Source organism: Platalea leucorodia, assembly GCF_965183815.1.
Source record: "Platalea leucorodia genome assembly, chromosome: 1".
In the NCBI taxonomy this organism is placed as follows: Eukaryota; Metazoa; Chordata; class Aves; order Pelecaniformes; family Threskiornithidae; genus Platalea; species Platalea leucorodia.
In genome coordinates this window covers 44,119,827-44,264,005 of record NC_138823.1, presented here as the reverse complement: position 1 = coordinate 44,264,005, position 144,179 = coordinate 44,119,827, and the positions used below count along the sequence as shown (strand labels likewise).

Genomic DNA, 144,179 nt, shown 5'->3' with positions numbered 1-144,179 from the left:
AGTGGGCAGCCAGCTCCCTGGGATCCTCCACTTCCCTGTTGGAGCAGCTGGCTCCTCGGGCAGCCAACAAGCCAGCGCAGCAGCTGGGCAGCTGAGCATCCAGGAAAGCAGTTAGAGAGGTGGGAAGCAAAGGAGTTTGGCAGCTGGCAAATCAAAAGAGACGTTAGAGAGATCTCATTCCCATGAAGAGTGTCAAGTTTCTGACTTTTCATCCCGATCCAGGAGGAAATATATACACGTGTGTGTGTATGTTTGTCTATATATATGTAAAAAAAGGTAATATATATGTATGCCTATGTGTATGTACAGCTATTTTAAAATGCTATTTCTTGTGAGAAACTAAATCCTTATTCCAGCTGGCTGTAATGAATTGTTCCTGTCCTCTGCCATGAAGTTTCTAAATAGGCAACTAGAGGCCAAAATTAGGGAAGCTAATTTCAGGGAGTCCAGGTAATTAAAGGAAATGTCATGACATTGTCACTGCACATTATTATGATTAAATATGATCCAGGGGATGGGGTTAAACTGAGACAGTGTAGCTTTTTTAGTCCTGCATTAAACAATGATCACTAAATGCTTTTTAAAGCTTTATTAACTATGAGGAAAATAGGAGGGCAAGAGGAAATAAATACAAGTAATATATTCATATTTACAAATATATATGCATGTGCAGTAGGGCTTCTGTGTCAGCAATAGTTGTTCTTACATTTCTCCTGCTCTTATTCTTTGTGATAAAAAAAATCCTCAGTTTGGCAGTCTTCAGAAAAAGATAAAAGATGAGTTGAGAGGATCTTGAGCTCTTTCTGAGGACTTTCTGATCCTGGTTCTTTAAACAAAAGGGCAAATTAAGGGAAAGATTAAAGAAAAGAATAACAAAGGCAGGAAACGCTGTGGTCTGTCTCTAGTATGGACATCACCACTTCAGACAGAGGAGCAAGCTCTCCGTCTTGGCAGCTGCTGAAGGAGGTGGCCAACAGAGCCACATGAATATGCTGAGGATGTTGCTTTCAGCTGGTCAAAAGCTCAAGCAGTGTTTTGAGGGATGCAGTCCTGGCTGGCTGGACCAACCTTCTTAATTTCATCTGGCCAATGTACAGAGTAGGGAAGAGAGGGAAGACTGCAGCAGAGACACACAGGTGTCTTGAAGGCACAGATGACTGACCAGAAGGACAAACAATACAAAGCCACAGTTAACACTTTTTAAAAACTGTTTTCCTCCCCTTATATTTATGACAAGGGGAAATTATAACAAGAAAGAAGTGAAGTATAAAAGAAGCAGGAAACCTCCTCATTTAAAGATTTGGTTGTCTTGGATGTGGAAACCACTCCTTCCCCTAAGCCTTAAACAAGTACAGAAAAACATAATATTTTATTTTCTTTTAGATAAATAATTTTTCAAATATTATTTATTAGATAAAGGCAAATTAAAGACACTCTCCTGAAAAAAGAAATAAATCTAAAGTTAGCAATATAATATTTCTTGTATTGATAGTGAAATGTTTCTTCTCTTCTAAAGTACCTAAATAATTTAATACAGTAAACCTGCAACATAAATATAGCTATCAATGCCAGCATGCTTTGATCTTCTTAATACTGGCAGGCCTCTGTTGCCTCCCACTCTTGATTTTGTTAACGGTCATTTAAGCAGTAATCCTTTCAAGATAAAATGATTACAAATTTATGAAAATAGTCTTTTACAAAATTCAAACAAACATTCATAAGCTTGTCAGGCAGCTTTACTTGCCTTGTACTTCCACGGCGCGCGACTCTCAAATCCTTGGTCTGTGCCGAGCAGTTTCCTGATGTAAGCGAGTAGCAGTTCCTGGGGACAGTAGAAGCTGTTTGTGAGATGGTGCCAAAATCTCTTGCTCTGCCAAACTGCGAGCATGACATCACTTCCCGTGCTCATTTTGCCTCTGTGGATGCACGAGCCCTGCTCAGCCCATAGGTCTAAAAAGTGGCCCCAGTCACATCACCAGGGTCAGGGTAGGAGCTTAGCACGCTTCTACCTGGATACAAAAAAGAGGCAAACATGCCCCAAACACATGGAAGTAGCTGATTAGTTTTTTTGGACTTGCCTATATAAAAAAGAATAAAATAAATATTCCCTAATAATTTCCCATATGTTCCTATGACATATAGCTGCTTAATACTGCCAGAAATTTTTTTTTCATTCATTTAGTTTTTTGAACTGTAAATCAGCACATTTTATTTCTCATGATTGGTCTTAACTTTTTTGGGGGGGAGTTCAAGTTTCCAAAGTTTCATTTACTGCTCCAAGGACCTGGGAAACGTTCATTTTAATGCATGAAAAATGAAATTTTAGGCTATCTATCTATTGAATCAATATTCTGTTTTTACATAGAACATCAGTTTTCATCTTACTTGGTGAATCTAGATTATATAGGGATTATTTATAGAAAAAAGATGTCAGTTGAAGTAATTCAAATCCCTATGTATATTTGGCAACACAAATATCATGGATGAAATTTAAGGCTTGTGAAAAAATACATCAGTTAATTTGTAAGAGGACCTAACTTCTCTCAACATGTTTAGGAAGGTCTATAAACCATTTACTAAAAAAATGGAATAAAAATAATTTCTTCCTTCCAAATTTGTTGTGCCTAATTCCCTAATCTAGAGTCCAAATAATGCAATTGAAGGATAAACCCGCACACAGCAAAAAACTGTATTTTTGTGTTAGTTATAACACAGCTGCAATTATGGCATCAGTCATTTTACATTTATGCTATCATCTTTAGCTACATCATCTTTATCATCTATAGCTACAACTTCTAATAAAGTTAGTGACATCAAGCCATTGAAGACCTCCTGAAAATGAGTTTTGAATTATTTATTTGTAGGTATGCAGATCTTCTGAACTCTGAACAATCAAAATAAAGATGTTGAAGAAAATTACTTAGTTCATTATTACATCTGTTCGTCCTGTACACTTAGTACCCTCACTAAAGGCTATTCAGACATTGGAGATAAGTGTTTTAGATAGCAATAAGAGGTTAGGCACTTATTTTGCTTTGCCTTTCATTAATTTCATAGGTGCTGGTAGGGACAATTCTCCTTTACACATTTAGATGGGTAGAACACTCATGCAGCAAGTGTTTTGCTGTTTTTTTCTATCAGGGCCAATGTGATAATGATAAACAAAAATGTGGCAATCAGTACCTTTCATTGAGAAGATCTCACGGTACTTCTTCTCACAAGATTTGTGCCATAAGCAAGGAATTTCTCCCTCAGGCAACCAAGTTACCTCATACTTGGGAATTCCAATTTGTCAGTCCCCTGGAGCTCTCCCAGCCAGGTGTTTTCTGTTGAAAACATGAGTGCAGTCTCGTATGAATCACATCAGTGGAGACCTGTGTTATAATAGACAAAAACATCTAAGTAATATGAAGAAAAGCTAGCACAAAAGGTACACATTTCGTGTGGTGTAATACTCTCATTTTAAAAAAATCATCGTGAGACTCAGTAGCCTGATAAGACATATATCATCTTTAACAGTGTAGCCTGTTCAATTTCAGGTAAATTATGTAATTTCTAGTGCATTATCTTAGTGGGATAGTAATGTTAGCTTATTCGTTACCAATAGATGGCAGTGATCACTCAGTTTCCTGCAGGAGTAAAAGCTGTGGAACAAGTCAGGTGTCAGGAGATGGGTAGGTATTAAGGCAGATCCTTCTGTAAATCCCAAAGTTATTGTTATTATTATTGTGCTTTTAACCAGAACATTACCATACTTTCATACGTTCTGGTATCCCATAGTCCTTGGATTAAGGAAACCTCTTTTGATCCCTGCTTTGAAACCAACTCCATGTCCTGGTATCAGCCTACTGGACTGAAGCCTTCCCAGTGAGCTATTCATCCCTTCTCTGGAGGCAGGCAGATGCGTGTACTTCCTTTCCTACCATATATTACATGGTTTGTAGGCATCTCTTCTCTGCAGCCTTCCCTTTCTGCATTCCGACGTGTCTCTCATGCTTAATGGGCAGCTACCAAGGGTGACTCAGCAGGCAGTCACCGCTCTCTTTGGAACGGTACACCCAAAAGCAGAGTTGATGGACAATAACATTTGGGGAACAAGGGAATTGTCTGAATAAACAGTTTTGTGTCACTGGTGATGCAAAGAATCACCTCACCTGTGTATGACATCAATTCAAAATTTCTCTCATTTTGTGTGAGAAAAACAGAACTCAGCTAGGATTGCTGTGCTATCGGCGTGAAAGCAACAGAAGAGAAAAGCAAATCTTCACCAAGTCGCTGTTTGTCTTTTTCTGTTCCAGATGCTGCTTCCTGGGCTTGAGTCCTCCGGAGCTCTCAGCAGTGTGGATGTATTTGCTTGAGTGACTCAGAACATGCAAACATTCATGTTTGCTCCTCACAAAGATCAGCCAACTCCTTGAAGGGTCTGAGTATGCAAATGGTGAAATATGCAACACACTCAAAATTTTCTCTTCCAGCACTTGGACAGCTTACTGAGACACAAGGTGACCTCAGCTCAAATCTTCTCTGACAGCTGTGCCTTCCCCAGCATATTTCAGTCCATATCAAACCATCTCATAGCTTTGGTAAAGGGGTGAACTATTTTCTTTGTTTTAACTACTTCCATGGCTACTCTCAGTTATTTACTTTCCACTGTCTTAAAGGAAAATGGACCTTTCCCAAACATTTCTTGAGTCTTCAGGAGTTTTTGAATTGACCAGTCACCATAAACCCATTAAAGGACTTCTTAGACATGTAACTCCTGCTTTAAACACCTACGTCCAAACTGTAGAACCTCAAAATATCACACTTATCTGTCACCTAATCATGGTTCCACCTGTAGTGTGAAGGCACTTCTGTTTCCATAGAGTCTTCTAAATATTTGATGATCAGCCAGGCATCAGTACTGTACCAAATGTCCAGCAGGATTAACAAATGAAGACTTTCCTTGCTGAGGCAGATCTCAGAACAGTGTTTACACACATGCACCCCAAAGGAGAAACAACGGTCGCAGCACATTTTTACTCATTAGCACAGTGGTAACAGATTTACCTCGAATGAAGAAAATCAAAGCTAATTCCCTTTTCTACCTGAGAACTGTTCAGGCCACAGCTCTGAAGAGAATGCCCTAACTCCAAGCTATAAAAAGTTTTTATGTTTTCCAGCTGCTCCAATCTGTATAGCTGAAAATTCACAGTAACAGAGGCTGATCTCACTCCTCCCCTTCCCTAAAAACTTCCCCAGCCATCAACTCATTTTCTCCTTCCATTTGTCACCTTCTCTTTCCCACCACCATTTGGATTGCATGAGTTTTCCTAACTACAGGACAAGTGTCATGGATATGAACACCATCAGGAAGAAATACCCTCTTTCCAGCCTCGAGCTAAGCTCCTAACTTCCAAGAGGAACTAGTGATAGCTGCAGATCTGTGTCAGAGCCTTATAGAAAGACAAAAGGAATGTCTCCCTATAGTACTGCAAGTGCCAGCTGAATTTCCACTTCATTTCTAGTACAACTGACTGAATTTGTATCCGTGACATTTTCCCTAGATGCAGAAGTCTCCTTTACTCAAAGGACTCGTTCTCCAGATCTCAGCTGTAGTACTCTAATTAACATGGACCAGTGAATATGTGAGAACAACTATTCTTTATTAATTTTGGTTACAGTATCTTAGGATGGGGACATCCTGGGATTTTTAGACAGATCACGGTAGGGATGAATGGGTGTTCCTCACATACCAAGTAGCATTAAGAACTCCCCATGTGAGGCAGGCGCTCTTTTGTACTAGACACTTTCATAGGTAACAAAATCCTGCCTGAAGGAATTCTCTATGTAAATAGACAGACAAAAAAGGTGGAAGTGTTGCTATCTCTGTTTTACAAGTGAGACACCAAGGTACAAAAAGATGAAATGGCTTGTTTACTTATGCCCACAGGAGTAACAGAAACTGATCCAAGATCTCTGAAGTCCCATATCACCACCTTAAAGACAAAACGTTATTATGCCTGTTATAAGTGAGCTGGAAATCCAGGTGAATTGATATCAAGTTAACCTAACATGGGAAAGATAAGGGTGAACCGTGAAGAACTGCAGAGGCGCTACATGACTGGACCACAAAATGGCAGATGAAGTTCAATGTAAATAAATGGATGATGATTCACATGGGGAAAAATAATTCTAACTTATAAAATTAAGCTCTGAGCTGACAATTAGCACTCAGGAGTAATATGTTGGGGCTGTGAATAATACCTTCAAGAAACTGCAGTTCAGAGCACAGAAGCAGTCAGAAAAAACCCAAACCAATTGTCAGGAGTTAGTAGTAAAGGAATAGAGAAGAAAGCTATAGAGCACAAAGCACTGTACTGCCACCTACAAATCTTCAGCTTACTTACACTGTGTGTGTATTCTAGTCCTCTCATCTCAGAAAAGACAAAGTAAAACTGAAAAAATACTGGTGGACAACCAGGCTAGTCAAAGGTATTGAGTGGCTCCTACCCTGAGGACCAAAGAAGAACTTTTTAATCTGGAAAAGAGAAAATTGTGGGACATTATGCCAGAGGTCTACAAATTCATGAGTGTCACAGACAGAGAGGTTGGATTGTTGACTTTGTCTTCCATTACAAGAAACCAGGGAGCATCAAATGTTTCTAGAAGGACTCAGGTCAAAGCAAATGAAAGACAACCATACACCATGCCTGAGATATTTGAGCTATGCTCTTCCTTGCCACAGTGTGCTGTGGATGCTGAAAGTTAACATGAGTTTAAAGGAAGACCGGACAAGCCCTCAGAAAAGGCATCCATCAAAGGTCACTAATTACACAAAGAAACGTGTCTTAAAAGATACACAAATGTGTATACAGTTCAAACAGTTGTGAATAAGTTTGTAAGACACAGAAACATCTTATTTTTTTTCTTTATTTGGACAGTATATTCAGAAAAAAATCAGCCTATCTTTACATTGACGTTTTGGATCAACCTTTGTAAAATACATCTAACTACATCTGTTTGCACTGCTATTTTTACCAGTGAAAAGTTTATATTATTCCTCTAAGAAAAGTTATGCATATGTTTTGTATATTACACCTGGCAGCAAATACCTTTTTGAACTTGGTTACCTCCATCCTTACCTTGAAACACGGAAGAGGTGTACCAAAAGACTAGGTTCCTGTTCAAGAAAAATTGGTTTCAATATTTGTGCTAAAAATAGAAGAGGGAAACACAAATAAACATATGTTTAATCTGTTGGTAGTTATCTGACACATATGATATAATGGTGGCTGGAGATCTTTCATTTTCTTTGAAATGCCATGAGATTTAAATTCAGTCTGTGCAAGCTGTAGCCCCATTAATAAGATGCCGTTGCAGACCTTCATCATACCACAGCAGAAGGGGATTGCAAGACCTACATACAGCATGATACTTAAACTTAATTTTGACCACAGAATATAACTGCTAAACACTTTGCCCTAAAGGCTACATTTATTTTTCCCCCGTTCTTGTACTTTCTCTAGGACTGCTCTAGCAGCTTTCTGCTCTAGTTGAGGTAGCTCTATGATTTGTTTAATTCCTGCTTTTTGCTTTTGTGTACCTTGGTCCTGCTTCCACTCCATACTTTTCATTGACTCCTTCATCAAAATCTTGGAAGCGTTCATAGTCTCACCTGGCCCATCATTGTAGAGGAGAGAACGAAGCCATTAAGAGAATTTAAAAATGTTCAGACAGAAATATCCAGAGTAATTCTGAACATTTTACAAGGGAAGAGATAGCAAGAGCTGGATGCAGTCTAAACACAAGATGCAAGGAAGAAGGAAGATACTGCAGAAAGATAGAGGTTGCAGACAAAGCCAGAAATATTGCCAACAGCAGCAGAGAACAAGACCACACTGCAAGGGAAGTTAAGGCAAGTAACTATCCTTAATTGGATAGGAAGGAGAGGAGGCTGGACTTAGAATGGAATGAACTGACTTAAAAGACAAATCAGAGAGAGTGGTATAACAACAGTAACTAGAAATGATGGGAGCTAATGGAATCATCTACACAAGGATTTCTTTTTTTTTTCCTTTGAAAATAATCACAAATTTTAGTTTTTAACCTCTCGCCTGTCTCCTGAGAGTTCCCCCAAAACTATAAAAAGTGCCATAGATTGTCATGGCAGTAGTTTTAGCAGGATATTCATTGTATTATGCATTAGAACCACAAGTGAGTACTTCAATTGAGGAGGCTATGGAACAACACATAAGCAATGAAAAAGGGGACAAACACACCAGCCAGCAGAACATAAAAACCCAAGAGGAGGGAGCGTTGTCCCAAGCTATTTTTCCCTGCAGACTAAGTGAAAAGAGAGTCACAGGTGATCTTCCAGAAATACCATTATCCTTACTTCCTCTTTGCAAGGGCAAAGCACATTTTAGGATTTGTCTGTCTTTCATCCTTGTGTTGAAGAGAGTGGACTGGTCAAGGGGGTGAAGAGAAGTCTATTCTGCAGTGATTAGCATGCCACAGGCCACTAGCATATTACCTGGGCAGGTTTGGATAACTATGATTTGTTTTACTCTTTGGTTTCACGCTGCTGTCTGAAAGCATGCAAGAAGACGAGGCAGAATTCCTTGAAATGCTGCCACTAAAGAGAGGTTGTAGAAAAACTGGTACAGCACCAAATGGGGCAGGCCACCTTCTCTGCATTTATCAGTTTCTGCAGAGCTTCCAACAATGAAATTAGCACTAAGGCTATCCTCAGTTTAAATCTGATCTTCATGAAGTTTTAAGTATTGATGGTTTTTTGATCATTAATTATGGAAAATTAATTATGGATCATTAATTATGGAAAAAACTTTTGTATTTTTATGCAGAGGAGATAATGCCTTCTATGTCCAACAGTAGTCATATGGCCCTGTAGAGGGCCAGCTGGGACAGAGAGAGAGTAAGGGATACCCAGCTCTACCTAGTACTCAGAGCTTGTTTACTGTAGAGAGTTTTTTAGAGAGCTGGGACAGAGAGAGAGTACTCTCTTTAGTACTTTACTAAAGGGAGTACTTTACTAAGGGATACTTTAGAGAGTATCCCTTACCCAGCTCTACCTAGTACTCAGAGCTTGTTTACTGTAGAGAGTTTTGTGGTACAGAAAATCATTGAAAGTAGTTTGACAGGAGATAAGTCACCCCTATCAAGGACAGAAAGCAAAGATGGGAAAAAGTGTTTACAAGTCCTTTTACGGTGGTCTTAACCTAGCTGAGTTTTGTCTGTTTAAAAATGATGTCATTCTAGGCTATGTTCTAAAAGTTTTAGCTTTAGCAATGCTAGGAAACATGCAAGCAGACTTTGGCTCACTCCAGATCCTATTACAACAGTGAATATAGCAGAATTGCCTTGCATTAAATGTATTAAATTATTTGTTATTAATAAATAATTTATTATTATGAAATTTATTAAATATAGCAGAATTGCCTTGCAGTAAATTTATGCTCACATAAATGACACATGATAAAATACACCAAAAGTTAAAAGCTATTCATAGGATCTCCCCAGCTCAGAGAAACTTAGAGCAACCCCATTTTATTCTTTCACTCACTACACCCCAAATCAGGAAATGTACTAAATGACTTTTTTGCCTTAGTCTTCACTGGCAAGTTCTCAAGTCACAGAATGTAAAGGCAGGGACTGGGAGAACGAAGAACCACCCACTGTAGGAGAAGATCAGGTTCAAGACCATCTAAGGAACCTGAAGGTGCACAAGTCCATGGGACCTGATGAGATACATCTGGGGGTCCTGAGGAAACTGGCGGATGAAGTTGCTAAGCCACTATCCATCATATTTGAGAAGTCATGGCAGTGTGGTGAAGTTCCCACTGACTGGAAAAGGGGAAACATAACCCTCATTTTTAAAAAGGAAAAAAAGGAAGACCTGGGGAACTACAGGCCAGTCAGCCTCACCTCTGTGCCCAGCAAGCTCATGGAGCAGATTCTCCTGGAAACTATGCTAAGGCACATGGAAAATAAGGAGGTGATTGGTGACAGCCAGTATGGCTTCACTAAGAGCAAATCATGCCTCACAAATTTGGTGGCCTTCTACGATGGGGTTACAGTGTTGGTGGATAAGGGAAGAGCAACAGATGTCATCTACCTGGACTTGTGCAAAGCATTTGACACTGTTCCGCATGACATCCTTGTCTCTGGAGAGACATGGATTCGACGGATGGACCACTCAGTGGATAAGGAATTAGCTGGATGGTCACACTCAAAGAGTTGCAGTCAATGGCTCAATGTCCAGGTGGAGATCAGTGATAAGTAGCATTCCTCAGGGACCAGTATTGGGATTGGCACTGTTTAACATCTTTGTCAGCAACATGGACAGTGGGATTGAATGCACCCTCAGCAAGTTTGCTGATGACACCAAGCTGTGTGGTGCGGTCAACACACTGGAGGGAAGGGATACCATCCAGAGGGACCTTGACAGGCTGGAGAGGTGGGCCCATGCAAACCTCATGAAGTTCAACAAGGCCAAGTGCAAGGTCCTGCACGTGGGTCAGGGAAATCCCAAGCACAAATACAGAATGGATTGAGGGCAGCTCTGAGGAGAAAGACTTGGGGGTGTTGGTTGATGAGAAGCTCAACATGACCCAGCAATGTGCACTTGCAGCCCAGAAAGCCAACCATATCCTGGGCTGCATCAAAAGAAGTATGGCCAGCAGGTCAAGGGAGGTGATTCTCCCCCTCTACTCTGCTTTCATGAGGCCCCTCCTGGAGTACTGCATTCAGTTCTGGGGCCCCCAACATAAGAAGGACATGGACCTGTTGGAGCAAGTCCAAAGGAGGACCACAAAGATGATTAAAGGGATGGAACACCTCTGCTATGAGGAAAGGCTGAAAGAGCTGGGGCTGTTCAGTCTGCAGAAGAGAAGGCTCTGGGGAGACCTTATTGCAGCCTTCCAGTACCTGAAGGCAGCCTAAAAGAGAGTTGGAGAGGGACTTTTTAGCAGGGACTGTAGTCATAGGAGAAGAGGTAATGGCTTTAAACTGAAAGAGGTTAGATTTAGATTGGATAGAAGGAAGAAATTCTTCACCATGAAGGTGGTGAGGCACTGGAACAGGCTGCCCAGAGAAGCTGTGGATGGCCCATCCCTGGAAACGTTCAAGGCCAGGTTGGATGGAGCTTTGAGCAACGTAGTCTAGTGGAAGGTGTCTCTGCCCATGGCAGGGGGTTGGAACCAGATGATCTTTAAGGTCCCTTCCAACCCAAACCATTCTATGATTCTACGATTCTATGAAATTCAAGCTGTGACTGTTTAGATGTAAAGGTAGAAAACGTGATGCAGAACTGAATAACTTCAAATGGGACTTCCCTAACTCTGTTTTTAGAAGAAACAGACCTGATATTATTTCCCATGTAAGCTAGTCTAGCCTGGGTATGCTCAGCAGAACTAATAATTACCATGGTACAAAAAGCCCATGTAAGATAAAAGGAAAATGGCAAATAATCTGTTGTATTTTTCTCCTTAGGATGCCTCCAACATGCAATGCACAGCTGAACTGGGCAAAACCTGAACCCAAAACACAGAACTTGCGGTCAATGTCCTTTGTAACACCTCATTCCTCTATTGCACCTGTTTGGCAGTTGGTACCAATAACATCCCATCCAACATTATTCCCCTTTCAATACTATTCAAAAGAAGAGAATGGAAAAGAAAGGATAGAATGTGAAACAGATGAGACAAAGAAAACAAGTTGGATTTTCTCTGCCCTCCTGCCTTATCTTACATAACTAATCAGCCAGGAATCTTATAAAAATGAGTGTACATATCTTACCTTGTTTCTCTTCATATATAAATCTCTGTTTAATATGGCATTAGATTTGTTTTCTGCTTTGAGTCTAAAGTATCAGCCTGGACTCCAGAAGAATAGATCATTTTTTTGGCATGTATTTCACTAGATTTTATTCCAGTGTAAAATTTTATCTCAGCTGTGGCCCAGACTTCTGCAGCTGACTCAGTGCACGACATCCATAAATAATGTAATTTATGACACAGAACTTAATGCCACCAAGACAAGGCAGCACGAAGTTTTCTTGGATCAGAATAGCTTTTTTCATGTGAGCTTTGATTGATACGTGTTAACAATTTCTCTTTGACCTTTTTAGAAAGGAGTTCAGACTTCTCTTTCCTGAACACCAGCTACAGACTGCCTTGATGATTTCTTGAGTCTCCAGTCAGTGCTGGAAGAGTTGCCAGCACAACCTTACTGCTGTTTATTTATGAGTTTCATTGGTTTTTCATTCACTTCTGAATAAATCCAGAGTCATTACTGCTTACCTTAAATCTGCATGAGTTTTTCGCTTCAGAAACATAAGAGTCTACCTCTTTTTTCCATCTATTACAGTAGCTCTGAAACATTTAAGCTCTTCATCTAAGTGGCTTCAGAAGAATTTTTATGGTTGTATTGGCTTCTAGATCACAGTGCCAGATTCATTGCTGTCCTCAAACATAAGTCTGAAAGGAGAAGAAGTCATTAAGAGGCTGAAAATACACTTTTTTATTTTGAATTCTTAGAAAAGCAAGAAAACATTATATTTAATTCCATACTGAGATCTATAACAAGCATATTTCATAATGGACTTAATATATTATAATCAATCCATTCATAATAAATAATAGTAAATCAAGATTATTTGTTGAGCCCAGGTGTCAAACAATCTGTTGCTCTAACTATACCTTTCTTGATTTAGTGAGAGATCCACAGAGAGTACACAACAGCAGTTCAGTCATTATATAACCTATATTTGGATTAGGAACAGTCTCCTAATTAGTGAGGTCCCATGCATAATATGCAGACCTTTAAAAGAGAAAATCAACCCAGAGTAGTTAGTCACTGTCAGAAATGTAACATCAGTACTTGGTTGGTATCTCTCTTTAGAAAAGCAAATCATTCCATGGGTTTCAAAGATCAGAGCTGCTCTGTCCATTTATTCTCCTCTCTGTTTTATAAGAGAGATTGTACTTGAATTGGTAAAATGCTTAATTTAAGCATTAGTTGAGTTAATAGATGAGAGTTATAGTCTGTTACCAAATGCACCGGGATGGGAGGGAGGGAGAGGGGATACAAACTGAGGTCAGTGCTATCACCAGTTGGCAAGTCACCAGTCAGGATCATTTCCAGGTCACACAGAGCAATTGCAGTGGATGCTGAACCTGTTAACTGTAGGCGGTTTAGCTCCTCTGGTAGCTTTTTTTAAGATTCCTTCTCTCTGGTGTGTCCTGACATAACTAGAAGAAAGTCTGCAGAAGATTTTGGGGCTAGGTTTAAATCTATTCATTTCAAAGGCAAGACTATGTTAAAGTAAAAAATCAGTCAACATGCCATAAATGAACAAATGCATTTTAATATTTCATCCATAATTTGCAACTGTTGTATAGGCTCCATTCTGGAATAGTTATCTTAGTGATAACATAGATTTGTTGAGTCATGGCAGATACATAATACCTTTCTCTCCTGGTTTCTGGCTAACTTGCTATGATGCTGATTAGGAAATTTCTCTTGTAAAACTGAAACATTTCATAATAACACATAAGTATTAAAATACAACACAATCTCTCAGTAAATAAGAATTAAATCTTAGAAGAACAAACTTGTTCTCAGGCATATAAATAGGAGGTACAAACTCAAAGTATTTTCTATTAAAACACTGTGCACAGTTCTAACCTACAAAGTTTAGAAAGGGTAAATGTGATAAAGTGCAAACTACCAAGGCAAGATTCTCAGCTGAGAAAAATAATTCATCACCAGCTCTAATTAAATTTTGAAATTACTATAGCTAGAGTTAACCAAGTTATTAAGAGTATGAGCCATTGCAAAGAGATAAAAGGTGGTAAAAACAGTAAAGCCACAGACACAGACCTTGGAGATATACAACTTGATGGCAAAAAAAAAAAAAAAAAAAAAAAAAAAAGTTTACATGGCTCACATACCAACATTCACTTTGGAAGCCAAATGCCCTAAATAGGACGTTGGGAGAAAAAGTAGCTCCCTAGTAGGCAATATGTATATCCCCTTCGAGACACAACATCCCTGATCTACCTCCTTTTGAACTCTGTCTCAGTCCGATCAAGAGGATGGTGAAGTCAGATGATCTTCATTTCAGGAAGGAGATGCTGGGAAAATAAGCTTCACCACCCTCCTGTTCCCTCTGACTCACTTCTCTTGCCATTTTTCTTTCTAAAGGGACCTGTGGCAAGTCTTCTCAGCAGTTATCCATCGTAGTCAGTAGAGACATATAAAATTCAAGAGCAGGAAAGGCTTTACAGCCATTTAGCTACCTGTTGCACTGACTGTGAGGCACAGGGATAGCACAAGCAGCTGGTATCTAATGAAAGAAAGGTTCCATTCACCTTATAAAGGAAGAGATTTGCAGTAATGCCCAAGGGAGAAATGGGATTTGTACCAATTAAAACTTTAACTTCAGGCTGGATTCACAGAGTGAACTTTTCTGTAAACCTCTTAGTTTTCAATTTCTTCAAAAGCTTTGAATGCAGCTCTAGCTTAAAGGTGACATTAATCCTAATTTACACGTGTTTTACTGGATGAAGTCCACCATAGTTAATATAAATCCCACAAGTGGATATGGAACAGTGCAGTGAGGGACCAATGGATTATACAAGGGGAGAAGCTTGGTTGTGAAACATTTATGCACAAATTTAATCTCTCAAAATTATAACAACATCACTCCATTGGTACGCAGTACTTACTAAAATAAAATCACCCGTTTTCTCTGATTTTATCGTGGTTCCGTTGCTGGTTTAAACATGTCTCAAAAGAATCCTAATACATCAGCATTTTGTTTAGTAATATGATTAAATTTGGGCAGAGTGTCTGTCTAGATTAACCCCTGTAACATTTCAGCCAACAGGATCCTTGACATGACATAACAGGTGAACACATTTCCATGGGGTTGGCTCACTTGAGCAAAAGGAGACTGAAATTATTTAAACAGTTATGGAGTCTTCAGAATTCTTTTTTAATCTGTTTGTCTCAGGAGACAACACTTAGACTTGTCTTTGAAAAGAGTATGGGCATTTGTTCGGTTTCACTCTTATGGTGTCATTAACGGACTCAAATCCAGAACAGAATTCACAGACAATTCTCCACCTGCTATCACGAAAAAACAATAGTCTGAATGAACCAAATTATTTTTTGCGTTAGATCTGTATAACTCATCTGGGTTTGGTTACTTTGTACCATTGCTGAACTCAGCCCCATGAAGCTACTAATTTAATTCCTTAAGTTGTTCATTCCTCACTAGGCATAAAACTCGTGTGTGTGTGTGTGTGTGTGTCTACACACAATTATTACTACCTGCCTTCATCCTCATCATTTTCTAGGCCAGAGTCACCTTGGCTGGAGAAGTACAACTAACTGGTGTGTTGAATAAAAAATACCCACCATGGACAAAAACAAGCAGAGAAAAAACACTCATACTGACTGAGAAGGAGTAGAAAGATGTCATCTGTCAGCCAGAGGGACTAGAAAGCATCCACACATGTTGTGTAAGACAGATAATAAGAAAGAAAGAAAATTCAGTCTCATAACTCAATAGGCATTTTCCACCCCCTGTGACTGAACGCAGTTTCAGAAACTGATGATTTGCTAGTAACCTGATATTACAACCAGAAAAGTAGTTACTGCTATAATTATCCTTTAAAGAACGTGTAAAGAAAGTTCTACTTTAGCTCTATCACTAAAGTGGCCACCACTCTAATACTTCACAGATACATGAATAAATAAAACAACATCTATTTGATGATGAAAAGTGACTACCATATAAAAACTTTTCTATTGTGTTTCTACCCACACAATATTCTTCATTACATTCTTACCCCAAGGCTATACCCTCTGATACTGCAGATCCCCATGGAGTAAATACATTCTCAAGACAAATAAGATTCTCTTTAAGGATATTTGTGTGATTTAGAGAAAACTTGTCATATAAGCTTGGAATATTAGCTATGTAGTTATAATTAGAGTTTCTTTCACTTGCTGATGATTTGATGATTTTTACATAATTTTTTTTACAAAGTTTTGAAATCGTCACTGTTTCTGTTAGCTATGACACCCTGGGATGAGTAGTCAGCCTTTCATTCTTGTCATATTCTTCCTTGGTCGTGTGGTTGTGAATGATTTGCTGTTGCCCAGACTTATTCATGGTGACATGAAACTGAAAATGCTGAACTAAAGTGTTCTTTCCAGTATTTCTGTTTTCCTTTGTTGTTATTCTGGCTTGTCACCCACCAGACTGAGATGCAGAACATGGAATAAGAATCACAGAATCATAAAATCGTTTAGGTTGGAAAAGACCTTTAAGATCATCAAGTCCAACCATTAACCCAGCGCTGCCAAGTCCACCACTAAATCATGTCCCTAAGCACCACATCTACCCGTCTTTTAAATATCTCCAGGGATGGAGAGTCAATCACTTCCCTGGGCAGCCTGTTCCAGTGCCTGACTACCCTTTCATTGCAGAAGTTTTTCCTAATATCTTGTGAGGAGGAGGTCAGGTCAGTGGGTTTAGGTAAGTAGAATCTAGGTATCACCGTTGTGCTGTTTGTTAGTTTGAGCATCAAAAAGAAAACAGCAAATGCAAGATCCTTTAGTCATATGCTCTAGCGTGACTTGTGGTCCAGATAGAGCATCCCTTTCTGGAAGGTTACTAGAGCTCTTTTTACTGTTCTGAGTTTATGGGGGCTGAAATTAATTGACCCATCTAAGGAATGCTCAAACTTGAAGAAGTCTCAAAATTTTTCTTTGAAGGTCTCCTGGGAATACAGTGCCTGTCCATTTGGCAGTAGGGATGACACCATGTTTCATTCAGCTAAGAACTCCTGAGCAAACTCCTATGTTTTACCTAAGGATGACAGGGAGCTCTGAGTATCTGACTGCTTTTGTATAATCTTGAACTGCCACTCAGCTACTCTGTGACCCGTTTTCTTTATCTGCAAAATGGGGTAGAATTTCTTGAGTAGCAGCCTGAGATCCTCAGCCAAGAGACTTTATACATATAAAGTGCAGTTGTGCAGTTCTTGTATGCTCAGGCTAAGCAGTAACTGCTGAAAGACCGAAGCAATAGCTAAGCACTCGGAGCTGGTGCCTGGAGGAATCACACTGCGTGCGAGGGAATTGTGTCAGTGTCTCCTCTGGAAGTAGCCTGCAGCTAGTAAATGCTTCCTCTTCCATTAGCGAAGACGAAAGCAGAATGAGCTTACACCTTGCAGGCACAACAGAGAAATGGCACTGCCTTCCCCATCATCCTTCCATTACAGGTCATATTGCTATTCTTCTCCTTGCCTTATATGTGGATTGATGGCCTAGCATTGGCACCATGGGAAGCATACTCTCCACTGTCTGCTTTTAGAGGAGATCAGTGTTACTCTTTCTGCTTGCAGTTCTCAATCTCCCTCTTCTCATAGGAAAGTAGAGCTGGAAGCAATTATCAGGTAACATCTAGTCTCACCCTTCTCCAGAACACACCACTGGCATTTCTGACAGACGCTTGTCTTCTATTCTGAAGAGCCTACAGTGGCAGGAGACTCTCCCATCTCTATAAGCAAACTACTTCAATGCCATAAGAAAGTTTTCTTCCCATATAATTTATTGTCACTTATTATAAACCCATTATTCCTAGTCGCACTTAAAACAGGGTGAGTGTGCTTATTCTTTCATGTCTACCCATAACATAATTGAAGACTATTATCAAATCTTCCTCAAACCTTCACTTCCCTTAAGTAACACCCATCTTTGGGGAAGACTAGTGAATGTGCTGGTTACTTGTTTTCTGAGGGCCAGCAGCACAGTAGAAGTCCAGAGAAGCCTTCTGCCTTTTTATTGTTTTTTCCTGCAAGAGAATTGTCCTGACTATAGCTCTAGGCTTGGCTCTGGGAATGGCTGGTACAGCAACAAAGCCTGCACCATCTCCTGAAATATATCGTTATTTTAAGTTTTAAAGGCAAAAGTTATTGTCTAGAAATATTAAATCATATCACTAGGAATTACCTAACCCTTGAACCAGGTTTTAAACTGTGATTCACTGAAGACATCAATCAATGATAGAAATAAACATTTTTCCAGGAAGGCAGAAACTACTTAATAGAAGACTAAGGCCAATAAAAAAAGATCTGTCTCTTAAATCATAGTCCACCTTACAGAAAAGACAAGAATCTATAACATTGCTGCATTACTGAAATTGCCTATTAGAGTCCTTGGAGAATTTCCCTTAAGACTTCTGAAACATTCAGACTGAGAAAGGAACAGGAAGAAAACTACTCTTGATTTTCATCTTGTGTTATTTAACTTGAAAGCAAAGATAAAGCAAGACAGTGAATTCAGCTGGAGGCATTATTTTTTGGAGGATGTATTTACTTGAAATATTCTGACACCAGCAGTTAGAAAAAAAGGGAATTTTACTGTAAAAGTATCAGCATTTTCACAGATCGTGGGCTCTTCTTACTGTTGTTTTGCCTTAGTTTAGCAAATCTGACTCTAGCTTCATGAAGAGGCATACTGAAAGAGTTCATCTGAAAACTAGGTGTCTCAAAATCCCTTTCCTTCTCCTTCCTTCTTCTGTCCAAACTGTATTAGATATCAATCCCAAGCACGACGCTTTCAGTACATGTCCATCTACAAACAATATATTTGGGTAGCAAACAAATATGATGAAAAAAGAGTCATTACTTAGTGACCAAATCCCCATTCTGCTGTATGCTGAAAAAGCAGACTAAAAGCACAGTGGCCTCCCTAGAAAGCTCCAAATGAGGTATCTGTCACTATAAGAGGAAAGGGATTGAGGTTTTCCCATAGAAAGGGTATCTCCCTGTTCATGCAAGCCAAAGTGAAATGAAAGATTGCCATCACTGTGTAGATGATGTACTACCCACAGAAGATGGATTTTCTCTCTGTTACTTACTAAATGCTCAGAAGTCCACAGAGAAAGATGATATGATCACAATAATAAATTTTACAGCTCTTTTGCTCTGATTTTCTGTCTGGGAATTGTAAATCATTTTTAAAATAGAAGCTTATCACAGAAGAAAAGGCAGGTCCCATTAGTACCTCTCTGTGAGCTGACAGATTATGAAATAGACTCATGGAACAACTTTGTGTAATCTGTCTAGAAAAGGCATTTTGTTGCATAGTATAAATTTCTTCTGGATAACCTGTAAGAAAGGCTAAAACCCCTTAATTCCTCAGTGAACTTCTTAAGCCTACTCAAGAAAAAGCACTGGGTAGGCAGGAGAGAGGTGTGACTTTCTTCTTCCATCATCTCACACTGCTCATGAAACAGCCCAAACCCTTTAAAAAGAACATATTGATCCACCGGGCTTCTCTGTCTTTTTCCTGAGATGAAGCACTGAAATAACTGGGTGCCTCCATCTCCCTAAGGCCTGCTGGGAAGACGAACCTAGCTCTTGCATGTCTTGCTCTTCAAGGTCTGTGAAACAGTCAGCATAGCAGCATGCTCAGCACACACCACCATGATTTTCCATCTTTAAAAAACACAGTTTGTAACCTCTTTTCCTTCCAAAGCGGCTGCTTGTTTTCCATGTATTGCCTTGCAATTAGAGAGTATGCCTGGGAAGGGAGTGCAGGGGCCATTTATCCAGAGGTCCCCTAAGACTCACATCCCCCACCTGTGTCTGAGTGCTCAGTCTAGTCCTGGGCGAAGCATGCAAAATCCTGTGTATTACAGTACCCATGCTGTAAGTAGCTAAGCCACTGATTTCCCCTGGCCCTTTGGAACTATCTATACAGGTATCTGTTACAATTAGCATCTTCATCTTCATCATGTTTCTTATTTGCCCTGTCAATCTGAAACGTTAGTCCAGAAATGAAAGGGGGAAATATATATGATAAAAAAATGGAATAAAGGTTGACAATATGCTGATGACATTATGACATTTTTAATAAGATTAATAAGTTTACTCTGAAATATTCTGCCTCAGTGGATTTATATTGAGTTATTAATCTGTTAATTGAATTATGGATCCATTATTATTGGTACTTTCTGGAAAGCATTCTGAAGCTCTTCTTAATCAGCTAAGAACTGGAAATGTGTTTTCTTACAAGCTTGTTTACATCACCGAGTACTAACTGGGAAAAGTTGGAAAGAAACTACTAGAATCACAAAAAAGAGTGGTCAAAACAAGCCAAGTTTTCTCTTCTAGTCTAACCTGCCTAAAACTGGATATCAATACCTAGGGCCAAAGTTTTCATGAATGGTTTTGTAAAGGTGGACAACAAAAGTTATGTTTAGGTACCTGAAATCAAGCCAAACGTTCAACAAATCTGTAAAGATAAAAATAATTGAAGTCAATATTTAGTACCCAAGTTTGCAAATTTGGGGCTTTAACTATCGCATCTTACAGTCAATAAAAGGAATAATACCCTCACTAAATTTCTTCTCAAAATGAGTGACATATCTTCAGTCAGTAGAAGTTCTGAAACATTTTCTGGTCTTCAGTATTTGGCAAATAATTCCCAGTACATAATAAATAAGGATACTACTTGTATTTTTTCTTTAAATCATAAAGTTACCAACTCTAACAGGGAGAAACAGGTATGGCAGGCGTTATATGGATACCCATAATGTGTAATCCTGCTCCTTAAAAAGCTTGAGTGCTTCATTTACACAGTGAAATATCATTTCCTTTCCCCCCAAAATCAAACTATTTTAATTCACATAAATGAAAATGTTACCAGTGCAAGAATCAAGGTGTAAATAAACTCAAATCTGGAAAGCAGGTTATATCTCCATAATACATACTAGTTTTGAAGGCTAACCCTAATATCAGTATAATTTCTGCCCAAGGATATGCTTATGAAAACTTTTTCAAAAGAACACTTCTTTTCAAGGAACAGTGTTCCCTTTCTGTGTCCCAGATTCTATTTTCTGTGACTAACAAGTTAATTCAATTACAAAGACTCATTCTGCAGTATTACATATTACAACTAAGATTGCAGAATGAGCTGTTAAGAAACACTTCAATGTGACAGCCAGAAGTTTTAAGCCCATCATCAACAATTCAATTGCATAACATAGAGACAGGAGCTGGTTGCAGGTGTAACTTTCTCTCACTTGATGACTCATTTCATTGACTCATTTTAATTATTTTAATGACTCATTGTGATGATTCCAGCAACATAAATTCAGTTTGTTTTGTCAGCAACATACAGATATCAGCTAAATGCTCCAGAGAGAATCAAATAACATAAGCAGGTAAAATTAAATAAAAACCTTTTAATTTTTGCAGAGTATTAGCACTGATGTCAAACACAGAAAAACATTTTTTTTTTACGTTACCCCTCATTTGCTTGTGGCATTCCTCTCAGAAGAAAGTGGTTGTTCACTTGTTGAATGGTGTTTCACAGACCATACTCTTGTGTTTCTGTTGACCTTGATTGATGAAGGCAAAGCTCTGAAAGGCCTAAGCCACCGCTGTTTAGCTACTGTGACTCTCAGCATGCAATTTCAAAGCATTTGTTACAGCTGATCCGTTCATACTAGTACACTTTTGCTCAACTGAATACAGTAATTGCCCTGTCTCTTTGGGAGAGAGGTGATGGAGCAGAGTGGAAGAAGAAATTTCCACCCATCTCCTCCCTTCTGCAGGCTCTCCGTGGAAGCTGCCTTGAACTGCCTGAGCCTGCAGCACCCAGTGTCCCTAAGGGGTCAGTAAAACCCCAGACCAGTCTGCATCACCATTTCCTGCTGGAGCTCAGAATTGCTAAGATGGGAAATATTTCAGTCATGTACCAGTTTACTGTGTGTTACCAAGTGGCTGGGCAGGAGGACATCGACGTCGTTTCCCTGGTGCTCACAGAGGTCTCCCATGATGAGAGTGCCAGAGGAGCGATGATTTCCATACCTAAGACACAGAGAAGTATTTCCTAAATCACATGCAGGCTATTAGGCCTACACATACATTCAGCCATAACTACCAATAAGCTAAAAACTTACAAACAAAATCATGAACCAAATTAAAGCCATGAGTCGTTTAGCTCAGCAGCAAACAGGAACTGTGGGCAAAATGCCCTCAACTAAGTCGTAGATCAGTCCTCTCTCAAATTTTCAGTACCCAAAGTCTCAATTAGGCTCACCTTTAAATTCACCTTTGAAAAAGTAGGCTAGTTAGTGTAAAGTGTTCTCAGACATGTACCATGCCAGAGACTAACTGTCATCCATGTCACTGAAATCACAAAAAAGTGATACTGTGCTGATGGGAAGCCTATTCTAATTTTTTATTATTCTACAGTCTCAATATGCAAAACTTTGATTGTATCAAAAAGGCATTTTGTTTCCAATGCTGATAAATAAAACTGTGCTCTGTAAAATATATCATACCAAGGGTTTTCATGGCATTTAACAGTTCTAGACTTCCTGTGTTGTTAATGTGAAATACTTCCATTTTTCAAATTGTTATTTTGAAAAGATGGATCAAATTTCATTATCAGGGATGCATCTACATTTTTTTCTTTCCATTTCTTATTAACTTTTATGCATCTCAAATGAGAAAATATTTAACAGCAAAGCAGACTTCCTCATTAAATATCTGAGTATTCAAGTACTGACTTTTTTGTCTGATCTATTTTTCTTCACATTGAACATTTTCACATTGGTAGTTTTACCATAGATCTGTGGATAAAATGTCTAAAGAACACCCTCTTGGATTTGCTCTCACTCTTTCTGTGGTAGAAACCAGAATCTGAGCAGAAAGAAAAACTCTTCAGACAACAGACCAGCACGCTGCAAACTACCATGCAAAATGGTGTGTTGCAAAGAAAGTTATGGTGAAATATATCAAAATACATGACAAGTTTTCACTGCTTAAACCACATCACTTTGATGTGAAAGTAATCTCTAGTCTGATGAGAAGAACTTACAGAAAGCAGAAGTAACAAAACACAGATGGCTCTGAAAGTTAGTGGAAGAGGCAGTTTTTTCTGGAATCCTTCCTACCCAGGAAACAGAAAAAGAGCATCAGGAGGACAGAGCATCTCACCTTTGCCCACTAATAAAAGAAATGGTGTCCAAGGGATAGAAATTAGTTTATTGATGTATTATTGACTGGTTGATCTCCTACAAAGTTTTTCTTTATTTTTCATTTACCACTTGGATGCATGGGGTCTACCTGGACCTATATACATATACCGTATTTATTTGTTACTTGGATCACTAAGCTGTCATATCATTCTGTTTTAATTTCTATTTATATGGGCAGCAGAGTGACACAGAACCCAAAGGCTCTGTCATAAAATGGTTTTCTGAAACTTCTTTTCCCTGCTTTATTTGTTGTAAATTGGAAAAAGCACCATCATCACATGAGGATTAGTTAACTGCTGCGACTACATGGGGAGCACTGTCCAGACAGATTTCTTTTCCCTTTAATTCTGTGGTTGCAGTCACAAACCAGCTGGAAAGTTGCATATAATTCAGGATGAGCCCACATCTTCCAGGAACCAAATGCAGTGTAAAGCATTTCATGACTGACCTTAAACCTCATTACCACCAACTACTCTTGGCAAACAATTTCTTGATGAGCTGGTGGTTCTGGCTTTTTTGTTAATTTCCCTTTGATAAAATGCATCTATGCATTTTCCTGTGCTTGTTTGTCCATAGAGACAGAACAGATGACCAGAGGTATTTAAATACGTATTTGTTGACATCAGACATCACAGAATCTTCACAGACTCATCATATATAGAAATTCAAATTACTTCTCATATTTAAGTCAAACTATATTTTATTTTATATTCTTTATCTTCTTCTGCCACATCAGGTCAATAATATTAAATGCTTCTTTTCACCAAATAAACAAAGTAGCCCAGCCCTGTTATAAAAACCATCCCAGTGGTTCCTCCTAGCTCCTCTGAGAGGGACAATACAAAGATGTCCTCCCAGGAGAGCCCCAAAATCAAGTACACAGTTCATCACAGCTAGAAGTTCAACCAGTTTCTTTAGGATTGTTCAACTGGACCCACTTTTCTCCTCTTCAGTACAGGGCTCCACACCAGCAAAAGAGTTTCTAAGGGGCAGCAGAAGGTATAACACCCTTCTCTAATCCAGTTTTTGCAACACGAAAAGCAAAATAAACCATCACCATTTGGTCTTTCTGATTTGGTAGCATGATGGGCTTACAGATAGAGCACTTCTAGTAACTTGGTTTGGGTTTTGTTTTTCTGATGGACATGTGTGTTCAGGAAGATAATTTTTCTGAAGGATTTATCATTCTTAGAACCTCTTGCTTTGTGTACGTTTACCACAGTATGAGACCAGAGCAATTTTGGCATGAAGTAAAAACCCGATAAAAATAGCTAAACTTTAAACTTTAAAAAGAAAGGTTTAACTTACTGTGAATGAGCAGTCTGGGTCAGTGCACATACAAGCCATTATCTCTTACAAACTTTAAGTATGACGTCCTTTGAAATAAAGAGTTTGTTCTGCTTTGCAAGGCTGTTAGTCAAGGTCAGCACTTTGGCCTGCTGTTGCAGTGAGCTTGCAAGTTCTCCTTTCTTGCTCTGGCCTTACCTGCTGACACTTGCTGTTGGGGACTGTGCTATGGTGCAGAGGCGGGTTTTGCCTGTGTGAATGAGACCAGTCCAGCAGCATTGGGTTCAGGAGGGAAACACTTGCAAAACATGAAGCAGGAGCAGGCCTGCCCTGCAAGTTTACAGCTAACCATTCTGGTGTAAGACATCATTTTGGGGACAAGAAATCAGCACAATTGAATTGAGAGGAGAGTAAAATTTAGGAACCCTAAACTTTCACTGCTCCATCAGTCAAATGGAACTGTAAAGACTTTAAAGTCAGACATGTTAATGTGCATTAGTGACAGCAAACTGCTCAGGCCTTCAAAGCACAAAATCTATGGAAAATTCACAGTCCTGTTGCCTGTCCTGGGACTAGTCATGACCTCTAGCAATCACGAAACTCTTCAGCTGAATGGGGGCCTTCAGGAACAAGGCACTAGTTTAAATTTTAAAACTTCTTTGAGATTAAGTTTGTACTTAAAGAAAAAAATCCCTTTAAAGTGGTGTCATCAGGAAGAGTTGTGAACAAGCCTTTTGGAAAGGGGTCTATCAGGTGGAAACTAACATATGAGGAATATGTCCTAAAATATTGACTAAGTCCAGCCCACATTAGCAATGGCCAAAAAACATAAAGGTGTGGAAAATTTGGTGATCTGTTCATTTTTCAAGTGACATGGCAGAGAAATAACATAATTGTTGACATGGACGATGGACTGTTGAAAATGAAACAGATCTTTATAATCCTTTGAGGCCAAGAGCTGATTGCATTATGCTGGGCTTGAGCCACACTACCAAGATCATCTGCAGGAAGCCTGCAAAACTCTCCTATGTTATACCTGTTCCCTAACTAGACATCAGCTTCCAGAATTCAGGGGTTCCTTTTGGTTATTTTTCCAGCTGGGCTAAAGTATGTTTTTACATTGAAAACAGGGAGCAGGGCAGGGTGTGGAGTCTTGTTGGAAGAGACTGGTTTGGTTTGCAAATACTGTAGAAGTTCAGACATTTGGCTACACCCTGACTTATCTATAATAGCTAAAAAAAGGTCATCAACCTGTAAACAATTTTTTGTGGTTCTTAACAGCAGTCAGGTCAGGTAATAATTACCATTTTGGAAACGAAGGCAGAATGTAGCTGCCAAGTATCTCTGACCTGGGTATTATATATGTATTATATACCCCAACCAGGAAATTTTGCAGTCTCTCATTTCCAAACTGACCTCATCACCCAACATACCCTTTAAAAAGGCGACAAAAAGTTAAATTAAAAACGGTGTGAATAAAATGTAATTTCTTGATAAAGAGGCCAAAACATAAGTTTCACCAAAAATTCTTTGCTTGTGAAAGAATATTTGAATAGTAGTTTTAAACCAAGAATCCACTTACATACAGTAAGTAGATTTCTGCAGCACCAAGCCAAATAACATTAGGTACAACAATTAAAACCCCCTCTCTTTTCTGTTCATTTTTAATATGTGGAAAGGAACATTTTTTCCTATTGCAAAAAATGCGAGTTTTTATATATTTCTGTTCTCTTACTACTTTATTTATTCTAACAATTAGGATAAAGAGGGCCTTTAAAGAAATATAACTTTAAGAACACCCTTATGATAAATAATTGAATGCCTCCCATATGAAAAGAAACACTTATTTTTTACATGTCAATTCAGTTCAGTTCAGCCATTAATCTAAAGTGTGTAATTGCTTCAGTTAACAGTCAGAGAACTCAGAAGCTTATAGCAACCAAGACTATGGCAGGAAATTACCCAGTTTATTATGATTTACAAGAGAGATAAAAGAATTGAAATACTGAAGGATTGCCTGGGAAAGGTAGTCTTTTCAATCAAGTGCAAGTACACAGAGCTCAGGTGGAATCAGTCCTACTAAATTTCCTTTATTCATTCACATTTTACTATATTTTTCTGTAAATTGTAAGTTCCTGTTTGCATTTTTTTTTCACTTGTACATAAAACCAGCCAATATTTCTGAAGAATCCCCCCCTTCCCAATTTAATTATAACAATTCTGGTTCCCAGTGTCAATAAATATTTGAATTCCCCTAGAAGAACAGTTTAAAGTGGTTAGGAGGGGAATGTTTTCAACAGCACCAAAAAACCTAGTGAAATAAGCAAAGTGATTTTTATTCAGTTAAGAATATGTAGCTGAATTTTGACCTGATCTGTCTGCTACTACTAGAGCTGAAAAACATTTCAATCAGAACTAACAGAGGTTTAATTCTAGCCTTTGTATAAATATAAAGAAGTCTTAAATCACTATTTAAAGGTGAGCAACAAACCCAGAAGCTTCTGAAACACCATCTGCAGTGCCCAGAAGGTAATAATTAGAGGTTGTCTACTTGCTGTTTTGCCAGTCCATTCATAAATCATAAGGCTTAAGCATTGGACCTGCACTGCATTTATGGAAGAGCTTGAACAGTCTGGCAGAAAATGCTGTGTCACAGCAAGTAAACAGGCAACCAGCTAAGGAAGGATATTAAACACTTAATCAAACAGCAGTATAGGCTGTATTTCAAATCTCAAACAATTACACAGTTACTTTCATCTGGGTCGCTTTTTCTAAAAAGTTGGGCTCACTCACAGGGAATGCTTTGCTCTGTGTTAAAGGGTAGAGGCAGCTTAAAAGACAGAATTGTTCTGAGCTTGGGTTTTTTTGAGTTACCATACAAGTTTAGGTTTATAATACTGGGAACACAGTATAAAAATTTGAGCATTCTTACAGATATCACTAAGTCCTTTAGATTTTAATAGTCTCTGGAACATATTGATTTCTCAATTTATTTTATTTGCATAAACTTGTCCACAATCTAGATAGAAGTATACTCACAGGAAAAAAATAGAAAAGTCCCTCACAGTTCCTTCTGCACTGGGAAACCCTCCCTGGGGTAACAGTCTGCAAATGCCCAAGGGCTGAAAATCTGCTCACATGATCCAACATGCAGACAAGAATATTCATAGACATCAGAATAAAAGTTATTAAAAAAAAACCCAAATGAAAAATAAAGGGCTTTCTTATGTTTTATGTGTAAAGAACAACTCCAGCACTTCTAACTGGTGAATTAGTATACCAACATTTATCATCCAACAATTTTATCATTCAGTTTACCATACCTCAGAAGTCATCTCTGTGTGTTGACAAATCAGTATGACTGAAATGAACAAGAAAGACTGCAAAGCTTTTCTATAACTCAAAGTCCTACCTCAAGAAAAAACTCTGCTTAATATATGTTCATTCTTTCAATATAACATTAACCTTCTTTAATGTAAGTAAGTCCAAAGGCCTTTGGGCTTTTTCTTTTTTTGCTTTAAACTAGAAGTCAAGATCTATTCTCTTTCTTGAAGATTTAGGGGAAATGATCATATGCAGTGGGAACTTCAAGGCTTTCTCGGCTGATCTGAGAACCTTTGGCTTACACTGGTTTCACTGGATAGACATAAACTCAGCCCATCTCATTGCTGCCTGGAGCCTTACAGAGTCAGACCCGCATTTGTCTGGAAGTACCGAATACACCACTGATGTGCCATTGCTCCAGCTGCCCCAGGATTCACTCTGAAGTAAAAGCAAGACATTTGATGAGCATATGCGTGAAGTAATTTTCACACTGAGAGTCATTTGAAAAATGCCATAAAAGCAATAGATCAGAGAAAAAAAAAAATGCACCACTTTTTATTTTAATTTACTGTTTAAACAATTTCCTTTTTTTCCCTTCTTTTTTTTTAAAGGGATACTAAAGAGAGAAAAATATTTCCTCTTTAAAATGCTTGATACTGAATTGTTTCCAGATAAAGTGTGGCACTTGATTGGGTAACTGAGAAAAATTACATACTTTAGGTACCAAATTTTCACCTCTATTATTCGCAGATGCTTTCACACTTTGAAAACACTGTTGGATCAGGTACTGCAGTTGCTTTTGTGCCCATAGTGTCACGGCAACACAAATGAGAAGACATTTAATGTACTGTTGCAATTGAAGGTTTGGAGGGCGATTTTCGGGAGTGGGGGTTAGTTAGTTGGTTGGGTTTTTTTTAACTTACTTTATACAGGACCACAGGCACTTAGCTGGTGGAACACTTGTGAAAAATTGGAATAACCAATAATAATTCTTGAACTATTGTGTGTCAAATAATTAAACTACTGCCAACCTCCACCTCCTCAAGCTAAGAAAGTGGGAATGGCCATATTATCCAGACAAACGTCCTTAGCTCAGCAGCTCTGCCCTGACTAGTTCTCATGATGGCCAGTAACAAAAGCAAAGGGAAGGAGTTTAAGTAAGTGTGAACAGTGTCTGCACCCTGTTTCCAGCACCCCAAGGTTTAGAGTCTTCCTGAGCCAGCAGTTATGTCTATAGCTTCACGTACAGATATACCTTATGGCAGTAAGCAACACAATTTTATTATGCTTTGTGTAAAAAAACACACTATCTTTTGCTTTACATTTGCTGCCTAGTATTTCCACTTGGTTGCCCCAATTTTTGTATCAAGAAAAACTGTGAATAATTGTTCCCTGTATATAGCTCTACGGCAGCCTTTGAGACAGGCTGCTCCCACTAATAGGCACATCACAGCGTCACACAACTGGGCACTAAGGAGTCACCCACCTGGCTGGTAACAACAGTTTGCAAGGCAATCAGCCTTGCAAAGCAATTACCCTCATTTGACAGGCATGACTAGTGTTTCAGATACAGCAAATGGATTGCTGAGAATAGCTTTCTCTTACTGTGAAAGAGCAAAGAAATTATTCAAAACAAACTGACATGTTCTAAAAACCAGTTTCAGATATCCCAGGTACCCACGTGTGATCCTTTGAAAGAGGCAGAAACACTACCAGGCGTATATCTGGCCCCTGAGCTGCAACTATTATAGAAAAATAAGCAATACAGGCTTAACTGTGGTTGGAAATGGATATCACAGCCCTGGGTGGTGCAGGAGTGTGTGTGATTGTGCTGCGGCAGAGCAACAGGATGCTCTGCCCATCCCAGCTGGTACCTCACCCAACCTCTGCATCAGTTGCCTAAGCATCATTATGGGGAGCACCACAGGCAGCACGGCTTGCCAGGTGTCATGCTGGCTTCAGGTGGATCTTGCTGCTGCTGCACCTGACCCATGTCTCTCACGCTACAGCCTCTCCTGAGGAAATGCAGAATCATCCACCTCTCAAGTTTTATCAGTCCTCCATTTCCCAGGTCTTCTTTCATCTTCTGTAATCCAAAGGTGTGTTTGGTACCATTACTTTTGCCCCTGAACTTCTCTCCCCTGGCCCCGGGACCTCCCTCAGACCTGGCCACCATGGTAAGTGTCTGAATGTCAGTAAAAAATTTCAGAGTCACTGGGGCAAAACGATAGCAAAATCATGAATTAATATGCTGTTGCAGTAGGGCTGCAGGTTGGATCAGGAATCTGTAGTCACTGTTGATTTTAACAATGCTGTGAAAAATACAGCTTTTGATAGACTCAAATGGAAAACTAATCTCTTAATCAACAAGCGGCATGACAAGTCTGTGGCTGTGCAGTGACACACAAATGGAGCTGGCTACACTGGAGTGAAGGGTTAAGCACTGACCAGTAACTTACCAACCCCCTGGTAGCTTGTCGTTCATCAACAACCAGTGGGAATTGAGGAAGGAGGGCAGGGGCTGCAGGAGAGAGGCCTCTGTAGTCCCAAACTCCAGGATACACTAAATTCTGTCCTCACAAAAAAGTAGTCAGACTAGACACAACTAAGATAGACACCTGCCAATTTATGCCTCTGTCTTGCACGGACATTCAGACTATCAGGGTTTCAAAGCAAAAAAGTCTTGGTATACCTATGGCATCAGCCAAAACAACAGTAAAAGCATTGCCAAACTGACAGTGCAGAAACACTGTAGGATATCCAAAACCAGGTATATTATTCTGTACTTACAAGGCCTGGGTCTCAAGCTAACAATTCATAATCCCACAACAGCTGTAGCAGACCAAGACCTTTCCAGTTTATGAAGCCCAGTAAGATAAGATTGGTCCATTTAGTCTCCCAGTCATTCATGATCACTTCATGGTTTTAGTTAACTGCAGTTTGTGTTTTAAAGCAGGTAATGAAAGCTCTTTTATACAACTTAGTCAACACAGATAAACTCTGACACAGAACAACGTGCAAGTGCTCCCCAAAACACCACCGTTCTTCATAACAAAGATGCCATTTACCATTTCCTAAATTGGATGCCTCCAAATCAATGGAAGGTAATTGCATCCTGTCAATACCATACTTAAAAACTATGTCAGTAAAATTCATGCAGTAGTTTTATAGTAGGTTTTTCTGTAACTGATGATCTGTAGGCATCTAATGCTATGTTGATAATCTAAAACATTACACTATTTATAGTGTTTGTCAGCTCTTGGAGAACTAGGGGATAAATTTTTCATCACAAAATTGTAAACAGTTATAGGAGGAGAAAAGTAAGATATATGAAAGTTTATTTCAGCATCACACTTTATAATAGTTTATTCTCAGACATTTCAGTATTTCTTCCTGGATGGGAGGGGGTCTGCAAACTTTCCTGCTTGCTCTCTCCTTCCCAGCACCTGAGACATCCTTTCTCTGATCTCTTCTCACTGCTTTTGTTAGAGATGAAATTGCCTCACACTCTCCCATTGCTCTCTCTTAGAGACTTTCTTTGGTGCTCTTAACCCCAATTACTGAAAAAGCCCTTACCCTGCCTTGGAAGTTTCTCCAAATTTACTATCTATCATCTGCAGTATTTCTCACTTACATTTCTCCTGCCATAGGCAGTCCTGAACATCAGTGTCAGAGACATGGCCAAACATAGGAAGTCTAAGAGATGCCCTGAGAATGATCAAAATATCCCCCAGTTTCCATAATTTTGAACACTGCAAAGGGAGAAGCAAACATTCAGGGAAAACACAGAACTGAGAAAAACTTTTTAGAAGTTCAAATGTGTTGTCTGAACTATACTTTATTTAATCATTGTTTCTCAACTCTGTTTTTTTCATGCTGGACTTGGATGGAAAGGACAAAGACCTCTAACCAACTTTTGCAGAGTCAAGAAGGTCGGTTTGAAATACATCAGGATTTGAGAAACCTGGGGACATCCAAGACTGGCTATTCCAAACATTCCAGTACTACAGGTCAGATCTCAAAGCATCACTTAATAGGCTTAAAAACACAAGAATTTTTTAAAAATAATGAACTTTCAATCTATTTGTCTTATGAAATTAGAACATTTAGTCAAGCTATTTTTCCAAGTTTACACATACACACAAAGCATTAAATTCTATGGTTCAAGGCTTTAAAAAAATAATTACAAGCTCAAAAGGGCTGAGAGTTCTCAGTTCTAATGCCACTACAAAACAGCCAGCATGCCAGCACTTTTTCCTTTTTTCCTCTGCTCTGATCAAGCTGTGAAAAAAATGAAAAAACAGGGCAAAGTCCTGATATCAAATAAAAAACTCCTATTTCATCTTCTGGAGCCAGACTTTCATCTCATAAATTGTTATAACATGGCCAAGAATTATACCCAGCTATTGTCCAGCTAATCCAACATCCCCTCGATAGCAAACCCATGAGATTCAGTGTAAATCAGCATCCAGAACTATGAAAGTATTCCTGGGAAACCCCTAAGTCATCAACTCTGTTATAAATAAGAAACGTGATTAAAGAAAACAAAAGCATAAGCAGGACCTCACAATATTGTACTTTTCTTCCTGGAGCTTATCTTTATCATTCCAAATTAAACAATTCACATGACATCTTTTTACCTCTTTTACATGCCCTGTTTGCAAGCACATATTGCATCTGTCTTCTCTTCCAATTTTCTTGCTGCCTCTGGAGCTGCTGAAGACTCTTCACCTTTTTGATATTTCCCGACTGCTAGTATACTTCACACATCTGTTTTTCCAGAGTAACAGATGTTGTTGCTCAACAAAGACAACAGTCTGTATGTTTAGGCTAGGAAGTGCAGAAAAAGCATTTAGAGCTAGTTTCTGCTTTTTCTCAGTAGATGCTTCAACAATATAGATTTCGTAAATAAAGTGTATTTCCAGTGCATGTGCTCAGGGTTCACAAAACAGACCAAACTGCAATAGACCTAGATCATTCTTGCTGCTCAAGAGGGCAAAAGTCAGCATCTTTCTCATATATAAAAAAATTAAGGCTTTAGCCCTCAAGCAGTCATTAATTTTATGTAATTAAATCCACTACAATTATTTTATTTTGAACAAGATATTAATATATGATGTATTAATGCATACTAATTCCATTAATGCAATTCTGCTCTATTCTTTGGTGTTCTGGTTTTGAGGCTTTTTGATGCATACTGCATCATTTAGCAGAAAAAAAAAAAATCTCAGAACTGAGACAGAGAAAATAGGTTTCAACTGACATCTAGCAAGTTGGCCAGAAGTACTCAGATTACCATTCTGCTCATGATTGTTATTTCCCTTCATGATTGTCAAGTTATTTTCATGTATTAGAGTGTTTCCTTTCTTGAGATTTTAATACCATTGTAACTTAATCCATGTCTTTTTCTTTAATGAAACGACAAGTTTGTCCTATGTGCTTGCAGCGTAGCTTGAAAGTTACAGGGGTCCATAGAAGAGTTCGTAAGTTCTACTAAAGTGACATGACCACGGAGCCAATTTTCTTCCTGTAGCCTTGACTATTCACACAATATTATGTGGAACTGCTCTCAAGTTCTACAAAAAAATAAAATAAATTGCTCTTAATGTGAGTATTCCCTCACTGGTACTTTATGTAACAGTTATTGAGAGCAAAACACTGACAAATTTATTACTTGGAGAGATGACATATTTCTTGTAGTGACCACCAGCTAGCATTTCCTGATATTCAGTAGCATAGGATGTTGGATGTCTGGGAATCCTGGACAAATAGGCACAACATCAGTGGGCATCAGGGGCATGACTGCCTATGGAACAACACACTGCACAGTGTGTACATACGTGGTACCATGGATTCGCTCTGTAATGCAACACAGGGTCTGCCCCTACATGTACCCTAAGCTCAGAGCATCAGGAAGGCATGGAGCTCAGAGACTCCTTGCTTTCCCCAGTACACTTTCAAGCATTGAAAGACATCACTCGCTATGTTACTCCAGATACATTCTGGCTGCTTCTTGGACCACACTGCACGTTAAACAGATTTTATTGCATCGTGTCATCTTTTAACCCCAGCTGCTCGCTCACTCCCCCCCCAGTGGGATGGGGGAGAGAATCAGAGGAGTAAAAGTGAGAAAACTCGTGGGTTGAGATAAAGTCAGTTTAATAGGTAAAGCAAAAGCCACACACACAAACAAAGCAAAACAAGGAATTCATTCACTACTTCCCATCAGCAGGCAGGTGTTCAGCCATCTCCAGGAAAGCAGGCCTCCACCGCGCTTAACGGTTACTTGGGAAGACAAAACACCGTTGCTCCTAATGTCCCCCACTTCCTTCGTTTTTCCCCAGTTTTGTATGCTGAGCATGATGTCATATGGTATGGAATAGCCCTTTGGTCAGCTGCCCCAGCTGTGTCCCCTCCTGACTTCTTGTGCACCCCCAGCCTACTCACTGGTGGAGTGGTGTGAGAAGCAGAAAAGGCCTTATGTCTGTGTAAGCACTGATCAGCAGTAATGAAAACATCTCTGTATTCTCAACGCTGTTTTCAGCACAAATCCAGAACATAGCCCCATACTAGCTACTATGAAGAAAATTAACTCTATCCCAGCCAAAACCAGCACACATGGTCTACAGACATACGCCAGCTCTCTCTTAAGTAGAGACATTGAAATAGTATAAACAATAGAAATGTAATAAAGTCCTCTTTAAGACTTCCTTAGAAGTAAATGTCTAAGTAAATCGCATAACTTAATTATCTCATTTTCTTAGAACTTTGCTGTTTGCCACTAGAACTTGCATTCACTTGGAAAAAACCTAAGTGTTTGCCGATTTGGGTTTGTTCAACAGCTATAATAAGAACTTCCTGAATTTCTGTACTCCTTCTGTGGAAAAGGTGTCACAGCACTCAGCCGAAAATAAAAATATTTCTAGATGGCTGTGGATTTTTTCCCTTTATAGAAACTTGCTGATTTTCCAATTATCACATTTTGAAGGCTGCAAGCCTTTTCCCGTAATACATTTTGGACAATATTTCCCCCACTTATGACATCTCTAACTCATTCTGCTAAGTACCCACTTTTAAGAATATTATTCCAACTTTAGCCTTACTGTTCTCTTTCATTTACTATAGGTAACTTTCTCCTATGTGTTAGTTTCTGCATATCTGCTGCAGCACTGCTTTTTTTATTACCCATATTTGGGCAATATTCCTTCCAATTTTGTTTGCCTATCCTTCCCATTTTCAAGAAGAAGGGATAAAAAAAGCTGAGAAAGATACACGAGAATGACCAAAATGATACACAGATTTTATTTTGGCAGAAGGTAATGCAGCTCCAAATACTTGATATTGCTATTTCAAATCAGCTCAGCACATAAACTGTTTACTAAAGGCCTCAAAGTCAGATTGTATTTAACTAATTCATATTCACTTATGAGGAAGTGAATTATTCTAGGAGATAATTGTTTTTAAGCTATTAAATAAGGGCAATAATTTCTATGACATAGCCATATTCAAACAGTATATATGCTGCACCTACATGTTACTTACTAATCTGTAATTTAATCTATTACATTTATGAGCAATCCCAAAAGTCAGACAGTGAATGCACATAAATTCATTGTGCCATCCTGTGAAAATATGTCCTCAAACTTGCAGCAGTGGAAAAGCTGCACCTTTCATCTGAAAATGATGACAAAATGGAAACACAATACCGCCCTCCATCTACAAGCTCTCATTGCTCCCAGCAGAACCCAGCCCTGCACTGTTACAATGCAGATTTCTAATATAACAAAATGCTATATTAGTCAAAGATTTTTTTTATATAAATATGGGTCATGTCTGTGCTATGATGCACTTCACAGCTGTGATGCACTTGTCTCTGATGTGATAAAACTATCAAAGCTGCAAGTTTCTTGGAGACAGTTTACATTTTGTGATGACGTTCCCTTGAATCTTAAATGTAGCAGCCTTCTTTGTTTGTGGGCTTAGAGCTCTCCTCCAGGAATGGAAACATTAGCTACTGGTGAAAATATTCATGAACTCTTTGTCATGCTGTTTTTATGGAAGGAAATTCCATCTATATCATGATCATGAACTGACAAGCAAACTAATCTTTGCTCTTATGTATTAGTCATATTTTCCCTTATGTTCTTTGTAGAGCAAGTGGCACATGCGTATTTAATTTAATTCTGTATAAATATTCAACAGGGCCTTTATCATATCACCTTGATAGCTCATTTGGGCTAATAGCATTTAGCCTTAGAGCCAGAAAAACAATAATTTTTTTACACTTAATACAACAGCATATGACGTTTATCAGCACTCAGCCTTGCAGAAGTGGATGCTGATTTAAGACTAACTAATCCTAAATCTGCATGTCTTATTAAGAAACTGGCCAATGAAAACTAGGATTACCACTTTATTGTTTGCTTTCAGTTACAGTATTCATTGATTTATCTCCAGATTTTACTCATTATTGTGTGCAAGCATTATTCAAAGAAGTTTTCAAGTGATGATACACAAATACATTTAATTCTCCAGTTAGCATGACAGGTGGTTTTGTGTATATTGTTAAATGGTTGATAGTGAAGAGTGTAGAGTATGGATATATCCTGCGTATAATGATGATTATTATTTAATATTCAGAACAACTTTGTGACACAAGACAAATAAAACAAAACCTCTCTAATATGCTTATTGCCCTCAGAACAGTCCCTGTCGCTTTCTGAAGGGATTTGTGGTTCCAGCTCACCAAAGACCTCTGAGAAACTTTCCTATCTGTTTTGCCTTTTATACAGTGCAGAGAGAACTTATTTTTATCTTCATCAACAGGACACATTTGTGCATCACTATTAATGTTACATTTGCCTTCAAAGGTGCAGGTCAAGCACCTTCACTGCATGTAGCTGAACAGTTTTCCTAGGAAGCAATGAGGGGAAAGCTTCCCAGCTAGTCTGCTTCTTCTTTAGAGGATATGCCATCCCCTGCTCTGGCCCCTCAAAATGCAGGAATGCTAAACAGGGATGAGGGGGAAAGAGTCATGACTGTGCAGCTGCACTAATTGTATGTTGGATGGGGCATAGAGAAGTAGTCTAGGAGCTTTGTGCATGACCTTGAAATCCCTGGCTCTACTCCTGCTTACCATTGCCAGTATTACATCATTGCACTAGGACAGCCAGACCAGTTTTCAAACTGCCATTGAACTGGAGGGCAACTGAGTTCATCTTTCCCACCTGTACTACTTATATGCAAGATTTTCAGGAAAAAGTATATTGCACACTACTCTATTTCTGACCCAAACATATGCTTGCAAGGCAGCCTACGATCACGTACAACTTAGAAATACAGTGGGACGTAGGAAGGAAAAAATTCTTACGTAAGCTCCAGCATCATTTACACTGTAATACCAATTGAATTTGCCCTACAAGCCAATGATAGGGAGTTCAGAGTTATCAAAAGTGAGTTCAGCCATCCAAGGAATGTGCCTGGGCAGCTGATTTCCGTGATTACCCATTCTGCTCCCAGATGCCTTTCTTACGTGGAAAGATGCTCTAGCTGTTTAACTTCGTCTCACTGGAATGTGTTTTGCAAATGTTTTAATAAGTTATGACCCTACTTGTCTATGTAATGCAGTTCCTCAAATACTTCAGCTGTGTTCCTCTCATCTCAGCTGTTTAAGCTGCAAATTCCATAACGCCTGGGATGTTTAGGAAAAAGGGAAGTTTATACCTTGCTAAATAGGGCTGTTGCTACCCCAGTGACAAATTCTCTGGCTGGATTAATATCTGAGGACTTTTTTTTTTTTTAAAAAAAAAAAAAGCATGTTTATTATCTTTCATGACTCCTAGGAGCTCTTCAGACTGTGCTGAATGTTTTCCACCTCCCACAGCGCAAGTGTCATGGGAGATGTAACCTGCTTGCAGATCTCTCCACATCTGGCAGCTGCAGCAGCTGAAGAGATGCTCATAGAGAAAGAGTACAGTACTTCCCGCTTAACTGCTCTTTCCCAGCATTGGCATTGTGTCCTACTTAGGCACAGCTCCTAAAGTGTGGGAAGCCTTGCAGTTCATCAGCTATCAAGGGGGCCTCTGTCTCCAGGAGCAGCTGTCAGAGAGACACCATTTGTGTTTGAATGAACCTTGATATTACTATACCATCAAAATGCTTAGGTAATCATTTTATTTAACAAATCCAGATCAGAGAAAGATTAAAAGGCTAAAAGTGTCTTCAAATCAAGTTGGGGGAAAAAAAAAAAAAAACCAAACCCAACATATCACACCCATCACATTTCAAGAAGGCCAGCCTGAAGAAACTGTTAGATACTGTTTTGAATGAGTCTGGAAAGAGGAAACCAAATCAGTTTTTGGTTTACTGAGTCAACAGCAACAAATGCCTTTGAAGATGTATTAAAACCATTATGTCTACATGAATGCTAAAAGCTTAAGTTAAGAAGTGATACTTATCATCAACTGTTACTGCCTTGATTGCTCTGATCATGCTTGTGTTTCCCCTTGCTAAGGCCTTGGGAGGCTGCACAAACTGCTTTTTATATGATTTAAAACATTATATTATTCTGTCTCCTGAGCAACTCAGAACTTCATTCTCCCAAACCAGCCTGACCTCTGCAGCTTTCAGCCAGCCCACCCAGTTAGTGGGGACATGCTCATTACAGCGCTTCACTGCAAATGAGATGTCAGCGTGGGACATGGAAGCAAGATTTGTCAGTAGGAGCTAGGTTCTCAAAATGATTCTGTTGCAAGCTAAGCACTTGGCAACCTAAATAACACTAAGGACAGCCAGCGACATAAGATAAAATAAATTCACAGAAGCCAACTCACGTAGTGAAGGTCCACATGCATTCAGAAGGAAAAGCATGACGAGTCTCAGAGAACTGGGTTTTCTTTAGGCAACATCCCAGCTACCCCACTAGGCAAACCTGGGACCTCTCCCAGTGACTTGCATCAACCAGCTATTCCCATTTTTCTGAGAGTTAGGATAGCTAAAACAAAGACCTGTTCACAAAACAACTGTGAAAGTGCTACCCTCCTCCTGTATAGAGGTTTAAATCATAGGCCTCGGTAACAGGAGACCTGGAGTTGGCTCGTTCTGGTACCTGAGGAGACCTGAACAATATTTTTTTTATAAATTACTTATTTACTGAAAATAACCTAGCATTCCTTTGAGAAGAAAGGCCATCACAGACCAGCAGCTGACAGCACATCAAATACCTCAAGGAAACCTTGGCCATGAACAAGCCTGGAGATAAATCACATGCTTGATCAATTTTAGCTGGGGGGAGAAGAAGGGTCACACAAAACCCCCACAACTTAATATAAAAATGCAGCCCCAAAGTCCTGTTTATAACACCTAAGCCATTAAACTCCAAAACAAAGGTGAAAAGCAAAATTTCTCCCCTTGCTTGAGAAGATCTGACTCCACCTCTTCCACCATCTAACCATTTTGCCATCTCATCTAACAGGACTTGGGGGGAGGTTTGTCGATCACCTTTGTGTGTCTCTGTGCACTGACACTCATAGTCACTTTTTATCAGTATTTAACTTGCTCAACACACTGTTTTTGGTTACTGCTTTTGAATGCAATAGAGACTAATTTTAAGAACATTTGTAATATTTCTAAATACATACTTCAGTATGATGTCTACACATCCAGCACAATGAGAGCACCTTCAGCCATTTTCTGCCCTGGCAACAGAGCACTCAGCCAATGCGAGTCTGCCCTAGAGATAATTAGATATGCACCCTCAGGATGACAGTCTGCTTTGGGATTTCTAGTCACAGAGCCAAAGACTGGACAAACACCAAGTAGCATGTGCATACACACAACGGACGCAGGAACTGGACCACATGCTCCCTTGAGAAATGTGGTCTTTGCCCTTGGAGGTGTATCTGGTTAGAGTGGTCAGTCCGGTTGGTAGATTTTTGTGAAGGTACCCTAGACCCCACCCCCAGCCACAGGCAGGAAAAAAACCAAAAAAACCAAACCAAACCCCCAACAAACAAACAAACAAACAAAAAAGACTTTGAAACATCAATCTATGCAAGTCAGTCAAAACCAAAAATAAGACACAAATATCTTCAGGAGGGGGGATGCTTTCCTGCTTCCCATAGTCCAGCAGACACAGGGTCACTCAAGCATTTTTGCGTACAACATATCCCCCAGGCCCTGTCTAACATGCCCCGGGCCAGAGACCAACAAAACAAGAACACCGCCTGGAAACGAAGCCACGTGCATTAGATTTAGAGGTCAGGCCCGGTTTTTTTTGTTCTTATTTTTAGAAAGTAAGATTAATCACTGTAACAAATAGCTAGGAATTAATGGGAGTCTTGATACTAAGACCAAGTGTCCTTGCGGAAGACAGGCTCGTGTTAAGTTATTTTTATTTAGGCAGGTTGTGTTCAATTCAGTCCTAATGGAGAAAAATATAATGGCCTATAGTGTGCCAAACTAAGGTCAAATTAAATGATCATATCAACTTTCTGACTTAAATACTATAAAATTACAACAACAACAACAACAACAACAACAACAACAAAAACCCATATGAAAACACTCAGTAGAACAGCAGCAAGAGAAGTCATCCCCAGCTTTTCTGGCAGATGGAAGAATTGCTCATGCTAGCTGCATAAGCAGTTATTCTAAAGCCTTTCCTCAGCACTGTAGGAATAGATTAGTCTAAACAAAACCTAATTATTTATTTTAATATAAGGCCTTCTATTGAATTATTTGAAAGAAATTAATATTTATCCATAATTGAGACACTTTCTCACCATGAAAATTACTCTAAGAACATAGTTGCTAGTTGAAGTTCACAGCTCAATGGATGTTTTTGTTTTTTAAGGTACTTCATCTAATTAGTTTGGAGTGGAATACCACTCTAACGGGCCAACTCCCAAAATAGTTACCTAGATGTTTAAGCTCATTATAATGAATGTACATTTGCCTAGTCTCACAGCACAACGCCAAGAGATTTAATATGACTAGTTTAGTTTTCTCAAGATAAATTATCATCAGCTTTTTTATTTTTCTTCCCCCCTTCCGCCCCCCCCCTTTCAATACCTGTACTTTCCTCAAGTATCAGAAGTGCAGGATGAGTTTTAAGGACACACTTGGCATAAACCTGTGAAAAAGTATCTTAAGTGAGATTATATTTTTTTAATTGTTGAAAAACCAAACATTAAATTAGATAGAACAGATATTGAGAGCTTAGCTTATACATTATTAAAAAAATACCTTTAAATTGATATACCTTTAATAAAATCCCAGAAAGCAGCCTTTCTCATGAAGTGTATTTTTATTTTGGCACATATATTTCTTTGTAGATAGTTGTTGGTTCCTTTTATTATTTTAAAGATGTTGGAGAAAGGCTCCAACAACATTTTTCTGACCAAGGTGGCCACTGCATGATCCTGCAACATCTCCCATGGCGTGTTTAATATCTAGGACTGCTTGAATTCTTGCAGAACACTCCAAATCAGTTAATAGACTACCTTGTCCATGGCATTGCAGATGTTAGAGGAGTCAAAGGTTCATCTCAGCAAGACACTAATAGAAACCATTCTTACTAAAGATAAGGCTTCTCATGAATAATGAAAAAAAATCAAAGGCAATTTCATCCGTTGTCTTTCGGCTCATATTTCCTGTCACAGATGACTTTTTCCTAATTTGGAAAAAAATAATATTTCAAAGCAACAGCAGGTTTTTTTATTAGTTTCATAACTTCATGGGAATTCCCCACTTTTGTGGCTGTGACAGTCAGGAATTCAAAGTATCAAAAAAATATCCACTTACCTCACGGATACCCATCTAGTTGCCACTGCTTTCTCTAGTGGAAAAATCTCTACCCCTTTCTCCTGCCTGTCAAGAAACTCAGCTGTGTAAAGTTACAAATTCTTACTACAGGCAAAACAAAACAAAACAAAACAAAACAAAACAAAACAAAAACTATGCCTCCTAGAAATTGGCAAAAAACATTCCAAATCCTGAATGGTTAGGACCAGTCCACTAAATTAAGTTTTTAGGTGATGTTTTGCTATTGCCTGGACTTACAGGTCTTCCTTTACATAGCACTGCTCTGCAACCAGGAGGCATTACATTCATTTCACTTGCCATCACTGGGCCTCAAAGCAAGACAGATACTTTTCTCCAGCAGGATGGAAGACTTGGCATTTTTCATTCACTTTCTCATGTATCTTGAAGTCAATTAATCCTCTATTGCTCGTCTCTGAAGATATCTTCATTTTCCTATGAGATTATCTTACTCATAAACACTGTTCTAGAAAGCACCACCTTTCTCCCTGCACACATCATGCTACCCTGCTGCAGTGTCAGCTGCTGGCATCCTAAATAACCACAGATTTTATTTTTTTTTATTTTTAACCATTGTCTGTTTTGACACTTCAATGTTACAGTCTGCAGATAGGTAGGTTTCTAACATGGTTATTCTGGGTTTTCTATTAAATCAGAAAATAGCAAAATAACTTGAAAGTTTAGATCCTACATCTTTGATGCGTTTGGGCATCCTCTTCCCCCCCTGCCCAGTGCTTTAGGATGAGGAAAGCGAGCACCTGGAATCACGTATTTAAGCCTGAACTTCTCTGCAAAGCCCTGCATTTCATGTTCAAACAGTGTCTCATTACAAACACTAGACTATCAGATATCCTTCTGAAGCCACTGAGATGTAACATCACAGCGAAGCCTAAACAAGGATAATGGTACAAGAAAATAAGGGTACATGTGTAAGTAAGGCAAGTACCTATTTTTTCCCCTCATGTAACACAAACCAGTCAGAATAACTTTGATCTTCCCTAAGCCATCAGCTTGGGCTCTCTTGCTTGTCTTGGCCTTTAACACATACAGCAGATCCTTGAGCGTTTCTTCAGTACCTCTACTCAAAGCAGCATGAAAAGGCCTTCTCAAATCTCTGAACTGGTCAGAGACTTTCATGTATTCTTTTAATATTTCTTTACGTAACACACGAGGGATCACCATTCTGCTCTGGAAATACAGCCCCATGCAGGATCAGATGTCTTTCATTAACTACTTCATATATTTGCATCTTATGAACAGTGAGGATTATGGGAACATTTTCCCATGCTAGAAAACCAGCAATACTGGGAAAACCAGGATCCATGGGAGTATTTGGTGAAGCACATGGGAACCTTCAGAAAATATCCATAAACTTCAGCACAAACAAAAAGCACAGCTCGCACTGAGCCACACTACGACTGTGTGCATGGCTGATATTAATGGCACGTAATCCTTTCATGTGGAAACGCACATCAGCCGGCGTCGCTCTGTGGATGTCACTGGGTCCCCAGAGCCCTGCTGGCTTTCCTTGGGGTCACAGGCACTGCTAGGCTCGCTCTTCCCAGCAGTCTGCACCCAGTGATCTTCCCCTGATTGTCCTTTTGGCTGTGGCAAAATAAATCAAAATCTTCCCCCTTCAAAGTCAATAGCTATTCCTGTTACGAGAATATCTAATCAACGAACTTTCAAGATTATTCTAGAATCTGCATCACATTGCTAATTTCCACCTCAAACCTGAAAAATGTCATTTCCAGTCTGATATTTCTTACAAGTACTGAAGCTTTTTCAAGCAGCTAATACCACGAACAATCAGTTTTCACTTCTACCCTGAAGACAACAAATTTTTTCTTCCCTCTTCATAGTTTTAATGTCTTCCTGAAATGGAAGCAGCCATTTCCTCCTTAAAATTACCATCAATGAGGCACTCAAAGTGTGAAGTCTTCAGGTCAGAAGTAAACTATCAGCAGATGAGCTTTAGCTGCCCAGCATGGCACTGCTGCTCCTGTTCTTTCACAGTTCAGGACTTTCAGGTAGAAAATGATGCAATCTCCTCAAGGAAAAAATATTCTCCTACAGTATCAAATAATGGAGATGGGAGATCAGGAGACAAGGAAAAGAACAAGGGCTAAACATACCATGTAGAAAGTGGAAAACATCACAAATGGGAGAAAAGGAATATTCCTGCAGCTGCAGGTTGTAAGGCTTAGTCTACATGAAACATGGACCTGGAAAAGCAACTCAACCAAGATCCTGATTTCCATCTACCAAAACATTATACAGAGACATGAGTGGAATTATGAGTAGCCACTATTACTAAGTGGAACTACAGTATAGTAAAATATTGTTACTTATCCTTAAGAAAGTATCCTCTAGTCCAATAGCCAGCAAGTTACTTTATCCATTACCTGTAGTTCTTCCTTCATGATTCATTCTAAAACTGCATTATTTCTCTAAAATTTGGGGCTTTTTGCTTCTTCCAAAGCATAAATGTAGTCTGTATGGTCAGTCCCATGCTTCCTTTTTTTTTTTTTTTTTTTTTTTTCAAACAGGAGATATGTTTTCTCACAAATCAAAATTAGAACTTAGCAGAGAGGAGAAATAGGCTACTTAAACTAATGCCTTGCAGGAAATCAGTCTTTTTTGATGTCTGCCTTCAACACATGTAACTTTTAAAAGCAGGCCTAGAGGAAGTTGGTCTAATGAAAAGACTAATCCCAAATCAGACAGAAATAGGAGACAGGAATTATCAGCTTTACATTAAGCACATTCAAAACATCACACAGTCATACAGCTATCGATGCAGCAACACTGTATTGCTGTTTTCATGCTACATAACCTATATAGAAACATATGTTAGAAGCAGGGTACTAACAGCTCAGGCATACGGCCTTAGTCACAATCGTTTTCCAAACGGTGAAACAGAAGGAAGAAAGCAAGTAATTCCATTATAGCTGTTACCATAGTCTACTTTTATTATTCATCAAATAAACACACATGAAAAGTGTCTTAAAATCACAAAATAACTGTTTAACTACCCTGCATACATAATTAGATACAGTTCAATAAAAGAGAACCTTAATTTTTTATCTCTGGTTTTAAAATAAGAAAGTATCTAATTCTATATCTTTAAAAATAGATTTAAAAATTACTTATGTAAAAAAAAAAAGTATGAGAATAATAGTTTGCTTTTTTCTTTTTCATTGAAGTAACCCACAGATTGTGTGTTATAAAAAGACTCCTGGATTCCTGGGACACACTTGAAATAGTAACTTATCAAGATCCATTTTATGCCTTCAAAAATTTAATAATAGTCCTCCCCTGCATTAGAATTTCATCACGTTTTTTTCACATCTAGAATGGATTTTAAACGAACATAACTACTAAATGAACTACTTCAACTTCCACGTTATAATCATATGCTTGTTTAAAAAGGAATAACTAAGCATGCAGAAATGGAAGTGCTACTACTGCTCTGTCATTTATCTAACTGTGTTCATAGACAACAAAAATATTCCCTCAGAAAGAACCTAAAGAAGGTTACGCAACAGTGGCAGACATTGTCCTGTAGAAACTATTCATCTATTCTAGGAAGCTAAAAATGTGGAGATTGTACTTTCTGGAGGTGTATTAAATATATATTAACGCCACAACTGCAAGTGGTTTGAACTCTGAATATTTGTGACTGGGAAGAGTTGGAGCTGTCAGGGTAATAGACTGAATTTTGGGGGGGGGGTTGCAAATGACTACCCTTTGCAGCATCACACTTCGTGGAAAAGGAGGTAAGCTTCAAACAGTGTCCTGGGTTTAGTTTCATTGAGAACAATATGTGCAGCACTGCTTCGCCACTGATCCTGAAGAGCGCTCTTAGCACTCAGCTGAAACGCTAAACTTGAAGAACAGTTTCAGAAATGACTTTTTGTTCTGCTGGCTAAAGAGCTACAACCAGTGCTAAAATGGCCTGGACCACCTGGGTACTGATTCCCAGGATTTATGCCAAGAGGAATCACAGGAAGCTTCTGGCAGGGCTTCTTCAACCCCCACTGTCCTCCTCTTTCTCACACCTACATCCAGAGTTTAACACAGCCGCAGCAGCCTGGCTCCATGCAAGGAAAGGCACGAGGCAAACCAACATCCTAAAGACCCCGCATCATGAGCGTGGTCACAGGCCAATGACAGTCAGACCTCTGGTCTCAGCACGATCTACTGCTCCTTAGCACGATCTACTGCTCCTTAGCACGTATTCAAACATCCATTCCCTCCTTTGCTCCTTTAAACTGGCTCCGTTGCCTTCACCAAAAGAGGAAAGGGCTCATAATACAGAAACAAACTGAACTCCTGAACCCACAAAGCAGGATTTTGCAAGCAGGTCAGAGTGTTAAAGCATCATAAGGGAAAGAGCATTTTGTTAGAAACAAATATTTAATTCACCGCAACACTAACGCAAGCGATGGGATAATAATTACAGCATGAAGCAGGCAACCTCAACATCCGACTATTAACCTGCTGTGAAAACACATCAAACAAGTCACCCAGGCAGTAGAACTGCCCATAAGCAGCGGGTGCGTCACTCCCTTGGAATGTGCATGAGGTGCCATTGACAAAAAAAGCTAAAACATCATAAAACCAGCACAGAGCAATAGGAGAGCTGAGACTATTATGCTGGGGCTTTCCATTACAACTGTTATATCCCAGCTCAAAGCCAATGCGCTTGGTCTACCAGCAAAGCAGTGCTGCCATTAATTTCCCACCTGTAAATTCAGCAAGAGGATCACAAGTATAAACAGTGTATGCAGGGAGGCTGACACCGTATTTACTGAAGATGAGAAAGTATAGGCATGACAAAAAATAGCATCCAGCCTGTAGCAAAGTGGTTCAGCTTCTGCAGAAATCCCCCATGGAAAAAAATAAAAATCCCACCAACCCAGGGAAATAATTAAACAAGTTAAATTTAACAAATATGGAACAATTGAAAACATGAAGAACAGGTGAAGAGTATTTATGGAAGATGGTGTAAATTCTGTGATAAGTAGAAAGCAAAAGGATTGCCATTTCTTACCCACTTTTCCTTTTTTGTACTGGCATAAGTTTCTTTCCACTGGTCATTAAGCAGCGTTCCTGTACTCAGCACACGTGGGTACAAGCTCTCAGCCAAGGCTCTCTGTTCTTTAAAATGAAATTTTACAGCCTAGTTTTAAAGGTTTCCAATTCATTTCTTGGTACCAGTGAAGATGGTAACCCTAAACTCTTAAGAATACTCTTCCCACATGAGTCAACATGCAAAGTTCAGCAAAAGACAAACGTAGCCATTAGCATAAACATAGCAGGTTTATAATTTTTCTCATCTCATCTTTTAAAACTGGTTTCCAAGAACATCTACTGGGCAATGATTGAACAACCTCATCGTTACACTGCCTTCTTATTGAGATTACTTTGTGCTTAAAAGTACAAGACATACTTTACAGTTTTCTTTTCCTTCCAATAAAAATAATACTTATTAGTATAATTTCAGTTCTCTTTATCCATATAGAGGATGCTTGAACAAAAGTTTCTGTAAAGTTGGAAAAAAAAACAAAAAACAAAAAACAAATTATGCACTGAACTCCTGAATAGGTTTACAATTTCATCTTCTATATCTGTCATAGGAAGCGAGGAGAGATGCATTCATTTGAATAATTACCATATAGACAACACCATCTTTAAAATGTTGATTTTTGCCTCAAAGTTTGATTGCCAGTGAAATTACAGCAGAATTACCTAAGCTAGTCTGAGATTCAGTGATACCCCAAGATGTTTCAGCAGAATAAACTATGTAGACTGTTGTTTAAAACAAAAGATGCAAGACGTATTGATTTCACTTGTCTGGAGAAACACAAAACCAATAAATAAGTCATTGTCTGACAGACAAAGGAGCACAACATTACAAAAATAAGTTTATAGAAAAGTTTAAAATATGAACACTTTTTTTAATGGATACAGAAAATAAAGTCATTTTAACTCTTTTCCTTCTCATAATTTCTTAATATATCTATTAAAATAGCTGGTTACAAGAATGCCTTGTAGGTAGGAGAGACTGGTGCCACTGATGGCTACTAAACAGCAGTTCCATTGCATAGAAAGTGTTGCAGTTCTGATGCTTAATTCTTGTAATTAAGGAAAAAATGAACTATGGGACCCCTTGGAGAAAGCTATTTAATCAATGGCCTAGAAGTCAGACAGCAAACTGTCTTCCCTTAACAGCAGATGACTCCCTTCATGCCAGATTACACGGTGGCATGTCTACTCATGAGAAGTTTCCTCAATGTTAAAGGTACTTCTATGGGACATTTCAAGTTCATAAGAGTTAAGGTTTTCCAAAAAAGAACTTTCTACTAAAAACTTACCAATGAGCTCCAGGGCATTAAAAGCTCATGCACTATTCTTTGTAACCAGCGGATAAGACTATATACATGCAACGGAAAATATGATTTATCTACACAATGAGACAAATGCTCTTATTTCATTCAACCATACTGGGATATAGAGAATGGACTTGAGTTGTCAACAGTAAGTTCCTCTTTCCAAACTCACTGAAGAGCTGGAAAGGGTAAAGTGAGACTAAAAAGACAGTAAAGGGTAAAGTGAGACTAAAAAGACAGAAAAAGAAAGATTATCATAGACAAAAGTCAAAAGGCACCACAAAAAAATCATGGCTCATCCTGTTTCCTATGCAGTATTGGGTCCTAAGTTTAACAAAATTTCTCAAGATGATTGCCAAGGAACTATATCCACAGAAAGACTGAAAGTTCAAGATGACACTTGTAGATGAGGAAAGAAAGAAGTAATTTGGCAGATGGAGAAGCACTGGGAATGATTTTTCCTTCCTTTTTTTCAAATACACACATTATGGAAGTCTAATATAAAGCAGAAAAAATGTACAAGATCCCAGTAGATAGAAATCAAAACCTACAAAACCCAGCTGAAAAATACAGCTCTTTAATCAACCATTGTAAAAATGAATTTTCTATCGTGCGTATTAGGTCTCCCTTAAAGATATATTCTAAAAGGGGTATGTCATTTGATACACAACAGAGTACAGCTGTGTGCCTTGTATTATACAGGAGACTGGCTTACAGAGTAAGAACTGACCCACGCCGACTACCAACATAGAGTTTCCAGAAGTACCTAAAAGGAGAATCAGAAGTGTCAAACAGGGCATAGATGCAAGGCTGTAATTTTTAATTCTGGCGCTATGTGCCTTTGCACACATTGTTTTACTTTGTAATAGCAGTTTCTTGTTTACATAATGGAGAGAGCACAAATTGTGAGAGCACAGTATTTGAAGCTATAAACTGCTGTCCTCTGAAACAGCAGTCCAAGTATCTCAGATTGGTCACCCTGGTTTTCAGGTACCAAAAATAAGTGGATAATCTGGAGACTCTCACGTCTTACCTAAAAGGCACATAGCAAGCATTCTGCTTGGAAATTGTCATCATAAAGAGGACAAGATTGTAATCACATGTTCAAGGCAAGGTTTTAATGTAGAACTGTGTGAACAGATGTGGAAGAGACAAGAAGAGCAGGAAAAGAAAAGCAAAGTTTGACAAGCAGTCATAACCTGACATTTTGTAATTTTTCAGTGCTTAAAAAAATTAATCATTGCAAAAACTGAAGCGTATGCCTTCAGACTATATACACACAACACAGTCACACATAGGTTCAAAAGATCTGGTATTCTGGACTAGCCACAAATCAAGCACAACACTGTGTATGTACTTACACTTTACTGTTAATTTGGAAATTTTTTGCAAGCTCTGCAGCGTATTGTTGGAAGGTCAGCAGAAGCATATTTAACTGCACGCATCATATCTCTGGCAAATTACTTGTGCTTACGAAAGTTCACTTATACATAAGACCTACAAACATAAGGATTATAAATAAAATGGGTATTACAAGGTCTAAAATTAAACGGGAATTTTACTGCTTCGCTGTTTTGTTGATCAAATACTTTTAAAGGTACAATCTCTGAAAAATTATTTCAGTCCAATTCAAGAAAGCTTAGTATATCCCAAGAAAAGTTATTTCCACCTTACAGCATTTTTAAAAGCAGACAGTTAATTTTAGGCAGCTGGTTTCAACTGAAACTAAATACCCTTTTTCTGTGTATAGAGCAGTTACACAAAATAAATCTCTCTTCTGAAGTTTAAAAAATTATCAGTTTTCTACAACGTTATCAGGAACTTCTTTGCCAAGTTCAGTATTCATCATAAGCTTTTTCTACTATTTCAACCATTGTGCTAAAAATACACCCCACCATTCAGAAGAGACATGGTAGTCAATTAATGCTGACCAGCACCCTGTGAGAGGCATAGCCCAGCAGTCTCCTGATTATCACTCCAATTACATTAGACATTAAGTGCTAACATTCCAATTACTTAAATTAATACAGGCTTAGAGATGCAAAGGTACTTAAAACTGACTGCTTCTCCTTAAGTATCCAGGATCTTTAGGCTATTTTATTTGTTCTTTCTTGATATTTTTCCTATAATGACTATAGGATGGGTAAGCTTATACATGTTAAGCTCTAACAAAACAGAAATGCCTTGGTTATGCAAACACACAGGTTCTAGCCCTGTAGCTGATCTTCACTGAAAAAAAAAAAAAAAAAAAAAGAGGCATTACTTACTTTCTGATTTTTTCTGGACCTCTAATACTCCCAGCACAGGGAAACACGACCTAAACACAGCAGCTTTGGTTGCAAGTATCAGCATTTGTTAAAGGTGTGTACGCAACCATGCATCCATGTGTTTAGGATACCTAGACCTCACATAGAGATCTGGGGCAAAAAAAGGATTTATTAATCTACATGAGTGCAATGACAAAGGTTCTCCATTAACACCCTTTGGCAAACTGTACAAATTCTTGATTGGGAGATAAGACACCAGCAATGCTCCTCCCACTAGAGAAAAATCTGCTCATTACTCAGTAATTTTGCCTAAAAAGTAAAATACACAGTGAAAACCACCTGTTAAGAAAGTCCCAAGACAAATAGGTAAAAGGCAAATTTACAACAAGCAAAACTTAGAGAAAGAAAAGCAAGGCTGCCACCCATAATCAGTGTCATAGAATTGAGACAAAAATATGGAGCAACTATTCAGCAATACAGTGATAAATTCATGGCCTGAAACTTTCTATTAAAAGTATGAAATGGAATTAATATACAGAACAAAAATCTAGTGTTTGCTGGGAGCAGCCATAGAAATAATACTTTAGCAGCTATCATATTTCCTGCATTTAAAATTAAAAAATATTTTATAGTAAAAACATGTTAAAAGCTAGCATTTACCTAAGATAAGCAATTTTTTGAGGGGAAAATTTTAAAATTGCACAAATTATACCATCAGTTTCAACCCAGCCTTCAAAACAAAGGACTAAATTGGACGTTCACCAAATTAGTTGTAAACTTATGACTTTTTTAGTGAAAAAGTCACAATTCAGCCTGAGCAGGGGGCTGGACAAGATGACCCGCCTTCCAACCTCAACCGTTCTGTGAGTCTGACGCTACTTGAGTGTGTCACCACTGAACTCAAATCTTAGCCAGTACTTGGAGTCTGGGGACTATATTTTCCCAAGCTCCTCAGTATTATATTTGGATGTTGTTAATATGAGTAAGTGTTAATACAGTGAGTGCTAAAGGAAGTAACTGTTTATCCTTTGTCATTTATCATCACTGCTTTAGGACTGCAGAATGGCTTGTAAACCGATCTAAAGACATCAGTGACCTTAAAATGCAGCACTGAGATAGCTCACTGAAGTTTAATAGCCAAATCTAGCTTGAAAAGGCAATCGAGTTCTTGTATGGTGAATGCTCCATTTCTAGAATCATCAATTTGGCACTAAAAAAATAATTCCCTGCATTACAATTTATTAATGAAAAAATTTATAGGAATGAATAAGCACTACAAAGTACTATTCAATTTTTTGCTATAACTGTTTACAGCCAATCTGGCTTCTAGCTAAAACTCCACAAAACAAGAACGCAATATTAGGTCATGAAGAAAACTTGCACTGCAAAAAGGCACAGAATAATTTTGTAGAGCAGAGGGCAGACTTCCCAGTCCTACTATGCAACATATGTAACAACAACTATATTTAGTGAAAAGTGCATGCTTAAGTGTAAACTGGTCCTACTCATAGACCATCTTAAGATTCAAATGAACCACAGCTGAATTCTAAACAGCACAAGCTCCTGACTTGAGACCTACTGCAGAGCAGTGCAAAAAGCCATGTGCTTCCCAGAGTATTCAAATGGATATAGCCTTCCACGAACAACGAGGGAAAAAAAAAATCCCTTTTACATTATGACATCCTTTTTGTGTTAAGTCTGCAGGATAACATTTGCTTTCAATCAGCTTTCTCTACCATTCATGTTCCTTTTTGCACTTCAAAAATATAGTTGCCTTTGTCTAAAGCCAGACTTATGGAATAAACATATATTAGCAGTAGCACAAGAGGCCTTTTCAGTAATCAGTAAGTTTCCAACATGCAGCTGCACAAAAGAATTAGAGAAATCTCAGATCATCGAATTTGTCCTCCAACTTCCCCCCCATCCCCTCTGAATATGCTCCTCATCCAAATTACTTAGCTATACACAAAGTTTTATTATAGAGCAAGATGAAACACATAGGTGGTGCATAACAAGCATAGTTTCAAGAACTAGTAAGGCTGTGACAGACAAAAAATATGTAAACTACATTTTTTTCAATGACTGTTCAGAATCATTACTGAGTATGTTAGGAGTTTGTTTGACAGAATTTCCATTCTGAATATACATAAAGATTATAAAATGAAACACATGACAAATATTCCTAAAAACCAAAGCCATTGCTGGTTATTTATATTTTAAAAATATGATGTCATGTAACAATAACAGATACATCCTGGCATTCTTTTAAGTGGCAGATATCAGCAGGGAAGGACTTTTTCTTCCCTCATAGTTTGCATTACAGTACTTTATTTTAATCACTTTATTTAGGTGCTTCACAAGTTCACTTTCATATATTGCTCATGTGTTTCTGAGTTATATAAACGTCAGTCACGCCTTTGTCTATCTTAAGCTAGAAATCAAGCCAACTTTCACAGCATCATAAATCATCACTGCTACTGTCCACATATAAGCTTAAATATATTTTTTTTTTTTTTTAATCTGGGCAACAATAAACTGAGACAAGAAAGCTCAGATTTTTTACAGACAAAGATGAAAGAATTTGAGGTTTTTTTTTTTTTTTTTTGTTTTTTGTTTTTTTTAAATTCTCAGCATCAAGTTCTGTACTCACCTCGCTTCTGTGCTCAGGACACCAACCCAGAGCCTGCAATGAACTTAATGGTATGTCAACCACACAGAGTAGCAAGACACACAGGCATTAGTGCTTAATGAGATTAGAGTTATCAGAAAAACACTTTTATTTTTGTATGCCCAAAAAAGAGTGCTGCTTGTAGGTGCACAGTCCTGTAGGGCCATCACCAAATACGCAGTTTTATCCATTGTCAAAGAACTTGACAAAACACATCCTTTCCTCTGTAGAGGAAATTCTGGGTGACCTTTTACTTATCTTTGAAGTAGACTATTCAATAACAGAAGAGTGGGGTCTTACATTGTAGCGCTGGATTGCACGTTGCTATGCAGATCCATTGCTGCTACTCAAGGAGTAACTGTCCTCCCAGAAATGGAAGAACTCTGTGCTAGGCCTGGTGGCTTCTGGGAGATAATTAGTCCCTGAAGGACAAATAATATTCAAAGCACTAGGGAGATTATCTGAGGCTGGGAAAGTTTTGTCAGTGGGGCAAAAGATATCGAGGCTTCTAAACATTTGGCATATTAGAAGGAATGAATCATGCTATGTGTGCACTTTCTTAAGCCGCTTGTGACTCTGTTGACTAAAGGAACAAGACTGCATCCAAACTGCAGACAGAACTGAACTCCCATTTAGTTGAAGGTCAAAAATTCAGTGATAAAAAAAAATATTGCATCATGATTTTTTTTTTTTTTTGCTTTAAGCCTGTTCTATAGATCTATGTTATTTATATATTTGACACCAGACAGTACTCAACTGTGGTAGTATCGTTCTCGAAGAAGGAGGCACATTTTTTTGCTAAGTAATTTTAAAAAGTCAGTACATTAACTAGCAAATTTAACAATCTGATAAGAATGCAACTTGACGAAATGACATTCTGTTTTCCAGAGATCAACCGTCTTAGATTTATTTCATGAAAGGTGTGATACAATTACAAGCCCATGCATTTCATAAAAATCTGAACTTAAAATTGTTATGTAACAAAGTTTTAAATAAAGCATATACAGAAGTTTCTCGGTATTCAAGTGGACTGGTTAGTCTGGAGGAATATTATTTGCAACATATGGGCAGAAACATTGACATTTTCATGTGATTATTTCTTTATCTCTTTTCTTCCTCCACTCCACACCTTCTGAAGATAAATCACAGCTGAATAGCTCTATGGATTAAGTCCTAGACATAAGCTCATAGTTGAATCCAGAGTTTCACTTTCCATTGGCTACACATTTATAGTACATCATCTTATACTGTTATTAAAAAAATAAAATAGAGTACATTTTTAAAATGTAGCCAGTAAAACTACTTCGAAAAATTTCATTTATCAGTTTGATTTGCTGACAAAATGAATTTCTGTCTACTTAAATTCTTTTTTTATTTTTACAAGGTAATTCTTGTAATTCCTGAATTTGTTGAACATTAATGCCTCTTGTAGAAAATTTAGGTATTTCTATGTAATGAAACTGCTGGAGGAATCAGAGAGAAGCTGCAATAGATTAACATGAAATAAATATTATAGATAGTATTTAAAAGGCACATAAATACTTCAAACACATACAGTTTCAAATCTTTATTGTTTTAAAATTCTACATGTCTTTTACAATTACAATAATTTGTTACTTAAATGACTCTTGTATGGTTAATGTACAATGAGTTTTTTCCTGAAACTCAACCATGAAATACAATTTCATCAATATGATTTTTCTAAATAGATTAATACAAGATTTCTGTTTTGTTGGGAAGAACAAGTGCTTCACTTTGAACAAACAGCACAGGTGTCTCCCCTTCAGAATCTGTGTGATCAATCCATCGAAAGTGCTTTTGAAGATTGCAGATCTAACTGACTGATTTTCAAAATCAGTCTATCAAATTACAAGGTTTTTTTTAACATTAAAGAGCATTTTCATGTAATGAAACAAGTTGCAGTAGTTATTTTTATTCATCTACTGAGGCAAACTCATGTTGAAGAAAAATTATATGATTATCTGCATGCAATGAACACTCCTCTTTAAATAGTTGATGAATTTTACACATATAAAGAACCTGTTAAAGAGTGCAAGTACTTCGATAATGATTTCACAAAAGGACGTATGCTGGTAATAATGGTAACTAACATTTAACATCTAAATACAAGCTAATGTATATTTAACAGGCAATTAACATGGCTAGCAAACCATGTTTCATGTGGTTGCCCTCTGAGAAAATGGAACTCATTTGGTCCACACTCCTAAAGTTATCTGGGTAAAAAAATTGGAACAGTTAGGGCCAGAGTTTTTGATGAAATTCTTGTTTCTAAAATGTGACCTGTTAAAAAGTAAAAGCAGTACATCAATGACGGATCTTGTCACATGACCTCAGTATAAAAAGATGGCCTGCTATTTGGAGCGATGAACAAGCACTGAAGGACAAGTCAAAAAAGAACGGAGACAGAACAAATGAATTTTTTTGTGTTATACTTTCTTGTTCCACGGTACTGCTTTCACTCTGTAGAATTTTGTACCCAAAGGAACTTTAAATCTGTTTTGTGCCTACAAAAAAAAAAAATTACATTAGAAATGTGAGATTATTCCTCTAATTTTTATATTTTTAAGCAAAAACTGATTCCTGTCTCTCAGCATTTATGAGACCCTTTGGAGTCTGGCAAGTTTCTGGGCAGTATGGACACAACTACTCAAGCCACCGCTCACTTTTTTTTCTAGTTCCTCTTCTCTTGCTATTCACTGTCTAGAAAATAGAGCAGGAATGGCAGAACCTAGGACAATTTTCATCTCACTTATGCAGAGAGTACTTCTCACAGTTGTTACAAACATGAAATCTGATTTTCTTCTCTATTAATTTTATCAGATGATTTTCCATTCCTATTTCCTTACCTTTTTTGCCTGGCAATATTCCTTTTCCATCACTTTTCCTAGCACCCAAGGTCTCCTAGATGCACCTGAAGCTAAAGAGACAATATATTTATTATTTTGGATAATCAACTACAGGTAACAGGACATTACATTCAATATGGTTAAAGATTATTTGCTAAAGTGATTTCATTGAAAGCAGAAATTCTTCAAAAAAACCTTTTTTTAATAAATTAACAAAATTTAAGTAAGTTCAGATGTCAAGCAGGTCACTGACATTTTCAAATAAAAAACTGATTTTCCAGTTTAAATTTTCTTTTAAAGTTAAAGTTAGAGAAGACAGGCAAATCAAAACTGAAATTCATTTAATAATTCAAAATTGTTCTAGTCAACCCAGCTTGACCTTTTGGTCTGATTTAAGGTGAGAATTTCTTGAAGTATTTCAAAAGATAGAAAGTCTTCTGTACTCAGCTATTACTATTGCCCTTACAGAAATATTTTATTATTTTTCTGTATTAGTGATGGAAATTAGTTACTTATAAATAATAATTTTAAACCATGCAAGTCTCTAGTTTTGGTTGCAGTCTTTGAAAGTACCCAATACTGTTCAGAAAGGAGAAAAGTGAAAAACCTCAAAAATAAACCGACAGGTAAAAAGAGCAACAAACTGGGCATAAATACTTTCAGCTTGTATCCTTTTCTGTAACAGTGAAGAAATGCATATTTGCCTTGTATTCCAAGAACTTATATCCATTTTACATGCTTTGCTATTTTCTGTCTGTCACTAATCATGGCATGAAGAAAACATCAAAACAGACGGAAAGAACAGCTCACGTATGCTCTGCATAATACTAAAATCAATGCTTTTCTAAGTATGACTATTTATGAGCTACTGTATCTAGTGACTACAACACGAGTCACTCAAGAACCAGAGTTTGAAATTTTAATCTTACCCTTCAGGATTGTGCTGGTTTTGGCTGGAATAGAGTTAACTTTCTTCATAGTAGCTAGTATGGGGCTATGTTTTGGATTTGTGCTGAAAACAGTGTTACCAGGGATTCAACAAGGCTCAGTGCCGGGTCCTGCACTTGGGTCACAACAACCCCATGCAATGCTACAGGCTGGGGGAGGAGTGGCTGGAGAGCTGCCTGGCTGAAAAGGACCTGGGGGTGTTGGTTGACAGCTGCCTGAACATGAGCCAGCAGTGTGCTAAGGTGGCCAAGAGGGCCAATGGCATCCTGGCTTGTATCAGGAATAGTGTGGCTAGCAGGACTAGGGAGGTGATAGTGCCCCTGTACTCGGCACTGGTAAGGCCACACCTCGAGTACTGTATTCAGTTTTGGACCCTCCCTACAAGAAGGACATCGAGGTGCTGGAGCATGTCCAGAGAAGGGCAACAAAGCTGGTGAAGGGTCTAGAGCACAAGTCTTATGAGGAGCAGCTGAGGGAGCTGGGGTTGTTTAGTCTGGAGAAGAGGAGGCTGAGGGGCGACCTTATTGCTCTGTACAACTACCTGAAAGGAGGTTGTAGCAAGGTGGGGGTCGGTCTCTTCTCCCTAGTAATGGGTGATAGAACAAGAGGAAACGGCCTCAAGCTGCGCCAGGGGAGGTTTAGGTTGGATATTAGGAAAAACTTCTTCACCAAAAGGGCAGTGAGGCACTGGAACAGCCTGCCCAGGGAAGTGGTTGAGTCCCCATCCCTGGAGGTATTTAAAAGACGGGTAGATATGGTGCTTGAGGACATGGTTTAGTGGTGGACTTGGCAGCAATGGATTAACGGTTGGACTTGATGATCTTAAGGGTCTTTTCCAACCTTAACGATTCTCTGATTCTATAATAACACAGGGATGTTTTCATCATTGCTGAGCAGCGCTTACACAGAGTCAAGGCCTTTTCTGCTTCTCACACCACCCCACCAGCAAGTAGGCTGGGGGTACACAAGAAGCTGGGAGGGGACATGGCTGGGGCAGCTGACCCCAGCTGACCAAAGGGATATCCCATAGCATATGATGTCATGCTCAGCATATAAAGCTGGGGGAAGAAGTAGTAAGGGGGGATTTTTGGAGTGATGGCATTTATCTTCCCAAGTAACAGTTACACGTGATGGAGCCCTGCTTTCCTGGAGATGGCTAACATCTGCCTGCCAATGGGAAGTAGGAAATGAATCGTAGAATCATGGAATCATTTAGGTTGGAAAAGAGCTTTAAAATCATCAAGTCCAACCGTTAACCTAGCACTGCCAAGTCCACCACTAAACCATGTCCTTAAGCACCACATCTACCCATCTTTTAAATACCTCCAGGGATGAGGACTCAACCACTTCCCTGGGCAGCCTGTTCCAATGCCTGACTACCCTTTCAGGGAAGAAGTTTTTTCCTAGTATCCAATCTAAGCCTCCCCTCGTGCAACTTGAGGTCATTTCCTCTCATCCTATCGCTTGTTACTTGGGGAAAGAGACCAACACCCACCTCGCTACAACCTCCTTTCAGGTAGTTGTACACAGCAATAAGGTCTCCCTTGAGCCTCCTTTTCTCCAGACTAAACAACCCCAGCTTCCTCAGCGTCTCCCCATAAGACTTGTGCTCTAGACCCTTCACTAACTTTGTTGCCCTTCTCTGGCCATGCTCCAGCTCCTCAATGTCCTTCTTGTAGGGAGGGGCTCAAAACTGAACACAGTATTTGAGGTGCGGCCTCAAATTCCTTGTTTTGCTTTGCTTTTGTGCATGGCTTTTGCTTTACCTATTAAACTGTATCTCAACCCACAGGTTTTCTCGCTTTTACCCTTCCGATTCTCTCCCCCATCCCACTGGAGGGGAGTGAGCAAGCAGCTGGGTGGTGCTTAGTCCCGGCTAGGGTTAAACCATGACAAGGATTAATTTGACTATTGATAACGGAGCAGATTTTGTTCTACTCCACACTCTTACAAATCAGTGCAAAGTATTCATATCTGGCCTGAATGCTTTTAAGTTTTTTTTAATTTGCTTGGCTGACAGACTTCATTGCTCTAACAAAGATAGTGAGCTAGATGCAGGTTTTTTTCCTTACATTTGCAAATGAAAACTTCCATATCCCAAAGATAACGGACAACGCACAAACCATGCAGTCTCCAACCAATTTCAGTGTTGTCATAGCATTCTAAGTGCTTTTAACATACGTAGAGACAACCTACAATAGCCTAGACCCCTGACACTTAATTCTGTAGGTGGACCTATACAGGATTAACAACTTGATATGTACATGTTGGTACCAAAGGTCAGATTTAGATGCAACATTTTGGCAGCCCTTAAAACAATTTGCAGCACCTACTCCACACCAATTTTAATCTATCATAAATAATACTAGTGTTCTGGGTTTCATTTTCTCCACTTCCCTGATGCAGAAATATAATCAAGACACAGTTTCCTGAAGTTCCCAGCTAGACGCAAGTATGTTCCTAAAGCAAATGGTAAGTCTTTGCGTTTGTTTTATGTGCAGTTTTCTCAAATTTGAAACTAACTTTGGTTAGCAAGTGGTACGGAATGGAGCAAGCTAAGTCCATCTGAAAACAGACAGGTCAGTGAACTGTGTACTCAAGTAATATACAAACTGACATGCCTTTTACCTTATATATGTAAACCAATAGTAAGAAAATAAATCATATATCAGAGTTACATATGCAGTACTAATGCCATAGTTCAGAATGTATTACGTATGCAAGACAGTTCTTCCCATTTGTTTCACAGAACACATATGGGACAGATTCTTCACCAGTCTCAGAATGCAGTTAGAGCTTGGTGGTCTTCTGGAGATGACGCAATTATTTCACAGCTATCATCTTTCATCATAATTGAAACCTACAATGAGTTTGCTCATTGAGAATAAGTTGACAGCTTCTGATATGCAATAACACACAGAAACTTTTACTGATAAATTAGATTTAATATAAAATGTTCTTTCTTCACTTTGAGAAGATGAGCCACAGAGAGAACAAATTTTAGCCAATCTTCAAAGAACATCACAAAATCAGGTATTAAAAAATAAGAACAGAGCATGCAGTTTTGACAGAAATGTTACCTTGAGTTTTGTAGTTAGTTTCCTCATCAAAGACGACATTGAAAACATAAATCCACATAAAAATAGGCCTGAGACCTACACAGTTATGCATTATTATTCATGCTGAATAGCTAAGCAGCCTGATGGGAATGTTTTCCCCACAGACACGTTAACATACTCTGTGTGTGTACAAAATTGGCATTTCCTCTCCTTTTTTTTTTTTACAGCTTACTTTGAAGATGCAGATATTTTTCCTTATTTTCCCAAGGTATTAACATCTATATAAATTTTTGATTTAAAATGTTCTGCCTTGAAAAATGTTTAGCATCAAAACAAATAGCAAAAACTATAAAGATAGCTGACAGCTATCTATATTACATGCTTCTCATATTTATCACATTTATAAAAATCACTTACTAAGTGTTAGAAAGTGTTAGAAAGTTAAGAGTGTTATCTGTAGGAGGAGATAATAATTGGAAGTAATCTGACACTTACCACACTCACCTGGTTTGAGATCCAGTGCAGCAAGAGATTCTGAGTGCAAGAAATACAAGGTTGGACTAACAGTAAACAATACATAGTTGTCATGCCTTTCATCCAAGATAATGAGAACCAAATCGCCAACCTGAAAACTGGGGGAGGGAAAAAAAAAAAATAAAATCAAGGAACTTAACTAAAAAAGCATAGAAGTTTAAAACTACATTAATTACACTACAATTTCTTCCCAAGTATTGCATATACTGAGACTCAGTCGAACAGCAGCACAGACATTTCTACTTGTTATGCCAACTCATATACATTTTATATTTTCTGAAGTCAACAAAACATTCTATCTTTTAAAAAGTGGTTTTGAAATGTTCTTCTACATCCATGAGCTCAAATTATTTTTTTCAAAAGAACTGACAGTTTTGCTTTGAAATATAAACAGAAGTACCTGACAAAATACTAACATTTCAATTTTATATTATTTTTGTTCACCAATACTTATGGTAATGATCACTACACCAGTGTTTACAAACACTCTTTTGATGTTTTAAACTGAAGTCAATTTGAGCACAGAAAAATTTATGTAACTATTCAATCTTAAAATTTTAAGCACACAAATCAAAATGTTCATCTTTGATCAAAGGGTTAAAAGTAAAAGAAACACTGTGGGGACTTTACATAAAAAGTTTCAAAAATCTGTTTCTTCCTGACACCAGGATAACACAAGAAGGCACCAAGTTATCATGCCAAGTGTCAGTAAAAGAATCCAGAGAACTTTTTCTGTCTGCAATTTCTATTTCACAGTGCAAATGTGTTGGAAGTAAATTATTTACCCATTAATGAAATGAAGGCTAAAATAGCCAAAAATTAAGCATTAGACCATGACAGGGCTCTAAGAATAAATATTACTACTAATCTGGGGATGGGGGAGAAGTAGCAAAGAAAGGAGAAAACTCTTCTCCATAAAAGGAAATCACAGATACATAGTCAGAGATCAATAGGTAAATCTAGAGAGAAATTTAGCTCATCTTCTTTAAAGTTCACTTTCAGATTAAAAAAAACAATACTCCAGGTTTTTCTGCCTGGACTTAATATGATGACAGACTACACTGAATTAGATAAAGACATCTCTATTGGACAGATGAATTCTTTCGCAACGTTTTCCTCACCAAATACTACCAAGAGAGTTGCCACAATATTCAGATGCTCACAGGAAAAGTTGATTCTGCACATACTGGCCTTGTTACAATAAAAATGCGATTTGGTGTAATTCAGAAAACATTAAAGGAATAATCTGTGTCTGTTTTCTTTCTAAAAAGATTTTTTTCTATTACTCAATTAATATCAGACCGATAAATTACTTAAGAAGAGTTGTCTGTAGCTTTCATATTTTGTAAGAATTAATACTTCTTTTTCCAGTAACAATTCTACATGCAGCTGCTAACAGACTGATAATATCTAACAAAATATTTGAGTTAATTCCATTTCATTCTGTCAAGGTAAGCCAAAAATTTTGAAGACTTGACGAAGTTAAAACTTGTCTTGAAATATAATAGAGCACTACACATATTCAGGGTGAACAGGATTCCTTCTACTTTTTCTTAGCATGATTTCAAGAAAGTTACAGATAAACAATAAGTAATTTAAAAGAAAACTCTGGGAGAATTCTATAAATCCCATGAGGTGTTATCCTTATGAACTGTGTAAAGAAAGGCACAGAATTCATGAAAGCTACTGACATACAAAATTCAGAAAGGCCTTTTTTTTGTTTAAAAAAAGGGTTTAAAAAATTTGATTTATGCCCAACTGTGATGGTTCAATAACTGATGGCTAAACTATAGAGATGACCTATATATCTTTTCACCACAGAGCAAGAACAGAAGAATTGTGCCATTCTTTAACTACATACTTATTATGAAGGTATATCCATCTGTTTATACAAAAATTAACATGTACTTACTCTCTAATTGCTATTTTTTCAGAATGTCTTGAGGATACTGATGACATGCTCTGGGACATCTATAAAAAAGATAAAAGCTGTAAAGTATTGGCAAGCTATGATGAAACGTATATTGCAGGTAACAATACGGTTAAAAGAAACCATTTATTATTGATTTCAAACAGTGTCTATTCTTGCAGATCTTACATTCACTCAAGAAAACAGCATACTCATTCTGTTCCGTAGCAGGTTTGGTAGTTTTTTGCTTGTTTGTGGGTTACCTTTTTTTTGTGTGGGTTTTTTTTGTTGCTGGTTTTTGTTTTGTTTTGTTTTAAAATAGCTACCTTTGATTATGAAATTTCTTACGTAACTGACTTTTCCTTCATTATTTAAAACTGAGAAGTGCTTTCCAGATCAGTGCCAGGGAAGATTTGTTCTGAGCATACACAAGACCTACGATATAGTTGTGCACTCTAACACAGAAGCCCCTGACATTCTGAAAAAGGCTGACTGTAAAACACTGGAGGTTAAACATGTTTATTGCAGTTAAACTCTGCATGTTGAACTCGATATGGTCTCTCAGTTTTACTAAGGACTGTCATATGATCCAAAGTTTACTATAATAGACAGAGCAGTGCTCCCTGGAGTAAAACTGGAGTCAAATTTGCTAAGATCAAACAAAGGCTCAATTATGTAAGGTTTTGGACATAATTCTTATCTCCTATATGCATGGTATTTGCCTTTAAATCTGTTTAATTAATACTGGCACATGAACCAACTTCAGTAGGATGAACTAGATCTAACAATGAATATAAGTGTACATACACTTTCTGCAGTAACTGTGATAAGAAATGAAAATGGGTAATGCTACTTTTTATCTACAAAGGGATATAGATATAGCCCACATACAGGCAAGCAGATAGACAAGCTGATCTGATGTAAATGTATACACTTCATTACCCTTTGGTAACTTCCTTACAGAACACAATTCATAATTGCCCTGTAGAGACTGATTAAAGGTCTTGCAGTTTTTCCATAGGTTCCTACTTCCTGGACTATTTATACATGCTACTGAAATCTAGATTACTCATACTTGAAGTTTAGCACATGATTTTTCAGCTGTAACTCAAATATTGTTACCTACAGCATATTTCCTATTGTCAGTCTTCCCTCCACACACTTCCCTGGAAACAGCATGAGCCTGTCGTAATAGGAGCTTACACCCTATTCACAGCTCATTTTCTTCATTTCCTCAAAGAAGGAGGCCAAACTGAATACAGTACAACACAAAAAGCTCTCAACTTCTGATAACACTTTCAGCAGTTTTCTTTATCCAGTCCAACTTCAGATCAATTTTTTTTTGTTAGATACTACATTTCTTTGACTTCTCCACATTGTAGTTTTTTTTCTTGCAAAAGTTGCAGCTAACATGAAAGTTGTCAAATGAATATAATTTGCTTACATCATTCACTGAAGTGTTTGACAGGTCCCTTCACATGTTAAGACCAAAGTTTTTCTGTTTTTTTAAAACTGGAATAAGTGTTAAATTAAAATACAAACTAGCTTGATTTCTGTATTTTTGATTAATTTCTAACCTTAAGAAAAACAGAACAAATTAGAATGTTAAGAATATTTCCATTAAAACCTAGTAAAGAATATTTTATGACTAGAGCTCTAATAGCCTTTAAACAGAAAAAATGGTCCCTTTCTCAATAATTTAAAATAACAAAAATCCTGTAACAACATTCCTCATATTAAAAGGAGCTCCTTTCTATGTTTTATTGCTTGCAGAGGTAACCCAAAAGTTTTGCTGCAAAAGTCAGTGACCTGAAAAGATTTTCTTTTATTGTGCAGAACCCCTTCTGGGTTCCTTATCTGAAGGAGCTGGACAGAAATATATATTAGTATATAAGGGCTGATGTATATTTCTGGTTTAGAAGTGTATTGGGAAGGGGGGAAGAAAGGAGGATCAAGAGACAAGAAATAAAAATAGTGTATTTTATCTATGAAATGGCCAATTTATATTTAAAAGATATTATGTTCCTATGTCTGTTTAGAAAACAATTTTGAATTGCTTTAGACACCAATGAGCTGCTGATTTCTCTTACTTGGCTTGTTATTAATCATAATGACAAAAAAAGAATTTTGTATTTGTCTTGTGTAACACTGGGTTTTCTTCAGTTTCATTCTACTCTCAGAAGGATTCATAGCACAGGAATCAAGAGAACTCTGTTGCTATATTCTTTTTCCTTCCATAGGCATTGGCTATTATTTGAGTGTTTCAGTTTAAGACAATGGCTGTTTATATTTCCAGTTGCTAGCTAGAATTAGTTTGACACCTTACAAAAATGACAGGTGCAGTTTTGCAAAAACAATCTCTAAGTTATTGCTCACACTCCTAATTATGCTTAATGTGCAGGCATATTTACATTGTTGTAAACTGGCTTTCAATCTACTGTTGTTGAACAACCCAGCCATGGCACCACTGAAATTAACTCCCCCTACCCCAAGCCTGGATGGTCTGTGTTTTTGGGGAAGTCTCTTTCTCTCCAGTCCTGAGGATCTTTTCCATGAGAAGACTGCTAAGTTGAATTACCTCTGAAAGGTTATCAGGTTACCTATTTGCCACTTGCCTTAACACTTAAAACATTTTTGAAGTTGATAAAACACATTTTTAGATTTTAACAAACTTAACATTTGTAAGCTTTTCTTATTTTTTCATGAGACTTAAAACTTGCATTGCACAAATACTTACCAGTCTTTGATTTAATCTCTTATTTTCCTCCTCTTTCAACTGCAAAGTCTGAAAGAAAATCTTATCTGATTAACTAATACACCTTATACAGTATGAACATTTTTTAAAAAGTTTTGATATGACCAGGGCCAGAGTACTTATACAATATACATATTTACTACAGCTTTCAGTTTTAAAACAGTATCAAAACATCTTTTGAACAAAGACATGTAAAAAAATTTGAAGTCTAGTGATTACCACAGTGCTACAAAACCCACTGCCAAGCTATACTTATATCCATACTCATCCTTCTGCTTAACTTAGAAAAACATTTCACTGATAAAACAGCAAAAGAAATGTAATATATTACTATCTTATAGCTTCTACCCGTGACAAATCCTTTGTAAGCAGATGACAGAATAAAGCATGTAAGTGCTCCTAGTCAGAAATATCCAGCCACTTGCATCATACAGTGCCACAATCCATTAACAGAAAACATTCATGTTCTCTAACTGATCACAGATTTTAGTTTAAGTGATCCTAGAAAAAAGCTGAAAGCTAAGGACACTTTTTTTTTAAGGTCAACTTTGAAGAGGCAAGAAAAAGGCAACTGGAATGGAGTTAGATACTACTGGATAGTTAAAAATTACTAAAATCTGAAAGATTACAGTGTAACTACCAAGGGTTAATCTAGCTTTTTACCAAGAGTAACAACTTTTATTTCATCGAAAAGGTTCCATTACTCAGTGCACATTGAAAGCTATGCTCAAAATAAAAGTTGTAACAGAAGTGAAAATTTTATTAAGGTATGTATTTGGGAGAAGCAGGGAGTGTGAGGTATAAACTTACAATTCTAGCTTGTAGGAACATGACAATAACTTCAGAAAATTGCAATTTTAAGCACATTCATAACAAGTGTTGTTTCACTTTTTACAGAAGAAATACTGTCATGATTATAATGCATCCTAGGTAGAATTAAAATTATCTAAGTAATAGCAGCCTAAAAGAAGAAATTACCCATTTCAATTAATTCCTGTCCAACTGCTTTGGATGCCTTTCTGAAAAAGTAATCAAAGCTTTTTTTTGCTACAGAAATTCCCTAGGTTAATGACCCATCATAGAATCATAGAATGCTTTGGGATGGGACCTTTAAAGGTCATCTCGTCCAACCCCCCTGCAATGGACAGGGACATCTTCAACTAGATCAGGTTGCTCAGAGCCCCATCCAGCCTGGCCTTGAATGTTTCAACTCCTAATAAGAAACACTGCACCTGACTCATTCATACTGAAGCCTACATAAACAGAATAAAGTATAAACAAACTTTAAGCTAGGCCAAGTGTAAGTATAATGTATTAATACTTATTTTGAATTACTTCTATGAAGTATACTGATACGAAACAAGTACAATGAAAAACCATTCCCTGGAATGACATTTGTAAGCCTTGCAGATACTATGTTGCATCAGAGTATATAACTGACCACAGCACAACTTTACACATACATACTTACAAGTACTTAGTTGTAATGCTTAACATAACAAACAATCTACTCACTCTTTCTAACAACATTATCCTCTGTTTTTCTTCAGACATATGGACATTTTCACTAAAAGAGAAAGAAGAAAATGGATAGGTTAAAAATGAAATTTTTTTTTTCATGATCAAAAATTATCTTTCCCACCTCCCCAATCTTCACTCAGTGATGAGTGCCAGGTATTGCTAGCACAGAGGGAAGAACACAGAAAGATAGGTTAAGAATCCCCATCAACATTTCTTGTAGAAGGTTTTGGGGGATTCCCCCCCTGCCTTTTTTTATTTTAAACCCCAGGAGCTTCTTTGTTGCAACAAGCCAGTACATTTTCAGTCACTGATTAGTTTATAAATTTACAGGGGGCCATTTCTGCATATTTTGCATTATTTTCAAAACATTAGGATGAAAGATATAGCTCCAAATACTTTGGCAGTTAACCCTTGATACTGCAGTTCAGCTTTACAATGTCTTATTTTCCTAGTCTTTGTAGTTTAAAGACTCTGTGCCCTGGGACTCTCTGGTAGAGAGACACTAATGTGAACTCGCTAATTGTCTCTGTTTACCTGTGAGACAAACTGAGCACTGGGGCATGATAAGGTAATGCTAACACCCTAATAAGAAATTTCATAAGAACACAGAGAGTAATTCCTAATACAATTAAAATATATTTTTAAAGGTAGGGTAACAGGGAAGAAACAATATATTTTGCAGTCCAAACTGATTTGGTTGGGAAAAGAAAACGGGTAAGTTTTTAGATGCATAGTCCATTCATCCAGTCTGACAAAACATGCTATAAATCCAAGCAAAATGCCAAGTAGAACTAACAGATTATAATTAAGCCATGCTAATCATTACTTCATTTCAGTTAAAAGGCTGTTTAGCCCTTATGTAATAGGAAGAAGTCAACAGAAACCTGTAATAATTTCTGCCCATTTATTACCTGACTTTTAGTACGTTGAGCAAAAATTTTTTGTTCCCAGGCTTACCTTTTCAAGTTTTTTTTTGTAAACCTGCCTTGAGAGTTCAGGACTAGAACGACTATTGTAAGAAATAGTTCTCCTTCTAAAGAAAGGGTATTTCAGTGTTTTATTGATTATCAGTGCAAGTTTAGTTTGGTAAGCAACAACTGTTTTCACCTTTGCTTCCACAAAGTTCTTTAGTGCACTGGGTACATTATTCTGGGTTAGGCAGCATCAGTTGTGATGGGCACTGATTAACGTGGATGTAAGTATATTTAACAACTCTGCTTTTGCTTCTCAGGCAAAACCTCATTCCACTTGTGTGTTTCCCACTCAGGTTCATTACTTCTGTGATAAGTAAGCAGAAGTCTGGGGTTGTTCAAAAAGCTAGTAGCACAAAAGTGAGAAAATGCATAGGTTGCAATTGCTTAATGATCTTCCACGAAGATACTAGGTAAAGGGGTAACAACCAGGAGCTTACAGTCAGTTATTCTGCTTTCCTTCCAATAACAGTAAAAATTTGCAAGCTGTATTGAGTGGGTGATTCAAAGATGCAGCCAATTTCTTCAGGTAAGTGTTCTTAATGAGCAAAAAGAAACCTTTAATCATATTAGGGGTATAATGAAATTAATCTGGGATTTTTTCCATGCAAAAGAATACAACAAACATTACCCTGTACAGTTCTGAAGCATAAATCAGACATATATTTCGAGAAGCTTCAGAAATAAGAGGGGAAATAAGAGCACATGAATTTTTGTTCTATTTTAAATAAGATCACAAGATCTGTCTTCCCAAAACATCTCATTGCACTGAGGCAACTAGAACAAAGCAGGCTTGCTGTTTATTCAGGGTAACATGACACAGCCTGTGATATTTATCAACCTCACAAATGAGAAATTCTATGGGAGGATTAGGAGAAGAGAGGAAATCTGACAATGCAATCATAACTGAGGTATTAAAAGTCTATTCAAAAGCTACTACAGGTGTGAAAGCATAAAAGAAAACATTCCATGTGAGTGCTAATATTTAGGAGTGCCTTCCAGTTCAAATCCAAATTTCCTTAGACACCTTAGACATGGAAAAGGATCTTAAAATGAGTACTCCTAGTATACAAGAATTAAAGAAATGCAGTCTTCAACCACGAGGAGGTAGAAAGTGTTAGCATGAAGAACAATTCTTATTAATCAGTAAAAAATACTAAATATTGATTATTTCAGTTTTCTTGGGCTGCTATAGCAGAAACATACTCATACTATAGATTTTTAAATTTTTCTAGTTTTTCTCAGTTTCTATATGTAGCTACAAAAAAACTGGAATGCTCTGGACAAAACTTCTTCACTGTTTGTTTTCTGAATTCTCTCCCAGTAGTCTACTCTGAATTGATTCCCATACTGCACTAAGCATGATAATAGCTGAGTATCTTCTAGTAATGAGTCCTATTTTAATGCACACATATCATGTGCTAATCATTTTGTCTTACTCTAGTCAGAAAGTACATGTAATACAATGTGCTCATTTTAGTACAGAATTTTTACACCTAGCATTCTACATTTGTTAAAAGAAATTTACGAAAATTGTTAAGAAAATAAAAAAAAAAAAAATAGAATTTTTGCATGCATCATCATAACCCCTTCTCTTGGAGCATCAGTCTTTACTATTCAAAAGTCTTTAAATGTACCTAAAGTAATTTTGTAAAGTAAGAATCAAGGCTCTGAACTTGATGTACGTTTTCATGGCAGTCAGTATTGAAAAAAGAGAAGATACATCTGCAGTAGGCTGGATTTCTGACAACAACCAACAGGACAATTTTGTACCAGTCAGAATTATTTAAGTTCACAAGACTTAATAGTCACATACTGAGACCAGATCAGTATACTAGCTTTACATGTAGACTCTTATCTTACTAGGCAAGGCGTTAAATGGCAATAACAAAGTGCACGGCTATTGTAGGGTATCCAAAATGGAAAATATAGTGAAGTTGATGACAGCAAAAAACCTTCGTAAGTGACCTCTGATCCCTATCATCACCTCAGTATTTCAAGCACAGCTTCAGATACTTGCCTGCAAACTAGCCCCTGCCTCATTAAACCTCCATACAAAAAGGGGGATAAACAGTTAAATGTGTGCAATATCAATATAATGTTATTTGAATCTGTTGTAAATCCAGATTATCAACCAGATCCAAAACCAAAAGAACCAATCTTAAGTGAAAAGTTTAGTTTGAGGTACGTAAGTTGCTTGCCCTAGCTGTTTTCCTCAAGTAAGGGTTTAAATCATTGCCAAGTTTTTTCCCAGTCCCATCACTGCCTTCTAGTAAGCCAGCAGTACATCACAGCTGACAGTACTGACGATTCAGTGGTTATACAAACAAAAGGATGCTGAACACCTGTTTTTCTCTCCAATAATACATCAAGGCCACTTAATCAGCCTCTGTCCCCTTCTTTTGAATCCTGAGGATTCAGCCTAATTTCTACCAAGCGTACCTATCGCCTCTTCCTCTTTATCAAATAATGTCATTATGCTATCTTACAGCAGAGATGTACACGAACAATCAAAGTTTTTCTGTTTGTTTGTTTTTAAATGAGAGCCAGCCACTGTTCAAAAGATATGCCAATAACATGCAGCCAGTCAGCTCATTCTAGGCCACTATTACAATTGCTCTCCCATTTCACTTACATTTCATACACTTAGGTCTATTTTTTCACCTCATAATTGTGGGGCCAAGTTTCACCTTTAAGTTGCATACTTTGAAGTCATCAAAACCATGCGTTTCTGATGATTGTGACACCACAATTGTATGCGTACATTTAAAAGACTTTTTAGCAACAACATCAAAGGCAGAAGGAGTGTTAAACGTGCTCATTTGTACTTCGCAACACCCAACAGCATGCATTTAAAAGAAGAAGAGCATGCTTTGTGTGTTTCTGCTATAATGCCCCATACTTACTGCACAGCCATCATACTGGTTTCCATCGTGGAGTCCATTCTCCCTTCAGCTGCAATGTCAGAAACCAATCTGTCTGTGTCGGTAAGAATATCAGCTGCGCAGGCTCCACAAGCTTCTGAAGCTGCTGCTGAGTAGGTTGATGGAGAAAAATTACTAATTCTGAGTTTATTAACTTCTTCTTCAAGCTTTTTCTTCTCTTCAAGTAAGCGAGCTCGATCTTCAGAAAGCGTTTCAATCAAATCTATGACACAAGTAAAGAAAAATTCTTTAATAACAGCAGCACTAAGGATCAAAACCCATCTATAGTGAATGGAATTGTCCTATTAGAAAAGATGAATACTTTTCCAGAACTCTGCTTACCCTTATCTTTTTCTTGCTGTTGTGTAAGCATTTTTAATTTGTCACTAAGATCATTAATTATGTTTTCTTTTTTCATTTTCTCTCTTGCCAGAACAGTGTTAAAGTTGGTCTGAAAACAGAAAGAAGTATTACTGAAATAAGAAATGTACTGTATTAACATAACGCAAAATATATCACTACAACAAAAAAGTACAAAAGATATCAGGCATTTCAGTTTCCTAAATCATAATTAAACAAGGAATTAAACTTGTTTATATATTACTTTGTTGAAGAGATAACGTGTCTTTACATTTTGTTTTCAGGTTTCTCTGTAACAATTTTTTTTATTTTTATCCCTCTGGTTCCCCCAAGCCCAGTATACACATGTAGTATAATTATAAAGAAATTATCATTAAAAAAAATAATAATTTGGAAGTTGTTTTTTTTCTTTTTTTTTTTTTTTAAGCATAATGCTTTATATTCCAGTTAATGTCCAACAGTTGCATGTTTTATATTAAAAACAATTACTTTAAGGATTAAAGTGGTTATTAAGGCAAAGCTGCACTGCATCAAGATACTACATATAATAAAAAATATCATAATTAATAAACTAGAATAATATACTAGAATCTGAATTAAGTCATGCATTAATTCCTCAGTGAACAATTAATTAATGCAGAAGTCATACAGGAATCCTAGCTAATAGCTTCAATAACTGAACAATAAAGAGGCTAGCATATCCTTCGGTATCAGTCTGACAAATCTTCCTGCTTCTTCAATCCTTCTACTAGCCACTATGCCCTCACCCCTTCCACTCTTAAGGTTGTGCTGAAGAGACAGACAAATACTACCAACAACCACCTATTAAAAGGATATTTTAAATTACAACTTCACTTTTTTGGTGAATTTTAAGATTGTCTTGAACTACGCCTATTAACTCTCAGTCTTAACATGCAAGCTATTTGGCAGGCTACACTCCCTACATAGTGTGCAGCAGCCTTTGCTATATGTCTGTGTAACAAAACTATCACACACCACAAGCATAAGTAACACCTCTAAGATAACTTTACTGAGAAAAAAAATTAGATTAAGGGTGAGGTTAAAATACCCAGATCAGCAGAGCCAATCCACTACGCTTTCAGCACTGGACTTTCATACACCATTTTTATGGGTTTGTTTGGTGTTTTTGTTTTGTTTTGTTTTGTGGGGTTTTTGTTTGTTTGTTTTTTAAATAAAAGGTTCCGTCTTCCCTGGAATTTGCTGTTAATGCCTCAGAACCTTCCCTTCCACGCTCTGCTGCACAAATGAATATTATTACATAATGAGGAAAATAGCATATTAAGGCATATTCTGATGGAAAAACAATTCTTACTATTACCAGTGTAATGCATGGAATATTGCTATTAGATTTACTATGTAAGGCTCACTTCAATATTAATGTTTGCAGTCCAAAACTTTTACAAATATTCCTTCCTTTATAACTGTTGGCAATTTTCTGCTCTCTGCACCAAGTGATTCATAGCATTCATTCACCAAGGTGGCTGATCACTACACTGTCTTTGTCCTTATTTGATCCTACCATAGCTAAAGTAAGTAGAGGTGCTTAAATCAGAAAATCCATTCTTAGTGTTTAAATGCAACAAAGCTGTAGATAATACCAGTTACTAACAGAGATTTAATTTAAGAACTGAAGACTCATCTACAAAATGTGAGAGATATAAGATGTTTTGAAAGGAAAAAAATGTGTGGATACTGATAAAGTTACTAATCCAGTGCAATATGATTTTGTATCAAGGTGTGGAGTACATAGTGTTTCTAAGTTTATGAAGCAAAAGATAACATTTCCTTTCAACCTCCAATGCCACCTGCCCAGGCTAATAAAGTTTAAAGCCATTAAGTGGCATTCCAAATCAATTAGTATTTCAAATAATTAATTTTGTGTTGTCCACAAGTTTTGTGTTGTTAACTTAAAATATACTTAACTGGTATCTTTCTAGAGTTCAATAGATTAATGGATAAAAATTTACAGCACTAGCTTAACAACCTAAACAAGAATAGTCAGAAAATAACAAAAATTGAATCTGGATTGCCCAGTTCACAGATATTTAAGGTGGATGGCTTTTTTGCTTGGTTTTCCTTTTCCTTTTTTTAATGCTTAAGTGTTGGATTCCATTAACACTTCATATCCCAGCTCCAGGTAACAGCACAAATTTAGAATGTGTAAGTGTTACACGGGGGAAAAAAACCAAACCAAAACAAAAACAAACAACCCAGCTCCATAACTTCAAAACGGCAAAAGAACACAATTGTCATGGGAACAAAAGTAATAAAAAAGCATCAGCTTTACCTGCTGTTCTGCAGTGAGTGATGTTCTGATGTTCTGCATTTCTTCATTCTTTCTTTTCTCTTGTTCTTCAAGTTGCTCCAAGAACTTCATTTTTTCTTCCTGAAGCTTCTCTTGAAGTTCAGCAACCAAGCTTGATTCAACAGATGATTCAGTGGGAGGACTTAAAAGAAAATGTTTAGGCTTTAAATTTGCAGCATATACAGAGTCCCAGAATACATGAAATAAGCAAACACACAAAAGTCAGAAGTTCCTTTTTGAGACATTTTTCTGAAATGTTTAATAAATACTGTATTCCAATTAAGTCATTACTAATCTTCAATTCTACTTTTCAATCATGAGCATGTTTTCAAATTCTCACTCTTGAGCATTCTGTTTTTTAGTGTACTACACTAGCACTAATTTTTAAATTTTGTTGAGGGAGGGAGATTTTTGTTTTCATTTTTTTTTAATATAAAAGGACATGTGGAAAGTGGTAAAAAGAGAAAAAAAATGACGTGTCAACTCCCTGAAGATTCTTTGTATGTCAAAATGCAAAGCCTCCAGAACATCACATGATTAAAGCATTTCAGCAGTAGATCTGATGTTAAGGAATTCAGATATGAAACTCAAAACTCTGGGCTGTAGAATCTGGAGAACAGTAGTAATGATCATAAAGAAAGGAAAGCATCAACAGTCATTGAGGCAGGAAGAATAATGACCTTAAATGGCTCTTGAAACAGGCAATGTTACATAAGCTAAATATTTTCTATCACTGAACCCAAAGCATTAACTACCTTCTTCTGTGTTTTGGCTTGAGTTACCAAGAACCACCATTGAAGAACACTGGGACTGACAAATCTCTTCATTGGGCAACTTTTGTGAAAAATTATTATTTTAAATTTCTATTATTCCTCTACACCAGAATCATATTTAATATAAAGAAAATCCCCCAAACCTAACTCTACATCTACATACACGCGTCAGTGGTCTTCTCCAGCCAGAGCAGCCTGAAGATACGGTCTCCTTATGTTAGGTAGGCTGTGCTGAAAGCAAAACATCACGTGCTAATATACTAACACTCACAAGCACAACTCCTAATGCTAAAAATGCTCCAAGAATTCTCCTTGCTTCATAACGCAAAGTTTTTCTGTTAACACTAACAGCTACAGAACCTCAGAGACACCAGAAAGATTCAGCACAGAGAATACAAAAGAAAACTGAATTGCAGAGGAGGCAAGGAATGTAAAATTCTGATCACTGCATACTGGATGGGAGTTTGGGCATCCATGAAACCACCAGGTCCTGCCATTTCTACAGTCTTTGCTTTACCATACAATCCAGCACATACTCGCCTACCTCTGTTTCTGCCATGAGTTCTCCCTATCAAGTTAAGAAAGCACAGGATAAGTTTGTCTGAGAAGTGTGAAGAAGAGGTACGCCTGCACCTTACTTTAAAAGCAACAAAAATTCACTCGTATTACTCCAAGTTATCTAAACGGCAAGTTAATATATCAGCCTAAACCCAAGGCTGTTAGCTGCACTAAACCAAAGCAGGTATCATCTGCCTCTCAGGCTGCCTGGAGTACTGACTGTTTGCAAACGACAGCCAGGTAAAGGATATTGTTATTCTGCAAAGGATGCTAACATACATTCCTAGTTTTTAAACCTCGGCACTATATCACGTATTGGCTTTACACATTTAATATGCAAAGGTCTTGACAACTTTGGCAATACTGACAATACCTAACTTTTTTTAGTGTTTTCAAGATACCAAAAGTACATTTCTTCACAGATCGGGGTTCCTTTGCAAGTAAACACTGTAATGCTCTACCCTAAGATAACAAAGGATGCATTTAGCAACACTACCACTGTTCTACCACATGGGCATACATTGAAGATACAAAGTTAAGCACTGAAAAAGCCCATAAGAAGTTGTAAGTAAGGGCCCTGAAAGCCAACTGAAGTTCTCAGAGTGGCAAAATAACCTCAGAAATCAGATATAAAATAAGCAGAGAACAAAGCAAGTCATGAGACACCCAGGCAACTCTCTTTTATGCCACTGAGAAAGCATTTTCATGCTGGATTAAATTTCAGTTTATTTCTAAAGCCTAGCTGTGAGAGAAAGCATGTGCTCTACAGAGAAGCTTCACTACTGATGGTGGTCTGATAGAAGTGGCTGGACAATACCAAGGCTGGAAGACACCAAAGCTGTAATTCAGTTTTCAAAGCAGTCAGGATTCCTTTTCTATTTTTAACGTTCCGTACAATGTAATAATTCTTTTAACTAACCAGCAAACTGCTTAACAAAGTCATTACAGAAATTCTATTTTTCAGTTAATCTTGGTTAGTACATACTACATACAGTAAAAAGATTAAATAGGAGAGTTACAAATGCCTTGCAGTTTTATTATCTTTCCTATTCATGATGGCTTGAATTCCAGGCACATGATAACCAAAATACATTAATTTTCATATGTTGGTGATGCATGGGTCACAAACATTTCCTTGTCACTTCTAAATATTTTTGTTAGTTTTCATGTAAGTTCAAAAACTAAATTCCTGATACCAGTGCAATACTCGGGTCAAATTTAACAATTCATCTCCCTGTCCATGCCTTCTGGACAGCTAATATAACATTGCTCTTGGAGAAAAGGACATTTATCTGACAAGCATACAGGCACATGCCAAATAAAAATTGGTTTCTACCATTACAAGTTAACTGCTAAACAATGACTGAGTGAGGATAACAAGTCAACTCGAAGTACTGACATAGCTTTGGGTTTCAGGAACTCAAAAACCAAACAGCTAGACAGTGACTTTGAAACATTAAGACAGATTCACATAACATATATGCCCTTTGGATATAAAACACAGCATGTCTTTATTCCTAGAGTAAAAGCCTAACAGCAGATTAAAGGCATAAAGAGCAGCCTTAGGAGGCAACACATATTTTAACGTCACAAAATTAAGTTACTTGACAGAACTCATAACAAATTACTAACACTTCTTTAGACTGAAGCAGGCAATATTTCTTTGAAATACATTACTATCTGTTTTATCCGGTTTGTATAAGAATACACACAGCTGTGCTCAGAAGTTGTTCAAATTTAAGTGTAGATGGTGGATTTTTAAAAAGTCTGATGACACAGCTACATCTTTTTCCTGTTCAGTCAAGTTTTTAAAACTTCTACAGTGCATTAATACATCTAAAAGGAAAAGAACATAGGGTTCATGTTGTTCCTCATTTCACCATATTTAAGAGAATATTTTGTTCAATTAAGAAGGACAGTTCTTAATTTCCTTATGTCCCAATCTTAACTCAAAAACCATAATATTATCTTGATGTATTTTTTCATACATGACATACAAAACACAGACACTGATACAACATCATTTAACAATGGATATGTTCACATATCAAAATCCTGAGGTAATGGGAGTGAAGTGGATATTCAGATTTCCCCTACACTATTTAAGTGAATCATGCGCACGTGTTAGACTCTCTGCATAACTTTCCCTGTCCTTTTTTTTTTTTTTTAAACATTACATTAATATTCAAAAGTTAAATGCTAACTTAAGTCTTTATTCATGTTCTGCAGTACTTTTCTGGGTTTTATGCCCATTCTGTCCATTTTATTGGTCTTTTCTGATTTCACATACTTGGTATATCATAACGCCTAGAAAAACAACGCTCTATTTAGGTATTGTACAAACAAGATCTATCCGCTGCGTTCCTTCACACTACAAGGACATAAATGACAAATTCTAGCATTTCAAAATAGAATACTGTTTCTAAGCAGTAGTCACACAGAAAAATTCTAGTATTTCCATTCCACAACATCATAATCTACTCTGCTGACAGGCATTATGAAATAGTAAGTAGATAAGATATGATAAGTCAGGAAGAGTAATTCCAGGCCTTTATGGCAGGGGAAAATATATTTTTCTTTTTAAAATGGAAAAACACTGCAGAAATTAACAGTGAAGAACAATGATGTTAGGATGTTCTTTAAAATTATGTTGCCCACATGTGTTTCATTATAAAACTCAAACTGAAGACCCTGAAATACACAACCATGGTAGCTAAAGTCAATGGAAGTCCACGTGGCCATCAGACAGTTCTTAGTCGACCATATATATTTCCACACTTTTTCATGCCACCATTAGCACCAACAAGAGTGTATAGTTAGCCAATCAAAGAAAGTTATCAGCCTAAAAACTAGCCACTGCATGCTCACACAGTGCTAATACCAGAGCAAAGGATGGAAAAGGAGAGAGAGGCTGAGACCATCAAAATCAGAACTTCAAGCAACACGCTATTGTGGAAACGCTCCTTCAACATAACATTACAAGACTGAAATATAAAAACTTCATTGCTGGCCAGCAATAATATTGTATAAGATATTTTACAATCTTTGAGATTAACTACAGACACAGGAATATCACTGTAAAACAGAAGTAACTTGAAACTTGAATATAGAAACCAACCCAGATAAACACTATTACAAATATGTAGAAATTATACTTACTGCACAGTGCATCACAAATACCATATTAATTACTTCAAAATACTAAGAAAACACAGCAACTTAATTCTTACAGTACCTCCGATTAACTTGCATCTCAAGTTGTTGTATTTTTTCCAAAAGCCCTTTTTCAGCAGCTTCCCTCTGTAATTCAATCTCTTTACAAGCAGTTTGTACTGCATCCTCTTTTTCACAATTGAGCTTCTGAATGAGCAACTGCCTGTCTTGTTCTTGGTTAGATACTAACAGTTCTTTCTCTTCCTTAAGCTTACGGATAATAGCTTCGTATTTTTCCTGCTGCTCACAGAGAGACAATTTTTCTGTTTTTTCCTTTTCTAGGGCATTCGCTTCCAACTCTAACTTACTTTGTAGTTCCGTTATTTGCTCTGAAAGTCTTTTTTCTGCTTCAGAAGCTTTTTGATGAAGAAGTGTTACTTTACTTAGTTTAGTTCTAAGCAAATTTGCTTCTTCTTCATATCTGTCCACTAGCTCAGAAATGCACTGATCTTTTTCAATTGTCATCAGAGTCCTTAGTTCTGATAAGCCCACTTGATATTCATCACTGTTAATTTGTATTTTATTGTTTAATTTATCTATCTCCTTCTTTAAGCTTTCCGTTTCCTTATTAATCTGAGATTTTAAGGCCTCTTGTTGCTGGTTTCTGCTTTCTTCCAACAGAAGCTTCATTTCATCGGTTTCTGCCTCTTTCAGGGCAAGTTCAACTTCTAATTTACACCTCAAATCAGACAGATCTGAAACCTTGAGTTGTAACTCTTCTACTTGTTGTTGTTTCTCTTGCACAACTACTGCATGAGATTCCTGCATTTGTTCAAGTCTATGCTGGTTCTCTTTTTTTAATTTATCTAAACAGTCCTTGTGCTCAGCTAGCACCTTCTCAAACTCCTGTAAATGCCTGGCTTGTAGGTTGTTTTCCAGTTCTTTTAAATGGCTTTGCTCTAAACTCTCAAGTTCTGCCCTTAGGAGTTGTAGTTTTTCATTGTTTTCAACATGAAGTTTTTTCAAGTCTTCAAGTACTATCTCACGTGACTGTCTCAGTTCCTTAATTTCACAATTTTGTGTCTCCATTTGGCATTCCAATTCAAGTAATTTCTGGTCTTTTTCATTCTGAAGGCAAACTACAGCTTCTTTCTCATTTTTCACCATTGCAAATTCATCATTCTTATTCTGAAGAACTTCCTCAAGGCCTAATAAGTCACCTTTTAACTTTGTAATCTTCTTTTTATTTTCTTCACCATCCTCCAATAATTTATTAATTTTAGTTTCATATTCACTTTTCAAAGACTGTAATTCTTTTTGATGTTTATCTTTTAGTGTTTTTTCAAGTGAAAGTCTTACCTGCTCAATAGTATTTACTATTTCTAACGAAGTGCATTTTAAAGAATTAGAAAAGTCACACTGTTCTCTTTGTACAAGTGTTCTAAAGTGGCAAAGATCTTCTTTTATACCTCTTAAATGTACCTTTGAGTCTTGGGCAATAACCCTACACTTCTCCATGCAAACACTGAGAGATGCATTTTCTACTGAAACATCCTTTACACAAGAATTCGTATCTTGCATACGTCTACTGTCTATTGCATTGATAACCGAAGAATAAAGAGATTCCACCATCATTTCTGGACTTTGTGGATCACTTATTACATTAGGAGATACTGGATTTTCTTCTATTACAAATTCATTTACTGCTGACATAAAGTCAGATTCTGGACTTTCTGCTAATGAATCCAAGTCTAATGATCCTTGCTTAAGGGCTTGCTCCAAGTTCGGATGGGCAATAGTTTCAAAATCAAATGTATGAGCATCAATGCTGTCTGGAGACAATTCTTCTAGTGGAGCTGGGGGACACACAGAAGGACATAGGGGATCCTGAAGACTGAGTGCTGGAGGAGTTCTTGAAGAGGTAGCAATTGCAGTTCCTGTTGTACTTTCCATCCTTGGTGTAGTAGCAGATTGTGGCGATGCTTGACTGTTGGAGGCCTACAAGTTATAAAACATGAAACAAACACTTAACAAAGTGATAGGCAAAAGTATTAATATTTTAAATTGATTAAAAATTACCAGGCAAAACCAAGAACTTAAAAAGCCAGCCTTATTATCTGTAACAGTCCAAAATACGTACGACTAAAATTTAAATAAAAATTGCAGAACTTCAGAGAGATTTTCCAGTAAGTTTCAAAAAAGCACCATTTGTAAATACATAAATATTAAATGTTTATCTATTTAAAAGTCCTACATAGATCACATATAATGGTATTTGAAAGGGCTGAAACATAAGTTTGGATGATACAAAAAAACTGAAGTAACCAGTCAGAAACAAGCTTTGTTTTCTAACAGCCTACTGATTTTGGTTCTCCTAATAATTCTGTTACTAAAATATTTTTATTTTATTGTTGCTAGTACTGCTGTTAAAAATCAGTGTAATCCAGTCACTATTAATATACTAAATTAAAAAGGTTTACAAGAAGCTTTACTACAACAAAACTACTGTCTACTAATATATCAAAAACATGCCTGAGAATTGTTCTGCTTGTGAGAGTGTAAAAGTAAGAGAGTATAATGAAGGGCACATTCTAATTAAAAGCAACATTCTGATTTTTCAGAATGCAAGACACAACAGTCTGGATTTTTTTCTCCCCTTCATGCTGCTCCTGTCGCTCCCAATTTTTGTAATTTTGCCTCTAGACCCTGGATGCCACCAAACCTGATTCTGTATTACCAGATCCTTCAATCTTCAACTGAAAAGCTAATGGTTAGAATAACCACCCATAATCACCCATCAGTAACAGCAGCTTGTAAACCAATACAAAGATTAAGTAAAGCTTCTCCACCTTTACAGAACTGTTCTCAAATAATTCTGATCAATTCCAGTGCTTTTGATTCTTAAAAGGCTAAAAACTTACCTTCACATCAATTTTCCAGTTAATTGTGATTAGATAACATGTTTAAATCTCATTATCATCAGTTCTTGTTCATTACCATATGAATTACAAAGCAAGATCTCAAGTTCCAGTGCATACTCTGCTGTAAAGTGTAAATTCATGCCCAGTGTTCAAAAACGAATCTTTGCTATTTCAAAGACATCGTGCTTTTCTATACTGCCATGGAATATATACTTTATACAGTTAATTCAGCTGAACTTTGATTTATCATAGCTATAATGGTTGTAACTGCAGGTCAAGTTACATGCACTTATTTCTATGCATCTGAAATTCAGTAAAGCACCATTTTGAAATGCTTTAAAAAAATAATCAACCTCAGCAAGGCCTCAGAGACTGTGCAAACAGCCTGTGTTCTGTGATTGTCAAGCTTTTCAACTGTGACTAAAACTCAATTTAACTTACAGTATGATGCACCTACAAGATTACACTTCAGTTATAGATTTTCTTTGCTATTTATTTAATAGATTTAACATAATAAATTTACTGCTTGCAAGGTTTGTTTGACAGAATAAATTAAGCCTGTATTAAAGTCCTCTTCCTTTACCATCTTCACATCTACCAGAACTAGGAACAAATGGTCAACATGTAGTATATTATACTATTAACTGTTAAATACAACTGGGAATATAAAAGCCCTAATGCCAACAACAGTATCACCTGCAGAATCTAAGAACAAAAACATAAACCTTAAGCTTCAGCAAGTGCAGAACACATCCCAGTAGAAGCCAAAAAGCAATGTACAGCCTCAGTATCCAGCAAGGATGCATTCCTGAACAAGTTCATAACAGGATGGATAGCGAAGCAATTTTTCCTAAGAAAATTGCAGTGAAATACACAGAGTTAAAACACATAAGGAGAGTATCTGTGACACGTAGGATGAAGAGGCACGAGCAGGATCATCAGGATCACAAACTGGAAGAGATGTTGAGTTTTTTTGAATGGAACAGTGTCCTGAAAGATCTTAGATGCATTAGCTTTAACAGCATAGCCCAGCCATTACCTTGCTTTTCCATCCTTCATCCTTGAAGGACTTGTTTCATCTTATTCATCTGAGGAACGTGACCATCTTGAAAAGAAAGTGTTTGTAAAGACTCATGGGAATATTTGCAGTAAAAGATTCTCATAAGACGATCAGTCTCAAAGGTCTGGAGATCTTTCAGAATGGTGATCTTCTCCAAAAAGCCAACACTGCCTCCAGCTGATAATCCAGATGATCCTGCTTGTGCCTCTTCTGCAAACCATCCACACTGTCTCCATGCATTTAAATCATGTGTCTGGTGTTCTTTAGTACATTAGTTTTTATTGAAGAAATTTTTGCTATCCAATGAACTCAGCTACTTGACTGGTGACAGTTAGGGGAGCCGGGCGATAAATGGTCAGCAACAGAACTCCAAAAAAACCCAGACAGAAGTGACAGATATCAGACTGTTGATGTATAAATAGCTGATTTTTGTTTTCTCAATCTTTTACAAATGGCTGCTACCCAGAAAGGGACCCTATTCTTCTCTGTACCATGTAAATGTTCTCTTAATGGAGATGTAGTGTGACTGAATTCTGAACTGAGATTTAGGAAGAACCTATTTCCAGTTCTGACACTCATCTACATAGCAGAGCTGCATTTATACCTCACCTCCATTAACCTTTGCATCTATATGAAAGTAAATCATACAATGATTTTGAAATCCAATGATGAAAACGCACTGTAAAAAAAACTTATGCTCATTATATACAAAATATTGTCTTTAGTTACCAAAAATGAACACAGGACATGAGACAAAAAAAGCTAAAGGGAAACGCTCCTTTTGTTAAAGGTACTATTAGTCCAGGTTTAAGCATTTCCGTTGGGTTTAATTTCAGCTTGCTGCTTATCTAAGAAAACTCAGAAAAAGAAATATTGAAGGATACTGTATATGCTGATACATGCCTGGATTCAAAGCATATGCTTTAAGTGACAAACATTTAACATTGATAAACCAGAGCTTTAACAGTAATAAAAGCTAGCAACACAGATGACAGCAAGCACATACTAAAAAAAGCACTTCAAAGACTTTGAATATTAGAAGGCCCTACAGAAAGCCACATGCAAAGGCAAGATGCTATCTACTTTTGGCACCCCTGCAAAATCATCCTAGAAGGTAAAGACTAAGAGTATAGCATGAAGAAGAAAAACAAAAAAACCCTGTCACTGTGAGGAGCAATATTCTACTGAGCTTGGTTTCCTCATGACCTGGGGCTGTAACAAATTCCATGCCTCTGCAGTGGCTGCTGTGAGTTGGGTCTATAGTTAGAATACCAGATTACTGCCTACTGAAGAGTTAAACATCATATTTTTGAGTAGCTGTAACTATATGGAAGACTTTGTTTACTGTTGCCTATTTCCCTGAGAAGCTGGTGCCTGCCATCTAGTCTACTTATAATCTACAGGCAGCAATGCATGCGTATGTCATACACTAATTCCTGTGATGACAAAGGAAAAGGAGTCAAGAGCAAACAAAAATAGAAAGCAGAGACAGAGAAGCAGAGTTAATTTTTAAGTTCTTAGGTGTTGCTGGATTCAGGCGTTGCCTGGTTCTAGTTATGTTACTATGACAAACATAGTCAGGGAACGGGGCAATTCTTGGAAGGATTACAGCGTTTGAATTTCAAACTCAACTAGAACAAATGGTAGATTCAAAGTCTCATTTGAAAAGCCAGCTCCTCTTACAAGGGAAACTTTTAATACCAAAGGATTGCATATGTTAATCTACTAAAAACTAAACCTACTAACCATGGAGAAGACACCTTAATCGTCTTACCTGACTCCTATGGGGACCTTAACTTTCTCCTGGACATCTTTAACCCAATCACTGATCTGTTTAAACTTTGTCTGTATTACGGAAATGAGAGGGTACAGCAGTATCTTTGGCGTGAGACCATTAAATTACAAAGAATAAGCAGAAAGCTTTAAAAAAAAAAAAAAAAAGAGATTTCAAAGTAGTAACAAATTAAGCAAAAATCAACAACAATGTTCTTTAACTACTCAGATGTAATACTAAAAAAAGAAATTGGATATCAGATAGAGAAGCATGTCATCATTTACGTTCTATGAACCTGAAAGCTGAAATAATAAGAGTTATGGGGACACTTAAAAAGAAATGCTACTAACATCCCCAGTAAGGTATTGGATCTCCTCTCTGACTTGCTCTTTGCTCATTTGTCTGCAGCCACAGCTTTTCTCTCCTGCATAAAGCAACTATCAAAAGACCAGCTGCTGCGGCTGATGCAATAGGATGAACTCCCACCTGACCATGACAGAGCTAAACTGCTGCACTACCAACAAGCCAGGGGAAATACCCCAGTCCAACTTAAAGAACCAGGCTTCTGCTGCCACTTGTATGGAAAGCAAAGTTGGGGTCAAATGTGTCTCCTTGGGAGAGGACAAGAGCAACATTCTGCTATATGGGCAACACTCAACGCCTGCACAGTCATCGCCAGCTCTGCACCAAACTGGGACAATATCTCACGGTTCACCAGCAGAATGTGTAGGTGCATGAAGCTGTACGCATCTTCAGGACTATTATTAAATGTTTATTCATCCTTCTAATTATATACTGTAAATTCCCAGCAATCCTAAGGATAAAAAAAATGACATTTTCAAATTATTTCAGTAATTCTATACAAAAAAAAAAAAACATGGGCAAAAGTAGTATAATTTAAAAAGCACTTCTAGACCATCTGTGGAATAAAGCAACACAGAGAAAGACCTAGTATCTTTCATCAAGTAGTAACAAGACCAGTATCATTGAGAAGGAAAAAAACTCTGACAGATCTATTTGCTTCAATTCCAAAAAAGAGTTCAAATGAATCATTGAAATTACACAGAGATGGGCATTTTCAAGATGACATCATAAATGGCCCAGCTCTGACTGTGCAATGCAATTTACTCTAAGGAAAGAGACAATTATCCAAATCTGTCTAAGCACTTGACATTTCTGAGTCAGCCAAGAATTCAAACTGGCCAAAGCACAGCAAAAGAGAAGAGTAGGAAGAACAGATTCTCCTGATTTGGCAAACATCTTTTTTGTGCAGCCAGACACTGATAAAAATTTCTCTGATAAGCAAGTCTAAACCAAAAAGGGCAAACTATCAAGACTTGTACAAGTAAGGCACATTTCCGGTTTATTTTTCCACTGTTATTATGTATATTTTTGGATTAAAAGTTACCCTTTTATTTCACACTCTTCTGACAATGCAAGCTTTAGTGAAAAATGAATTCGTTAGAACACCTGCCACTATCCTGGTTTCTTATGAGATAAATTTCAGGATGCTCCAAGTTGGGGGTGGACTTCTATATGTCAGAGAATGGTCTGTTGGAAGAGCATGTTCAGAAAACTCTGAGATTTCATAAAATTTACACCACTCCTAGCCATTCTGTTGGCTAATACAGTGATCAGGCCCTAACACTTCTGTTCTTAACTGCTGGTCACATAAAAATGAATCTTCATAAAGACAGAAAAGAGCTAAGATATGACATAAATGACACACCTTTTTTATACTACAGAACAAAGAGCAGCCCAGATCTCGTATTTTACATAAATGAAAGATTTCCAGTAAATCTCTTGTTAAAGTTCCAGAGGAGTAAGAAGATAGAGGACTTCACCTGTTTTAAGCAGGAATTTGCTAATTCAAAATTGAACATGCCCATAACCTCAGCGGTTACAGAAGATGCTTTTAGTCAGCATCAAAATGCATACAAACACACTGTGGATGGTAAAATGGAGTCCTACAAGAATGACATGTTTTTTTCTACAGCAAAACTGCTAAAGAAACACAATTTAAAGCAGTCAACTTCACGTATGATTTTAAGCATTGCTAAATTCACCCGGGGTTTCACTGGGACCGGCTACAGTCAGAAGCTAAAAGGACCCTGTTTGGCATGTTATGAAAGTCAGAGGCTGAACGCATAGAAGCAATCAAAAGTGACTGGCAGAAACAGAGTTTCTAGGGGAAGGAATCTGCTTGACAGGCAGAGTGAAACTAGGAAGAGTTTTTTGCCATCTGTTCCTTCTATACTCAAAGAAAGAAACCGCGCATATTTCTTCCCTTCCCCAAAAAGCACGACTGCAACAAAGGAGTAGATGACACATCAATATTCAGTCTAATGGGGACAACCAATCAAGGCCCTAAATTCTCCTTAACTGCTTGTGCCAAAAGGACTTCAAGGAGCAATGCAAACATCTACGGAAGTAACAAACAACTTTATTGAATACAAACTAAAGCAAGAAAGGCAAAATGCACACATTCTGTACACAGCAGCTTGAGAAAATGGCAGAAAGCAGAAACATTAACAGAATAATTCTACTTCTACAATTTCCGTGGAATATAAGTACCTGTTATATGTTCAGAAGATATTTAATGTCTTTTGACTATTCTCTAGATAGACTCACTTTACTAGTTGGAGAGCTCAAAATTCTCAGAATATTTACTAGTATGTGATTCGAAAGGAAACTATTATTACGCAGTTATGAGACCAACGAATCTTTACATCTGGAAAAAACAAAGTTTCTTTCTGAAGAGGTTGATAAAACAATACTATGAAAATATTCTACTCTTTTGAATAGAATATTCTCTTTTCTTGGTAAAGGAAAACAAAAATACCTTTTGTTCATTCAGCAGGTCTGTAATGGTTTGTGACATTTCATCCAAACTCTGTGCTGCTTTTACCAGGTTATGCAGAGCACGGACATGCTGGTGAAGAGGTTCAAAGTCACAAAGTATGGGAACCCTTAAAAACAGCATAGGATTAAAATTTTTTTTTCCACATTGTTAATCTAATATTCAAATATATTAAATTACTATGTGTCTATTCCAACAAGACTAAGCTTCCCTCTATATAAGGCTTGTGTTTTCTTCAATTCATCTATTTTACATGGAAAATCCACTAAACCCACGCGGTATTTGTGTTTTAAATTAGGAACTTGAGAGCTTTTAAGGAGTAGATAACGATAAACAGAACGATAGGGAAGTACTATATCAGAGCTTTTCCTTCTGAGGAAAACATTTACCAGCAGTACCTAGAGTTACAGTAACAGAAGAGAATTGACAGTGATTAGATCTGTAATTCAAGCACTTATGTTTGCAAATGACTCTATTCTTCTCTCCAGTTGGATTCTCTCCAATCCAGCTCTTCCTGCAGCTATTAATTCTCTACTATTTTATTTTAATGATAGGTAACCTAAATTAAGACTGATTAATGTGTCGTGATCACATTGCAAGTGTTGCAACATAAGCTTTCAATTGCAAGTCTTCTAAACCTCTGGAAAAGCAACATTTATTTCATTTTTCTTGACAGTCCATATATACAGAATTTTTCATTTCTTCAGGAATAGGTCCACTGAAACCATGAAGCGAGAGTTCATTTACACTAACAATATAATAAAAGCAGATTGCACTTCAGCGTATTTTGAATTCCCTATTCAATACACAGGGCAAGTGGCATCTAGTGTATTTTTATAGAATTAAGGTTTCAATAATTGCTCAAACATTTAAGTTGAGAAGACTGAAGGATTGTAAGTAAACAGAAGCATCATTTTAATTACGCAGCTCAGGGGTTCAGTGCTGATAGAAAAGGACTCTGTGCTGGGTCTCAAGTTTACCTATTGCTTGTTTTTTAGATGTTAAATGAAAATACCCAAGAAGTTTCTTCTGAGGCTCAGTTTCTACCAAGGTGTGTGACAACTTTGCCCCCTTGAGTTCCAAGTCCACCACTATCATCCGTATTTTCACCAAATGTAACCCTGAGCCCAGAAACCAAGAGGAACATGACATAATCCCACCTCTATTGCCATCAAGTGGAAAGCTATGTCACTACAATTCTGACCAACTAAAAGAGTTTGGTTAGTGATTGGTTTTCTGACAACAGCTAGGCAAAATTCTTCCTGAACTCAGTCCAAATTTCCCAGGAAGGTTGTAAAATTCTCACAAACCCGAAAATCAGGCAAGTATCAGCAATATGATACTATAGTTTGCATTTTTTTCCTGCAGAATCACTAAGGAGCAAGCCTAAGAGCATAACAAGAGAAATTAAAAGGGTACATCAGCTGTATCATGATCTAGGGCAAATCCATTGTCAAGCAGACTAAGGTCACTATACTTATTGTTAATTCCAGCAGCAATACCAGACGGATGGCCAGGAATTCTGAATCAAAAAGAATGCCAGTACAAAATAGAGGTCAAAACAGCAGTGAATTCAGCTCCAGCACTGTGCACCACTAACGGGTATCAGGCTGATACTGTTGGTGAACCTGACAGATAACAGCGGAGCATTCTCCTTTTGGATGTATCTTATCATCCTTTGTGGGATTGCAGCCTTTGGTCTGAAAAATGCAATCTCAGCAAATCTCTAACTGCAGATCTCTTCTAGCAGAAGGATGATGGATATACGCAGCATCTGACTGTGGTCATACTGACAGACAGATCTCTTCCTAGACAGAACCTTACATCAAACTTGCTACTGCCTATTTCTTGCTCGTTATCTTGGTTGGCATTTCTCTGTCCAGTTGCTACAGGTTTAAGCCATATGAGTTTGAAAGCTCACTCTAACAGTCAACTTTTCCAGAAAGAGGCACTTACAGAATACACCTTTTAGTAAAATACGTCTGTCAAAGAAAAAACAATAATTGAATACAGGAGATCTCTATGATCTCATGCTGGGCTAAAGAAATTTATTTTATTTCCTCCAGAATACCAGATTAACAACGGGCAAATGAAAAAAAAAAAAATCTAACTCTGATCTGACAAAACACACATGAAATTACGAGTTTATTTCAGTTTAAAACTAACAACAAGAGGTTTTTGGGTTTTAGCTATGACGCAGCTCAGAAGAATGTCCAACATCCTTTACACCTCAATACAGAATACATGTGTTCAAATCATCTGAGCTTAAGTACATGAAGCATATAGATAATATATATTTGCATTAAGTCATTGAAGAGCATTGATTAAGAATGTTATTAGTTAAAAAAAACCTTGTCTGTTCCTTAAGAAAATTGAATTGTGGGTAGGAACAGGACAGAAACAGAAGCTGCTTCCATAGCACACAGTTTAAAAAAAAGTGATTTACCTGAGAAACGGCTGTACTTCTGAAGGACAAAACGACTGCAAAAACTGCAAGTCACTTAATGAGATATCTGGAAGCTCACTGTCAAATCTGCGAGGTTTTCGTGTCTGTATTAAGAAAAAATTAATTTACACGTTGTTAAGGTAAATAATACCAAGATGACTAAGGAAGGATTAAAAAAGAGCTTAATAACACAGAAAAGTTACAGTTAAACTGATGTCTCTCTCAAAAGATTTCATACTTTTTTTAAAGGAACCATGTCTGGCCCTACTCCCACCCCCCTAAAAAAAAAAATTCTTTTACATTTATAGCCATTAATTCTATCAATAGTGCCCTGGGGAGCAGTACTTCCTCTCTATTACCAAGCTTCATAAACATTAAGGACATGTTTAAAAAGTTAAGGGATAAGAGATGGCACTGAAGCTTTACTTATTGTACTACTAAACACACAGTCAAGTATTCAGTTCAGTATTTAACATGCTGAAACAAGTAGCATTCTTGTTTTTCCAAGTATCCTTTCAAAAAAAAAAAAAAAAAAGCTGCAAAATAGAAGCTGAAAAGGTTAAGTGAGACTAAGTGAGATGGCAACACTAGAATCAGGGAGAGTGATCTTACTTGATACCAAGCTGTATGAAATCAAAGTTAACAGGCAATGCTTGATTACAGCTATACTTTTTCACCCCTTCATGTTACCAGCCAATAAAGAGATGAAAATGCTTTTCCACTCATCCAGTGATTATAGAAAAACATGAAAGCCTTTTCTTTGCTTTTACCATCCAATTAATTTTATGGATCTATTATTCAGAAGAGTGGATTAGATGACGAAATCATCCCTGATCATTTTTTCTGATCATTAATGGCAATTTTTTGTTCAATACCACAGACTCCTCCTTAAAAAAAGGAGTATTTAGTTGACATTTCCTCTCTCACCACACTGCAAGTTACGAACCAATGTTAATATAGGTCACTCGAAATAGCAAAGAACACTAACTCCCAGCTTTTTTGACTATCAGAGCAATGTGAGAGGCATATAGCTTGAATGAATTAAGCTTAGGTTTTTAATTTATGGAAGTACTGTTTATAAAAATGAAATAAAAACCAAGAAGATATTGAGTACATACACAAAAGGATGGAGGCCAGGAGTCAAGTCCTCTAAATAAACGATTCCTTAGAAAAGACTTCCCTGAGTAAAGAAAAAATGGTTATTGAAAAGAAAGAAATGCAACATACAAACAATGCCTCAAGAGAAAACAATTAAGCTACTGCAGTTTAACAACTGAACTAAATTTGAAAGCATTACTAACTATGTCATTTCTTGGCAACATAAAAAACACAAGTGACCATAGAATTTGACACAAAACCCACCATGAAAGTAGAACTTCTCACTTCATTGCAGCCTCTTTTTCTTAATGTTCACCCCTATAAAAGCCTCAACTCCTTTTTCAAATTTTCATTGTAATCTTGCTAATCTCCTTTCCAAAATTTTGATAACCTTTTGCTCAGTTTTCTTATTTTAGTAGTTCACTCAGAACATAAGTTGCATACTTTGCAGAAAAAAAAGAAAAAAAAAAAAAACAGACTTCTTTTACCAGTAACTTCATTTTTAATTTATTTTTTTAACCTCTGATCAAGCTCTTTAGACGTGGGTCTTCATTCTTTTTTTCTGCAGTAGTACAGAGGTCATCATAACAATACTCAAATATTCAGTAACGGTTTCAAAAGTGTTACTTAAAAGAACAGTAAAGCTTGCAGAGCACATTCGAACAGAAACTGATTTCAAATGTAATAGTTAGAAATCTTATCTTTTACAAGCATTAAGCTAATTAGAACTTTCACAGTATTTTGGATAATCTGTATGAAACAGTTCATTAATTTAATAGAAAAATTTATAGAAAAATATTTTGTTCATAATAGGACCATCTGGCACACTGCATGCATTTTCGATATAAGCAAAAAAAAGGTATTTAATCTACAACATAATGAAAGTATTTTAACTACAAAGACAAAAGTTATACTTAACCACAATTCTGATTTCACAGAAGAGAAAATACTTACTGAACAGTTTACCAAAAGAGTCCCTTTTTGCCTTTTCAGCTTCATATAGGTGTTTCCCATCTTTTATTAAAGCACCCGCCCACTGTGGAAGGGAAAATATGTAGTTAGTTGTTAACCGATATATTGACACAAAGCTTTGGTCTTGAAGTTTTACTTACTTACCTCCCTGTAGTGTTTTATGAACGTTTTTCTCCTCACAACCTCAACAACAGCTAGACAGTACATTTGAGGAACAGTACTGAGAGCCTCTACAACCTTGACCCTTTCTAGGAGCTCTGTTACAAGACGAAGCAATGCTTGTAGTTTCTCTCCATCTTGGTCAGCATGAAGCATTACAAAACAACACCACCTACAAAAGTAGTTTACACTTTAGAAGATAACAACTTAGTAATCTTTTCTGCACTTAAATTTCACTAAGATTAGCAACATGTCTGGATGAACTGAACAATGACATCATTTTACATGGGACAACAAGAGGCTATCTGGAAGTACCAAACAATTCAAAATTCAGTAGTTGCCTTGCAGTTCCCTGTTAAATTCTCACAGTAAGATAACTAAACAGTGCTCAAAAAATGACACTTACCATCATTTGAGTTAAGGCATTGTTTTTGACAAGTAATTCTCTTAGCACACATAACCTTAGAAAGAATGACAATATAACTTTCTCCAGAAGAATTAAAAAAAAGCTGGTACCTCCAGAGCAAGAAGGGACTACTTTTTGCTTATAAATCTTAAAACTACTTCTTGAAAAGCATTAGAAAGAAATATTAAGGGTAAAGAGACTGTTTAGGAAGTTCACACCATCTACTCGCACGCTACAAATTACAGCCACAAATTCCCACACCTTGTAACCACGCCTTCAATTATCTTATTGATGCAATCAATACGTTAATTTCAAGCACAGCCACCCACATAACTAAATCACATGATAACTACTGCAAAGGTGATCAGTTGGTGTGTTTGAGGGGAAACATTACAGCAACTTTGCCAGCAGAGAAGGCATAAGGTGGAGGTATCTCTCGTAAGTAACAAAAAAATAAAAATTGTTTTTCTTGACAGAAGTGAAGTGAAAGAACAAATACGAACAAGTCAACATTAAGCAACTAGGAACATATACTAACAGAGAAACTACAAGACATGCACAGTTGACTTTCTTATAGTAACAAGTAGTAAGAAGTAAAAAGAGGGCATTACATGAAGCCAACAAGTGGCCAGTTCAAAACACAAGGGGAAGTACATTTTTCACACAACATATAGTTAAGTTGCAGAATTTACAAAAAACAGGATTTTGTGGATTCAAAAAGAAGTTGGACTAGTTCATAGAAAAAAAAAAAACCTTCCATCAGCAATTAAACACAGAAGAGCTATTCTAGATCAGATATGAATTTTCTCCTCTAAGAATATTTACATATAGTTAAGTTTATGTTCTTTCCTCATTATTAGATTCCCATTATGGTCATTTTCCACTAACTGCTACTGAAGACAAGCTAGAAGAACCTTTGGTTTGACTCAAGATAGAGTGGGTTTGTTTGTTCTGGGGGTTTTTGGGGGAGGTGAAAGTCAGGGCCAGTCATTGTTGGGGTTTTTTTGTTTGTTTGTTTTGTTGGTTTTTTTGTTCCTTTTTTACAGCTATGCTTTATTCTCCTCTTCAGATCAATCTTCTTTTGCATTCACTCTCCACACCTCACTAGCTTCTTCCTTACAAAGTGAGGTAAATCTTTTCCTCTAATAACTCATTAATTAAGTGTATACTACACAAACGCTTTAACATATAGGAAATGAAAGTGATATTTATGGCATCCTAGGTTCTACATACTATCCCTAAATACCTGCTACAGTGAAAAATGGTGCAAAAAAGTCATCTTTTCATTGGGCTAAGAGCAGATGCATATGCAATGAAGACAAACTCACATTTTGATTTACCTAGCAGTAATTTGTTTTACAAACACAACAGGATCTTTGTCGCTAGTGCACTGTTGATTCTGGTTTACTTCTTCCTGCATCTTGCACCTGCCTTCTCTATACAAACTGCAATCTCTTCAAGAAGAAAAAAAAAAAAAAAAAAAAAAAAAAAAAAAACTACCTGATCGATATCCAGCCTGCAAGTCTAATAGGGTCACAATGTTGCCTAATTATTAGCTGCTAGCATAAACAAAGTTTTTTCTTCCAAAAATTATTAAATACTATATGCTTTTCCTACATATCTCACATGACAAATTATCTAAAGCTTAATTATGAAGTGTAGTAGTGTGAAAAATTGTTTCCCATTGAGCAATATAGACTGCCTTCCATGTTATACAGTAATGATACTTACATGAAAAATTACTATTTTTACTGGCTGTGACTGGATATAATTATTTTTCATGAACTACAAGTAAATCAAACTACTGGCATGTTTTTCTGCTTTGTTGTGATCACAAGCTACTGAAGAGTGTTTCACTTACGCTTATTATAATCCTTTGAAAACATTGATATAATTGCCAGTCAAATTTTAAATAAGATACTGACAGCTTCTGAGGTTGATGAAAGGAGAGGGTATTGTAGGTTCCTGGATATTGTTTTATTGATACGAAGACCATTTAAACTCTAATAAAAGTTTCTCTTAAAATAATACTGTTTCACACTTACAAAAAACTTCATACACAAACTGAAGTGATCCAACTTTTATTTTCTCTTCCATTAAGAAAAACTCTATGCATTACCAAAGACTTTCTTAAGACACATTCTTTAAACAGTCTTGATACAAGTGGAAGCAATATAAAGTTGAAAAGTTGTAACTTACTTCAGTCTGACTTGTAGATTATTTGCAAGCTCCTGTTTGGCAGTGGTACATTTCTGTTTAATATCTAACAGTTTTCTGTGATTAGTTAACATAATCATCAGCTGATTTGCATGACTCAAACACAAATCAGGCAGCACAGAAGGATCTTTCAAGTTCTCAGCTCTCTTCTGATTAGCCAAAAATCCCTAGAGGAAGAGAGGCACATTTGTTACACAATCTTTGTAACCATCAAAAAGCATGGAAATGATCCATCTTCTTTGTAAGAATGCAAGCATTTTAATAAGCTTACTATAACCATTGAGGAGTATAACAGAATGCTACATAGAGAATTCAAGGGTCAAAGTCGCTTTCTTTTCATTCTATAATCCAGTACAAATAAATCTTATCTGATATTTCCCTCTTGAACAGTTACACAACCCTACAAGAACTTCACACAACTAACCAACACCAGTGGAAGATCACAAAAGATAATGCAGCAGAAAAGTAGCTACTAGGATGGAGGGGACCAACCATAATTCTAATTTCTGTAAACAACGAACTTGTTAACTTCTGGCATATGCAAGATTTAACAGCAACTTAGAGCACATTCAGTACTACTGTGGGCTAAAGAATATATTTTTTTGCATAAGGAAATTCATACATGAAGCTAATTCTTCTTGAGAGCTAAGATCACAGCTAGACATCTTATTTGCACATAGGAGTTGGGCACGGCAAAGAATTAGATGTTGTGGATGATAACAAGCAACCCCTAAAAGGGTGGGGGGGCAAAACAGGGAAGACGGACTGCCTTAGATAAAGATGTCTTAGGTGACTGCTTACAGGAGGTAACATACGTACATGTACACAGAAGAGACGGGGGAGACAAGGGGCTGCTGGCGTAACAACTACTGTGCCAAGCCATTGTCTTCTTCATCACGTTCAACAGATAAGAGAAAATACTGCTGGAAACACTGTGGTGCTTTAGGCAAGAAAATACCACCCAACAAGACCAATTTTAGATTTGATTTTGTCCACATTCATATCATGTCTCTGACACGTCACTTGAACATTACAGTGGTCACTACATTTCTAGGTCTACAAGCTTGTTTATTAAGCCTTTGTTTTCTTAACAAAAGGATTCAAAACCAGGCAATAGTTTTAAGTGTTTATTTCTGAAGCTGAAGTTGATGAGAACAGTAAACCATAGACAGTTATATAAAACTGCTGAAAAATGAAACCACTGTCATTACTGATTTGATATTGAATGTAAAGCAATCTTGTCATAAGATTCTATAAAACACATTTGCAAAGCCTGCAATAAATATTTATATCCTAGTGAGAACAGCACAGCAATCAAACTAAATACCAAACAAGTACATTAAGTTTAATGAAAAGGAAAGGAAAAAGACGCACATTGAAGATGGAGGAGAATACTGAAGAGTCAACCATTTACTAAACTCTGAGCAACTTAGGTACTGAATGAACAAGGATCCTCTGGGAAACAAAAGCAGGTTGCAAACATTTTAACTGTATTATCCAAGCCAAGTGAATGGAAACCAGAAAAGGTGGGAAGAACTGTTGTTGAGACGAAGAAGAGGACAGCCCCACCAAAAGAACTTGGGTTGTTTAGTCAAGGAAGGCAAAGACATTGAAGAAACATGCTGTGATAATCGTTAGGGAATTGCCAAGCACCAAAACGAAAGACAATATAGGCATAAGAGCATACAGATTTGAACTAGCCAAGAGTACTTTCAGATCTGAGATTAACGGATGTCTATAAACATTAGGACAATCAGATTGTCTACAACTTTGCAACAAGAACAGAGAAGTCAAGAAAATAATTGCTTTTAAATAGCAGCTCAGTAAGCTTTTTAAAAGAATCACATGGCATGGAGCCTGAAGTTACATAAAACTGGATGCAGTGAGCTAGAAAATCCCTTCCAGCTTTACTCTCAGTTCCAAAAGGCTATTCATAAATTTGAGTACCTTTTGTCATTTCTGTATCTGTGGACCCATCTCTAAAATAAAATCTAAACTAAAACTATCCTAGTATGCAAAGCAAAAAGAAAAATCTCAGCATACTAGATAAATTGTGGAGAAATCTAAGCTCTAAATAATCAGTTGTTCTCACAAGTTCTTGCCTTTCTAGCCCTGATCAGATGACAGGATTAATTACATGACCATCATAGTGAAACTATGGGTCCTGAAAAACAGGTATGATAATGCCTTTACGGATTTTTTTCCCAATGACTATTTCCAAATCAAAGAAGAAACAATAAAGAATATTTTAAAACATTTTAGACTTAAGTTCAAACAATCAACAGGGAAGGCAGTCAGTGATGTAATAAGCAGCTGAGAAGACCCTGAATCACTATAAACCTGAAAACCTAAGGTTTTCTTTCATGTAACAAAAAGCAGGAGGAAAATACAAGTACAGAATATCATAGTGACAAAGTCCTTTTCCCAGCAACTTCAAGTGAAAGAGAACAAGCCCAGAATAAAGAAGGCCATCTGCCAGCCAGTTTTTTTGACTGTTTAACAGAGTTAATAGAAGAGTAACACTTCTATGAACCTAATTGATGGAAATGCATTTGGATGTAATGAAATGTTTTGAAAATCACAGAATCATAGAATCGTCAAGGTTGGAAAAGACCCTTAAGATCATCCGAGTCCAACCGTTAATCTAGCACTGCCAAGTCTATCACTAAACCATGTCCCTAAGCACCACATCTACACATCTTTTAAATACCTCCAGGGATGGAGACTCAACCACTTCCCTGGGCAGCCTGTTCCAATGCCTCACTGCCCTTTTGGTGAAGAAGTTTTTCCTAATATCCAACCTAAACTTCCCCTGGCGCAGCTTGAGGCCATTTCCTCTCATCTATCGCTTGTTACTTGGGAGAAAAGACCGACCCCCACCTCACTACAACCTCCTTTCAGGTAGTTGTACAGAGCAATAAGGTCGCCCCTCAGCCTCCTCTTCTCCAGACTAAACAACCCCAGCTCCCTCAGTCGCTCCTCATAAGACTTGTGCTCTAGACCCTTCACCAGCTTCATCGCCCTTCTCTGGACACACTCCAGCACCTCCATGTCCTTCTTGTAGGGAGGGGCCCAAAACTGAACACAGTACTCGAGGTGCAGCCTCACCAGTGCCAAGTACAGGGGCACTATCACCTCCCTGGTCCTGCTGGCCACAGTATTCCTGATACAAGCCAGGAGGCCATTGGCCTTCTTGGCCACCTGGGCACACGGCTGGCTCATGTTCAGGCAGCTGTCAACCAACACCCCCAGGTCCTTTTCTGCCAGGCAGCTCTCCAGCCACTCCTCCCCAAGCCTGTAGCGCTGCATGGGGTTGTTGTGACCAAAGTGCAGGACCTGGCACTGAGCCTTGTTGAACATCATACAGTTGGCCCCGGCACAACGATCCAGCCTGTCCAGGTCCCTCTGCAGGGCCTTCCTACCCTCCAGCAGATCGACACTTCCACCCACCTTGGTGTCATCTGCAAACTTAGTGAGGGTGCACTCAATCCCCTCATCCAGATCATCAATGAAGATGTTGAACAGGACCAGCCCCAGTACTGAGCCCTGGGGAACACCACTCGTGACCGGCCACCAACTGGATTTGACTCCATTCACCACCACTCTCTTGGGCTCGGCCGTCCAGCCAGTTTTTAACCCAGCGCAGAGTGCACTTATCCAAGCCGTGATCAGCCAGTTTCTCCAGGAGAATGCTGTGGGAGACTGTGTCAAAGGCCTTGCTAAAGTCCAAGCAGACAACATCCACAGCCTCCCCCTCATCCACTAAGCGGGTCACCTTGTCATAGAAGGAGACCAGGTTAGTGAAACAGGACCTCCCTTTCATAAACACAAGCTGGCTGAGCCTGATCCCCCGGTTGTCCCGCACGAGCCGAAAAGCTACACTACTAATAGGGAAATTTAAAAAAAAAAAAAAAAAAAATCAAACACAAGAAAATGTTGGAAAGGATAAGCTATTGGGCAGAATCCCACTGAAAGATTAGAGAGGCTCCAAATTTTCTAGAGGCGTACTCTTATTACATAATGCCACCTACTGACCGCAATTCTACATGCTTATGTTACAAATCCCAGCTTCCACAGAGAAAAATAGTTTTTTTAATTTAACAAAGCAGCTTTCTATATTAAATGTTAGGGGCTGGAGATCAACTATTCAACTACATAACTCAGGATGCAATTTTTCATACAAAAGGCTGTTTAATGGTCAGTTAATTGAAAAGACTGACTGGAAGCAAATGAACTCTTAAGGCAGGTCCAGGAACAAGCAAATTAACTAAGCAATAAGGCCTTCTAGCAGCACATGACTTGGTTCCATGGGATAAGCTTGGTTTGAATTTTAATAATGAGACTCAGATTGAAACTGAGGTTGGAGTAGAAAGTCAACTCAAATTCTGGATAGAACATCAGCTTTTTCTGGCCTTGGGAAAATAAGCCTTCCAATACAAATACTGTCAATGGGATTACTACTGAGATGTTCCTTATCCTTGTTCTGTAAAGTACCTCCACTTTATTTCTTTATGAACAGAAACAGTTCACTGGTGGAAGGTGTGATGTAAAGGGACATTTTATGAGTTTTTTTTCAGATAACACAGAACATGATTACACAAATTGTGAGCACCACCTTTAAAAATACACAAGTTCTCATCTATATTTTTAAATATAATGAAACCCTAGCATTTCGCCATTCTTCTCAGATTTCTATGCAGACTATCATTTGAATGAGTAACATGAAACCAGTTCTAATATCTTACAAGTATCTAATTTTTTCCAAACAGTATCCAAACAACTGCTAAAACTGGTATGAAAATACTTCCAAGGCACAAATATAAAATCAAGGAATAAAAGCATCTGGTAGTACACTTAATCACTTGTTTAACCACAAACATTTAATTAATTGAAGCTTCAAAAAAAGCAATTAAAAAAAAAAAGCACACCATCACATTCTGTCTGACTGTTCTTAAAAACCCCTATAAGTAAAGGAAGAGACAATTTATAAAAAGAAAATGCAAAGATGAAGATTTGAAAGTTACAAGTTTGATAAGTATTCAAAAGGTACAAATTCTAAATTTACAGTGGCATTTAAACAAGGTGACAAGTATCTTTCCAACTGACTTTTAGGCATCTCACTCAAAAGTGGGATCAGTAAACTTGAGGTAGGCTCTTCATTCAAGTGAAGAGGGAAAACATAGCTAAAACTACCACTTACAGCATTGGGCAACCAAGTATACGGATAGAAGAGTTACTTTTCCAGCATGGTAAATTCCCTTGGATTTAGCACTGGCCTACAATATAAACACTGCGAGACTGAGACTTAGCACAAACTTACTGCTAGACTTATTGAAATTACTTGAAGACAGGCTCCACTTTTAAACAATTAAAAAAATGTTAGCCCACTTCCCTCCTCCTCAAAATGTGGCTCTAACCACCTGAAGATAGGGAGGCAATATTGTTCACTTAGTCCTACCAATGCTCTACCAATGTGCAAGCAGAAATAAGAAACTCATGCCTTTCTTCATGGTCCCAGCTCCAATGTAAGGGTGAAAATCTGAACATCAGATAATGACCACATATAGATTTTAATATACTTTCAGTTGCAAACAAGGCATTAAAGGACAATCTCAGATATAAAGTTAACTGAAGCTCTTCACAAAAACTATTTAATAAAGAAGCTTTGATATGGCACTGTAATGTTTTCAAAAAATATGAGCTATATATTTTACATTTAAAATAGTCTTTAATCAAATTTCTTAGCACTTCAAATGACACTGCCTAGTGCAGGCACACTACTCCATCTCCTCACCATAAGCTTGGTGATTAATCATTAGCCACATTACCTCCTCCCTGATCCTCTGTCATTGAGTGACAAGTTACCAAGGACTCGGTATTTCCCTTCAAAATTAATCTACTTATCTCTTACTCCATATCTCCAACTGAAGTTCTGGTTTTCTATCTGTTTTTCTATTTCTAGACCATAAGGATACCAGAAAATCCCTCCACAACTCAAACCTGAAGGTCCCCAACTTCTAATCCCTGAAGTATCTGCTGCAGCAGGGTCACAACTCTCCTTTTCAGCTCAGAAAAACAAAACACCATGCCCCCTCAGAACAAGAAAAGCTAACTGCATGGAGTGGCACATGAGCTAAGTGACATCACCAAGAGAAAGAATAAAAGGACAGTGGAGCAGCTCACCAACCATCTGGCTGTATTTGTTTGACTCAAACCAGTCAAAGGTCAGAAGACAACAACATATTAAGAACAAACCAACACATGAGTTGGTGTGACAGGAAGGGTTCAGGACATGCCACCGGGGCACGATGCCAATTTCGTGCCTCATTTTCCCTCTCCATTATTGAGGTTTTTTCCATTTCTGCCTTCCATTTAACAAGAGACTGGATGAACTAGCACAGATGAATCAATTCACAGCATCCTGGTCTCCAGCATATGAGCAACTGCAAACTACAGGCTGTCTTTTGACAGTCTACCATTGGCAAAAAGTTGTCTGTCCTTAAACGTAGCTGTAAACCAGGTGGAATTTAGACAGATTTTGACAAAGATATGTACAGACTGAGATAAGATAAATATTTAAGCCAGATGTTTTCTTTTCCTTAAACTCAGAATACTCATTAAAAACATCAATTTTCAAGTAAGCTTTAATATAAACATCTACAGTGTTTATAGCTGTTAGACACCTTCCTCAGATCCTATTTTTATTAGCAGCTTTCTACATTAATGTGCAAAATGTTACATTAATACAGCACAACCTGTTTGTAAACCATTTACTTAAGATACACCTTAACACAACAAGAAACACTTTGAAAGCTATTTTCAAAGTTTTTAAATTTTACCATTTTTCTAAGTGATTCTTACTCATCCCGAAGAAACCTAATTTCTAAAATAAAAATAAAATAAAAATAAAATTTTATTTATTTATTTTATTCCGGAAACAATACCATATACTGATGTAACTCAGAAACCAGCAGTTTTACACTGGTGCTTTTATGAGAATGCTGATTGGCTGAATTGGAATTAAATATATTTTTCGAAATTATAACCAAGAGAATGTTGACAGAAATACTTTGCATATAAAAATATACAGTTTAATATGCAGTTGACAAAGTTGCAGTGAACTACAGCTGTGCATGTTCTTAGTGCATTAAGTCTAGGATATTTTATGTAAGACATTTCATTTTGTAGAGTGACTTTTTCTCCAATATAGATGAAGCAACATAAATATAAGCCCTATATTTAACTTTTGGTCCACTATCCATTGTTGCATTTTCAACTACTTTGATGTTTTAAAAAAAGTATTTAAATTAATGCGGTAGTTGGAGTTACGAGCTAAAGACATGGCCACAAGATGTAAAAACTGCCAATATTTAAATATCAAATTATTATGAACATAGCACCTTTTTGAGGACCTCCAGTGTGATAAGTTGAAAACCATCTTGCATTAACATGCAATTGTTTTGTTGTCATCTTTAACACCATACACATATCAAAAAATCTACCATCTTCCAATGTTACACACACAAATGTCTACTACCTGAGCAAGTTCTTTTTGTTCATTCACCAGTCTGCTGCAGCTTGCTATCATCTGGTCCAATGCATAGAGCCTATCCTCAAGGCCTTTAATAGCCTTCATGTTCTGATTATCTAATTTGGCGATAGTTTGTCGACATTCTGCCAGAAAGGGTTGGATGATCCCTGGATCAAGCTGAGGGGGAGGAAGAAAGAAATAAAAAAATGTTTATTAGCAGTTGACATATTGAATGGTGACATGAGCTATTATAACCTTAATATTTTTCTTTTTTTTTTTTTTTTAATTGAACATGTGCCTACATCTGTCATCTGTTTCAGAATTCTGAGCTAATGAGTCTGTGGATTTTGTATCACAGCATGTATTTCTTTGATGTATTCCAACCACCATAGAAAACAGGATCCTTACAAGAAGAATGGAAATTAATTGAGGGGACAAGGCAGGGTGGGGGGGCAAGAGGCAGTTTAAAGCTAACGGACACAGTCTGCCCTGGAAGAGAATCCATACAGCTACAATCAATACAAGTGATGAATGTGACTCAGTGGTAAGTGCAATAGGGAGGGTGATAGGAAAAAGCTGCAAGACCCATTAGCCTTTTCCTACTAAATGAATGTTTTAACCGATTCCTTAGACAAGCAGAGCAGTTCTAAGTAACTGAAAAACAAGCTATAGAAAAATAATACATTTGTAATACTTTTTGTTAATGCTTTTCCTAATAAAAACACATTTTTAGAATTATTTCATCATATTCCTTCACAGGCCATTATCCAGAAAAAAAAGTCTTTGAAACATTAAGAGGCTACCAATGTCCACAGATAATTAAGAGTGGCTCTTCAAGTTTCACTATAAGTAGTGAAATAAATTACAGTCTTTATTTCTTTAGTTCTAAAACCAACACAGGTAATTGCAACAGCTTACATAAGACAGAGTTTAGTCTAAACCTGGAATATATTAGTTAGGAACATAGTTAAGAGTCATTAGGTGTTAGCAGAATATGAACAAATTTGCCCACATTTATCCAGAGTGGTTAATGTATGTCATCTGTTATATGAGAATCTAGTGAAAAGGACACTATCCTGTGAGGTCATACTAGCTGTCACAGCACTGGCTTCTTTTGTCAACATGCAGGGTTCATACCAGTTACAGAGCACACAACCCTCAAAGAAGCCACTTATACGACTCAATATTAACATAAATAAAAACCACTATTTTCTCCTCAATCTATTATTTAACTGTATAAAAGCTTTCACACACAGCACTTTTTCATTCTGGAAACACCCCTCTGGGATATAGAGAGAGGAATTTGAAGAGGAAAAGCATTACAAATTAAGGAGCAACTACAAAGAATATGTCTTTCATTCTCTTCAAACAAACAAACGAACAAAAAAGCAAAAACAAATAAACAAAAAAAGACCACAAGGGGAAGTACTAAAAACTGGTAATTAGCCCAGAACTTTTCAGAATAAATAATTAATGTTATTATTAATGTGACAAAATACATCAAAGTTCTCTGAAAACAGCAAAGGCTAATTTTTAGTATGTTATGAATGGTCTTATGAGTCTTGGTCCTTCTCAAGCAAGTTGTCCATCTTTAAGAACCAGTAATAAAAATAGAGATTAAACCAGATTGTTTTTATAGGATCATCTTTATTGCCATCCTGTCCAGGATTACTCCCCTGTGGCATTCTAAATTACTCCACTGCGGCATCCAGAACAGTTTCTTAACAGACAAAATACTAAAGAACAATACAGTGTGGTTTTTTTGTTTCCTTTTTACCTTCCTGAACTAATTGTGTTTTATCTCTTTTTACAAAGAATGCCTATTCCTCTCATTCCACTCTGTAATTTTTTTCTCCTCCGTCCATTCTTTTTATCCCATTTTTTTACCTAATTGCATCTGTAGCATTTAGCTCTACTTTCACTGGTAGAAAATATTGCTTTCCTCATCTTTAAAAGTCTCTTCCTTTTCTAGTCTTTTATTTAAGTGGCTACAACAGCATTTAACAGAAACATTGGGTTAGCTCCTACTTATCCAATGCTTTTACTGCACCTAGGCTTCTGCAATTAGAAGCATCATTTTGTAGAAACACCTAGAGGCTAGAAGAACCAGATACCTAGCAGCCTTCTATGCAACACACCAGTTCTGCCAAGACTACCAGTATGAAAGGTATAAAGCTCATACTCTGATGCTTTACACTTTCATGAAAATCTTACCTGAATTCAGAGTTTCAAATAAGAATTGCAATCACAAACCATTTGTATGGTTCATATTTCCAAGAAGAAAAGAGCATGGGGAGAATGCAGCAAAAACAATTAAAAAAAATTAGTGCCATTTTATTCTAGCTTGCTATGTTACAGTGTCATCTCAAGCAAATATTAAAAGAACAATTGTGTTGCAAGATATTTATTTAGTATTTTCTTTTCCTTTTCAGCTATAGGCCAATTCTCTTTTTCAAACTAATTCTGAATCAATAGTAGGCAAAGATTCAATCCTTTGTGCTGCTATCAAAATAGAGTAAATTAATGTTTTCCTAAGGAAAACTAGGAACTATCACATTACTTCAAAGCTTTGGGTTTTTTGTGAACCAAAATAGAACAAGACTGATCAATCACAGTTGTTCTGGTGGTGGCCAGAATAGCCTGACTAAAGCGTTTTCCCTACCTGCCAATTCTGCTTATGCCAAGAAAACAAAAAGCAACTTCATTTTTGCAGGAGCAATCACATTTTTTTCCTACAAAAATCAGCTTAAGTTACAAAACAACTACGATAACTGAAACAAGGGATTTCTGACTAGTCTTAGATAAGGCAAGGACAGAAAAACACACAGTTACAAGATACCATCTCTAAAACATGTGATATATGTCAGGTAAGACTACGAGCTGATCAAAAAAGGTACAATAAGTACTTAACTGAAGCGGTTATTTTTTCACTTTTGTGTCTTTAGTATGACTAATCTATTTGGAAGCAACTGTTTAATGTCTGTCTCTTAAAATGCTGATTTTTAAGAGACATTATATTTGTGCTTTGTTAATATTACATACAAAGTTAATTCATTCTCTCACAACCCAACTACTGGGTTTTGTTGCTCTTGTTTTAAGCTAGTAGAAAGCACCTTGTAGCATTACTGAACAAACAGGACAGAGGATTGCCTCGGACTTCAGCGATTAGGAAGTCTTTCACACACAAAACTGAATATTGGTTTTGCTAAAGAAAAAAAAACTTGAAGCCCAATCTTTTTCTTAGCCTTTTCTGTACTACTAAGATTTACACAGCTCAAAATCTTAAGCAGCCCTTAATATTAAGCCCAATTCTCCAACTACTTTCAGGACAGAACTGAAAAATCAATGGACAGAACTGACCACATCATAATGTTCCCTACAACAGATGGGGTTTAGACATAACAGAGTCTTCCAGTCCTACCTTAAGGAGGAAACAACAGAAATTGTTTTCTTTGTTTAAGCTATATTGAGTTGTAATAGTATAAAATTATACATATGCAAACAAGGCTAGACAATGTAAGAAATATAAGCTACAGTGAAAGCAAAGAAAGAAGGAAATCTCTAAGCAAAAGGTTTTTATAAGGTTATATGCTCACTGGTTACAATAATAATTTGGAAAGTAAAGAAAGTGAGCAATATTTTATTCTACCAGCAGCAGAAATATAAACTGACATATTGGGCTCTTCTGAGCACATCTGTATCAGCTAATAAAGAATGCATATATAGAGCACGTAAATTTATCACGATTAACCACCTGAATTTGTCCTATATTTTAATAAAGGCTTCAGTATTTTTAACACAAAGAACATTAACTTTGGTCCAGGAAAATCTTTACTTTCATTGTGAGCATGATTTCTATGAAAAAGGCAAAGAAAGAACAGAAGTAAAGTCACTTTGCTTATATGCCGCAAGAAGCTATTGGCTTTCCAACAGCAATGGCTATTTGAGAAACAAGCAAGATAACAAGCATTCATTGTTAAATTATAACTTTTCCTAAAGGTCAAATTGTTAACACTCAAGAACTCTCAAAATACTTCCCACCCCCTCCCATCTCTGGTTTGGTCTTCATTCCAAAAGTTATCTGAGAAACAAGTTACAAGAAGATAAGTCACTTCAAAATCACCGGCACCTGGAAAATAAAGTAACATTCAATGTGATATAACTTGATTTTTAAAAAATTGTTAACTTACCCTGCTCATAGAATCAAAACATTTTCTGACCAGTGATTCAACATCATTAGGTCTATCTTGAACATTTATCCAGTCTAACAAAGACACATTGAAGGAAGGCTGATCATCATCTTTCAATTCTACTGATGTTTCATTGTCCTGGACAGTAGCACTTTGACCAGACTCCTTATCATCTTTTACATTTTCAGGATCTGTGCCTTCCAAAGCTGGATGTTCAACTGACTTGCAAAATGAGGCTAACATTGATTTACTGTTCAGTTTAGATGTATCGGCATAAAGCACCAATTCAGCAGATTTCGCATCCTCAGTTTCTTCACTTTCTGCCCCTCCATGCTCAGCTGAAGAATCCAGTCTTCCTAAACACTCTCTGTAACTATGTCTCGTTAGGCACTCCAGTAGTGGTATCTTGGCCATGATAGAAACAGCAGAACCCAAGCTTGTTAAAAAGGGTGAAAAGAAAAAAACATCAGTATCTAGAAGCCAATGTGACGTAAAATCTTAGATGCAAACCACTCGTAATACAAAGTACTATTTTAGAATTGAAGCAGATTTCAAAATGAATTTGGCAACTACCCTTTCAAAATACTGTGTTCAGTATCAACATCATGAAAGGACAGCTAAAGAAGTTACAATTTTTGCTCTGTTCCACTGATGAATATGAACTCTTCTAAACTTCCAAGTAAGCTTGTGTTTATAATCCAATGAAAAAAGGACAGTTTGATAAACTGAGACATGCCTTTTTTTTTTTTTTTTTTTAAACACACAACTGGGACTTCTGTTTCCAGTCTGCATGGATACCAATGCTTATTAGCAAACAATGAGTGTCCTCTGGCCAGCTCCTTTTGCGGAGTTTGAACAGTTTCTATATATTTGGTAAAAGCTACGAAGTTTAACTTTTTTTTTTTTTTTTTAAAGTAAACCATATTTATGCTTTATTTCTTTAAGTATCCAACATTTACTTGCATTCTATTAGGCAAAGCACTCAGAGAAATACCATAATGCTATAATGTCCAGAAAGATGTCAAAGATTTTCCTTGAAGTAACATCCGGAGTTTGCAGGATGCAAGTATACACACACACACATATATATACACACACATCTCTCCACTCAAAGGTATACATACACACCCAAAGTTTGTGTTATGACTTCGTACTTTCAACATACATCATCATTCTTAATATCTGCTCAAGTGTATTAAAAAACAATTAATCCAAAAGTGCAAATACCTATTTAAAAATGTTGATTAATGTCTAAATTTATTATCTAGCTATTTCTAGTGCACATTTGGAAGGACTCCAGCTCTTAAACAGCTGCTCATTAATGAGCATATCTTCCACATAATTCAATACATGTTTTTGTGTGCTGATGAAAAAAAAAGGAAAAAAATGTCAGTTAAAGAATGACTAGCATAGAACAGAAAGAATGTTCTCCTTGACACGTAATCAAACAAACAAATACATGCTTCATTAATCAGAACTAGCACCAGACATACAACACTCAAAAAAATAAGTTTAAAATTTAGTAACTTTGGAGACTGAGGCTGAAGTTTAATGGCAAACCTACTGTGTAAGTTTCAACTTGATATCATCTATGGACTGCAAATAGCTTGAATATACATTTTCAAACTTGAAAAGTAGCTTTTGGTAAGAGTATGTACAATCTTCCAAGTTGGCCATTATGGCAGCCCAGCCTTGATGCTGAAGATGTTCATCATGTACAAGACCTTCACAAAAGGAGCAAAGCTTCTTGGCAACCTCATACATTTCCTGGAAAAAAAAAAAAAAAAAAAAAAAATCCAACAAAATGCAAATCACTTCAGGTTATTACTGTGGTAACTATATAAAACATTAAAGTGAGACACAACATAAAAAGTGTTAAATTTAGATAGCTAGAAAGTTGTACACCTTTAAACGTCATCAAAAATAACAAAACTTCCTTCTTTCTTAAATAAAAAAAATAATTAGATAAAAAAATGTATAGACGATTTACTAAGAAATATCTTCAAAACAGGCAGGTGAAAGTTGCAGTTCCAAAAAAACTTATTCAATTAATTAAATACTGCTAATATAAAATATTCAGTGCACACATACATTAATAATAATGCTTGCACTAATTTGACAGAAGAAGCTGGCAAACAAGGTCGATTAAGGAGAACACTACTGATGATCCAAGCACAAGCTCAAAACAGGACAATGAATTGCACGATCAGTCAGCAGAAGCACAGGTGCATCAGATGCATGAGGAAAACAGCAGGGCAGATAATTGAAGTCTTCCATTGATTAATAAACCAGCTGCAACGTGATGAGAAGCAGTGCAGTGTCCACAAAACTCTAACACACCCCCTGAAACTTGGTATATGCAAACCAACGTGGAAGCTTTTCTGATAAAGAACTGGATGACACAGATGCATTTTACTGCCATAAGAAGGTGAGAATTTAACTACCACCCAACTTGGCAGAGTTAAAACAGAGACCTACATATGGCAAGTACCGTATCTTACTAAAAGTACACTAACAGCAATGCTTATTATGTTAAATTCCAAAGTTTTAACTACTAGTAGAGGAGTAACTACTCTAAGTTTACCAGTTTAAGAAAAGAGATTGTCCCCCTCAAAGTGCCTACTACTCAAATACCAGAATGAGAAAGTAAAACAAACGTCATACAATAAATTCTTCAGCTCAATACTTTATCAATAACATACTACATGGAAAAAATTCTCCTGAGCATACTTGCATGTTGGGTTTTAATATCTACCTACCCTCCCAGAAAGAAAATCTTACTACTTTTTGCATGTTGACAATACTGTTAAACTAGGACTAAACACACAACTTTCCTCTGCTATAGTACATGTGAGAAAACCATGCATGGAGAAACAAGTTATACAAGTACAGTGAGAAAGCAGTGTTAAAAACCCAACACATCAGTATATTTCAGAATGCATTTGCTGCTGAACACATGGTTAGCAGCACATATGCATACACAAAAAAATTTAGAGCCCAACAACACTTATCTTCCCAAAATAAACCACAAAACTGCAGAGCATTTTATCCAAACATTTCAGAATTAATATTGACAGAACCTGAAAGTTATGATTACCCTCCTGTTTTTTTAAAAGTCCAAGCCTTGTCTCAAGCAGCATGACAGAATTCCACTGTCCTTCAAAGCACTGGTATCTAAGCTATCAGCAGATGAACAATGAATATACAAACATACATGCAACTCCAAGGAAATAAAAAATTATTACAAATTTCTATCACTTTGTAGTAAAGATGCTATTTGTTTTCTTGTTTTCCAAACTTTGGTCACTTCTGTGTACATGAGAATAAGGATTTCAGGTTTGAAAAGAACAGTTATTTGCTGCACGAGCTCTCACTTAAGTCGAAATCAACCAGTAACACAACTGGGATGGCATCCAGATAGTGCTGAAATCTGCAAGTCATTTTCTTCAGACTATCTCCAGTTCATCTATACAATTTAAATTCACATAAGCTGACTAATGCAATATTGACAACTTCAACAATTTATTATTTTCTTAAATTCACTTTGTATACAAGTTACTCAAAGGCAAATTCCACAGCATATAAAAGAGCAGAATTACTGCTTCCTCGATTATCCTATTAAGAACCAAAAGAACGGGCTGTTTTACCATAAGGTATACTAAAAACATACACCAAAAACATGAAGCTGAAAAGGTAACTGAATGTCCCCATTGCGTTCTAATGTCTGTCCTGGGAATGCACACAAGCATTTTACTTTCAACTCACAAACACTATTCTCTTCCCAAAGTCTACCTTCCTCCAAACTACTGGCAATAATGCCAGAAGTGAGAGCATACGCAGAACCACACATTAGTTTGAAGACTAAAACAATATAAACCATCTACAAAAATCAAAACTGATCATAGAGTCTTTTTATGCAGTTCCTTCAAGTGAGTATCAGAGTTCACTGGGGAAAGCGAAGACTGGACTTCTCCCACCTTCAAACAAAAATGTGTCTTTGAAAGCCCTGGGTAGAGGCTTTTGGTAGTTCTCTTTTCCTTTGGACAAACTCACTTAGCATGACACAACTCAACTGTGTAATAAGGAAATGTGTACACTAGGCTTGATACAACCAGACTTTCCGCCCTGAAACATAGTCTTAACTAGTGGCTAGTGCCTGCTTTTTTAGCTAGATCTATTTATTGTGTTCACAATGGAAGTCAAAAGTTACAAGTTAGTGTTGTCCTGTGAAGCTTTAGATGTCATTCTTGATTGTCCTTTGAGAACCTAAGTGTTGTCAATTTAAGATCTTAGTTTTAACAAGGTTGTTTCCTCAGGAAAACACTTTCAAACACAAAACTGAAGTCACAAGTTACCAAATTTTAGGAGGGGGGGAAACCATTACAATTGAGAGGACTTGTTACACTGCTGATGACCAGCACTGACACTCTGTATCTAGCAGTCTAACCTGTGGCGATTTACTCAAATTTAACCAAACCAGAAGCTTGTGTCCCAGCAGTTTGACTCCTAGAAAAGTGAGAGTAAACAACAGTATTTCCCACAGTGGCAAACTAGTATTTCTTTATTTTTTAGAAACCATGTAACAGAAGGGCATTCTAATAAGCGTCAGGATCTGTCATATAACACAGACTTTCCCAAAGGAACATAAAAATAGAAATACTCCAATGCCATCTAAGTATTCAACCAGGTATTTATTGCCAGATGAGCTGCAGCTCCTTGTTGTATATGCAGGGGACGTGGACATTAAAACAAAAAATCCTATTATGAAAGCAATCATAAATACGATACCGAAAGACAAATGATTTTTTCTGAACTATTTAGAGCTCAAACTGAACTAACATTGAGCTCAAAATTCATTAGCCTGAAAACATAGCTAAGTTTCTTTCAAATAACATGTTTTCAAAGTTACCTGTAAGCTAATACACTACAAGTCAAATTGTACAACTAAACAGACATGACTGTTTCAGGGCACATACGCAAGATATTACAACAGCATTCCATATTATCATCCTCCCAAAGTTACTTTTACATATGTATCCTGAGTGCCAAAGAAATTCTCTTTGGGTGGTGGGGGGCAAGCAGTAGAATTCCATCTGCATGGATGAACCAGAATGCAACTGGAGTCCGCAGGAACCCAATACTGCTTTTGATGCTGACTCCTTAGGCGATACCGCGAAATAAGCTCATTACTTTCAAATAGTAAAGAATATTACTTCGAATTCAGAGGGTCCAAGTAGGTGGTTCTAATAAAGTTTAAACTGCATGGAGTAACTATTTTTCCACCTATCAGAACTGTTTCAGTCTTAGACTACACTAAGCGGATACCAATGCAGGGAACAAAAACACTGTGCTAAATCATTATTTTTTAATGCTGCATAGAGAGGTCAAGAAGAAAACACTGTTTCAGTCAATCCTATAACCCTGCTTTCAAAATGTGAGGGTGTGAAGCAAGAAAATGAAGTGGTGAAGCTTTTTCCTTCCTTTGGAATATCTATGTAGCTTAAAAATAGTTAAGAAATTAAAAACTACACAGACATATCTTTCTTGTCCCATCACTACCAAAATACATCTTCAAGTGATTTGGTTTGTTCTTCCTACCATCTCCATAGACAACATTTCTGGGGAGACCTCCTCAGGCTACTTTAGAAGGATCAAGACCTATGTATTTCACATAACTGGTACGTCTGTATACAGAAGAGAATTAAGCAGCTCTCTGCTAAATGAATAAAGTCTAAAAACCAAATTATGTCAGGCATATAAATAAAGGCCTGCAATCCAACATATGTTTTAACACTTCTCAGTAAAGTTGCCAGCTCCAGCACAGAAAATGAAGCCTGTCTAACAACAGGCTTGCTTTTGTCATTGATTTTTCACAGATCCACCAAAGGGTAATTGGCAGACACCCAATGGTTCACAGAGCATACAAATTAACTTCAGTTGCCTTGGAGAGTTATGTCCATCTTACTTGGCTATACCAGCATACCTAGAACACTGACAGCTTCACCATACCACTGGAATGTGGACCTCAAGAAGCAACACTACCAGTACAAGACTAGATAAAGCCAGGCTAATCTCAACAGGCTGTTATGTTGAAGAGTATATAAAGGCATCTTCACTTCCTAACTTGTCAAGAAATTCACAGGCCCACCAGAAAGCTTTTTATCGTTGGCTGGATGCTTTAACAGAATGTTTACTTGAATTCCTTTGTTCACCGTAACTTAAATTTAGGTGATTCTTCTGATCATAATTACTTCCATTTAGTATGTTTCAACAAAATCAGAAGAAGCAACAAAGTATGTTTTATCTAAAACAGAAATTAATTGGTAAAGTGTTCCCCATCAATTTCAAGACTTCGTCTTTGCATCCTACTGTCGTAATGAAAAAAATCTGGGGAAGGTCTTTTTGTCTTAAGTGGTCTTTGGACTTACCTCTAAAGAACAAAAGTTCTCAGGAAATGCAGGGTTCTTTCCATTCTCTACAACCCTGTGGTAAAAGGAAACAAGTCATCAAAGTCCTCTATTGCCATGTGTCTGAAACCCTGTAAAAAGGATACTCCCTTTAGGTTTCCTAAAGGATACTCCTTATAGCTTTCAGTCACCCTAAAAATCAACTTCAGGCCAACAAAAGAGATCCTTGAAAGTGAAATTACACATGCCCATACACTGTAACAGCAGATAAATGCTTCCACAAAAGGTAACCATCATCTTGCTTACCAAAATTAGTAACCAGACCATTATCTCTAATTCATGCATCTCCAACTGAAACATCAGTAAAGCTACTAGATTAACCACTTCCAGATTTCAGCTTTTAAAACCTGTAATTGGAACAGTTAACTTCACTGTGAGGGAGACTGATATTTCATGGCAATTTCTCTCCTTTCACTAGACAACTGATTATTCCATTTTTCTTTAATAGTGGTCATTTTTGGTGAGTGCATCCTTTGGACATTTGTCCACACAGTTCATGACTTACTGCATACTCAGAAAGTATTTATTTCATCAGCATACTACAGAATACGTTATTCTCTAAGTTATAGCTTAATGACTTTTTCTTCAGTACTGTTTTGACCAGCTCTTGGCTCTGACATTAAAAGCAGAGTAGAAGTCAAGTGACAGATTACCACCGAAAAAAATACTGAGAAGCTGACATAAACCACCACAGCCAGGGAATCAAACCATGGTACAAGATAAGTGATAACTTCTATTAGCTTTATTCCAAGCCACCCAAGTCTTTTTCTCCTGGTGAATTTTCTAAAAGCTTGATATAACAGTTCGGGTTACAAAGGCCAACCAAAACAAATGCTGTATCTTTTAGTACACCTTAGGGTAAACTAATACCTACTCCATTTTAACCCCACCAAGCTCGATTACTTTAAAAGATTATGAGATTGATCGCTAATCAGAGTTACAAAGAAGCCTGGACTTCTGTGGAGGAGCTAGAAGCGTGTCTGGCTGTTAGACTGATAATTTAGCCAAAAAGAATGAGAAGCATTAATTTAGCTACACAATTGTTACAAACATTACAAAGCCTTAAAGAATATTAAAATTTTAAAGTAACTCTTTTCCAGAGGGTCTCAAAACAGGTTTCTAGTAGAAGTGAAAAACCGTTTCTCTAAATAGCAGATATGCAGCTTTCAGGAAGCATGACTATACTTCTTGGCTTAAGTATTACAAAGCATTTGGAACTAAACCAAGAATGATCTAGGTACTATGACTACAGCCCTGGTTTTAGGCAACCAAATGAAACTGACCACACAGTTTCTCACCCTCATTTCCATTTCTCAAGGAAAAACTGACCAGAATTAACAGTTTGATGATGACAGCAGCAATATCACATGAAATGTGAAACATATGGACTAACAAAAAGTCCAAGCTTCCAATATCCTTCTTCTGGAACAAATAACATGGGACCTTCAGTTAGATCACTGGGAAAAAAAAAAAAAATCCTTTTCTAAAGTCTAAGCTACCAGAAATTATTTTAAGCAGCAGTTTTAAAAGACCACAAGATTAGACATGATTAATTTCCTTCTATGACAAGGTTACCCACCTAGTTGACCAAGGGAAGCCAGTCGATGTAATCTTTTTGGATTTCAGTAAAGCTTTCAATACTGTCTCTCACAGTATCCTCCTGGACAAAATGTCCAGCATACAGCTGGATAAACACACAATGCAATGGGTGAGCAATTGGCTGATGGGTCAGGCTCAAGGGGTTACAGTAAATGGGGCTACATCGGACTGGCGACCAGTCACTAGCGGGGTTCCGCAGGGATGCATCTCAGGGCCAGTGCTCTTCAATATCTTCATAAATGACTTGGATGCAGGACTTGAAGGTTTGTTATCAAAGTTTTCCCATGACACAAAATTGGGAGGAGCTGTTGACACTCTCAAGGGCAGAGAGGCCCTGCAGAGAGATCTGGACAAATTAGAGAGCTGGGCAATCACCAACCATATGAAGTTTAACAAGGGCAAGTGCTGGATTTTGCACCTGGGACATGGCGACCCTGGATGTACATACAGACTGGGGAACAAGAGGCTGGAGAGCAGCCCCGTGGAGAGGGATCTGGGGGTTCTGGTTGACGGCAAGTTGAACATGAGCCAACAGTGTGCCCTGGCAGCCAAGAGGGCCAACCATGTCCTGGGGTGCATCAAGCACTGTATTGCTAGTGGGTCGAGGGAGGTGATTGTCCCGCTCTACTCTGCACTGGTGCAGCCTCATCTTGAGCACTGTGTGCAGTTTTGGGCGCCACAGTACAAAAAGGATACAAAGCTACTAGAGAGTGTCCAGAGGAGAGCCACAAAGACAGTGAAGGGTTTAGAGGGGAAGCCGTATGAGGAACGGCTGAAGACACTTGGTCTGTTCAGCCTGGAGAAGAGGAGACTGAGGGGAGACCTCATCATGGCCTACAGCTTCCTCACAAGGGGAAGAGGAGGGACAGGTGCTGATCTCTTCTTCTGGGCGACCAATGATAGAACCCAAGGGAACAGCAGGAAGATATGCCGGGGGAGGTTTAGGTTGGACAGTAGGAAAAGGTTCTTCACCCTGGTGGTGGAGCACTGGAATAGGCTCCCCCCTGGGAGGCAGTCACAGCGCCAAGCCTGACAACATTTAAGAAGCATTTGGACAACTCCCTCAGACATATGGTGTGAATTTTGGGGTTGTCCTATGCAGGTACAGGAGTTGGACTCGATGATCCTTGTGGATCCCTTCCAACTCGGGACATTCTATGATTCTATGATAAAATTCACACAACATAGTTTATTGCACAATGTGCTGTGTAGAGAACAGCTCGTCTTCTCCTAAACTGGTGTGTACGTAACTTTTTGCAAACACTCTGTACACCTCATTGTCCACATACTGCAGCTCAAGGCCAAAACTGTTGAACTGGAAGAGAGGTGGGAAACTAGACTAGTTGTAAAAAGGCCAGCTGTAACCCTTTAGGCACAGATATCTCAAAGGTAAGTTTTTAATCAAAACGAAACCAGGATACTGGGACATAAAATGAAAATAGGCTTAGAAAGTTGCTTTAACTGAGATTTAAAAGCCAGACAGTAGATGCAACAAACACTGACCAAAAAGGATCTGATAAAAGAAGTTTATAAGACAGAGACATTATGCCACATGTAAATAAAACCTATGGCAAGAATTTCAGTTTAATCGGTAAAGGAACAAGTTAGAGGTAACAGACATAGCTTCTTTCAAGCTACCGAATCTTTATACTGTGAATTCTACATAATGAGATCTCGTGTAATCAACAGGAACTTACGAAAATCTGTACAGATGTTAAAATAATGAAAGCAAAAAGAAAAAATTGAGGTATCTTGATATGATAATCACAGTACAGTGGAAAACCAAATAGGAGGTAATAAGCTTCTCACAGTTATGATTTTTGGTTAGGAGGCATTAAAATCTAAAAAAGGCTACATATTAAGTTAAGAAAATTAGTTTCAATTGCGGAAAAAAAAAAAAAAAAAGGCTGCTTTTACATATACCTATACCCTATACATATATGGACAAAAGGCTGTAAGAATGCCAGTGCCTCCACTGTGAACTAAAAGATGACTTTTGTTTATACCTGAATAGTAACTAAGGGTATCTGAAAATTATGGTAAAAAACTCAGAAAGCAAAAGCAGAATTTAAATCAATAATGGTCAGTTTTAGACAGGCAAAAAATGATGGAGAGGAAATAAAGGCATGGATTAATAAAAATACTTGTTAAAGGAAAATCTAGAACTACTTGTTATTGTGAGGAAAAAAGTTAAAGGCCATATACCAGTGTATACAAAGCATGGATCAGAAAAAGTGAATCAGAAATATCTGTCCACCCTTCTCCACAGTACAAATAAGGTTCAAAACAAGGTAAGGTAAAAAAAACACCTTGCATACAGTTCCACAGCATAGTTGCCAAGTGGTATACAGTTCAAGTCACAGATGCTGAAAAACATTATGAAATACCACAGTTTTCAGGCAGGCTTAAAATGAGGGAGAAAGAAGATAGAAGTAAAAGCCTTCACATCCTGAAATATTCATAATCTTCCATACAACGAGTTTGCCTTTTACTAAAGTAGACATAGGGCATGAGGTACAAGAGAGAACTAAGAGCTCTCGCACAATAAGTTAGAAGCCATCTTCTAAGCAATTTTTACTACTTCATATGCTGTTTACAATTTCATTTCAAGTCTGATTTTTAAATCATACTGTATATCCTCTGGGCAGAATAGATACCAAATTAAATAGAAACTGGTAGCTATCAAATATTCTTCCCTACTTTTACACAGTTATATATCACTGTTTCTTATTGTTGACAAGAATAGGTAAAACTTTTGATCATGAGCAATGATTTAGATTGTAACGTTTATTTCCTAGTACAACACATTTTTATCATTTATTAGTAGTAAATATATTACCCTTAATAAGCAAACACTCTCCATCAAGTACTGCCACTCTGCTTTTCTGGTAAGGCAGGTTACTGTCCCTCTAAAATTAATAAAAAGACAAAGCTTGGATAATTTTAAAGCAGATTTTTCATGCCCATTTTGCAGGACGTCTCCCATACAGTATTCTCAGTGTGGCTCTGGATGCATCAATCTCACAACTACAGAGGTTCAGAGCCTTTCTAGCTCTGCCCAGATCTTAATGAATTTTGAGAAGCGTTAATATCCCATGTTCCCTCTTCCTCCCAGCCAAGAGGCTTATGGTGAACCTTGAAGAAGATTAATGTTCTAACCACATTCCCACTCCTCCCTCGGTTTCTTCTGAATTACTGCTCAATATGCTTCAAGCAGGCATCATGAAAAACTGATTTAGTACAATACTGCAATACTCCTTTATACAGTTTTCACACCTTGGTACATCTAAAGTCATGATAGCCTATTTGCTCATCTTCCACCATACATGACGGTTTTGTCATTACCCTGACCTCCCAAAGAAGTACCCAATGCGTTTTCACAGCCTAACACAGAGCCTATGGTTTCGAAAGCTTTAAAATCTTCGATAAAATTAACTGTAGGTATAAAGATAGTGATATTCTTAAATCCGATACACCTATTTAGTCTTTAAATAAATTTCTAAGTTTTTCACAAAAGATTCTACTATCATTGTAGCCTTTTTACAAGCAGGGAAGAACTAAAAGAAGTGGGGAATAGAGAAGCATCTTTTTCAAGATAAATCTGCAGGCTAAAAATAAAACCTCCATTCTGCTTAGATCCACGTTTAAAGACCTTTAAATACTAAATTCCTCCCCCAATCCCATAATAATAGGTGCCATCAGGTATGGAAAGATTTATTTTCTTCTTCCAAATCAGCTCAGGATCACTCTCTCTAGACAAACTTTTCAGTCTCTAGCCAAATATTATAGCTCCAGTTGGCCAATAAAAGCTGTACTCCACGCAGAGACTTTTAAGAGTATTTCTGAAATATGGGCTTCCCTTACAGAAGACGCACCACCCAAACGAGCCAGTAAAGATCTAAATAATTAATTTAAAAGCAGAAACACTGCAATAAACTTGCTTGCTCTGCATATTAATACATCCTTCAGAATCAAAGGGGAAGAGAAGGTAGCACTAACAATTCTTTTCACATCTAAGTAGGAGCATTTTTTTATAAAACTCCTGGAATATAAAAAGCTTACTCCAGAGGAATTATATCTGTTTTATCAGTGTATACTAACTTCACCAGACCAAAACCAAAATTAAGAATCTTCAAGACCACAAAATCAGGGATGGGATGAAGAAAGAAGATAAAATATCAACAATGAGAAATGTGAGACCAGGTACCACCACCTTTCACTTCCTCTACCTTAAGTAAAGCACAAGCACAAAGACCATAGTAATTACTACAGTACCCTTTCATATCAAATCAATGTTAAGCATTTAACAGGTATCAGTCTTGCTGACTTTTATAAGATCCTCTTCACACCTCACAAAAAAGTGGTTTTAAAGCACTTTCAGTTTCAGCTGCTAAAACCAGAATCCTCACACTCTTCAAGGAGCACAAATGAAAACCTCCCACTCCTAGCTGAACTCACATCGAAATCCACTCTTCTCCATATGACAGTCATACGATTCCCAGACCCCTAATAACTCAAAGTCCTATTTACTAAGTCAGCAGTAACTGTTAACAGGTGGTAGACAGAGGAAGAGTATTGGACTCAGTCCTTGCCTTAAATCAGACAGTATGTCAAGGTCAGATTATTCAGGCTAACTTTCCCCCTCTTCACAGGTCAGGAGGCCAAGGGGGAAAACCAAAAAAACTCTGTACTATATGCAAGACTTAACACTTTTCTCTGAATTCAGCTGTACAGTATTAAAAACCAGCCACTTCAAGTGCTAAATATTCTTTTGGACCACATTAAAGTTGTCACTGAAATGAGGAAACTTTATTACCAAGACACCATGCTAAAAACATACATTACTATTCATTTTGTGCTCAGTGCTACACATAACCATCCCCCACTCCCAGACGTTAAACGTTTAAATAATCTTTAGAGACATGAAAAATATTTAACGCCTTTAAATGTAAAAATTTTAAAAGGAAAATGAGGGCAGTATTTCCTAACATGAAGAAAACCAATCAGTCCAGCTACTGAAGGCATTGTGTCACTCTCTTGAACACACAGCTGTTCCTACTGCGTGCACACTTGATATCTTACTGACCATGTTGCAAGGAACTGGTTCCCCCATCAATATAATACAGAAGTAATGAAATTGGAATTCTGACAAGTTTGCTTTCTATGCAAGTAAAAGCTAGCACTCAATAATAAGAGACCTGAATTTCAGGAAAAGGAAGCTTAGTTTTATTAATTCCTCACCAGTTGTTTAGACATATAAGATGAAACAGAAGCTTGGCAAGGTGCTTTTAAAAATTATGCTGCTAATTTTCTATTTGGGTTAACAACATTCCAAAGTCACAAATTTTTCTGTTTGCAGGTTGAGGCAGACTGAAGACACTGAAAATAAGGCAGAGCATAAAGGCGTGGGTCCAAAGCAACCAGATTGCTTTTATTTTGCAAATGCTGTAAACATACACATCCATAAAGCTGTATTACAATATGCTTTTGAAAGCAGCTTTGAACATACTGAAGAAGCAAGCACATTTCAATACCTACCTTGAAACTTTGAGAAAAAGGCTCTGAAGAACACATCATCACTAACATGCCATTCTTAGTGTCTTTTGAACAAACTATTTCATAATTTATACCAAGCTTCCCCTCTGACATACAAAAAGGTTATTTTCCTTTGGTGTGCAAATACAGTAAGAATTTACTTACCACAGCAAGCTGTGTTCGTGATGCTACTGTATGAAACACTGCAGGCATCATGAGAGATTCTTCTACTTTCAATTCCATCTCATTCTCTGCTGAAAACGTGGTTTTGGGGATAGCTGGTGGACGTTCACACAAGATCATTTCTTTGTTGAATAAAAAAATTGGGTTGGTATCCTACACTCAAAAGAAAATGAAAGCAAACACTGAGTAAAGGCAACATACTGTTGAATAATCACCAATTATTTCATCATGTGGGTAACATGTCTTAAGAATACATTAAAATCTACATGTGCAAGCTAAATACATAAACATCTGTTTCTCAAAGCAAAGAAATGCAGCAAACAGTACACTACAGAAAAATACTTAAAAATCCCTTAGTAAAACATCTTTTTCTTCCCCTATAACAGTTTAGACGTAGAAAGCAGTATCCACTTACTGTTCCAGCACTGTAACTACACACTCTTCTGTCTGGTGCCATACATTCTCCTCCATTGACAACCAGTACTTGGTGCTGAATGGCAATCTTATACTTTGTTTGAATTGCATGTTTCAGATCAGCCACACTGGAAAAAAAAATGGGAAGACGACACTATCAGCCTATTTGTGTCTCTCATTTTACATATTCCTGTAATAGAGACAGGAAACTTGTCTGTGTCAAAGCAGAACTTTTTTTAAAGAACTATTACTTTTTATTCTGCACATATTTCTAAGTTTTATAAGTGCTGTAATGTGTTGCATTCTGGATATGCAGCTAATAAGCTATCAGCTAAAAGACGACAGCCTCTGCATTACTGGTAAGTCCTCAGCAATCTTTTCCCAAGGAGATGTGATAGGATGCTGAAATTCCGGATTAAATCACATAAAGTATTTAGGATAATAACTGTAAAAGTCATATTATGTTCTTTGAATATATACTTTATGAACAAACAGCTGACTTACTGAAACCCTGGAAGACGACAACAGTATTAACACTTCATTATGCATAACAAGCAAAATTTCACCTAATCAACTCTGATTTACTGTACATGAAGTGCAGAATAGCACATAACAATAACAGGAAATTAAAGAATCCATATATATGCAACAAATTCATGTAAACATCACAGACACTTTTACTGCAGAAACAGTAGATTAATAAACTATCCCTGTTTTCGTTCACCATCCTCAAACCTTTAATTCTGGGTGACATCATCTTCACATTACTGCTTATTTTAGACAGTTCTAGACTTTGTCTTGAAGACACAGGCAAACAGCAAATTATACAAGAATTTACTAATATGATACAGTAACTGACCCAAACTATATAACACACTGGGGTCGTACCTGTGCAAAGGTATTAAAATGCTTCAGAGTGTCAAGTGAATAATCAATATAAGCATCACTGGTTTTGATATAACTGGCAGGAGGCATAACAACGTTACTGGCTATATGGTACTTGAAAAATAAAGATCAGTTATCTAAAATAACCATCATTCAATATGACATCATGGATTCACTACAAACATCTCATGAGCACAAGCTTGTACTTGCTAGCTGCGTTACAGTAGGCATTCACCTGTCATCTCCATGGTCTTTGGGAAGATAGCTTGGCCTGTCCATGTACAAGGAGATAGGCAAAGAACCCAAGAAAGTTAGTCTTGCTAAAAAGAGCAAGTCTACACATACAGAATAAGAAATTAAACTGTTCAATTGAATAGTCTTGAATTTTGTATGGTTCAGCCGTTGGAAAGCTTCTTTCTCAAAGAACTATCCAACTGAGTAAAAAGTCAGCCCGTACCAGACTATTAGGTGCCTGGACTGGCAGTTCAGATGCTGTACCTCACTCACCATGATTTAGGAACAGAACGTCTCAATGTACCAGACAGCATACAGAGCTGCTGACACATCTGCAAATGACCCAGTAGATCCAGAATGGCTGAGATGAAACAATATTTCATGCTCGATAATACCCTGAGTGTCAGCGGGCTTTGCAGAAGAGCATACAAAACCCATCAGTGTAGACAATCTTAGGGCCCTTCCACCTCAAACGAGTTTCAAAATCCAAATACACTTGTTGAGTCATGAAAACTACAAACAGGAATTCAGCAGAACGGAAACAGTGCATCCAAGCACAAAATCCATGGCAGAAATCTCTCAAGCACAATTACCTGTAACTCATTCATCACTGACAGAACATGAAGACAGCAGGTAAGCTTGGCTCATGATAAGTCCAAGGTGTATGAGCTATCATGACATCATACACAATTTACTTATTAGATCAGAGTCCCACATAAGAACAAGGAAAAAGGATACGATACATACAGTATACCTAAACCTCTCTAAAAGCATCTTTACGTTTGCAAGATGCTTTTAACGTGCAGAGAAAAAAATACAAATAGCAAAGTTATTGGGACTTAACTGTCATTCTGTAACACTGCTCATGTTTCAGGCAGTTGGGCATTCAGAAGTTCGTGTTTTACATATAAAATGATGTAAAACATTTTGGAGCCTTACAACATACACCAGAACCAACTTTTACCCATCCTGGACATGAGTCAAAAACACATATGTCAGTTCTTTAGCATCCAATCTAAAAATATTACAGAACACACATTTTCTTCAGGATGAGTATATACTGACAGGAGAAAGAGCAAACTGCAGAATTTCTGCTGTGATGCCAGTCAATAAAAAATAAACCTTTTACAGAGGAATCCTAAATAAAAGCACCGTCCAATACAAGGTCACAGAAGATCTGAATTCATTCTGACGGTTTTTCCAAAAAGGACCAAACATAACACCAGACTCAACTAAGAGCAGGGCATCCTCTGTCACTGCCCCAGAAAGTAAATAACGTCACCACTCTTTCATAGGACCTCAAAACACACACAATCACCTGCAAGGCATTGAAAATGCTAATCCAACCCCCCCCCCCCCCCCCAAATTCACTCAAATACACGAAAACCTAGAAGATAACTACATGGGCATACTAAAAAACAACTGAGTATCATCTTTCAGTATAAAAAAAGTATATATACTCTTTTTTAAATTTATTTAAAAAACAAATAATAAGCAATTAATTAACTTTCTTACTTCTGTACAGCAAGTTCCGTATCAAAAGTAAGGGTAGTTCCAGTGTTGACCAGAAATACATATAGCTTCATGATGATTTCTTTAGGTTTCTGAAGTTTATAACTTCCACTGCTAAAATCATTTAGAAACTGAGAAAAAAAAAAAAATTCGTTAGTTTCACATATGAGTTATGAAACTTGTTTCACATAGAAAAAAAGACACATACATGCTTTTGAAAAAATATTTTAGGTATATAGTGGGTGAATACATCAGCTCTCATATTCCACAGTTCTTTATCCATTACTAAACATACAGATGCTCCTCTGACCTCTGCGGAGGTAAGCCTCCACATATGCAGATAGTTAAGAGAACACATGAAAATATACACTGAGGAGAACAAAGAAGAAAAAAAAAAAAAAAGACAACTTTCAGTTGCAGAGGCCACCATCCCAGATCATTACCTGGCTTTTCTCAATTATAAAATGCATTTTTAAAGCCCCAGATACAGCTATTTCCAGACATCTTTTCTAGATTTTACAAACAGCAGCATGATCTACGCTGTTAGTATTCATTCCTCAACTTACAGCTACAGAGTCTATCTGCTCACTACTATCCCTATCCATAGTTTTTTCACTGACATATGGAAGCAATAGCAAAAATTAAAAATAAAAACACCCTAAGATTATGTAGATTTTCTTTTTCTATCTCTCCATAATTAAGTAATAGTTTTAAAAAATATTTTCTTCTGTTTTCAGCACTAGCTAAATCTGTAGCTACTTTCTTCGTCACTAATAGCGAATATGGAGTGATCAAGAGAGACAGTGCAGTCCAACACATTGGACACATTTTCAGTCCTGTGCCCTACAAGCATCTGGATGAGTGACTATAAGCACTTTTTTTTCCAGTGTACATAACAGAAGAAAAACATTGAACTGCTTTGTAAAACATGGAGATTTAATCTGAGATTTTATCACTGAAATACTCCATACTTCTGAGCCTATTTCTCTTCTCGTCCAAAGGAGCTCAGAAGTTTATGAATGATTTCCTTCACACTAACAAAGCTGCTGCAGAAGTACAACTAGCACTGCAGTCACTAATGACCCAAAATTTTTTTGAAGTGGAAGGACTTATGAAAAGTTAAGCTGGAAAACTTTTAGCCACTCAGCGATATTCTTATATCATTATAAAAAAGATTTTTTGGATTAAATTACTTCATAGGAAGTATAAGAAGTCCCTCTTTCCCTGAAATATGAACAGGATACACACACACAGTCTACACAGCTAATTGTATTATTCTAAAATGACTCTGAATTTGCATTTATCTCTCTGCCTACACAGAGAAAAAGTGACAAACCATAGAGAAAAATAACAAAAACGCCATTAAAATGGGGAAGGGGGGAGAGGTTTTACCACACTAAGAAGCCCAGAAAGTCAAAAGAGCTTTCTTTCAAGAGAGTGGCTTTCCACCCACTTTTAAAGTATTAATTATAGTACATAAACTAGTCAAAACATGCATTTTCACAAGGCTTCAGAAATAGAACCACATCAAATAAAGAAGCCCCAGTTAAATAATTTGATCTGAATTGACTTTTGTTGTCCTTACACTAGAACTCTACTCTATTCAGTGGCACCAGTTCCAATTTATATTGGAAAAAGAAGAATATACTCTATAAACAAAGTTATTAGATAGACAAAAACTGCTGAACACCAAGAACAAGCTAGCAATAATTTATTACTAAATTCTTTGGCCTAGGTTTCAGAATTAATCAGCCTCACATGTAGACAGACTTCTTTTCACAAAGGGTATATTTGTGACTGTGGTCCAGGTAGAATTAGAAACAAATGTGTTAATACAATGCTTAAAGCAAGCACCATGGAGCACCCACCAAAAAAAGCTCCTTTCAACCTAAGCAGAGTAAGAGGCTTGTGTAGTATCTAGTTTTCCTATAAACATTATTTTTTAAGCTCAAGCAATATTTAAGAGAGAATCTGTCCGGAAACTTCATGTACATAAAGTGAAATTTTCATCAAACATTTCCCCCTCCATACCTTAACACTAAAGAAAAAACACTATCAAGATCAAAAATATTTGACAGCATCAGCAGTCTCAAACTTTTTAACTTCAAGTAAAGAAAGAATTACCTTCAGGCACTACACAAAGCTGCCACCTTCTTCGAATTCAAGAGGAGAATAAACGTGCACATTCGCTTGACTTGATTTTTGGCAACAGAGCAGCATGGCTGTTCAAAGCCAGAGAAGATCTGGAAAGAAAAGATACAGAATACAGGTATTATTAAAATGTCAGGATTTTATGGTCATCATTGCATCTAACCCAGAAACCTATGTATGTCAATGCCAGGAAGAATAATTATGTGGTAGTATTTCTTTCTTAATTAACAATGCTCTCCAGTTACAAGTCTGCTCAAAACTGCTACATACCTGAATATTTTTGCCCATAGGTTCAGTTCAACCATTAGCGATATTCTTCAGTATTTACAAGAAGGCAAAGTTAGTTCGCTAAACAGAACTGTTTGTATTTCCATTAACTGAAAGTATTTTTCAGAACTGGTGCAGAATGCTGATGAGACGATGCTAAGAGCAATACAGAAAGTCATAACAAAATGTAATCTATCTAAAAAAACCCAGTGTAGAAAGCCACACATGCTACTGCTGTTGAATGAACAGCTTTATCCTGCAGCTGTATCCAACAGATTCCTTCAGGAATCAGCATCACCTTCCTTACCTGAAACAAGGTAACCTGATTTGTTAAACCATTCACCTACTTCAGATTTTTTTTTTTTTTTTTTTTTTTAAATAAACTGAATATGTTACCATTCCCAGCTGCTTGTCACTGGCATCCTTGCCAGGGGCTTCCTCACCCAGAACTGCTGTTTAAACTAGAACTGAAACTACAACAATCAAAATAAGTCCGATCAACGAAGGTGGTCTTTTTAGGTCACCCTAGTTCACTTTAACTGTTGTCAGTTAAGTAGCGGTGCCAAAGGAGAAGAAGCCCTTGGCAAGGAAGGCGGTGATGAGCAGTTGGGCTCAGGGCAGTCAGACAAGTGCACAACCAAACTCCGAACTGCAAACAAACATTATTTCTATCATGTTAATGCCCTCGCAAGCTTTCTGAGAAGATGATCAGGCACTATAAAGGGTGATAATCCATTACTAAAAATAGGTTTGCTGAAGCATGAAAACTTTTAGAACGTGTAAATCATTTTACACAACCCATGCTACTAAAGGTAAACCAAAAACACTTCATCCCAAATTTGAAAACCTTATGATAAAGGAAAAAAAAAAAATACAACTATTACAAGTATTTTACATGCACGGAACAGATAGCACTTTATTAGGCTGTTATTTGAGCTATTATCCTCTTCCCTCCTGTCCACTCCCTCTTTCCTCCTATGCAAAATGCACACACGTCACCCTGTCAGAAGCAAAAGTGCAATAAAAGGGAAAAAAGCAATGTGTTTAAGTACCACCACTGGAAAACCAGTAACTGAAGTGTCCTCTTCCAGTTTAGCTATCAGCAGTCAGCAGTTGTACTTGAGCAAAATAAATTTATGAACACTTGCTTTAAATCAAAGTAATGCACATTAGCATGAATAACAAGAAACTACTGAAACACTTCTGCCACAAAGTAGGATCGCAACACTATAATCTCTGTTCTTCCAATTCCTTTGCAACCATTAAGTCAAAAAACAAGTCTTATTTCTTCCGCCCAACATTTCAACAAACAATCCTGGGGGAGCAGAACTACACTCATACAGGCAGGACAAATTTGAATTATGTTACTCTTTAAAGAAAAAAAAAAAAAAAGTAGAATTCACCCACTCCCAAGGTTGCCACAAATTTCAGTGAGTACTCCCAGGAACAGAGGAATCGCGTAAAGCATGGTTTCAGAGAATACATGCATTTAACACCGAGCTCTCCTGCAGATTCACTGGTGCCCAGTAAGGGCAGGCTGCAGCCCTCCCTTCAGCAGAAACCATGTCAAGTGCCTCTCTCCAGCTGCCTGTTTTCATAACACTGGAAGAAACTGAATTTTGAGAGCTCTCCCTAGTCTTGCATCTCCGGACAACATCTGGCTGAGTTTGGTCAACAAAGTCCAAGATTAGTTAAAGGGCGAGATGCGTGAAAACCAGTCACAACTGCCTAAGTCTCTTTTCTTTCAAAGGCCAGGTTACAGCAGACTATTACAAGCAAGGTCAGCTACATATCACAAATTAGCCTTTAAGTTTGTTCCCAATATTCTTGAATGTTATGATTCAGCAGTAACACAAGCTTTTAACATAAGCTTGGTGTGAAAGTCAGCCACCATCAAGCTTCAACAGAATATATCCATAAACGCATACATTTTATTCTTCTTCTATTTATTCTTCTGTCTTCAACAGGCCATTATGAGAATTTCAGGCTTTTTTAGCATTACACTGTTAGACAGTGTCACAACTTTCAAGCTTTTTAGTGTTACATTGCTGAAATTATTTTAATTAATTTTAATAGAGCAGTAGAGCAATTACAAAATTTGGTAACTACTGAAAACAGAGCTAACTATGTAATCAGACAGACTGTAACAAAATGACTAATCCACCCAGATTATTTGTTTGAACTGTGTGACCTGCAGCACAAGAGCAGATCATGCTCTCCTATAAACTAGATCCTTCAAATTATGGGATGGGAGCTTGTATGATCAACAGCCATGAATTATTAGTTACACCATTAAAAAATTAGCTGAAAAATTTGAAAAGGAAATTTCTGTAGGAGCTGCCAGAGTAGACAGAATATGGTAGACATGAACATAAAAAAAAAAAAAATAAGGTAACAAAAATTAAAGTAAGAATAGCACGAAGTAGAAAAAGCTTACAGAATTAATTCAGAAGATGTATATTTTGTTACATTAGCTAACACCAAAACCAGCCATGAATATATTATGCTGGTTATAACACTATTTACTGGTCTACATTGTGTTTACATTGCAATGCAATTACTACATCTGCTTCACTTCATTAAAGTATTGCAAGCTTTTCCTATCCAATATAAACTCTTCAACAACCGAGTACTTTTGAAGTCTGTGTTGATCGATACTTTCAACGCATGTAGTTTAGAAGTTTTGAAATGTATCTTACTTAGTTCAGAACATGCTCATTGCTACATCTGTAAAACAAAATGAATGCCTGTTTACAGACCTTTCCTTTTCGTAATTACAGTACGGGCATCATGGGTTCCACAGCACTCTACAAATAATCCTATGGCTACATTAACCATTCATTTCTGCCATTAAGTGCAGAATCCCTGCTCCATTATCCAATTCTGACTGTTCCACTGTTTCATGGTACAATTCTTTCCAATTTCACAAACTCAAACACTGAAATCTAGCATTCAGGGTAGGACAAAGACAGAAATCAATATTTATGCTGTTTGGGTTCCAAGGGGCATTATCAGCTTCACTATAAAGTCATTAAGTTTCCTCTACGATATCCCAATATTTAAGTTCATGCACATGTTTTTGACATCTCATTTCCCATGCCTTCTTTACAAACTGGTTTACAAACTAAACTTAAGCAAACGAAGTTATTAATACATTTTTCTTTAACTCCCTGAAATTTAAACTGAATTATGCCACAGTCATAGCTTTCCTTTAAACCCAGTGGTTTAAAATTCCATCTTTTACATCAGCAACACACCAGCAGCATAAAGTACCTTGCTTTCTGTGCCTGGGGAAGTACTGCTTCACATCTGTAGAGTAAGTGCCATACTTATCAATGCTTCATCTCCCAGGTCAGAGGACCAAGAGGCCAAAGCTCTTCCCCCCGCCCCGTGTATATCTCCAGGTTGGAAGCGGCTCAACTCTGAAAGCAGACAGACAGAACCAGCTTAACTACCTAAGCACGGCAAGACTCTCACTGTTCACTCAGAAGCCTGCAATTCCACATTGCCAATTATTAGGCATTCATATAGCTCTGTATGAACATCATCTCTATGCTGCCAATAAAGGAAGTTTCTCTTCTCTTACTGCAGACCAGCTGAGGCTACACTGCAGGTAACAGATAGTGCCTCCAATATGAGTCATAAATGTTACCACTGATTACAAGGGTCAGGCGTCTCACAGGGGATCACTGCAGAATTCCTGCTTGTCAAAAGGTCAATTCATCTGAGGCAAAGGCTGACAAGTCCATCACATGCTTAAAAGACTCAAGTGCTATTCCTCATTCACTGAGTATCTTATCTGGAGAACATCTCCCCTGAAGGAGAATATACCTTTATTACCTCTGGAGACGGAGAGCCAACTTTGGGGCACATTAACATCTTATTAAGCTGTGCTTCATTTCCATACAGCAAATCTTAAGGTTCACCTTTGAGATGCTGCAGTTCCTGTGATTTCATTTTTCTCTCCTTTTAGAGCAGGATTTCCTGTTTCACTTTGACTTAAGCAATTCTACAATAGACAAAAGGTACAAGACTAGCACAGAATGTTCCTTCCAATTCATTTTTTTTTCTTCTACAAACCTGTCTTCTACCTCTATTTCCTTTGTTTTCTTCAGGTACCCTTCTCAAAAAATGCTCTCTTGCTCTATCTTGCACACCTCACCTCATAACCAAAGCATTTCATAGCACGTAAATCCTAGTATCAAAGGAAAACGAACATAGAGACTAAGCTGAATTTAAGGAAACAAACACCCTCTTTCATGTCAGTTGTAAGATCATCTCTAAAAGTACACTTCAAGGAGCTTTCTTCAATACTGCAACCAATGAATCTAACCAAATATATCTTAATTTTGCAGAAGATGACTACCACCACCAGAAGAACAGAGAGAATGACCTCATTATGAGGGCACACATTCTTTACTAATGCCTTTAGCAACAGAAATGGCTTAGTTTCTAAAACACAATGCAAATGCATACCCTTATCTGGACAACCAAGTGTTGAAAGGAAACATGCTTTAAAAGGCACTTAAAAAACTTAAAGTAAAACTTTAAAAAAAAAAATCGTAATCTACGTGATGAATAAATAGTAGGCCTCCTCCTGAGCCAGTTGCAGAGAATAATTTCATCCCCTGCTCCTCCAAAATATATTTAACTAGAAGACCATACCTAATCACTAAGATACATGTTACTCCAGGTGGAGATCCTATCAAAGCCTACAAACTTCATGTTCAAGCCACACTGTAGTCTTAAAGAAAGGCTGTCAATCCCTGACATCTGTAAGGTGCCATCTGGAGCTCTATTTATACTCTGTCGAGATGTGCATCAGGCACAGAGGCGGTTACTTAATTACAGTATCTCCAACAGTCACTGTGTTGTTAGCAGCTCACAAACTCAGCTGCTGGTCAGTAAAGCAAGTCTTCTCCACCCAGCACAGGAACGAAGCTGCAATTCTGCAGAGCGACCAGGAAACGTGTCTAAGCCCCTACTTCCCAATTCACTAAAGAGGAATTTCAAAACTCAGTAATTCAGTATACAGTAATTCATAGTACAAGAGGCTTCCCCCCCCCCCCTTTAAGATGAATCATTTTACACAATACCAACTTAATACTTAAGAGTTATATATGACCACCATATTTAGAGTTTCTCCTGCAACTCTGAATTACATGGAAACTCCTCATTCAGCAAAGTAGGTACAGCAACACCTTCACAGATCCTCAACAACATCAGCAGTGGAACAGCAGGAGATCAAAAGCAACTGCATCTGGGCAGCTAAGAAAACATGCGTTAAAGAGTAGCTTTGAAATTGGTGTGGCAGCTTCTTACAAGTTCAGACACAACTTATATCATGAATTCTAGGAAAGCAATAGTTTCAGACATGTTCATGAGACAAGCAGCACATTATTAAGCATTGTGTCATGATTCCGTATGTATATTTCAGATCTGAGGGTTAGCATCTATTTATACTGCTCGTTTCATTAATTTGAGGAGCTGCCAAAACACAATCCATATAATGGATCAGACAAAAGTGTTTCTCCTCCAACAGTAAGAAAAAAAAAAAAAAAAAGAAACCAAAACTTTACCACATTTTTCAAAATCCCACATCTCTTACCTGACAGAAAGTGGAATTTCTGTGCCTCAGGTAACAGGTACAAGTCAGAAAACAAACGAAGGGTTTCTGGCATTCTTATTGCTAGGAAACAGCCACAGGCTGTAGAAGTACCCTTCTTTTCTTTTTTTTTTTTTTTTTTTTTTTTTAATTGATGGAAACAGCCTTTCCACAGCTGTCTGCAACTCAGTCTTTGACAAAGTTAACTGAAGGTTTTGTCAGCTTCTTTTTTTTTTTTTAATGTATAATTTTGCCATTTCAAAAGCATTTGTAGACTACGAGTCTTCCTCCAATTACAGACATTAATACATTCACTTTGCAAAGAATGGTGCTCTTGGGTATGTGGAGCTTCAGGTGGTTTTATTCAAGTTACTGACTGACTCCATACTGGTAGGAAGGTTCTCCCTCTAGACATATACTCTTTAAAAATAATTAGCATGTAAAATCTTAGTGTTTGCAAACAATTCTGCAAGAAACAGCCAACAAAAATTCCTTTATCTCTTACATCAAAACTCAGACAAGTCGGCACCAATGCTTCTTTCACTAACACTCTCTCTCTGGTTAACCAAGACCACAATCACATGAATACTGGTTAAACTAAGAGCACCAGACTCATGAACCCCTTTCCTCAGCCAGTTGTTCTTCTGCTCCTCTCCCTGCATGAACTTTCAGTGGTGCAGCTTTCCATACTTCTATGGAGTAAACCGGATTACTTTGCTGTAACAAGTTAGAAACAGCGTACTTCCCCAGGTTACTGCTAGCTTGAATTAGTTCCATGATCCAGTTCACTATGCAGCCCCACAAAAACTGTTACACTACGACTAAGGCTGGAAAGAGGTTGATGAATACAGGGGGTACCGAACGTCAGCACCATCATCCAAGAAGACAAACAAAAATTTCCAGAAGACATCATTCACATTCCTAACTGCCCATGACATCATCAGTTATTAATAGATAACCTCTTATAAATGGTAACCTATTAAAAAAAAAAGCCAGTATCATCTTAAAGCACAGGCTAAGATAACTCAGAAATGGGCAATTACTACATATGCAACTGAGGACAGAGTTTCTCAAAATATAGACTGAGGCCACTTCTCCTGCCTTCCCCTCTCCAGATACACCATTGTAATGCTACAAGTTTTTTTTAGGTGGATAGCACAAGGTAACTTGGCCAGGCCTACTTCATAGGATGAAAGCACAGAAAGACTGATTAAATGGCATTTATTTCACAGGAATGAAAACACTACAGATAGAAGAGAAAGTAAAAGACTGACAATAATGAAATGTAAGACAAATAAAGATCCTTGTGATTTAGTCTGATTGCCTACAAAAAAGTAACAGGTTCTTCCTTAATTAATTTCTATTCATAAGCAATCATTTTTTAGAATAACATTAAAGTCTTCCAGGAATAAGGAAATCTACCACCATCTTGGTAAACTGTTCAAATGATTAGCAACTTCCAAACTCGTTTCAAATTTTTCTTAATTCATATGGATGTTTGTAAATTTAGCATTTGAACTTTCATGATCTAAAGACGGAATTTGTCTAATTTCTCATTTTTAAGTTCCTTATAATTAACATGTCACCTATGAACCTCTTCCTATTTATCAATATTCTTTTTTTCAGTGGTATCTGAAACAGACAAGTAAAGGACCATCAGTGACGTGCAGAGTCAACATAACCCTCACCCTCCCTATGAATACATATTCAAAAATTATGTCTAGATTTTTGGCAAATCAGCTTACTACTCTATTTGCATGTTACATAGTTACAAGTCACCTTCAGATCTTTACTGGCATCAATCCGCAAGAAGATAAGAGCAATGTTAGAGAAATGAGAAGTGCTGCAGAATGGGTTTGAAGATTATTAAATTTTATCTTATCAAGAAGGCGTTTAGTAATTTTCAACTGGCCTTCTTTACCTTTCTGGGATAAATATTTGGTAGCTTAAAAAAAGCTAAAAAGTACACTAATAAATCCCATTATGGAATATTACCAGCTTAAGAACTACACAACGTCACAAAAAAAACCCAAATCACAACCCATAACTGTTGAGATACTACAACTGTATTCCTACCTTCTTGAACCCTGGTTGTGCTGTTTGCAGCCATAACATGCATGTGAAATTGTTGTTATATTACATCTGCTTTTTGAAATTTATAAGTATTTTATCTTTGAGTCTTTCACATAACATAAGTAAAGGAAAGTTTACACATTACACCCCCTCTTTTCTTCAGACAGAATTGAGAATTTTGAGTCATATTTTCATTTTTTGTTTAAAGAGTATTCACTGGGTTTGAATCAAGTCTCTTTCAATCAGTAGACAAGTATTTGTAAAGAATATTTTTAATTACAATAGACAAATAAGTCATCTTGAGTTTACTAGCAGAATACTTGCAATATAGCATAAGCATAATATATTAGAAGAGAGCTTCTAGTCCAGTTACACAATGCATTCTTATATAAGAATCTCCACTTCATCTGAATTTAATAAAAATACACACTCTGGAGGATGGAAGGAAAAGTATATAAATAAAAGCACCATTTTGTCAGTATGAACTGTCTACCCTAGGCACAACTACACTAAATAAGGGTCAAATAGCCATACTTTTGACATACCAGCACAGCTACTTGGCATCAACAAACCCAAAATAAAATTTGGAGATAAACCACTGACATTTGGAGTCCCTGCAATATCAGGAAAACACCACCATTCAAATGAGGAAGAGCAAAAATTGCTGCAGCCATATCTACAATATACATAATAGACAAAAGAGCATATTTTACAGAATGTAGCATGAACATATTCATTCAGACAAAACAGTAGCAGATCAGTCAGTTACAAAAGAGACCCAAACACCAAATCAAAATAAAATTTTGGAATTTAGGAGCAGCTACCTCAAATGTTCACAGAAATCGGATCTCAGCAAAGTGCCATTCTTAACAGAATTTATATTTTAGCTTTGTTAAGAGTGGTCTGATTTTTCAATCCATGATAGAAGTAAAACTTTCCCTTTAATTAGTTCTTGAATGCTGCTTTCTAGCTCTGAAACACACATTGCTTTCAATCTGTTCAAACTGAAAACAGCATACTGGCCTTTCAAACACATCTTCAAGAATAATAATGAAGATTGATGTATTGTGTTACTATCATACAGACACTAGTTTCATCTAATTCCTCCAAATAAAAGGAACAGGCAATTGAAATACTGAACACATTATTTCCCCACCACCAAAACTTTCCTACTCTCCTGATAAAGCAAAAATACTGTTTCAAAAATAAGTCTTAGGAGGTAAGAAAATATGAGCTATTTCATAACAAGAAAATAAAAGCGTGTTCTGAAGTCAGAGACCCATTAGGACGTTCCCTAAGCAGAGCTGCTCTCAAATATTTGCACATCAGTCTGCTTATTGGACCTATGGCACTACACAGCAAGACAGATACAGGACATTTGAAACCCTACTAGTCAACAAAGCAGTTTTACATTTTACATTCAATCAACAGGTAATCAACACAGGTCAGAGAAATTCATATAATGCCTAAGCCATTTCACATAGAAAGCAGGCTACCACATTCTACAAGAGCTAATTTTCTAGATGCACAAACTACTAGAGATTTATATATAGCACACTGTAATCATTTCACCTTGATGCGATAAAGGCAGCAGGCCCAGCTGCAAAATCTGTTCCCAAAAGAAACTGTCAACATCTTGGATGCACATAAAAAGCTACATTATCTGTTGCTTGAGCTGGTAGTTTGAGCTCAGAACCCTACTGGAACCATTGACTGCAAACCTGAAGAACAAAAGGAAAATACACACCTGGAGATGGACAGAAGACAAGCGAGAATTCCCCTGACATCCCAGGTGGTTCTCCTGACCAGCCAACAGTAGCCAGCCCCATCTGAATCTCTGAATGAAAATTTTGTATCAATAAATTTGTTCTGATATTTCTATTGATAAGTGCCAACAATTTAGATTTAGATATTATTCATGTATTATTAACAATTTAGTTATGCTCAAATCCCATTAGAAAACACATCAAAAAATTATATCCACTTCCAATCCTGCTTACGAATGGGGATAGAAATAGCTGATACGTGGCTATGATGTCTTCCAACTTCTCTTCCAACTGAACTCAAAACTAAATTAAAAGCGGATCCGCAATATGAATAAACTCATAAATAGACAAGTGACTTTCACTATAACCACAGAATCCTAATTAGCTCACTAAAATCATTGTTAGCAATTTCTCTATCACCATTAATCATGCTGTAGGCTTTTACAACAAGGAATTCATGTAAGGATCTTTTAATTTGTACACTGAAATCATTACTACGACAAATCAGCTACAAAATACACACTTTGTAATTCTAGCAATTAGATTAGTAATTTACATATTAGTGATACTTTTTTTGCCTGCTTGGTGTCAGTTCATTCAATCAGGTCCTGCAGTATAATACAACATTATTATGTATGTTGGCATCTTGTAATCAAGTGTTCACGACTCGATAACACTGATTATCAACTCTGCATCAGAATGCTATCAGTAGAGTCATTGAAAGTAGTAGGGTATTAAAAATTTCTCCCCCCACCCTCAGAACTCTTCATATAATGTCACTGAGCTACAGACCAAAATCAGGAGCACAACTTTCTTGAGCAATACGCATATGCAGAAGACAACGCATGACTGCTTGGACACTGTCCAAATGACTCTGAAGTAGCTCGTGCAATGGCTGGATATGCACACTACAGTTTTTCATGTTGACTTACTTCACTTTACTACAACATGTGAATGAACCCAACCTGTGCAATAAAAAGTCTCAAGACCTTTACACCACTCTAAGCCAGCCTTCCACAGAAACTAACTGCTAGCTTAAAACCAAATAAAGACTTAAGGACACACTGATAACAACCTACCCTACAGGATAGCATACAGAAAAATTCTTTCAAATACCGTAACTGCCACTCTCTTATCAAAAGGAACAAATCAACATGTGCTACTCGTACCCCCCCGCCCAGACACTCACCCCCTACTTAATCAGAATAACCGAGATTCTAAGAAATGTACTAATAGTCTAGAAATTATATTGTTCACCCTAATTTTTGCAAGACTACGTAACCTTAGCTGTGTTCAGACAACGTGCAGGGACAAACAGTGTTTCAAACAGATGCCACAAAAGACCTCAAAATAACCCTTGCCCTCTTCTCCAGTCACACTGCAAGGCTGCTGCATACACTTCTAATTATAAATATGGTAACATGACATGGGGAGAGTGCCAGCCCCTTGAATATGATCTCAGGGACTACTAACCCAAATTTGTGCTGAGCACAAGGCTAGAGCAACACAATACAGCGTAAGATAGGTTTGCTTTTTCTTAAAATCTACAAAGTGTACAACAATAATACACATCCAAAGTGCAATTAGGTCTATCTTACAGTAATCCCATTATCCCAAAAGATCCCATTTGTATTTCCAACTCTATAACTGGCACAGCTAAAGTCCCTTACCTCACATTCTTCAGTAAGTTTTCTTTACTACTCCCAACATAACAAAACCATTTTGAGTTCCAGACAGCATTTAGAATAAGTACAAATAGATCCTCTGCACACTTTCATTTAAACTGAACTCAATGATGTTTCAATGTCTAATTTCTTTCTTGTTAGTATTTGCTTCTTGGTACTAAAGTTTATGTTAAAACACTAGATAATAGTAAAATCCTTTCTTCGTGTGTTTCATCTTCTAAAAACTACCCAAGATACTAGACATTAAACATTCTTAAAGTTCACAACTTAAATATACCATAATTGTGCGCAAGTTTTCTTTATGGTTGCGAAGTATTTATAGTGTCTAGTATTCCTCACAGTACTTCCCAGCTGTATGAACTTCAACTGCAAGAAGCATATTTTTCCATCCTTGTTATTTCTCCAGCACCACTGAGGTATCTTTTACCATGCAGTCAACCAAACAACTTCAGAAGTGCAAGTTCTTCCATAAAGCCGATGGCATGAACTACTTCTAACACACATTTATGTGAGTGGCAGAAAAAAAATATTCGACCTCCTCATTCTCTCCCATAAAGAAATAAAGGTGAAAGCAAGCTTTAAATACAAACCATGGGGAATGGCTCATGGACAGAACATACCACTTAATTGCTTCAGACAAAAAACAAATTACATAGCAAAAAAAGGCTATGGCTATAAAATGACTAAACTAACATTTCTGGGTCACTTCTGAATATCTCAGGTTCAGACATGATTTTTTTTTTTTTCCTGTCTCTAGACGAAGTTAAGTAAGAAACCTGAGTGTTACAAAGATCAGTCCATTTAATTTTCCCAACATTCATGTTAGCATTTCTACCTCTGGATCACTGTCAGACAGAACTTTGGGGGGCACTGGGAAGGAAACGCCAGCACGGATCAACAGAACAGCCTGGAAGTGTGCGTGAAAGCAATAACGAAAAACGGACGGGAAAATTCAGCACACGACATATGCTTCCTCGGGAACAGAAAGACGTAAACAACCGAGAAGAAGGCAGAACAACGTTTGTAAACACAACGCTTCTGCCCGGCGCTCGTCCGACCGCTGCCGACGGCGAGCTCGGAGGCGCAGCCGGGCTGAGTCATTCCTCGTAGTAACTTCACCGCGAATCCCTCGCCCTGGCAGCGGAGCCCTGGGCAGGGAGGAAGCACCCCGGCCCGCCCGCCGCTGCCCCGCCACCGCCGCGGCCCCCTGCGAACTGGCAGCCACCGCCCCCCGTCCTCCGCCGCCCCCGGTTCCGCAGGGGTCACCCCGCCACCCCGGGACCGGAGCCAGGGATCCCAGTCCTCCCCCCGCGCCCGCCCTTCGTCGCCCACCCCACGGGTGCAGCCCTGCGTCCAGAGCCGGGACCGCCGCCCCTTGCCAAGGCCGCCCTCCCGGTAAACGGGGGTCCCCGTCCTCCCCCCGGCTAGGAGGAGCCGAGACGAGGAGCGGAGCGGCGGGGGGATCCCGCGCCTCACCCGGCGCCACTCACCCGAGGGTCCCGCGGCAGCGCCGCGCATCCTCCGCCGGCGGCGCGCCCCCCCCTCCGCCCCCCGCGCGGCCGAGCCCGGCGGCTTCGCGGGGGCACGCACCGCCTCAGCGGTCACCGCGCCCGGGCGGGGGCGGGGAGAAGCGGCGGAGTTGGCGGGCGGGCGGGGAAGGTGGCGGCGGGGCCGGCGGGGCGGGCTGGGGAGCGGGGGGACGGGGAGCCCTGGCGCAGCCGCCGCCGCCGATGTTTGTTATTGTCGTCAGCCGCTTCCGGCGCCAGGGCATGCCGGGAGAGGGCGGCCCGGAGGAGGAACCGCAGGGCGGAAGCCGCAGCGGCGGCGGCGGCGCACGCGGGACTGGGGCAAGCGGAAGTCGTACCCTCGCGCTCACCCCGGGAGACCCCGGAGACCGTTGAAGCGCGGGGGGGGGGGGGGGTCGTCACCGGCGGCCGTCAACCGGCCCCGCCCGTGGGGGATGCCGATCCGAGGCCTCCCTGGCTCGGGGCCACAGGCCGCCTAGGCCTTACCCCAACACGGGTAACGAGGGGGGCTACCGCCCGCCTCCACATTTAACAAATGTTAAATTCATCGCCGCGGGTGTACTCACCGCCCAGGCCGGGCTCCTCGCCCTGCCTCCTTGCAAGGGCCGCGGGGAAGGACTGGGGCCCCTCTGAGGGCTCACAGAGCGTTCTACACAAAGCAGAGCGAGAGCTGTAGGGTAGGAACCGGCCTCTTACTCCTGTCCTGAGAAAGTGAAAGTGAACCTTGTGCACGTCACTTTCAGGTTTCTTTTTTTTCTTGTAAGAGGCTTAGCCCACTGAACTTTTCTTTGAGATGAGAACATAGCCACATAACTCAGAGAAGAGTGGATTGGAGTGTGAGGAAGAGTGTTGTTTCAGTCGGAACTGCAGGTGAGAGTCATGATGCTGGAGTTACAGATATCCTCCAGCAAAGATCCCTTGAGGACAGAGTACGACTAGATCTTACCTTTGTTGCCTCACCATGACCTCTCCTTCTCCTGTAACGTACGCCATAGGCAGCAGGTCATTGAATATAAGAAATTCAAAGCACAGTGTTGCGGCCAGAATATGAAGCAAGCACATCAGAAGAGGAATGCAAAAGAGAGCACAAGCATCTCATTTTCAGCCTGCAGGACAGATGCATTCAGTAAAATAGCTAGGTTCATTATATAAAGCATTTTCTTCGTCTTACCTGAACTTTCCTCTTAGGCCTCTTTAAACCTCATATGCACAGCCCTTCACCTGATATTATTTTTTACTTCTAGTTCATCAGCTTATAAATCTACAAGCTGGACCAGGCTTATGGTTTTCACAGTAAACTCTTAGTTGCTACTTCTGCCAGCTTGAAGAGCCTCCCGCCTGTCTGTCATGTTAAAGACGGTGTTGAACAGTCACAGCCTGTACCGATAGGTATTTGTTCTTGGAAAACGCCACTGCCATGGGCTTTTGAAAGTAAACACGGCTTCACTACCCCTAGTTGCCACCTTGTGTCACCTGTTAAACAAGCGCTCTCCAATTTTGTAGCTTCTTCGGAGACTTGTCCTAATTACCCACATTGTGAAAGACATCTCTTGGCACTTCAGACTACAACAGTCAATGGAGCTGAGAAGACATCGGTACTCTGAAGAACAGACGTAATATAATGGGAAATATAACACAAGTTTCTAGCAAAGCAATTCAAAGCAGCTTTGTGTAATATAACACTGATTATGTCAAAGTTAAGTGATGTTTTAGTTCTACCGATGTCAACTTTGGCTTTTTGCATTTCCTAAAATGGTTGTCTTCATAAATTCTTTGCATGTGATGAAGGACTAATCTTTAATGTGAAGGGAATGACATCCAGCTAGAACTTCACAAAACAAGTGCCATACATGCTATAAACGGGGAGATAAGCCAGAGGTAAAAAACAACTTTGCGGCTTAGTAGGGCTGAAGCGCCAGTGAGCCTCATGAAACTTGTCTTGAGGAGATATTACTGAGAGTGACCTCTTGCAGTTCAAGGAGCTGAGAGAAGCGGCAGCAGCAACTATTAAACACTGAAGCTGCGTTACTGACAGGGTTTGTAGTTTTCCAGCAAAGCACCTCTGCCACTCAAGTTCACACCAACTGCATAAAATGAGGCTCCAGGCGCTTAAGCACTGTTCAGTTTTTTACAGTATGTGTGGGACAACTGTTGATTTGAGAGGCAGCACAGGCAGGACTGAAGCAGGAACTGGGGAATAAGCAAAGCACTGCTAGTAGAGCAGGTTGGTCTGGCTTCTTCTTGTAACATTTCATTATGTTGCTTCCTCTCAAAATGATCCAGAGCCAGTTCATGCCAACCAACTAATTACAGGGTTTTTTCATAAGCCTGTCTGAACAAAAACAAAAGTTTAACATTATATGTAGCACTTCTGTCCTGAAAAAAGCAGTATTGTATGGAGATGATTTTGCTCCAGGATATATGAAAAGAAAGCATTAAATCGAGGTTGCTGGTAGTTCTTCACATTTTCAAAAAGTGCTGTACCAAATGTAGGTTATTATTCTTTCAACATACTGTTTAGGATTCACCTGTATATTTTTTCACATTCTGTAAAATAGACAAGAAGATTGAAGGAGTTTTTCACTGTGTGCTTTTAATTTTGCATGCTAAATTTGATATACCAAAGAATCTGTCTCTCTCAAACGACGTATCTATGCAGCTGTAGTCAGGGAGCAAAAAGAAAAGGCTGCTCTGCAAGGGAAGGCAAGCTGGGAGCCAAGGCTGGCAGCGCAGCAGGCAGGGGCACTGTCACGAAAAAGGGGCATAGTCCCACAGTACCAGAGTAAGGTCCAGTGGCAAAAACCCAGTTCAGCCACCAGTTCAGTGACTGGCAGGCAACTCCATGGTGAGATGGCAGGTCTGGGGTGGAGCCAGCACAGTGCAGCAGGATTAGTGGGGCCACAGCTGCAGCCTAGCTCAAGAAAGAGCCAAGGCCAAGGGCTGAAGCTTGAATGCAGCTCCTGAGCAGAGGGGAAGCAGCCCCCACACAGCGCTCTGATAGCAGCCTGACCAGGTCCCACAGCCACGCCGTGTCGGAGCTGGCCTCGAGCAGGGGCAGCCAGGCCCCTCAGAGGGGCAGAAGGGGTCACAGAGCCTGGTAGTGCTTCCAGGGCTGTGACAGCTGCCATGACTGGCAGTAGATTTATATGCAAAGTTAAAACACAGTGTAGATACAGAACCCAATACGAAATAAACAGGTAAACCTATTTCTGTTACAGATTACCATCTCCTTATAGTCAGTCTCAGAATTGATTTATCTGCTATGAGTATTCGTTCCCCAAATTATTGTCAAATTATATCCAACCTAATGCCTGAATATGGCAGTGCATTCTGCCTTAGCTGTTGCATTCATGACCCATTTTAGCTTATGCAATGACTCTGCTTCTTTTAATTTAAATATACATTTCTCAACAGCTTTTGTTTATTAAACTGGACACTGTAAATGTGATTTATAATTAAAAATTCCAATTGTAAAACAAAATTATACATGTAAAAAAATTGGAAGTGTGGTTGATTAGCTACTACAAACTATGGGGGGGTGGATTTCTTGAAGTCAAAAATGCTTTTTGAGAGAGAATGATTTAGAGAAAAATAAAACAAAACAAATTATTGAGTTCATTCAATTCCAAAAGAAAATTAGGAGATGGGAGTTAGTGTGAGCACTCCACTTTCTTCCAAAAACAAGTGGGACAAGACTCTGAAAACTCCTGTTTGATTTACAGTGTGTTTTAAGGAAAACATCGATGTGAATTTAAACTTTCAAGGATTACAGTGGCTAATTACCTCAACTAGGCAGTTTCAGTGTCAGCCGTTTAAATCATTAGGTGTTTCTCTCTGGAGATGTCTGTTCACATGTGGTTCCTTAACACCTGTTAGTTTTCTCCATGGCACCAAATAAACTAAGCCTCTTGAGTTCTGCTCTTAAGAGTTTATTCCCATAGTTCATCTGTAATACTCTAATACATCAAGCACCCTTCTTAAACTGATAACACCAGGTCAGAAAAGTTATTTCAGTATCAAACAGAGAAGTAGCATATCAATCTTTCTGTACGATTGTAATCTGCCATGCCAGTAAAGGACCAATACTGTCAGTATTTATTTAGTTCCAGATGTACTTGAAAAACCACATCTTCCTATTTTCTTTAGCTCTGCTTGCCATATATTCTCCCTGTGTACTTCTGCTTCCCTTACAGTTGCTATCTTCATCCACTTCCCTTCATTTTTGTTGGTTTTTTTTTTCTTTTTTAATATTAGAAACAGCTGCATTCACTTCCCTGCTAACCCAGGCTGATGTTTTAAACCCAAGTTCCTTCCTTCTCCATTGAGGCTTTGTGGCATCTTGTAAAGTAATCTTGAACAAGTATTCATTTTCCATTTAAGCTTTCATAAAACTAAACAATTTAATCACTTTAAAAAATAGTCATTTTTTTTAAAGGACAAAGTATATATTACTGTTCTGAACTGGAATATACAAAGTAAACATCAGTTTCCAACCACACAAGTTCTCCTGCATGTTAGGGAGAGAACTTCAATCATCCTTTAATGTAGCCTGGCAGTCCATAGCAAACACCAAGTACTGTCTCATCTCTTGCTTCTTTTCCAGAGCACTGACTGGCCCATAAGTTCTCAGTAATTTGTTTTTGAATGGTCAATGACTCAGGAGCAGCTGAAGCCATTTTTGAAAGCATGCCGCTGCCTCTGACCCCTTTATGGATCATTCCTAACCAGTGATTTCAACATCGTGTGGCTTCCCAATACGTTTCAGTAATTCTGACTACACAGGTTTTGAATTCATAAGTAATTTTTCTTGTTTATTGCCAGAGCTCCTTGCAGGAAGGGGATAGTTAGCTTCAATTTAACATCTAGGTCATGAGATCAGTTCTTGGTCCTGGGCAGAAATATTCAGAGGACATTTAAACCTCAGATAAAATAATCAGAATGGACATACCCTCAGAACTGGTTAAGGACAGAACCTCTCAAGGGAAAATGGGCAGCCTGAATAATCCTATAAAAATCCCCTGCTGCAAATTTTGATTCAAGAGACCTCATTTGTGTAATGTAGCAACTGGACCTTCCCACACCACCACCTCTCCACAACACACAGACGATACTGAACGCAACAAGGCCAAGCAAGTAATACACTGAAGACTACATGGAAGAGCAGTAATATTACATTTATAGACAGGTATTGCTGTATTAGCATTACTGAATATTTAATGTTACTGAGAATAGAGTTCCCATTTTATACTGTGTATCAGCGTTGGTTTTTTATATTAAAGCACTTAAGTCATGTTCACATATACATTCATAGTTTTAAATGTTAAGTCTAATTCCTGCTAACAATAAAATTAATTACATAAGCAGATATTTCAGTTGAAGAAGGTATACCAGGAATCAATTTGGTCTGCATTGCTAGAAACCTGATTTATTTTTCTTTTTAGAGTTATGGCACAGGATATACTGTCCCCATTTGCAAGATAACCTTCTAACTGTCTAATGGTCTTTATATTCACAGAAAACATACTCTGATCCTTTCATGATTTGCATCAGTCACTCTTCTGGTTCATAACCATAAAGACAGAATTTATAAACCCAGGGGTGCAGGCATACCCGGGAGGCTTCCGCTCCTCCCTTAGCCCCGGCAGTGAACTTTGCCTCTCACGATAACCCCTGGAACAGTACGGGAAGCCAGATGCAAATGGCAGTATTGTTACAGGAACAGGGATTTTGGGCATCTCCAGCTGAAACCCCAGGCCACAAGCCAGCCAACATCACAGCAGCCGGCCTGGAAATGTACCTCATCAGGCACTCCAGTGAGACAGACTCAGATGCTTCTAGACTATGTCCACTCCTTCTATATTTAGATTTTAATGTGCAGTCTATTTTTTTAAAGGCTAGAAAAGTATGATTATATTTAATCTAAGTCGCTAATTTAGACATTTGAGGTTTTTTGTATTTCATTAATAAGGACTAATTGCCTTTTTAAATATTCATGTAAATTCCCCTCTTCTCCCCAAGCTTTCTATCAACACAGACTGGAAATTCAAGATGCAGAAACTCTTCATTTAATATATTTTATTAATTATATTTAAATAAACTACTAAGAGCCATAAACCAAATATATAAAACCCACTTTGTGCTTATATGAAGATGAATTGTTAAATGAAAATATCATCTATTAACATATTGAATTAACTTTTCATCCTTTGTTCTAGTAACTTATAGCATTCAGCCCTTTTTGTTTAATTTTTGTTCCTGAATAGAATAGAAACAAACCCATCATTTTTTTCCAGTTCCCAGAGTCTCAATTCAAAGAATTAGTCATTGACCTCAGTTAATGGAATAAACTGAAATGATGATTCTTTGCATCTCCAGAAGAGACTACACCTATCAAACATTCCTAAGTACCTAGATACATTATTTTAAAAGATACTGTAGGAGTAGACTAATTTAAACTAGGTTTTAAATCATTTTCAAAAAAAAAAAAAAACAAAAAAACCCTGACTATTCTGAATGCACTTGCATTCATTACTCACTCTTAGGAGCTTTTTTATATTCATTGATGAGATCAGGCGTGGGTGCTGGTAGAATCCTCTCTGAGGGCTTTGCAGCTTTAGAATTTGCTCTGCACTTGAGCTTTCCAATACAGCAACTCAGATGACTGCTGGTTTTCTTGTATCATTTATGTTCCCTATGCATTTTAAAAGCATGTATAAATTGTTCAAATCAGTGTAGACAGGGGATTCTTTAGAGAGATGGAGATTGTGGTAGGCTGTTTTGAAGTTAAGAATATCCAAAGCTCTTAAATGAATGTCTGTCTAAAATACATTTCTAAAATGATTGCATTTAGTATATTTATACTCCAGTGTATGAAGGACACCAAAATGGAAACTAACTGTCATGGCTTAACCCCAGCCAGCAACAAAGCACCACACAGCCGCTCGCTCACTCCCACCCACAGCAAGATGGGGATAAGAGAATTGGAAGGGTAAAAGCGAGAAAACTCATGGGTTGAGATAAAAACAGTTTAATAAAATAAAATAAAATAAAATAAAATAAAATAAAATAAAATAAAATAAAATAAAATAAAAAATAAAATAAAATAAAATAAAATAAAATAAAATAAAATAAAATAAAATAAAATAAAAA

At 37.6% G+C, this 144,179-nt stretch overlaps 1 protein-coding gene across 10 annotated transcripts; it reads right to left on the bottom strand.

The window, feature by feature from the left end:
- Positions 1 to 53,613: 53,613 nt before the first annotated feature.
- RB1CC1 (RB1 inducible coiled-coil 1) lies at positions 53,614 to 137,615 on the bottom strand. Of its 10 annotated transcripts, XM_082317921.1 has the most exons (26): positions 136,995 to 137,084; positions 128,302 to 128,384; positions 127,649 to 127,797; positions 124,082 to 124,200; positions 121,961 to 122,088; positions 119,328 to 119,454; positions 118,895 to 119,065; positions 106,693 to 106,895; positions 105,129 to 105,564; positions 100,945 to 101,115; positions 93,390 to 93,574; positions 90,770 to 90,956; positions 90,608 to 90,689; positions 89,674 to 89,735; positions 88,556 to 88,659; positions 86,092 to 86,218; positions 77,577 to 79,492; positions 72,993 to 73,152; positions 70,667 to 70,775; positions 70,307 to 70,547; positions 66,424 to 66,475; positions 64,891 to 64,938; positions 62,157 to 62,215; positions 60,206 to 60,342; positions 55,704 to 55,774; positions 53,616 to 55,361 (listed from the first exon to the last, which is right to left on the bottom strand). In XM_082317921.1, the coding sequence occupies exons 5-26, from the start codon at positions 122,029 to 122,031 to the stop codon at positions 55,284 to 55,286; spliced, it is 4,797 nt and encodes a 1,598-aa protein (XP_082174047.1). In that variant the 5' UTR covers positions 122,032 to 122,088; positions 124,082 to 124,200; positions 127,649 to 127,797; positions 128,302 to 128,384; positions 136,995 to 137,084; the 3' UTR covers positions 53,616 to 55,283. The 10 variants fall into 10 exon arrangements, with proteins under 10 accessions (XP_082174053.1, XP_082174054.1, XP_082174046.1 ...); XM_082317922.1 differs by lacking the exon at positions 128,302 to 128,384 and having other exon boundaries at positions 136,995 to 137,078; XM_082317923.1 differs by lacking the exons at positions 127,649 to 127,797; positions 128,302 to 128,384 and adding an exon at positions 133,801 to 133,890 and having other exon boundaries at positions 136,995 to 137,052.
- Positions 137,616 to 144,179: the final 6,564 nt, after the last annotated feature.

Excerpts from the sequence above, each read along its gene's own strand:
- RB1CC1 (XM_082317925.1), bottom strand. The coding sequence starts at position 122,031 with ATGAAGCTATATGTATTTCTGGTCAACACTGGAACTACCCTTACTTTT. Across the intron at positions 62,216-64,890 it reads AGAGATTAAATCAAAGACTG|ATGTCCCAGAGCATGTCATC; the intron begins GTAAGTATTTGT and ends TCTTTTTTATAG. Across the intron at positions 60,343-62,156 it reads GAAAAAATAGCAATTAGAGA|TTTTCAGGTTGGCGATTTGG; the intron begins GTAAGTACATGT and ends TCCCTCCCCCAG.